The sequence below is a fragment of the Aotus nancymaae genome, unplaced genomic scaffold, assembly GCF_030222135.1.
Source record: "Aotus nancymaae isolate 86718 unplaced genomic scaffold, 86718_ANA_hifiasm-v0.15.2.pri h1tg000020l, whole genome shotgun sequence".
Lineage (NCBI taxonomy): Eukaryota > Metazoa > Chordata > Mammalia > Primates > Aotidae > Aotus > Aotus nancymaae.
The window spans coordinates 11,266,108-11,410,286 of record NW_026988432.1 but is presented as its reverse complement, the minus strand read 5'-3'; the positions used below and the strand labels follow the sequence as shown (position 1 = coordinate 11,410,286).

The 144,179-nt window shown below is 32.2% G+C and overlaps 1 protein-coding gene and 1 non-coding gene across 4 annotated transcripts; both read right to left on the bottom strand.

The window, feature by feature from the left end:
- Positions 1–552: 552 nt before the first annotated feature.
- Positions 553–659, bottom strand: LOC135276205 (U6 spliceosomal RNA). Its single transcript, XR_010343748.1, has one exon. It is a non-coding gene; the product is annotated as a U6 spliceosomal RNA (small nuclear RNA).
- A 49,422-nt stretch (positions 660–50,081) lies between these two features.
- CDH19 (cadherin 19) lies at positions 50,082–138,297 on the bottom strand. Of its 3 annotated transcripts, none has more exons than XM_064379038.1 (12): positions 138,106–138,297; positions 118,706–119,007; positions 115,197–115,491; positions 102,315–102,434; positions 99,073–99,237; positions 93,685–93,869; positions 92,040–92,293; positions 83,627–83,748; positions 78,711–78,832; positions 59,953–60,070; positions 57,340–57,591; positions 50,082–53,666 (listed from the first exon to the last, which is right to left on the bottom strand). In XM_064379038.1, the coding sequence occupies exons 2-12, from the start codon at positions 118,898–118,900 to the stop codon at positions 53,176–53,178; spliced, it is 2,319 nt and encodes a 772-aa protein (XP_064235108.1). In that variant the 5' UTR covers positions 118,901–119,007; positions 138,106–138,297; the 3' UTR covers positions 50,082–53,175. The 3 variants fall into 3 exon arrangements, with proteins under 3 accessions (XP_064235108.1, XP_064235109.1, XP_064235110.1); XM_064379039.1 differs by having other exon boundaries at positions 57,340–57,543; XM_064379040.1 differs by lacking the exon at positions 50,082–53,666 and having other exon boundaries at positions 57,424–57,563.
- Between the last annotated feature and the right edge of the window lie 5,882 nt (positions 138,298–144,179).

The window sequence follows — 144,179 nt, the reverse complement described above, 5'->3', positions numbered from 1 at the left end:
TCTCATTATATGGTCTCTTTCAGACTATTCTCCTTTTTCCTTTAGAATGACAAGTCTTTAGACTACAGCACTCACTACCACTCTCAGCTGCAGCCACCTACTCCTGTCCTCATCCCCACTGGTCATCATTTCATCCCTGGTGATTTTAGCTTTGGCATATTGTCTTTTTCACATTGCTCTTGTTGAAATCTTTAGTGATGTCAATATTCACATGAATTACCCTTTCAATAAATTGTTCTCTTTTCCTCCACTGAATTTGTTTTTGACCTTACCTCAACCTAGACCTTACTAGACTTTTCTAATCTTAAATTCATATATCCAGCTTGCTCACCATTGACTCCTGTTTTCTCTCTTTCTTTTTTTTTTTTTTTTTTTTCATTTGCTAATTCCCTCTTGTGCTACAAATCCAACAGTCTTTCTACTGCCGGTACCTGGTCCAATGACCCTATTATGTTTTTATTACTCCTCCTGTCTCACTTTACTTTCTCCTTAACTAGTTTAAATTCCACAGTCAGTTATTATTATTATTATTATTATTATTATTATTATTTTTTAAATATGGAACGCTTCACGAATTTGCGTGTCATCCTTGCGCAGGGGCCATGCTAATCTTCTCTGTATCGTTCCAATTTTAGTATATGTGCTGCCGAAGCGAGCACCACAGTCAGTTATTATAATAACTTCCTTCATACACCCTAAACTCCTTTACTTTTCTTTTACTTTGTTGTATTCCTCAAACCTGAATCTTACATTTCTATACCCTGACATGCATGCTGGTGGAAAGCACACTGTGATACAGAATGATGCCACTTAAATTCATAAGGAAATGTTTTGTTTATTTTGTTTGTTTTTGTCGATGAGTGTTGGCAGTCTGGAATGCATACATCTCTGATACCCAATCTGGGATTCTAGGATATATAGGAAATAGAAAATTTAGCATGAGAGAAATGCCAGATATAGGTGAAGGGGAGGAAGGCAGCAAATCACACTGCCATGTATGCACCTATGCAACAATCTTGCATGTTCTTCACATGTACCCCAAAACGTAAAATGCAATAAAAATAAAAATTAAAAAAATAAAATAAAAAAAGAAAGACAACACAGTTTCTAAAGAACCAAGGTCCCTATTCACTCCACTTATTGTTTGATTTTTTTAATGGTTATTTGTGATATCATTTTTAATCATTTCTAGAATATTTATTTTCACTCCAAGGAGAGGAACAAAGAAATTTGTTTATGCCATTTGGAAGTGGAATGGAAAATAATGACAATTTTCTTAATTCTCTTAAACCATCATCTTCTTCTGGACTTTAATTAGTAAAATCAAACAAGCAAAAAACCCCTCAGGGGAAAAAAAAAAAGAGAAACAATAAAAACAAACAAAAGACAACATATATTGTTTTGTTTCTTTTTATATAAACAAAGTTATATTAATGAAACCATGTCCATAAATAGAAGAATGGCACATTTACATGAATGACCCTTAAATAATAATTGAAACATGCAAGAGAATAAAGCTTTTTCTATACAATAGCTTTGACAATTTAAATATAAAAAGAAAAAATTTAAAATTATATGTAAATTATACTTGTTATAACTGTAGATTTTGTTTTAATTAAATGGCTATTTTCACAAGCAATCTCGTGAATCAAAACAAGCACAAATTTTAACCTTTTAAAATTAATGTGGCTACAGTTTTTATTTTTATGAAGAGTATATGAAAATTTTTAATTATTGATAAAACAGGACCTTTTAAGTAAGCCCATCCAAAGCAAAGAAACAATTTTACTTTATTGATAGAGGTGATGAAATAGAAGGAGGAAGAAAAAAGTTTATTTTAAAAAAAATGTTTTGCATCGTGAAAATATGTTGAGAATGTTTCAAAGAGATGCTCCATAAAACTCCAGTAGTCTTCTTACAACAGTGTACTCGGAAGTGAAGGAAATATTAGTAAGAGGATGCATACTTTTTCAATGCTATATTTTTCAATGCCATATACAACATTGTGTGCTTGGCAAAATTTGCTTTAAAAATATAACTTCTCGATGAAAATCTAACCATAAATCATTTTTTGTGTGAAAACAATGAGTTTGGCTGAATACTGAACAATGGCTCAGACAGTGTTGTAAAACTAATTTGCTTTATAAATTTGTTATCATGACAAGCTTTTAAAAAAAATGTAAAAATAATATGAAATAATGATGGATACTGGGATACTTTAACCAATAAACATTTTGAATGGATGACTATATGAATGAATGATAAATGAATGAGGAAATATCATATAAGTTATATAAATGTATGCGCTTTCATAATGTTCTTCCTGACAAAATTACTCATTTTCCATTATTCATTTTTTTGTAGAACTCTAATAATTGCTTGGAAATGTATTGACTACCCGCTAAAATTTGTCTGGTTAGTCAATTTTTTTTTCCTTTTTTTGAGATGGAGTTTTGCTCGTTACCTAGGTTGCAGTGCAATGGCGTGATCTCATCTCACCGCAACCTCCGCCTCTCAGGTTCAAGCAATTCTCCTGCTTCAGCCTCTTGAGTAGCTGGGATTACAGGCGTGTGCCACCACACCTGGCTGATTTTGTATTTTTAGTAGAGACAGGGTTTCTTCGTGTTGCTTAGGCTGCTCTTGAACTCCAGACCTCAGATGATTTGCCTGCCTCAGCCTCCGAAAGTGCTGGGATTACAGGTGTGAACCACTGCACCTGGTCCATCAGTTTTTATACTTTCTGTTGTTTTTTAGAATCTAGGAAGTTTGCAATTCTAAAAATAAGATAGCTATTTCAAAATTTTAAAATATGAAATATTTACATGTGTCGTGAATTCATGAAAATGTAAAGTACTGTAAAAGTGAGTGAATAATTCTTACTGTAGAAGTGAGTGAATAATTTTAAGTACTAAGTATATAATTCTTAGTACTTAAAATATTTAAATAATATATTAATATATTTCTGATGAAAATAATCATTTTTTGAAAATGATTATTTTAAAAATTAAACATTAAAAAACTGGACAAAATCTTAGCTAACTTAATATTCAACTAGTAAATTAAAAGCACAACTACCAAAATAAGAAGACGCAAAGAAATTAATAGTCAGAATAAGGACATTTTAAAATAGAGAGACAGCTTAAAATACATCTCTCTCTGTTTGAAAAGCATGGCAAAATGTATGTTTTGTAGAAAAAAATATATTGTAAACTGTAATCTTAAATATAGAAAGTGTGAATAAGCATGTTTTTTAAAAATTAGAAGACAATTTAAAAGACCATTCCAGTAAAAAGCCCAAAACACATTTTTTTCAGAAGGGAATTTTGTGAAAACTGTAAAGATGAAAAAGGGCAATGCCACTTAAATTATTTTGTGGAATAAATAAAGAAGAAAAATTTCCAAATTATTTTTATTCAAACCTACAAAAGTATGATAAATATAGTGATTGATCAAATTTATAGGTCAATGTCAGTAATGAATATCAGTGAAAATAAAACAATCCCATAGTATATTAAAAATAATAAAATATACCCAGTGGCAAGATATCCTTATTGTGTTATTAAAAATTATTTAATACATTTCATTACATTTATAGAACTGGAAAGAAACATCATAATTTCTAAATACAAAAATATTTTAATAATTGTACTTCCATAATTGTGGAATCAATAAAAATATAATAGACTTTATTTTACATATATAAACACACACACATGCACATATATACACACATGCACACATATCTTAACTAAAAAGTCAACATCTTATATAATGGGTAAAAATTTCCACTAAAATAAAAAAACATAATGACCATTTTTGCCACTATTATTTGCATTGCATTGAGTGGTTAGCTGATTGGGTTTCCAAGGATAAGCAATTAGAGGTAAAAATAATTGGAAAGGAAGAGTTAACAGTTTGCATGTTACAAAGATAGAATATTGAAGGAAATAGTACAGTCTAAGGTAACTAGATGTTATGAAAATGTAATTTCATTCTAAATTCTATACATTCAGCAGAATATTTTAAAAATGTACATAGCTTTACTGTTTATTACAAGTTGATTTTATGATTCATATGAAAACCTAAAAAAAAAAAAAGTAACTGGGGAAATTCTACAGGGAACATTAGTGGGAAATGGGACTGAGACCTTTCTCATATTAAAACAAATTATAAATAACATGTAATTAAATGAGCTTGATATTAGAATAATACATGAATAAATAGACTAATTAAAGAAAAAATAAAACCCAGAAATAGATTCAAATAAACATCATAATATGGCAAAAAATTATACTCTAATTAGTGAGAAAAACTGGACTTTTTAATAAATGTTGTCCACAAAAGATAATATTTGATCTCTCATTAACGAGAATAATCTATCCCAGAATCCCAGGAATCTATATGTGTAATGAACTCATACTAATACCAGTATAACATGTGGGAACAGGAATAGCATTTTTAACTATAATCAACATTAATAAATAATAAAGTAGACAACTGAAAATTTTAAAGTGCAAAGCGAAAAATATTTTTATGTAAGACAATGTAAATAAAAAGAAAAAGTAAAATACTAGAAAATATTTTGTAAATTATATCACATAAAAACAGCTAAGATACTTAATACAAACATAGCTACATTAATTAAGGGGAAAAGCCTCATAAACTAAAAGAAAAATGGAAAATAATAAAAACTGAAAATTAAATTCAGGTTGTCTCAAAATGGATTAAAGACTTAACTGTAGAGACGAATTCCAAGAACACAGTGGAGAACCTACCTGGCATTAATCTGGGCAGTAATTTTTTTGGATATGACCCTGGAAGCACAGGCAAGAACGACAAAAATAGAAATATAGAATAGCATCAAAGTAAAAAGTTTCTGCACAACAAAGGAAATAATCAACCAAGTTAACAGACAACCCACAGACTGAGTGAAAATATTTTCAAACGATAAATTTGATAGGAATTAATATCCAAGTATATAGAGAATTCAACTCAGTAACAATAACCTCAATAGATATTACTTAAGACAAAGAAATGGCCAACAGGTTTAGTAAAAAAGTGTTCAACATAGACAAGGATGCCCTCTCTCACCACTCCTATTCAATATAGTATTGGAAGTTCTGGCCAGGGCAATCGGGCAAGAAAAATAAATAAAGGGTTTTCAATTAGGAAAAGAGGAAGTGCAATTGTCTCTATTTGCAGATGATATGATTGTATATTTAGAAGACCCCACCTTTGCAGCCCAAAATAACAAACCTGCACATTCTGCACATGTACCCCAGAACTTAAAAGTATATTGAAAATAAATAAATAAATAAAGTGTTCAACATAAAAAATAAATAAATGCAAACTAAAACCAAAATGAGCTATCACCTCATACCTGTAAGAATAGTTGTTTTGAAAAAAATGGGAGACAAGTGTTGGTGGGGATGTGGGGAGAAAAGAACTCTTGTGTATTGTTAGTGGGGATACAAATTAGTACAGCCATGTAGAAAACAGTATGATGCTTCTTCAAATAATTAATATCTAATTACCATGTGATTCAGCATTCAAAATTCTGGATATATATTCAATGGAGATGAAATCAGTATTTTGAAGGGATATATCTGCATACCCATGTTCACTTCAGTATTGTTTATAAAAGCCAAGCTATGAAATCAGCCTAACTGTTCATCAATAGGTAATAAGATAAATAAAATGCTGCATACATTAACAGTGGAGTACTATGAAGCCTTAAAAAGGAAATATCATTTGCAACAATGCAGATAAAACTATAAGATATTATGTTAAGTGAAATAAGCCAGGCACAGAAAAACAATACTGCATGATCTCACTTATATGTGGAATCTAAAAAAAAGAAAAGAAAAGAAAAGAAAAAAACTGTTAAACTTATAGAAGTAAAGAATGGAATGGTGGCTGCCAGAGAGGGTAGGTGGGGACGGGTAGTGGCATGTGGAAGGGCACAATTGATCAGAGTACAAAGTTTCAATTATAGAGGAAAAATAAATTTTTGAGATTTATTGAGCAGCGCAATTACCATAATTAATAATAATATATTGTATATTTCCAAATTGCTGTAAGAAATTTCTATTCATGACCTTTGTCCATTTTTAATGGGATTTTTATTTGTCGATGTTGTGTTAATTGTTTAGTTGTTTGGGTTCCTTGTGTGTTCTGGATGTTGCTCTCCTGTTGGATAAGTAGTTTGCGAATGTTTTCTCCAATTCAACAGGTTGTTTCTTCACTCTGTTTATTGCTTCTTCTGCTGTGCAGAAGCTTTTTAGTTAATGTCTCAATTTGTCTATTTTTGGGTTTGTTGCCTGTGCTTTTGAAGTTCTGACCATAAAATTCTTGCCTAGAATACTGTCCTGAAGAGTTTTTCCTGTATCTGTCATCTTTCAGTGGTTTTATGTGTCTTATGTTTAGGTCAGTTTATGTAAATGATGAGAGATAAGGGTCCGGTCACTGTTCTGCATATGGTTATTCAGTTTTCTCAGCACCATTTATTGAAGGGAGTTTCCTTTTCCCAATGTATGTTCTTAACAGCTTTGTCAAAAATTATTTGGCTGTAAATATTTGGATTTATTTCTTGATTCTCTATCCTGTTCCATTGATCTGTGCATCTGCTTTTATACCAATACCATGTTATTTTGTTGCTATAGACTTACAATATATTTGGATGTTACATAATGTGATGCCTCCAGTTTTGTTCTTTTTGTTCAGGATACTTCTCCTATTCTGTCTCTTTTTCATTGCCATATGAATTTTAGGATTATTTTCTGCAAAAAAAAAAATACAATGATATTATGATAGAAACTGTGCTGAATTTGTGGATTGCTTTGAGCAGTATGGTCATTTTAAGGATATTATTTTTTGCCAAATCATAAACAGGAATGTCTTTTCATTTGCTGTGTCTTCAATTATTTTTCATCAGTGTTTGTCATTTTCCTTGTAGAGATATTTCACCTCCTTAAACTTAATTCCTAGGTTATTTTTCTTTTCTGGTAAATATTGTAAATGGGACTACTTTCTTGATTTCTTTTTTGGTTATTTAATTATTGATGTATAGAAATGCTATTAGTTTTTTATGTTGAATTTGTTTTTTTTCTCTTGCCAGGATACTTTCGCTATCACTCCTAGTACTATGTTGAATAGGAGTGATGAAAGTGAACCACCTTGTCTTATTCTAGCTCTTAGAGGAGAAGCTTTCAACTTTTCTCCATTCAGTATGATGTTGGCTGTTGATGTGTCATATGGACTTTTAAATTTTGAGGTATGTTCCTTCTATGCTTAGTTTGTTAAGAGTTTTTATCAAAAAGCAATGTTGAATTTTATCATTTCTTTCTGTGTATATTGAGATGATTTTATATTTACCTCCTTCTTTCTGTTAATGTGATGTATCATATTTAGAAAAGAAGACATACAAATGGCCAAAAAAGTATAGAAAATAATGCTCAACATCACTAATTATCAGAAAAATGCAAATTAAAACCACAATGAGATATTATCTTCTATCAGTTAGAATGGCTACTTTTAAAAAGACAAAAAATAACAGATGTTTTCAAGGATGTGGAGAAAACTGAACTTTTATATGCTGTTGGTGGGATTGTAAATCAGTACAGCCACTATAGAAAACAGTATGGAGAGTTTTCAAAAATCTTGAACATAGAATTACCATATGATCAAGCAGTCTCATGACTGGTTATTCATTCAAAGAAAAAATAGATCAACATATCAAAGGAATATATGCACTCTCATGTTTATTGCAGCACTATCCATGATAACAAAGATATTAGATCAACCTAAGTATCCATCAACAGCTGAATGGATAAAGAAAATGTGGTGTTAATACACAGTGGGATACTATTTGGCCATAAAGAATGAAATTGAGTCATTTGCCACAACATGGATGGAACTGGAGGTCATCATGTTGAATGATATAAGTCAGGAACTAAAAGACAAATATTGCATGTTCTCATTCATTTGTGGAAGCTAAAAAAATTTGATCATCTGATGGTAGAGAGTCTAATCGTATATACCAGAGACTGGGAGGGTGTAGGGGTGGATTGGGGGTTGGGAAGTAAAGAATTAGATAGAAGAGATAAGCTCTAATCTTGGATAGAAGAGTATGTTGACTACAGTTAGAAATGATGTATTGTACTTTCAAAATAGGTAGAAAAAAGAACTTGAAATGTACCCAACACATAGGAGTGACAAATACTTGAGAGAGAAATATTCTAAATACCCTGACTAATTGTTGCGCATTCTATGAATGCAACATAATTTCCATGTACCCCATGAATATGAACAAATGTAAAATATCAAAAATTGCTAAAAGAGTCCAATTTAAATGTTCTCACTATATAATAAATATGTGATGTAATGGATATACTGCTAGCTTGATGCAATCATTTCACAATCTGTGTGTCTATATATATATTTGACATATATGCATATATCAAAACATCACATTGTACTTCATAAATATATACAATTATAATTTGTCAATTGAAATAAAATTTTTTTAAATCAAATTTTCTTTAAACATGGAAAAGGATCAAATAAATTTTACATCTCATAATAATAGAAATGCAAATAAATATAAAATGAAATAACATCAGAAATATATCCATTGCCTTGGCAAAAATTCTAAAGTTTGAAAATTAATTGATAGACTAGAAAGAAACCGTTACTCTCATACATTATAGGTGAGAATGCAGGGTGATACAATGTCTACTGTGGTAAATTTGAAAGATCTAGAGAAATTAAGTATTTTCTATTGACATCAATTCATCTTCTATTAAACGAAGAACTAATAACATATAGGCAAAAACACAGAAGAACAGTTGCATAAAATCACTTACCATGATAACAACTAATCACTGAAAAACCTAAATGGCTTCCAATAAAGACTGATAACATACATTCTGGAGAATTACTATTCTTGAATGCTTTACTACTGTAAAAGCAATGAAGAATATGTGTCTCAAAATGACAAGTGGTAATTGGTGTTCTCAAGGACTCAAGTGGTGTTATAGTTAAATTGTAAATAGTAAGATGAGGAGGTGCTCGTGACATGTTATATTTTGTGTAAGGAGATATATACACATACACCACAATGAAAAAAATGAAAATATAAATCAAAAGTAATAAAATATCTGACATAAATCTAATAAAAATATTTGTAGAATAAAAATTTCCAAGGAAAGAAAATGCAAAGGCAACAATGTATATAATACATAGTTTGGTTTTGAACTCCTTTAAACATTTTACTGAAATTAAAGAAAAATCATTAAATTAAATAACAACATTCTATCAAGTATGTATATAACTATACTGGGAAAACAATTATTTCAAAAGACCTTAGTATTAAATATCTTGACATTACATTGAAATAAAATATTCTCAAAAAATAAAAAAAAATTGTATTGACATTTTTAAAAAGATTTAATTTCTTATTTTGTGAAAATAAGAAAAAATGGTCTTAAATATTCTTTAAAATATTTTAAGTACAAGCTCATGGTTTTATTTATGTTTTAAAATTGCTTCTATTCCATGTCAGTTCACTGAAAAAGATCTAGAAATAATTGAAAAGGAAAAATAAAAAACGGACATCTGTCCCCAGTGCAACTGTGATTAAGCACATCACATTCTGTGGTTAGGAAAAGAAAAAAAATAAAAGAGAAAAATAAGAAAAAGAAAAATCTTGTGTAAACTTATAAAAAGCAAGACTAATCTGTTTAACACCAAGCCAAAAAATGAACAAAAATATGTGTGTGTGTTTTCTTTTTTTTGGTTGTCGTTTTTGTTAGTTGCAGACTTCCTAAGAGGACACAACAGCGTCCTGGACTTTGCAATATTGATATCTCCAAATATGTAATACCATTTACAGTTACAATAAACACATAACAAAAGTATTTTCTATCAATAATAAAACTTGGTAATTCCGTGTGTTTATTTTTTCATCCAGTACTTCTTATCTTTTTTTGTTTTCTGAAAACCCAATTATTCTAGACACCCTTACAAAATATTTTAGGTGAACATTCTTTTGATCTTAATGCATTTGCCTAAGAGCCATCATTTCACAGATGGAAGTTCCAGCAAAGTGCCAAGAATAAAATTTCACAGGAAACTACTCCATGGGATAGTGTTTCTCTGCTGCCAGGGTGCTTCTAGCAGTGCTGTTCCTTTCAGTTGCTCTGTTTCTTTATTTGATGTTGTTTCTGTTTTTAATGAAGTTTGGTTCTGTCATTTATACAGCTGTCATTGTTTTTTGTTAGGGGCATAACAGTAGGAGGCTGTGACACTGTGGAGTTACAAGTAAGCAGTAATTCTCATTTACGTATTTTGATGTCTGATTATCTTGAAGAGTCTTATATTTTCTGGGATTTAGACACCAATCAGTTGTCACAAGGCCAGGAAAAATTTGTTTGTTCTAATAAATGGCCATTATTAAAAGCACAGTGGAGTGTAGAATGTTACCTTCCTTTGACTTGTTATTTTGTCTTTCTGTACTCAGAGCATCTTCTGTTTTATTTTTACTGTATGTTTATGACTCTTAGAAGAGATCAATCATGAAAAATAGTGTGTCTAATGGGAAACAGCAAAATAGAAAACAAGTCAGGAATCAATATAACACACTTTTGAGAGCTTTGACCAAAATGAAATTAAATTTGAAATAAATAAGCCATCTATACAAATTTAAAACATTGGGAATTTTAACATATTTGTGAATAATTTCTGGATCAAAAGAGAAATTAGCAAATATTTTGAAATATGGAATAATTAATATTCAACATTTCAAAAATGCCAGAATGATGCTAAAGCTGATTTTGGAGGAAAATGTATAGGTTCAGATGCTTAAAATTACAATGCTAAAAAAGTATCCTTCACTAGGTAGACAAATTTGTTGAGACAATTTATTAGTTGTCCCTAATCTGAGTTTTAGATTTGATGCAATTCTAAACACAATCCCGGTAGTCTAATTTACTGAAATTGTGAAAGTGCTTCTAAAATTATATGGGAATGGAATATCTAAGAAATTCATTACCAAGAGAAGCAAAATAATTCAAACTAGTAATTTTAAAATGACTAGATGAAAGAAACAATAGTCAAATGACAGAGATCTCAGAAATTGTTACACACTGATATGGCTATTTGCATCTTTTTTTAAACAAAATGTTCATAGAACTTTTAATTTTTAAAGTTATTTGTTAATTTATATATTGATAAATTATAGTTATATATTTTTATGAAATACATTTATGGTGTGATATTTTTGTGTGATGAGTACATTAGAAGCTTACTCTCTTACCAAAATTGAAATGTTATTTGTATCTTGACAGTGACCAAACAATCCAGTACTAATAGGACAATCTTTTTAAACAAAGGAAGCTGAAACAACCGGGCATTAATTAATCTCAACTCTTATGTCACACTATAAAAAATAATTAATCCAAATTAGATCATAGATCCATGCATACAAGCTAAAATTGTGAAATTTTTTAAAGAAAATATAGGGGAATATTTTTATGACATGGGTTAAATACAGGTTTCTTATATTATACATGAAGAGCAACACAATGCAAGATCAAAACAAACAGACAACCTAACAACCATAATATAGATCTCTTTAAAATTAAAAACTTTTGTTCATCAGACAATATAATTAAGAAAATAATTAGTGAAGCCATTTACTGGAAGGAAGATCACATTTTTAGAACATATATACATATAGTATGTATGTATGTGTGTGTGTGTTTTTGAGACAGAGTCTTGCTCTTTTGTCCAGGCTGGAGTGCAGTGGCACGATCTCGGCTCACTGCAACCTCCACCTCCCAGGTCCAAGCAATTCTCCTACCTCAGCCTCCCCAGTAGCTGGGACTACAGGCATCCTCCACCATGCCCACATAAGTTCTGTATTTTTAGTGGAGACAAGGTTTCACCATGTTGGTAAGGCTGGTCTAACAACATAGTTTTTTAAACCTACAACTCAGTAATTAAAACAAAAAAAAAATGGTATAGGACAAGACAGACATTTCATAAAGGTACAAATCACTAATATGCACATTCACATATTCAACCTCATTTGTCATCAGGGAAATTCAAATTAATCCCACAAAAATATATCACTACACAGAAACATACCCACTAGAATGACTTACATAATCAGACAGAGAACAACTAGTGATGGAAAAGATAGAAGAAATAAAGTACCCATTTTTTGTTGAAGAGAAATATCAATTGTTAAAACCACCTTAGAAGAAAAATCTAAAATTTTTTAGGGATAAAGTAGATATACATCTGCCTTATAACCTAGGAATTTCATAATTTTATTTCTAAGTATATGTCTCCTTATATGTATATGTGTATATATTTTATATATACTTATGTGTGTGTATATATATATATATATATAAAAACCTGTAACAGGTAAAAGATGGAAACAGTTCATTTGGCTCATCAATAAGAGTATATTTAACTGTGATATTGTCAAGAAATTTAATACAATTAAAAGATAAATAGGAATAAACTACTAATGTACATTTCAACGGATGACTCTCAATATGTTGAGTGAATGAAACATTGTTATGTCAAATGTGATTTTATGATTCCATATTTATGAAGTACTGGATGTGGGAAAACTAATTTATGGTGGGAAATCCAGAGAAAAATATGGTTGCTTCTGGTGTTCGAAGGTTTTTGACAGAGAAGAGATCTGAGAAAGCTTCCTCAAGCGATGATAGTGTTCTGTGTCTTGAAAGGAGTTTCAGTTGCATGGATATATTTATTGGTTTGAACTGATCTATTGGCACACTTAGCTTCATGCTTTTCATTGTCTTCTATTTTGCTCTTTTAATTTAAGCTTCTTAAAGTGGAACCTAAGGTCATTGATCTTAGGCCTTTGTTTTGTTTCCATTAAGTACATAACCTAAACCGTTTCCTCTAAGCACTGCTATTGATTATGTATCTGATTTATTTTGAAATGTTGTACTTTCTTTACCATACACTTGAAAATATTTTCTAAACTATTTATTAATACAGTTTGGATATGTGTTCCTGCTGAAATCTCATATTAAAATATAATCCCCAATGTTGGAGGGTGAACCTGGTAGGAGTCATTGGATCTTGGGGGTGGGATTCTTGTGAATGGTTTCACATCATCCCCCAGGTAGTGTCCTAATGATAGTGAATGAGTTCTCATGAGATCCGATTTAAAAAAGTCTATAGCACATCCCCACTCACTCTCTTGCTTCTCCTTTTACCATGTGATTTGCCTGCTCCCTCTTTGCCTTCTGCCATGATTATAAGCTTCCTGAGGCCTTTCCAGAAGATGATGACAGTATGACCCTGTATAGCCTGCAGAACCCTGAACTAGTTAAACCTCTTTTCTCTACAAATTACCCAGTCTCATGTATTTATTTATAGCAATGTAAGAACAGATTAGTCCAAGTGTTTTTTACTTATGGGCTATTTAAAAGTATCTTGTATAATTTCAATTTATTTTGCTTTTGTTGTTTTTTCCTGTTATGTTATTCTTACTGATTTCTAATTTAATTTCATTGTGGCCCAAGGGCATAATCTGCATAATATCAAGTTTTAAAAAACTTATAAGGAATTAAAGACAGGAATCATTAGCCAAAGATAGAGTAACATAAGAATAATATTGGAAAATGGAATACATGCACCTGTGAGGAACTTGCATGCTGCAGTTTTTTAGTGTTATATTTAAAAATATCAATTATGCCAAGTTGGTTAGTACTGTTGTTTATGGATTTTATGTTTCTATACATAATTGGTCTTGTTCTATCAAGGGAGGGATACTAAAATCATAACTAAGACTATGAAATCATCTCTTTTTTCCATTTTAATCTATTACATTTTGCTTCATGTATTTTAAGTTTATTAAGTATGTGTGCAATTAGATTTGTTTTCTATTTATAGATATTTTGGCACTTTTACCATTATGCAATATGCCTTGTTACTATGGCATTAATCTTTGTGATGAAGTTTCTTTCCCTGGTATTTTAATAGGGACTCTAGTCTTTTTATGCTTATGGTTTCATGATGTCCTAGTAATCCTCCAAGCCCTACTATGAGCTAGGTCCAAATAGCAACTTTTGTTTCCTGGGTCAGCTTTAGAGTAATTGATTTTAGTCTAGTATTTCTCTTATGCCAAATTTTATTTTCTGTAAAGAAAACTGTGGACAAAAATTTTCACATTTGAAATTTGAAAAACCCTTCAAAGAAATCCTTGTGATCCACCTTGCCAAAAAGACCCAAAGATTTCCTTCTATGTAAGATACAATATGTAATAATAAAAAATAATTTACTGATAATAAATATTAGTTTATTGCTTTCAAAAGGCATTTTATTAACTTTCAGGTAAAATAAGCTACATGAAGTTACTCCAAATATGTTTGTTAGTCTTAATTTATAGATTTACTGTGGAGGAGATAATTATCTATTTTAAGGTGATTTGTCTACTACTTGACACGTTTCTGAGGCACAGAGGTGGGACTGATGGAAAAAAATAATTAGCTACAATTTTATGAACAAATCTCACAAATGAGGAATTACTCAGGTAGCAATTTTATTTAAAATATTACCCTATATTATGGGGCTGAAAAACACATCTCAATGTATAATAGTCTACTTTTCAATTGTGATGATACAAAGTGCTGACAACAAACATGAAGTAGGACACCAACTATTTTCTTTTCCATGGACTAAAATGTCTTTTTCATTTCTCTATTACATATCTTTCTATATGCATTAGGCAAATACTTAACAGAAGCCAAATCATAAGCTGTAGTAAAGTTTTATGCCAATGTATTATTCTCCTCAAGCAGTATCTAAATCCTTTTGCCTTAATAGAAACATTTGTGCAAACAAGTATTGCCAAATCTGGTGCTTTGGAAATATAGGAAAAGCTTCCTTATCCAATGTGAAAAGGGGGACATTAAAATTGGGATAATAAATGTTTTAATATGTTTTCTTGTAATCTAAAATATTTTGCTCCTTTTGTTGAAATTGAGCTACGTTGCTATTTTTAAAATAATACTATTAACACAGCAGCCAAAATTTCTCTTTCTCTTTTTCAATAGAGCAATAAGTCAGTTACAAGAAAACTATTCATAAAATAATTCTAGATTTGTATCAATTCATGTAAAATCACATCAACAAAACTTTCAACGTTATCTCTTTTAGAACATTTGGGCTGCTGTAACAAAGTGTCGTAAACTTGGTAGTTTATAAATAATATACATTTATTTCTTATATTTCTGGAGGCTGGAAAGTCCAGGATCAAGGTGCTAGCAGATTGGGTGTCTGGTGAGAACCTGTTTCCTTTGGGACCTTCTAGCTGTGCCCTACTTGATAGAAGAGGATGAGGCAGCTCCCCGTAGCCTCTTTGTTTGTTTTTTTGTTTGTTTGTTTTACTTTTTTGAGACACGGTCTGGCTCTGTCATCCAGGCTAGAATACAATGGCCTGATCTCAGCTCAGGGCAACCTCTGCCTCACAGGCCCAAGCATCCTCCCACGTCAACCTCCTGTGTAGCTGGGACTACAAGCCCATGTCACCACACCCAGCTAATTTCTGTATTTTTTGTAAAGACAGGGTTTTGTCATGTTGCCCTGAATGGTCTGGAACTCCTCAGCTCAAGTGGTGTGCTCCTGGGCCTCCCAAAGTGCTGAGATTACAGGTGTGAGCCACCATACCCGTCTAGGGCCTCTTTTATGAAAATGGGCATAAACTCACAAGTATTCTGCCTCTTAATATCCTCCTAATAGCATCACCTTGAGAGTTAGGATTTTAACATATCAATTTGGGGGATGTACAAACATTCAGACCCTAGCACTCTCCCACATCTAGTTTTACACAAATGTTTTAAAATAACTTACATTTAATGAGTTATTACTAAGCGTGCAGATAGTTCTGCACAGGAAAAAGGAAACTCTTCTCATTTCCATTGATTCAATTCATATTTAATTTATTCGATGCAGTGATTAAAACTGCAGCTAGCGTAAAGTTTTGGACCAAAAATACAATGATTACTGAATATGTACACCAGAAAGCAGGGTACTTAGCACTGAGCCATGAATACCATCTACGAGTATCATTTCTATGAATAAAATAGAGTCATTTATCTATTAAGTCAGAGAAGGAGCTTCTATTAAACACAAGTTTTCTTCCTTTATATACAAAATGCGAAGTTCAGGAAAGGCTTAGGGAATGACAAGAAGGACAATACTTGAAGCTCAATATGTAAACAATTCAGGAAAAAGTAAGAAACATATATACATGAGAATTATATTTGTCACTAACTATGTTTTCTCTCTCACATTTGTTATTTGGATAAGCAGTTTTCTCTTAGATTTATTTCTAATTATCACATAATTGGTGGTTCTAATCATTCGTGAATATCTCCGACTTCATCATGATTGGATAATTCGTTGGATACATTTGGGCAAATAAGCAACTACACATAACCTCACACAATTTGAATTTTACCCATTCTTAACAAGATATCTGTAAAATAAGGCAACATAGTAAAATTGTACACACACACACACACACACACTTTCCATAAGACCTTTCTCTTTAGTCTTTGGGCTCCTGGCAAGAATAACTCTTATAGGAACAGCAAATTCAACAAACTACATGAAATGAAGTTAATGCAGTACAGAAACCAAGAGCTGTGGTGTTTCACTGATTGAGGTTTACGAAAAGTGTGGAAATGAACAGTATAAATGTTGTGAGGTTGTGTCTAAATAATTGTTGATTACTCATATCTCATTTTCTCTCAAATTATAGATGTACACATTTATATAGAAGCAACGCTTTTGTTTGTTTGGGGTTTTGTTGTAAAAGCCTTTAATAAAAATTTTGCCTCCAAAAGAACCTCTCACTCTTCTGCCTGGATTTACAAATCTGGGTCTCAGTATTCATTTTTGTGGAAAGTGGGGAATAAGAATCTAAGGTCCTAATATTTAGTATGTGGTTTTTACAGATATCACCTTATACTGCCAATGTTTGCATTAGAAACACGTCACCACTTTTGTGAAAGCGTAGCCCTATAAGCAAAGGAATGTGTGATCTGCTGACTTCAGTGGTCCCTCTTTTGTTCTGCAGGTTACATTTTTGCAGGGCACAGACAGCACACATGTACGCTGTGTCCTAGTATATTTCTACTTCGTGCCTTGTGTGCAGTGTGGTACCCTTTCTCTCCTCTGTCCCTGGAAGCCTTCACTACAGAGATTTTCCGTTTTTCTCTGGTGCAGAAAAACCAGACCTCAGACAGGGTGAAGAGAAGGGCTTCAGGGTGCAGAATGGGGCAAATGATCTGAAGCTCTGGATTCTTCTTTTGTAGATATTCGTATTCATCCTATCTTCCTTATTGCTGCTACACTTTTGCATTTCAGGTAAATCTGAATGTGCAAATCAGGTAGCACCTTGGCTTTCTCCACTATCAGTTTAAGGTTCCACTTTCTTGTGCTTTCTAGATTAGTTATGCTTTCTAGATATTGACAAGGTTTTACTGTTCTCATGTATAGTTTCGCTTTCTTTCTGCAGTCGATCTTAAAAATTCTCATTATTGTCATTCGAGGGAGATTTTCAGAGGCAAGGTAGTTAAATCAGCGATTCTGCATATCATAGGATTTTGAAAATAAATTTCATAGCAATATCTATTTATCATTTGTATCTTTGTGGTGTAAAAGACTAAAAGAGGAAACTGTGAAAGAGTAATCATTAATGTGGATAGGAAAGCAGAATATGCTTAGTAAGAATATGGTGACATTATAAACACAACAAAGACACATAACACTTTTTAAAGAGGATTTTCAAAACTATTTTCTCTACCAGTCATATTTTATTAGTCATATATATCAAGAAAATAATGTAAATTTTAGCTCAACCTGAACGTGGTATCAAAGCAAAACTAAAGGCAGAACAAAACAAAGCTCAAAATATTTATGCTATAAAAAATCACCTGGAACTCTCAATAGTATCAATTTTCTATTCCTTTTATGTGAGTTGTAAAAAGAAGCACTGGCATAGGTGCTCTGGACTCATACTAACAAACCAAACTGTAATTGCCTGAAAGTTTTCACGTTCACTTAAATTGACTTGCCTTGTTTTAAGCTTACACTAAAATTTGTTTTCTAGACAATCTTTATTTTGGAGGAGGCATAGAAATTAGATCTTTAAGAAACAGTATGCTCTTTCAATAATTAGTGTCACCATTTGAGGGAATGTAAATCAATGTAAATTTTATCATTTGGAAGCATTTGCCGTAATGAATAAGATTAAGCTTTGCTTATAAATAATCAACTCCATGACTAAAAATTTTAGAAAATTTTACTAATACATAGACGTCTTTAGTTTTCCATTTGCTTACTGTGTGGGATGTAATCAAGTAGGTGTATTGGGGAGCTAGTATTAATCATTGCCTAGTCATTTTCTTGCAATTAGCACTGGAATTTTGTTGCTCTGGAGGAGGGAAGCTAATATAGTAGAAAACAGAAGAATGTAAATATTGAACTAAATATCAGGGAAATCAGGATTAAAATTCTGGGTAAAAGGAATTAACCAAGCGTACCACAAAACTCTATTTCACTTTCTTTTATCATGAGCCAATAAACTGAAATATCTGCTCTATGATCTGCAGAAATTGACCTTCAGTGTGATCCACATATACACAGTTTAATTTATTCTATTTAAAGAAGCAAAAGGGACTAACATATTGAACTAAAATACAAACTATTTGATACAAAAATTATTTTATTAATTTAGAATGGGATTTTAAAAATGTAACACTTTGCACCATCTCCTGGAAGAAAACTATCATGAATTCTAAATTATAGACCAGAAGGAACATTGCTTAATGAAGAAATAAATATAACAAAAAGTAAGATCATCAAGGAATATTTTCACGTCTTTCTACACTCAGCTTCAATTCTGTGCTTTAAAAAATCATGAAGAAACTTATCTCTCTTATCACTTCTCAATGATTTCTGTACTCTAAAAAAAAATCAAACAATTTTAAACCACCACTATTTCCAATAGATTGTATCTGAAGGAAATATTGTGTTAGCTTAAATCCTGAGGTTTGTTATTTTTTCATCCCTAAGCATAAATTTGTATATTTCTGTCTCTCCAAGTGATATCTTCTATAGATGGAAAAATCCCAGTTTTTCACATGATGATTTCTATTAGTAACATTTTAGAGAAATAAAAGAGTTCTAACTGAAAGATGTAGCATGTTGTCACTATTGGTATTCCTCGGTACTGGATAAGAAGATTTTTTATAAAAAGGCTTAAACCACAAGCAAATGCAAAATATGCTCATCTTTTTGGGGAATAAATGATTTTTTTTTTTTTTTTTGCCTTTTTTCACTGAGAGCGAAGAAGTTATAGCATTTGATAAAGAAAGGATAGAAGAAAGAATGGAAAGAAGAAATAAAGGCAATTTCATATATCGACTCAAAAGTATATTCTCTTCTTAGATTATAAAATGAAACAAGATTAAGCTTTTAAGGATTTTAAAAAATCTGTGAATACCTACAAATTCTTAATTCTTCTGTAGAAAAATGAAACACGTGGAATAATACAGTCAAGCATGAATGGACCATGAAGGCATGAAATAATGTTTGAAGAGATGAAAACATTATCAAAGCCCAGAATTTCAAATTATGCTCTTTAAAGTTTTGAAAGTCGTATACTTTTAACATGACTAACTTGTGTTAGAATTCAAAACTTTTTATTAATAAATAATGAAAAGAAAGCTTCATCCCTGAGTGCAAAATTAAATGAATAACATATTATGTCATCAAATATATATAATATTAATTATTTCATATTTGACACCTTGATGGGATCGATCTCTAACCCAAGAAATAGGCATGTCTCTCCAAATATTTATGTTATTTTAATTTTTTTCCTGCACTAGTTGTATTTTTCAGTCTATGGCTGTTTCACATCTTTTGTGAGAATTTTCTCTTACTGTTTTATATTTTTTGTACTAATGTAAATGCTATTGTTTTTAATTTCCATGCATTCATTACTGTATATAGAATATATTAATTGTTTTGTATATTAAACTCAAATTTTATAGCTTTACCAAACTTACTTATTGTTTCCCTTTTAAAAAATACATTTCACAGGACTTACTATATAAACTTTGATATCATTTGCAAGTAAAAACAGTTATTATGACAGATATTCCAAATTATCTTTAATTTATAATGTTCTTGCAATAAGGAAACTTTGAAGATTTTCAGAGGACAAGTAGACAAGTTCAGAGGACAAGTAGGTCAATATATATTGAGCAAATAGTATCAAATAGGATGTATGTTAAAACAAATTAACCAAATTAATATGAATGACTAACTTCCTCTAATTATGGCTCTAAAATGAACTGAAGCATGTGCCTTAGGCCAATAATAATGCATAATGCTTTCACTGGCTATAATGCTCAAGGCAAGTGACAATAAGATCTTACTCTAAAAAAATGCCTAAAATAATTTTTGTCTTCTTCTTTCAATTGGAATAAGCCTTTAGCATTTTTTTTGCCTTACACATGTGAAATTATACCTGTATTACATGTTTAATTTTTTTGCAGCACATCATGGAAAGATTTAACTGCAGTTCTATCATAGAGAGCCAGAGTGGGGATCTAACATAGGTGTCTGAGGAATTATTGGAAAAAGAGTGCTGCTTCATTTGCAAAAGTGAAAATTAGCCATAGATGAGAGAGGAATGTGGGAATATAGATAACAAGGGCTTCTAAATGTGCAAGGAGCCTTCACATGCGAAAGAATGCACCCTAATCCCACATGGTTGAATGTGTCCTTTAGAAAATTATGTGAGTATTTTAATTTTTTTTTATTATATTTTAGGTTTTGGGGTACATGTGAAGAACATGCAAGATTGTTGCATAGGTGCATACGTGGCAGTGTGATTTGCTGCCTTCCTCCCCTTCACCTATATCTGGCATTTCTCCTCATGATATCTCCCCCCAACTCCCCATCCCCTGCTGTCCCCTCCCCTATTTCCCCCAAACAGACCCTAGTGTGTAGTGCTCCCCTCCCTGTATTTTAATTTTTATTCCCTCACTTTCAAAGTTTTAAAGTGATGGCATTCTGACAATTACTACTCTGCTACTGAAAATTCGTAAATCCAGACTTCACATGTTGGTCCTTGCGACAAGTATTTGGCTCTATTCTTCACTATTAAAAAGAGAGAGAATCATTAATAGTATTGTCTCTTGCATTTATAAGTATTTGGCACAGTTAAAACTTTTCAAGCCTTTCAGCATCTTGGCAAATAAATTTGAGACAAAGAACAGTAATTGGAAGTTGGCATTATTTACAACCTTGAATTATTTACTATTTTTTATTAGAAATACTTGAATAACATTGCCAAAACTTACCACATTCAGTAGAAGGGGATTTGTGCTTGCTTAGACAATATTTTCAAAGCAAAACTTAGTTTTATATAAAATAGTAAACATATTTCTCTAAAAAGTTATTCTTTAGTTTTTTTATTAAAAACAAGGTTTTTTTTTTTAAGTTCAAGAATACATGTGCAGGTTTGTTACATAGGTTAACTTGTGTCATTTTTGTTGTTAAGATTATTTCAGCACTCAGATATTAAGCCTAATCCATCCTCCCACTCACCACTCTTGAATAGACCCCAGTATGTGTTGTTTCCCTTTATGTATCTATGTGTTCTCATCATGTAGCTCCCACTTTTAATGAGAACATGTGATATCTGGTTTTCTGTTCACTTTTAAATCACCAAAATGCCCAAAGCAATTTATAAGTCCAATAGTATTTTTATTAAACTACCTTGACATTCTTCACAGAACTAGAAAAAAATCTATTTTAAAAATCATGTGTGGAGTCAGAATAGCCAAGGCAATTCTAAGCAAAAAGAAAAGAGCTGGGAGAATCATGCTACCTGACTTTAAACTACGCTACAAGTCTACAGTAAACAAAACAGCAGTACTGGGACAAAGAAGTTCTTAAGGAAGTTTTATATTAAATAACTTTGTAGCTAAAAGAAATACTTTTAGGATATGAAAATAAAATAGTATATATGTTCCTCACATGTTTCTAATTTCTCTTTCCACTATTTATTTTCATGTCTCCCATTCTTAATATTATTATTTTCACTAGAAAAGTAATGATTGGTGGTTTAATGTGGGCTTACTTACTTTGTTAAGTGTTATAAGTGATTAAAAATGAATGCATCCCTTCAAGCTCTTGGTCCCCACTAATATTTAGTTTAAATTAACTAAATCTAATCATATTTATGAAACAAAATTTCTTGTTAAATAAATTTGAAATTTATAGTCTCTTATATGCAACAATCATATGATGAACACAAATACAGTAATGGTATAGGTGAATTTAAACATAATTTATTTTCCAAACTACTTAAAACAACTAATACTCCGAAAAACACTACTGTGTTCCAGGATCTATCTGAATTGCCTCATAAACATTAAGTCACTGAAAGATAGTAAGTTTTATTATTAGCATCATTCCGCCTCTGAGAAAACAGAAGCACAGAGAAGCTCAGAGTTACTCAAAATCACACAGATGGAAATCACTGAGCTGTTTTCACACTCAGATTCCACCATGTGCTTTCGATTTCCATTATAAAAAGATACATCTTACTGAAGGTTAAGAAACATATTTGTTAATTTTGTTTATGACTTACATTTTGTATAATCAAAGTTGATATTCTCAAGCATACAGAATTTGAATTTCGGAAATTTGTATTGATTGATTTTATGTTTTAACAGGGGCATTTTTACATGTTACTGCTCATATAAACAACTATTAATTGGAGTAAATCATTTCAATATCTATACTTTCTTAAGGTATGAAGAATCCTCTAAACTGGCTAAATAATTTATAAAATGTTTATTGATTCTCATTACATGCTTGTGATTTGATACACTTGAACATCAAAGTGAAAATCCAATTTAAATATGAATGGCTAACAGATATTTAAAGGGTACCTCTTTCAGAGGGTTTCCAAAATCAATCCACTTTCAAATCTTTTCAGTCATTTGTACAATAATATTACTAAATTATAAAAGGAATATTTAAAAATCAGTGGGATAACTTCATGAAATTAATAGATTAAAATGGATAAACTTGTGGCAGTATGATTGCATTGATTTATTCATTTATCCAATATTTATCCAACAGTCATTTCAAAATTCACCCATGTGATCCATAATGATGACACATGGTGTGGGATATTTAAGTCATCCATAAAGAGTCTGCTGTTTCTTTTTAACAACTGTCTCATATAAAAATCAACTCTAGAATCAAGCTGTTGAGGAAGGCTTCTTTCTTCCTTATGGAATATTACTGAAACCTAACTCATGGGTAAGGATAGCGTTTCTGTTTCTCTGGCAGTACCCTACTACATATGCTGCTTATTATCTTTCACATTGCCGTTATACTAGATTCATTTGTGAATTGGGAATTTGATTTATTAATATTTGACTCCTCCTATTACTGCTGCCTAACAATTTTTTATTAATTGTTTTTGGTCACATCTTTCTCTCTGAATTTTTCCAGTCTTCATTATGGATATGTAAATATTTCTACAGATAATTCATCTTCTCCACTGTAACCACTCACTATTTTGATCATACCTTAAAATGTGACACTATGGGCTGGGTGTGATGGCTCGCACCTGTAATTCCAGCATTTTGGGAGGCCAAGGTAGGCAGATCACCTGAGGTGAAGAGTTCAAGACCAGCCTGGCCAACATGGTGAAATCCCGTCATTACTAAAAATACAAAAATTAGCTGAGTGTGGCAGTGGGTGCCTGTAATCCCAACTACTGGAGAGGTTGTGGTAGGAAAATCACTTGAACCTGGGAGGCTGAGGTTGCAGTGATCTGAGATTGTGCCATTGCACTCCAGACTGGGTGACAAAGTGAAATGCAGTCTAAAACAACAACAAAAAAAGGTCACTATAAATATTTATTTTCCGTGTAAGAAAAGGAAAGTTAGATATCATAGTTTCTGAACACCACCTATAGTCTTCTTGTAATCAACAGCATCATCATGCTTCCCTTAGAGTTCTCAAAGTAACTGATCTTTAGATCTCCTCCCATAAAATATAGCGTGTTTTATATATTATAGTTGAAATAATAGTTGCAAAACCTAAATATAATTATGAAAATTTTTTGTCATACCTCATGGCAACTCTGGAAGAAACTATCCAAAATTCATGCCCCACCTCAAGAAACTAAGAAATATATTTAAAATTTTGGAGATTATAATGAATAGCGTATTAGTCGGGATTCTCCCCCTGCAAAATAAAACCAGTATTAAGTATGCATGTGTGTGTGTGCACACGTGTGTGTGTGTGTGCGTGTTTTTCTGTATGTGAAGAGAACAAGAGAGAAAAAGAGAGTCTTTTTTATTATTATTTTAGGAACTGGCTCACAAGATTGGGCATTAGCAAGTTCAAAATTTGTAGTACAAGTCAGCCAGCTGGAAATTCAGGTAAGATTTAATGTAGTCTTAAGGCCAAATTCCTTCTTCTTTCGGGAAACTTCAATCTTTGCTCTTAAGGACTTCAATAGATGAAATGAGTCTTACTCATATTATGATGGGTAATCTGTTTTATTAAAAGTCTACTGATTTAAATATTAATTACATGTAAAAATATTTTCATAAAAACATTATCTAAACAAGTGTTTGAATAAATAACTGGATGCCATAGCCTAGCCAAATTGGTGCATACTATTAACATGAGAAAAATTGAAAATATGAGATAAGAGTTGAAAAAACAATTGTACATTTATACTGTGCAGATTTCAGTAAGTGTGCATTGCTTGTGATGAATATATGCAGTATTTTGATAAGAAAAAAAAATAATGGAGTTACCAAACTGTGTGATATCATCTCATATAAATAACATTGATAATATTGCAATATATAAAACTTGAGAATAATGTCAACATACACTCTTTATATATGTACATACCTTTTCATACAGGTATGTTTATTTTTATTTCAGATAAAATCCCTGAAATATGCTTCTGGGGCAAGATAATGAATATGTTATTTGTAATTTATTTTTAAAAAATAGCTGCCTATAAAAATTACCAAGAAGTAGCAGGATAGTAATGGTAATACCTAACTTAAAGCAAAGCAATACAAAACAAAATGTTGTGGGTAGAGGAATGACTATAGGAAAACTAATTATATATTTCTATGTCAAAATGAAATACTCTTGAGATGAGATAAACCAGTCAAGTTACTTTTCCATTATCCTGTTGAACATACTGTTATATCCTCCATATGTGTGGAATGCATATGATATACGTCAACATCAAATGACTTCTGACTATCAGAACTCAGTTGATGGGAAGTAAAGTGTTAAACTTTTGTGTGGAAGAAAAATGTCCTAAAGAAATAAACAAAACAAAACAAAATGCAGCTAGATTGTGGCATGCATGAGGTGGCTCTTGAAACCACATACAAATTCTTCACAGTTACAGATTTGGTTGAGTTGTGATCTGCCGGGGGTCACTTGCTTAGGGTAATTAACTTCACCAAATGTTTCAATTTAGGAAAAATAAATGCAGGGAAATAGCTTAATAGAACTGACAACTTTTGGAACAAGTTGTTCCAGCACTGGCTAATAGAATTATATGACAATACACAGATTTCAGATATATATGCAAATTTTAACTTACTAGTAGCTATATTCTTTTTTTTTTTTTCTTTCGAGATGGTGTCTCACTCTGTCACCAGGCTGAAGTGCAGTGACATAATCTTGGCTCACTACAACCACTATCTTCTGGGTTCAAGCAATTCTCCTGCCTCAGCCTCCCGAGTAGCTGGGACTACAGGTGTGCGCCACCACACCCAGCTATTTTTTATATTTTTAGTAGAGATGGGTTTTCACCATGTTGGCCATGATGGTCTTGATCTCTTGACCTCATGATCCACCTATCTCAGCCTCCCAAAGTGCTGGGATTACAGGTGTGAGCCATTGTGCCCAGCCACTATATTCTTTAAAATAGAAGTAAAATTAAATATCAGTACTGTATTTTACTTAACTCAGTATGTGCCATATGTTACTTCAACATGCATCAATATAAAATTCTTGATATGATACTATATGTTGTTTTATTTTCACATAAAGTCTTTGAAATCCTGTGTGTATTTTACAGTTATATAATTTTTCAGTCCAGACTTGCCTAATTTCAAGTGTTCAATAGTCCCATCTTTCTAGCAGCTATCATATTAGTCAGTCCAGAGATAGTCCTTCCCACAATGTTTGAGATATTAAATTCAACTGGTTAGGACCAGGAAGAGTTCCATAATCTACCATTAATGAATAGGTGAATAGAATATTTTGTGGTTTAAATTTGAGTAACTGTTAGAAAATAAACAAACCTGTTTCATTTCTTTCTTTTTTTTTTTTTTTTTTTTGAGACGGAGTTTCGCTCTTGTTACCCAGGCTGGAGTGCAAAGGCGCAATCTTGGCTCACCTCAATCTCCGCCTCCTGGGTTCAAGCGATTCTCCTGCCTCAGCCTCCTGAGTAGCAGGGACTACAGGCGGGCACCGCCATGCACAGCTAATTCTTGTATTTTTAGTAGAGACAGGGTTTCACCATGTTGACCAGGATGGTCTCAATCTCCTGACCTCGTGATCCACCGACCTCGGCCTCCCAAAGTGCCGGGATTATAGGCGTGAGCTACCGCGCCTGGCCTTCATTTCTTGAGTAGAGCAGTTGTTGGAGAAATTGAGGCATCCAACATAGAACATTAGTGTAATGCTAAGAATAACTTGATGGTTGCTTTTGTAAATTGTGCATAATTTTCAATCTTAGGCAGCCGAGCTATCCGTTGTTCATTCACATTTACAGAGTGACCACATTGAACACAACATTGGTCAAAGTACAAAATTGCTAGTGTTATAGAAACAGACTCCACAACTTAGAGTGCATCCAAAGAAAGAGAAAATAAGTTAATGATAGAATATAAAATTAAAATTATGACATGTATGGAAATTTTTTAAAAAATATACAGAATATAATGGTAAAAAAAATATGCTGTGAATACAATAGTCTTAAAAGTCTTCTCTTTGGAGATATTTAAATGAAGACTTAAAGAATATGTTCTACAACTAATAACAGGAAACTATTTCACAGATTAGAAATACCTGCAACAAAATATATCAAGATAGATGTCAGTATGTACGAAGAAATAAAAGTAACAATAAAAGTAACGATTGGGTCTGAAACATTGTGAGTGAGAGAAAAGAGAATGAATGAATTTGGAAGCATGACCAGTAGCTAGCTCAGGAATGCAGTACAGATCATCACAAGTTTTCATATTAACTTGTTCAGTGGCCATATGTTGTGTATCACTTTTTGCTTTGATTTATTATTAATAAAATAGACATAATAAATATATCCACCTTCCATAGTATTTCTAATGTTTCAATGAAATACCAAATAAACAGTGTTTGGTATATTTCTTATACATAGTAACTACTTAATGAATGTTAATTTTTTTTTATTGCTGGCACTGTTCTCAGGAGTTTGATTTTATTTGAATGTAGAATAAGACATAAAGTAGTTTAAGTAGTGGCATGACATATTGCAATGAGCACTTTAGAACAATGACCCTGGCAGCTGAACAAATATGAGGGAGACAAATCTAGTATTAGAAGTATTTAGAGACCAGTTAAGAATCATTCCAATAGCCAATGTAAGAAAGAATGTTGGCTTATAATTGGATAATAATGGTAGACATGGAGACAACTGAACAAATCTGAGGTCTGTTTAAGAAGTAGACTCAACAGAACTTGATAATGGATTGAATGTGGGTGACAACAAACAGAGAAAATGATATATTTCAACCAACAATCTTGCCCATCATCTCTTAGCACTTCCTGATATCTTGGGGACAGGAAGCATTGCCAACAGGTTTCTGGTTAAGTTTTGCCAGTGAAAAGTTTGAAAGACAGAGAAATAAAGCCAATTCGGAAGGCAGGAGAGAAGAAAAACACATTAATTTTCCTGAATAGCCTCAGGTTTTGGCAGATATTAAGTTGTGCAGTTCTTTGGTATTTCCCTGAAATTTTTCCTGTTTGGTGACATGGGCAATTGAGATTAGTGTCAGAAGCTTTCTTGTATTTTTGCAAATCAATAATTTTTTTAAAAACAAAGAATGAATTTGAGAGCTAGCAATATGTATTTTTTGACCACGACATCTCCAGCATGCTAAAGGATTCTTTTGGTGTATTATTTCCCATATTAAATACTTACCTTCAGGAAAGAGTGGTTTCTATTTTTCTTGCTGACTGCTTGATGTCAGAAATGAGCTGAACTTCCCCTCATTCTCATTGTTTTAATTTTAACTCTACCAAAAGAGGAAGTTCTGTGAGTTCTGGAAGGTGAAAGATTGAAAACAAAGCTGATTATTCTAGTAATGTTAAGCCGACCATGGGCATTGAAGGAAGCAATATTCTGCACCTTTGAGGCTTTATTATTTCTTTCTGCAAATTTTCTGTCAAGTGCTGTAGACAGCTGTGATCATAGACATTTTCCTGCAAATCTGATAAATTTCTGATCCCTGATAACCAAATGGAAACTATGTAGTAAACTCTCTTCTAGAATTTAAAAAGTTGAATCTTCTAATAATTTTTATATTTTTAATTTCCTAAATTAAATTTCATCTCTTTTGACTTACCAAGAGTGATAAAAATCAAAGTTCAATGTATACATCACTGTACCCTGTCATTTATATTTAGCAAGTATTAGATTAGAAAATAGAGTAAGGAAATAATGCACCTGGATTTTAAGAACAATAAAAACCTTTATAATATATCTTATAATATTTTTGTAGATACAGCTAAGAAATATGGGTTCTATGATAGTGTTCTTAGAAAGTGTATTACATGTTAATGGAAGTACCTAAATGGAATTTGCCAGTTGATAAGGTGTGATACTAATGATCTTTGATATAAGACTAATGCAAAATTTTATATTTTCAAATTGTCCATGATTTCAATTAAACTGTAGAAAATATGTCATCATATTATCAAATGTAATAAATCTGAGAAATTGAAAGAATACATTGTATGCAGTGAAAAATTCTCTTCATCTTGTGACTTTTCGGGCCAGTTTATTAGTTAATATTTTTTGACACTTGTAAAATCAAAATCTTTAGTTTATAAGAAGTCATAGAGAAACTTTCACCTGCTTGGCACATTTTCCTAAATTTGACATAGGCTCTGTAAAAATAATGTTGGTGTAAATTCATGCACCATGAATGCATGATAACATTCAGGCTGCTACAGTTCATTTAATTCTTATTATCTTGAAATAAAAGGCATCTATGACCCAAAAAGAGCAATGGTCTCTCTCAGTACAGTTTTAACCATTCCTCTTTTTGGACAAGTGAATTTAGTAAGGATAATTTATACCTATCTTAAGAGCCTAATTTATGATTTCATTGATCACTTATTAAGCACACAGCTCTGCATTATGCTCTGTGATTATTAAAGAGATAACTTTTTGGCATGATCAATTAGGATCAACCCAGAAAGAAGTAACAGATATGAATAAAAAATCTAAGCCAACTAGTGATAAAAAAGATAAATAACCACTGTATCTTCATATGTACTGCAAAGTGTCACTGTGGGACTCGGCAAATGAAGTGACTTGCATTTAATCCTGTTTCTAAATGTACCTCTTGATGCATTTAGTATTTTCAGAAAAAGTGCATGTGGATAAAGACAGTGCTTTAAAATTATTTCAGAGTATTATTTCTTAGTTTAATTTTAAAGTCAAGTAGACTGATTCACACTGGACTATGTTTCAAAATAAAATTGCCCATAAAGACACTATAGTTATATCCTGACAAATTCATGTTTTAGAAAATTTTCCATAATTCTTTAGTAAAGCATTAAACCCAATACACTGTTAAATTATATGAGAAAAATGATCTATAGGCTTTTGCTTTAAAGAAATGACAGGGATGGCCACTACTTAAAGAGGATCTGTATCTTATGAGTAGTACTGTATATGATAATCACTCTACTGAAAGTGTCCATTCATAGAAATGGCTGCACTGGGAGAAATTATGGATGAAATGTGGAGTTATGTGCTAAAAATCTAGGTTATTTCAAAGTCATGTAGTGTTCTTTTAACCAAGCCAAGTTAAAGCAGAGCAGACTGAAAAACCAGTTGTAAAGAAGCATCTTCTTTAAGAAGTGAAAATACCAGAGAACCAAGGATAAAATTGTCATTGTTGATCAATTGATCAGTTTATTGATTGTTCATTGAGCTATGAGAATATACCTAATCAGAGGGTCAAATAGCACTTAAGTAGATAAAAAGAACATAATATATTTACTAGTTATAATAAAATTTTACATATTAAGTATCTTATCATTTGTAACATACTTTCAGGTATATTTTCTAATTTAATCTTCAAAAACATCCCAGGTAGGCTGGGTGCGGTGGCTCAAGCCTATAATCCCAGCACTTCGGGAGGCCGAGGCGGGTGGATCACGAGGTCAAGAGATTGAGACCATCCTGGTCAACATGGTGAAACCCGTCTCTACTAAAAATACAAAAAAAAAAATTAGCTGGGCATGGTGGTGCATGCCCGTAATCCCAGCTACTCAGGAGGCTGAGGCAGGAGAATTGCCTGAACCCAGGAGGCGGAGGTTGCAGTGAGCCGAGATCGTGCCATTGCACTGCAGTCTGGGTAACAAGAGCGAAACTCCGTCTCAAAAAAAAAAAAAAAAAAAAAAAAAATCCCAGGTATATTAAGCAGATGCTTTTAATGAATTCCTAGAAAGATATTAAAATATGAATAAGCAGATTATGAAAACCTAATTGGTTTTTCTCCATTCTAACCTCCTCTTTTAGATAGATCTTCCTGTAATTGATTTTGCACATGAAAAATCTGAAGTAGGGGATTTAAATTACCTGCCTGTAACTGATAGAGTCAGTACCAGAACCCATCCTCCAAAGCATAATCAAGGCAAATTCTATATCATATTAACTCTAAGGACATTTAAAATAAATCATTATTTAAAGGATTAGAACACCAAACTACATATGTAGGTATATTGTATTTCCAAACAATATCACAGGGGTTAGAGAACTATGGCTATGGGCCAGCTGTCTGATTTTATGAATAAGGATTTATTGGACTGTAGCCATGCCTATTAATTTACATATCACCTATGGTTCTGTTATACTATAAAACAGAGTTTTATAGTTTCCATAGAGACTGCATACACAGCAAGTCTTAAATATGTACCACCTGACTCTTTTAAAAAGAAGCTTGCTGACCACTGCCCTAGAATTCACAAGAGCCATAAGCAACTTCAAATTACTACATGACAGTGATGGGAAGCCTATAAAAGTCAGGCCAAAAATGTGAACATTATTCTAAGAATTATAAGTTTTGTGGTGTTGTCTCTTCATTATTAATAGTGTAATTATTTTAAATAAATTTATATATAACCATACTTATAATGATCATGTGTCTTAGAGAAAAAAAATTACTTAGGATGATGGCCATAGTGATTTAAATTTTAGAGTGTATACTATGAAAAATTTGGGAGTCTTATCTGAGCCATTCATTAATTCTAAAAAAAATAAGAAAAGAAAAAAATTGTAATGAAAAAATAATAAAGTTAAGAATTCTGTTGTTTTCTTAGTTAATTCCATAGAATCTAGGTTGTACTAGTACATGTATATACATTGATGTATAAATATAAATGTATATGTGTATATATATGTGTGTGTATATATATACATATATATATTAGTCTGTTTCACACTGTTGATAAAGACATAACCAAGACTAGGCAATTTACAAAAGAAAGAGGTTTAATGGACTCACAGTTCTACATGGCTGGGGAGGCCTCACAATCATGGTGGAAGGTGAAAGACACGTCTCACATGGTAGAAGGTGGCAGACAAAAGAATAGAGCATGCACAGAAAAACTCCCCTTCATAAAACCATCAGATCTCATGAGACTTACTCACTATCACAAGACAGCACAGGAAAGACTCACTCCCATGAATCAATTATGATGTCGCACTGGGTCCTTCTCACAACAATTGGGAATTACAATTCAAGTTGAGATTTGGGTGGGGACACAGTGAAACCATACTAATATAGTATTAAATGTTTTTGGCACAAGTTAAAATATATCACATAGTTTAGCATTTTAAAAACTAATTGATCTTACAAAATTCTTTATTGCATTATTATTCTGTGATATTACTCTCTTGTTAGTCAACAAATTAGTCTGTCACAATTTTATAAACACTAGTAGAAGACACAAGGATCCAAGGTCAGAAACAATAGACTTTGTTACTCATCATAAGAGTAGTAACGACAGTGTCAGAATTTGTGCCTGTTTCCCACCATAATTTCTCAGTGACATAATGATCTGGATGACACCTACACATTAACTGGATTGCATTTCAGAAAAGAAAATCTGAGTTTAAGAACTCAGTTTTAGTTTAGGAAATTTGAATCTTTTGTATTAGACAGTAAGCATGACTGTTTTTTCCTCCAATGTGAGATACTATCTTGCCTTCTAAGACTACAAACTCAACTTTTGCTCTTGACTGAAACACAATCTCTATCTTGCAAGAGTGTGCTATAGCACATCTTTGAAAAGATAATTCAGAACAGAAAATAAGCAATGCTTCTACTACAAAATATGCAGAAACATAAGTGAACCAAGGAAAATCATTTTCCTACATATTCCTTATTTAGCACACAAGGAAGTTTTAAGTTTTTTGTTTGTTTATATTCTTATGCCAATGATTGATTTATCAAATTTTATAACCAGATATTAATGCTTTCAAAAATACTCAGTTCTGCTTATTCTCATCAACGAATTTTTAAGAATATGCAAATACTGCACCATTTTATATAAGGAACTTACATATCCCTCATGGAAAGTGAGGGATATGTAACTGTATTAGCAAAACAAGGTACAGTTGATACCCGAGCAACAGGGATTTGAACTGTGTAAGTCCACTTGTATGCACATTTTTTGCAATAAATATAGTTGGCCTTTCATATCAGAGGATTCCACATCTGCAGCCAACTGCAAATCACAAATATAGTATTCAATGGATGAGAAACACACATACAAAGGGCCACATGTGGGACTTGAATGTGCACAGATTTGTGTATAGGGGAGTCCTGAAATCAATCCCCCATAGATGTCCAGGGATGATATTATATTCCATTACTAATCAGCAGTTTTTCCAAGTATGGTAGGCTAGTTCAACCTTAGAAAATCCATAAATGCCATCCACCACATGAACAAGTTAAAAAAGGAAAATCATTATATCAACTGTTGCTGAAAAAGTACTTTACAAAATCCAAGCCCTATTCATGATAAAAACTCTTAGCAAAACATAGAGAAAAAATGTGCTAGCTTGATGGATTACATCACAAAAACTTTATAGTTAACAACATACATAATGCTGAGAAACTGAACTTTTTTACATTAATTGGGAAAAGGCAAAGGTATTTCCTCTCACCATTCCTATTCAATATAATATTGGGATTCGTATCTACTGTGATGGTACAAGAAAACAAAAGTTGTACAGATTGGGAAAGAAGAAATAATGTAATTGTTCTTTGTTTGCTGATGCCATAATTTCATGTTTAGAAAATCATAGGCAGTTGAAAACAAACAAAAACCTGGAACAAATAAGAAAATTTAGCAAGATTTCAGGATAAAATGTTAACATACCAAAGTCAGTTGCTTTCTTATATATCAATACTAAACAATCAGAAATTAACACTGACTGAAATGCCTTTACATTTATACTAGCTACCAAAAAATTGAAACCCATAAGAACCTTTAGAAAATAAAAAATCTGTGGAAATCTATGAAATTCTCATAAATCCAAGAAGATCTAAATAAGTAAATAAGTAGAGAGATATTGTTTGTTCACGAAATGGAAGATAACCTTGTTAAGAAGTCAGTTCTCTCCAACTTGATCTTTAGATTCAATGCAATTTCAATATAAACCCAAGAAAGCCACTTGGTAATATAGACAAATTATTCTAATTTTTAAAAATTATACTTCAAGTTCTGGGGTACATTTGCAGAATGTGCAGATTTGTTACATGGGTATACATGTGCCATGGTGATTTGCTGCATCCATCACCCCATCATCTACATTAGGTATTTCTCCTAATGTTATCCCTCCCCTACTCCCAAACCCCCTGCTAGCCCTCCCCTAGACCCTCACTCCCTGATAAGTCCCAGTATGTGATGTTCCCCCACATGTCCATGTGTTCTCATTGTTCAACACCCACTTATGAGTGAGAACATGTGGTGTTTGGTTTTCTGTTATTGTGTCAATTTGCTGAGAATGATGGTTTCCCGCTTTATCCATGTCCTTGCAAAAGACATGAATTCATCCTTCTTTATGGCTGCATGGTTTTCCATGGTGTATATATGCCACATTTTCTAAACTATTCTAAATTTTCTATGGAAAGCAAAAATCTAGAATACCCCACACATACTGAAGAAAAATAAACTGTGAAGGATTCTATCAAGTGTCAAGTCTTGTTTTAAAGCTATGGTTATCAAGAAATCATGATACTGTCATGAAAAAATGGAACAGAATTGCCAGCCCAGAAGCAGATCCATACGTTTATAGTCACTAATATTTGAGTAAGTGTCAAAGTGAATTCAATGAAGAAATAATATTCTTTTCATAAATGGTGTTGAAACAATTTGATGTATGCAGGCAAAAAAATAATAATATAAACCTAGACAGATGCTACACCAGTCACAACAGTTATCACAAAATGGACAATACACCTAAATGTAAAACCTAAAATGATAAAACTTTGAAAAAAAATAAAAAGAAAAATCTATATATTTTGGTTTTCAATGATTTCTAGATGTGACATTGAAACCATTAGCTATGAAGTAAAAATAAATAAATAAAAATTATCTTTTACTAAAATAAAATATTTCTCTCTGTAAAAGACACTGCTAAGAGAATTAAAACCACAAGCCAGGAAAAAATATTTACAATTAAATTTAATACAATTCTTTTATACAAAATATACAAAAACTCTTAAAACTCCATAATATGAAAAACAACCCAATTAAAATATGAACAAACATCTCACCTAACAAGATAAACATGGAAAATAAGCCTATGACAAAAATGTCATCATTCATTATTGGGAAACACAAGTGAAATCATAATGAGATATAACTACACACCTATTAGAATGGCTAAAATCCAAAAATACTTGATACCAAGTGCTTATGAAAATGTACGGTAAGAGGAACTCTCATTCACGGTGGACGTGAATTTAAAATGCGACTTTCTCTTTGTTTCTTATCTACCCACACTGTTTCACTTGACTGGTTTTAAAAAAAAGTAAGGAAAGAAACAAAATGGTATATCCACTCTGGAAGACTATTTGGCATCTTCTTAGTAAGCTAAATATAGTTTTACCGTATGATGAAGCAGTTATGTTCTTAGGTATTTATTTGACTGATTTGAAAATGTATATTTACACCAAAGTTCACACAGAAATATTGATAGCAGTTTTATTAATAATTGCCAAAAAGGAAAGCAACCAAAATGTCTTTCAGTAGGTGAATGGATCCACAAAGTGTGGCAATTAAAGAAATGAGCATTAAAGCCATGGAAGGATGGAGGCATCTTAAATGTGCATTGTTAAATAAAGAAGCTAGACTACTCTATTATTCTGTTCTCATGCTGCCCAAGACTGGGTAATCTATAAGAAAAAGAGGTTTAGTGGACTCAGTTCCACATAGCTGGGGAGGCCTCACAATCATGGCAGAAGGCAAAGGAGGAGAAAAGTCATGTCTTACATGGTAGCAGGCAAGAGAACTTGTGCAGGGGAACTCCCATTTATAAAACTATCAGATCTCGTGACGCGTATTCACTACTATGAAAACATTATGGGGAAAACCACCCCCACTATTCAGTTAGCTCCACCTGGACCTGCCCTTGATTCATGATTTGGGTGGGGATGCAGTCAAACGTTATCAACTACAAAAGCTACGTATTGTCTGATTCAAATTATATGACATTCTAGAAAACACAAAAGTATAGAGAAAGTAAAATGATCAATGCCTTTCAAGTTTTTGATGGAGGGGAAAGAAGGCTGAATAGGTAAAGTACAGGGAATGTTTCAGGAAAATAAAACTACTAAATATGATACCGTAATAGAGAATACCAGACACTAGGCATTTGTCAAATATAATTGACTTTTATATGACAATATGAAATTTAATATAGGTAACTAAAAATATTTATTTTTATAATAAAAATATGACAAAACAATGCAACTTCTTAGAAATGAATGAAAAATATCACTGAGGGAGAAATTTGCTGACCTAAGTCATTTTGCAAATGCATGGTTTCTATAAAAATAAAGATGAAAGAAAACCATAAGCCCTGTTATCTAGGTGATAAGGTTTGGTCTATCAAGGGTACTGGTTAATAATCCTGATATGATAAATGGTAGAATATTAGAAATCAGGTTTCTCATTGTTGGAGTGAAACTTAAAGATAAGCAAGTGTAGAAGGCTAGAATCATCCATGAACTAGTGAACTGGAGTTAGAAACATCAATATTAATTCTGTACACTTAATGTTGACATACACCTCATACACAATCATGAGGGTATGCCATTGGGACACAGGAGTTTCAATGACCATAGCTGGAACAATTTGAGCAAGGAATAAACTACGTTGGATTATAACCCCAAAATATAAAGTAAATATTAATGAGTTCATACTAAGGTAAATAAATGACTGAATAAATAAGCAAATGAGGAAAACAGATGAACATACCTTGCAAAAGAAATCCAAAAAATATGTGAGTACTTTGCTCTCAATGAAAGGAAGCACAATTCCCCACAACTTTATAGGGGGCTGCACATAGTTACTTCCTTCCAAAGACTATCATAGGAAAAAACAGGAAAAAAAAAAAAGAGTAATTTGACAGTGGAGAAATATAGCAACCACTATCTTAGCCAGGTAATCAAGGTCAACATTAGCAGTGATAAACCATAATGAGAGTATGCTCTTTTCATGTCATATCATGAAAATGGCACTTTACCTCTGTGTTATTCCTCTCAAACATCTATTACCCTGTTCTAATCTTTAGAAAATCATTAGTCAGGTCTCAATATTTCTACAAAATACCTAATCAGTACTATTCAAAACTGTCAAAGTCATCAAAAATGATAAAACCCTGAGAAACTGTCACAGCCAAGTGGATCTCAATGAGACTTAAACACTGAAAGTAACAGGCTATCCTGGAACAATAAAGACATTAGATACAGATGAATTGAACCAGAAAAAAAAAAAAAGAACAAAAAACCAGGTAAAATCTAAAGAAGTCTGAATAAAGTATGGACTTTATTTAATACTGGTTTATCAATAGTGGTTCATTCATTGTAATAAATGTACTATACTAATGTAAAATATTAAAATTAGGGAAACTAAGTGTACCGCATGTGGGTATTGGAATTATGTACTATTCAATTTTTTTCTGAAATCTAAAATTGCTTTTTAAAACAAAGCATAATAAAATTTTCTTGGGAGGTAAACATTTGTGGTTGGAGTAGTTTCATGTGAAATACTATACAACCTTCACTGCAAAGCGAATGGTACCCCTAGAGTGGTATAGCACAGTGTCCTCTCTCTATCGTGTAACCAATCTTCCGGCCATTCATTTTTCCATTTGCTTGGCTGTCATCTTTTAGTTCCATAAATGAGATTCACTACCTGTAGGTTTGGCCTACCTTTGAGGTAATTCTCACGTACCTGCAAGCTGAACAAAGTTCTAACATCCATAGAAATTCCACCATAGATTAGGTAAATATGCATGAGGCACAGTACCATATCTGCAAAGATTATGTCAGTGATCAACTCCTAAGCTCCTCATAATGCTTGGTTCCCCCACTGGGAATGAGTAACCATTGAAAGGATCATCCCTCCATTTTCCTAACCCACTTTACATTTACCTCTAAAAGCATTCCAATTGTGAAAAATATTTTGGTGCACACCCATCTTTTGAATATAATTTTTTGGCAATGAAAAATTGGATGAATAAATGCAACTTGAATATGAGAACTGGCCTTATGTGAATTAGAAAGAGGCTGGGATGTGAATCTGTCAGAGTGAGGTCTCCATTTTATGGTGTGATTTATTCCCGTATGATATACACATACACACATATAGAAATTTTCTCTAATTTTTCATAGAGTTATGCTGAGAAAATGGGAAACACTGTTAAAATGTCTGTCTGTGCATTTGTGCATTTATGTGTTTGTGTGTTTATCTCACAACTTTCTATATTAGAGCCAAATCATCCTAAAATATGAAACCATATAGGAATTAGGTTGATATTGCATTTTAAAGCTACTTCATGATATTAAAAAGGAATTTTGAAGCTTGAGTAACAAAATATTTTCTAAAATTTGCATTTTAATCATATTACTTTTGGTAGTTGAGGGACATTGTGGGGACATACTGTCTTACAAAGTGTTTTAATAGTCATTTAACTACATAAGACTTAACTTTTGAAAGTATTAACCCAACCAACTATACACAGTTGTACTCCAGAGATAACTACCTATTATTTGAGTAACCACTATCTCTTGACTCTTTTATTATTAATGCAAAACAGCATAGGTATTTTATCTAAAATTTCATTATTATTCTGATCTTCTCCAATCTGGAGCAATGTCTTTAGGCAAAGGCTAATTGTAAAAGCCACATAGCAGAACATTTCTGCTAGAATTAAGGAACTGCCTGGAAGAAGAGAAGCATTTGGAATTGCTTTATAAAGGTGATGATGATGTTGTGATTCCTATGTCTCTCAGTGGGACTGTTGCCATGTTTAACATACTTAATACGTTTAAGCATTTCACCTTTCAGAAAAGCAATTGGCAGTCATAATGGAATATTCTGATTTACTTAATGCCATGCAGAGTATAAAAATAAGTAGAAGTGATTAAGGAAGGGAAAATTGGGACTGCAGTCTGCCTCAGAGATGAGTGTACATGCCATAGAAAGCAGCATTTGGCTTTTCAAATATTGCAGCATGTGGCAAAACAAGAGCCAGCATGGAGTGAATAGCTCTGCCCCAAAAATGCTCTTTGAGTTCAAACCCCAAGTTTCCACAGACTTTGTGCAACCAATTTTGTCAGGAAAGAGAGCACATAATAAGTAGCACATGATTTACAAGGGCAGCCACTCTTCTGCAATCTGAAATATTCACTAAATAGGCTAACATGATTCACTCATAAAAGCCTATGACTCTCATTGCTATTTATCACTATACATTTTAATGAAACTATCAATTCTTTTTTTACTAATATTGCAAACAACATGAAAAATGAAAGCCATAGGAAAACTAGCATTTAATATAATATAAAATTCTGTGTGGAATGATGCTACTTCTCTATACCTATTGAATCACATTCTCTTAATCTGAGCTGGTAATAGTAATGCTTGCCTCAGCACAAACTGCAAGAGGGCCCATATGCATCACCTAAGCAAAAATAGGTAGAATGCGCCCCCTGCTGGGGGAGATCTTGAGGGCGAGTTTTCCTTTTTCTTTTCTTTTTTTTTTTTTTAAGACGGGGTTTCACCATGTTGGTCTTGAACTCCCACCCGCCTTGGCCTCCAAAGTGCTTGGATTACAGGCGTGAGCCACCACGATTTTTCTACTCTGCCTTTGCCAGACCAGGGTCAAGCTGCATTTCAGCAGTACGAACAAGACATTTTAATTACTTAGTATCACAGTAATGATACAATGCTAGTAACTGTCACCATGCTGTAATGTTTTCTCCAAAAATATTACCGAGAAAGCATTTTACATTACTTGCTTTCCACCATAGACTAGAAAGCAGCCACTTAGCCATATTTGTCCTTTGAAGATGTCTCTAGCTATGCAACTTCTGATGTGTTTTTTCTTGTTTTTGCCTTTTGCATGTTTATTATTTCAGAGATTTGCATGGGCCCTAAATTGAATCAGAAGACATTTTAAAATATAGAATTCCAAGTGAAAACACCAATTAAGTTGACTGGCATTGTTAAAAGTTAGTCACCTTAAAGTCAATGCCATATTTGAAAACGTATGTTCAAAGGTCCAAAATAAATTGGTTATAATTTAGATGTTCGAAAATAAACAAAGAATTAGAGCCTCATTTTTTCGTTTAGTTTAGCTATTTTTCTTAAATATCACCTCGGCAGTTTTCCAGTAACTCAATCTCTGTTGTGGCAATAGGAGATCACATTTTATTTATACTTCCCCTTTGCTGTACTGTCTCCTGATTTCCTGGTCACGGGGTATGTGCTGGCCGGTATCTGAAGGTGAATCAGTTTCACTTCAGCTCCCACTGACACTGAGCGTGTTCTAATATTGCAGCATGAGTCTACTTGGGCACTAGCCAGCACACTGCATACTCACTGAGGCCATTTGTGTTAGTGTTCTACAGAGAAATAGAACCAATTGTGTGTGTGTGTGTGTGTGTGTGTGTGTGTGTGTGATAGGAATTGGCTTATGTAATTATGGAAGCCAAGAAGTTCCAAGATCTACCATCTACAAACTGAAACACCAGGAAAGCCAGTGGTGTGATTCAGTCTGAGTTTGAAGGCTTGATCCTGAGGCCAGGGGAGAAAGCACTGGAGTAAGTCCTGGTGTCAAAAGGCCCAGAGCCAGAACCTCCCATATCTGAGGGTGATCCTCCCATCTACACTTCTGAAAGTGCTGGGATTACAGGCATGAGCCACCACACCTGGCCGCTTATCCAGTTTTATACAAAAATCGTAAGTCCACCATCTTCCAAAGGGCTCAAGAATTCTATTTTGGTAAGCCAGTTCTTTATTTGCATTTTTATTACTATAGCCAAAATTTCTTTCAACTTTTATTTTGTATCAGTTGACTATTACTCTGATCAACTAAGGTGATTGTCATATACAGAGAATTATCCAAAAAATACAATTTTATATTCCAAAGAATAGAAATACACACACACACAGTCTTGTTTTATCCATTATTTTGAAAACGTTAGTGTGTATGTGTACATATATGTGTGCTATGTGCTTTTATGTGTACATATATGTTTATATATACATAAAGAACATTTCTGTTATATGTATGTATACATAAAAGCATTTATGTGTGTACATATACATATATGTATTTATCTTTTATGTGTGTATATAGATACGCACACACATATACACATAAAACACAGAACATGAATATATATGTATGTATATATGTGTGTGTGTATTATATATACATAAATACACACAAAAGAGTCTTTACAAAATTCATGGAAAATGCATATTATAGAACAACTATGGATGAATTTAAAGATTTTTGCACCAAAATGAACTCACAATAGCTTGTGGAAACAGGTCTAAGGATCTAGTTTGAGGCACTAGGAAGGATAGAAATCAGTTTGAGAAGAGCACCTATCAGAGCAACATTAATGCTGCTAAAATTAAAGCAAGAACAAACATCAACATTATAGTGAAGCCTGGGTGGAAGAATGATGAAATCACTGATGCTTTATGATATGGTGTGGCTGTGTTACCACTCATATCTCCTATTGAATTCCCATGTGTTGTGGGAGGGACTAGGTGGGAGGTAATTGGATCATGGGGGCAGGCCCTTTTCATGCTGTTCTTGTGATAGTAAGTCTCACAAGATGTGATGGTTATTTTAAGGGGAAGTTTTCATGCACAAGCTCTCTTCTTTTGTCTGTTGCCATGTGAGACAAGCCTTTCAGTTTCTGTCATGATTGTGAGGCCTCCCCAGCCACGTGGAACTGTAAGTCTAATAAACCTCTTTCTTTTGTAAATTGCCCAATCTCAGCTGTGCCTTTATAAGCAGCATGAAAATGGACTAATACATTTTATAAAAAGTTTATGGGGATAATGTCCCAGAGAAATCAGCCATTTGTAAATGGATAAACCACTTCAAGAAGGGATCAGGCAATGTTGGAAATGAAGCCCGCACTGGAAGACCATACACATTGATTTGGGAGGAAATTATTAATCTTGTTTATGCTCTAGTTGAAGAGGACAGACGACTAACATTAACAATTACCAACGCCATAGACATTTCAATTAGTTCAACTTACACAACTTTGACTGAAAAATTAAAAGTTAACATTAAAAATCGAGAGACTCTGTGGGTACCAAATGTTGTACCCAAATCAGCTGCAGACTGAAAGAGCAGAGCTTCAAACGAAATTTTAACCAAGTTGCATCCAGATTCTGAAGCATTTCTTCAAATAGTTGTAACAAGAGAATGAAACATGGCTTTACCAGTATGATCCTTAACACAAAGCACAATTAAAGCAGAAGCTACAAAGAAGTGGAAGTGGTCCAGTCAAAGCAAAAGCAGACTGGTCAAAAGTAAAGGTCATGGCAACAGGATTTTGGGGATGCTCAAGGCATTTAGCTGTTGACATTCTGCAGGTTCAAACAACAATAACATCTCCTTGTTATGAGAGTGTTTTGAGAAATTTAGCCACAGATTTTGCATAAAACACTTGGGGAAGTTTCACCCAAATTCCTCCACTGTGACAATGCTCTTACCCATTCCACTTATCGAACAAGGGCAATTCTGCAAGTATTTTGATGGGAAATCCTTAAGCATCCACCATACAACCCCAGTTTAGCTCCTTCTAGTTTATTTTCTTTCCCTATCTTTAAAAAAGGTCCTTAAAGGGCACTGATTTTTCTCCAGTTATTAATATGAAAAATATTATATTGACATAAATTACCAGGGCTCTCACTTCTTTAGGAAGGGACTAAATGATATTATTGCTTAAAAATGTCTTGAACTTGATGTAGATTATACTGAGAAATAAGGTTTATATTTTTATTTGTGTATCTTAATTCCATTTTCTATAAACATTTTGAAGTCGCCTTGTTTATGTGTGTATATATTTATATATAAAATACATATATGTATTATATATAATGTATATTGTATATAATGTATATTATAGATATTAATCAGTATATATGTTATATATAATCAACACTGTATATTTTATGTAATATACACTGTCTAATATATAATTGATATATATTATATATAGTATATATTATATAAACATATACATAAATACATGGATTTGCATATACATAAATATATTTATATAAATAATATATTTTTATGTAATATATATTATACATACACTCAGAGAGAGAGAGAGAGAGAGATAATCTACTAGATTACAGGTGTTTTCACAGAAATGTAAGTAAAAAATGAATTTTAAAATGTCCATGTAGTCAAATCTCTCATAGTCTAAAGGTGAGAGACATAAGAAAACAGTAAATTTAGAATAAGAGAGTACATAATAAATCTGATAACTTGGATATGCACAAACCCTACTGAACATGGGTGGAAGTTCCATTCACTTTAAAAGTGTGAATTATAAATAACTGCCCAAAGTATTAAATATTTGTTCCCATTATCAAGAACAAGTAAATGACGGTCAGGTTGATTAAGGAATGAATAGAGTTCTTTCATAAGAGAACATCTTGAAACTATGTAATCATAATATATTTCTGCAATTGCAATGTATTTGGTATTATCAGTATGCAAGGTGATTTGTGGAAAACTTGTTAGCAACAAGACTAAATAGCTAACCTAAAGCCATATCATGGAAGGCAAATGAGTAATGCACATTACCATGAGTATGCCACATTCATTTTCATGCAATATAATAACATTTAAAATTTTTACATTTAAGAAGATAAGAAAACTTTTTCAGAGACACCAAGATTTTTTGATCCTATTATCCTATACTTGGAATCATTAAGGGTAATACTATTTCTGAATCTATGCATTACTTTTGCAATTTTCACCATTAGTAAAAATATTTTCTTGGCCACCAGTTGAATAGTATTGAACTGACGAATATTATTTTCATGTGGTCTTAACCAGACTACAGTGTGGTTTGCATTTTACTTTATATTTACTTTTCTAGATATTTATTTTTCAGACAAGTAACTGGGCAAACTGTTTCTTTGTAGTTTAGTTTTTTTAATATCATAAGAACCATTCTTATATTTTCCAAGCATTATCAGCATGGTAATGTAAATGAACAAAAGCCTTTGAAAAATGAAAGAATGAAGGTGATGTATAAAATAAATATAATTTTTAACACCACAAAGTAGCTTGAAACAACAGGAAGAACAAATCATGCTTCCTCTGCCCAAAATAAATGCATACATTTTTTATTTACCTTAAAAAGGGGACATAAGTTCATTTATTATAGTGTGTAAGTATTGAAATTACATTAAAAATTCAAGTGTTGGTCTTATAGAGAACATTATATTACTCATAATAAAATAATGTAAATCTTATATTCATCCATCAAGTCTTTAAAACCCATTGGTTCTGTCTAGGACTTTCAGCCAGTGTTCTTGTAAATTTATAAATATTAGAAACAGAAATTTAATAGGTTTTAAATACTACACCAAACAAATTATTTTAATAATTATGTGTTTCAAACACTGAAAATGAAAATAACATGTAGGATGCTAACAAAACATCTTAATCTATTAGGACAAGAAAATTGTCCAAGTGTGCATTATATTGGGAGCATATGTAAAATTGAAGCCTGTATTAGGAATATTTTGAAATACGTATTTCCATCTTTGCTACTGATATATTTGCTTTCTCCTGTGGTTTGAATATTCATGTCCTCACAAAATTCATCTGTTGAAACCCAACCACCAATGTGATGGTATTAAGAGGTGAGGGTCTTTTCAGAAGTGATTAGATCACAAAGGTGAAGTTCTCATCAATGGGATTAGTCCCTTATAAAACAGGCCCAAGAGAACTGCTTTGCTCCATATACCATATGAGAACACAGCTAGAAAGTACCATCCATGAGCCAGGAAGTGAAACCTCACCAGACATTGAATCTGCCAATGCCTTGATCTTGAAATTCCCAGCCTCCAGACTGTGAGAAATAAATGTCTGTTGTTTAAAAGCTACCCAGTTTATGGAATTTTCTTATAGCAGCCTAACAGACTAACACCTTCCCCTACCCAGTTTAGAAATCTGTACTGCTTATACTTACAGAATATACATATTTATTTGTACTTATTTATTTATATAAATATATAAATATATATATATAACAATATTTATATATAAATATATACACAATGTTTTTCTGTACCTTTGGATGTTCTGAGTGTGTTATTTATATAGTTGATTGGCACTAATAATGAATAATATATAATAATAATAAAATACAATATTTGGCATATAACTTAATAATAGAAACTCAGACTTAGTAACATAAAAATGGACAGATGGATTTATTTTTTTAAAAAAGAATGCTATTTACCTCCTTAACCCATCTATGTGAATATATAATATTTATACAATATTAACCTCTAAAGTAATGGGAAAAAAATTATCAGCAACCATATATATACCAAATCAAAGCAACCTTTGTTACTAACTGAATGAGGTGGTGTAAATGGACAGCTGTTATGCTGTAATGGACAAAAGCCTGGAATCTAGAACTTGTTTGCCTGGATTTAAGCTTTATAAATAAAAAATATATATAAATAAGGTTTATTCAAATATATACATATATTTCTTATACAATTGCATATATAGTGTATTATGGTATTTCAAAAGTAATAAGACCAGCTTACTTCTTTTGTCCATTACAACATTCTGGCTGTCCATTTACAGCATACTGGCTGTGCTGCCTTTGACACATCGAGTTTCTGGGCATTACAATTCAAGATGAGATTTTGGGTGGGGGAGCTCTGGTTTATTTGGGCTTCAACAGGACTGCTTTAGCAAGACATACTGAAAAACATATTTTTTTCATTGATTCTGAGAATGAGTCATGATTTCTTGCTTGTCTATGTGCAAATATTTTCTAAAAACTATGAATTTAAGAAATCCAGCATTTAAGTCTGATAGGTTACAACCATGCTCACTCTTTTAAAAGTGGGTGATTGATGTGCTTTTCAGCATGTTAATTTTGAGCCATGACAGTTGTTACAGTTTGGCTGTGTCCCCACCCAAAATCTCATCTTGAATTGTAATGCCCAGAATCTCCATGTGCCAGGGGCAGGACAGCCAGTATGCTGTAATGGACAAAAGCCTGGAATCTAGCCCTTGTTTGCCTGGATTTAAGCTTCAACTCTGCCACTATTAGGTGTATGACCTCAGGCACAATACAAAGACTCTCTGTGTGTTGATTTCCTTATTAGTATCTTGGAGGTAATAACCATACCTACCTCATTAAATGAAATAATACCTTAAAAAACACTTAGAATAAGACAAGGGATTATAACTGCTTAAAGACACGAAGAGAAGGAGAGATTTAGAACAGATATCTTTGGTATATTCATTAAAAACTGAAAGAAATGAGTCCTCCTGTTATAAACGTTTCATTCTTTTGATTTGTAGTGCAACTCCATGAAGACTAGTTAGTAGCAGCTGTACCTTTGCAAGGTGTGATTGGGAACTGAACTCAGCACCTGTCTCACCTCAGGACCAACCTCTTGCCTTGGCCCCATTTTCTGACTCCACCTCCAGGTGTTTCTCATCATTACTTTTTCAGTCAGGACACAGGTAATTAATTTAAGATTCTATTCAAGGTTTATTACACAGCATTCAAATTAGAGAGACTCAGTAGATGCTTCTAGTATAATAGATGCTGTTAGCATAAAACGTTTGCTGCTCGTTATTTACTTAATATCTGGGGTGACAACACAAGCATGAGGAAAACTTAGAATTTTCCCAGTTCACACATTTTCCTAGTACATCCTTTTGTACAAATTTCTTTTTCTGGTCTTTGTGCAAAAAAGTAAATAAGTAACAAGCATGGGTATAGTTAATATGTTATAAAAAGAGGGAGATTTTTGCTGTTAAAAACTGTATTAATGGGACAAATTAACAGTGTTTGATAATGAATAAATAGGAATAAATATACTGCATGATATATCAAATTTTAATTTTATTTTTACAATTAGTAAAACTTAAAATATTTTTAAATTATTGGTGAAATTCTGTCTATATAAATTGAATATGTCAAGTGTTAATATATATGTTTTACATAGTGTTGAAAATAGATAATCAGTTCTACAAAGAAAGCTTCCAGAGTAACATAGAGGTCAACTAGGATAAGAAAAACATTTCTGAAAATTGAGGTGTCAGTTTTAGCTGGACAATTGCCTAGAATTTTCCTGAGACCTAAGATCGGCTCAGATATGCGAAGGCTAGATGATAAAATCGTACTCATCAGAGAACATATGGCAATGTGACCTTAATTTTTATTTTCCAAACGCATGAGGATGGGGAAAGCAGATAGGCATGTCAAGGGTGAAGCTTTTCATCTTGTATTGTCAGAGGTGACAATCTGCTTGTAATTTAATTTTTATTTCTTAGTATAAAATCACAACTATGGACATCAGGTCTTAGATATTAACAATATGTTTGAAAAAATATCTGTTAGTGCTATTAGTATGTTTCTTTTTTTCTTCTATGTAATTCTAAAATAATATAGGATTTTTTTCTCTGTTACTTACAAAATGAACAAAACCAACTCCTTTTTTTCCAACAGGTTTTCTCTTGAAATATCTATACCTAGGGAACATTGCCACAAAAAAAGTTGGTTACTACTTAACTTTCCAGCAATTTTCCCCCAAATAAATACCGTAGAATGAATTTTCATCAGAGCACTTCATACATAATATATAAGTTGAACAATTAATTTCTTCCTTTGGTAATAGAAAATTACCCTGGGAGGGTCAGGGTGAGGAGGCAGTAAGTAACACAAAGATAATTATTGCCCTGAATTAATTCACTTTCTTCTCTCTTCTTCTCCATATTAATTCTGGTATTTGAGTAAAAGAGGCCTCATGTGTGTTCTGCACATGTACCCCAGAACTTAAAGTACAGTCATATAAATAAAAAAGAGGCTCTGAAAAAAAGAGATAGGTCTATAAACCTTACTAAAGGAAAAATTAATAATATAATGATTCTCGTTTTTACAATAATGACAACTGGTAAAAATGTTAAGTGTTTGCTATACATTTGGTAAAATTCTACATTCCTTAATATTATTTAAGTTACTTTCTACAAGAATCCTATGACTTATGTAGTGTTAATATCCCCATTGTACAGATGAAGGTATCAAGGGAAAAGATTCTAAATAACTTATTCAGGGTTACACAGCAAATAATGTCAGCAACGAAAAATTAATTAAAATGAACTGCATAGGCTACTTGCTTACTTTCCCTAGCATACCAACTAGGTAATATTACAGAAATGTTTAACTTTACCACATGTGAATACTATACATCAACTTTTCTCCCTTTTATAGACAAAACATTGTACTGATTTCTACTCCATATAATCATAAAAATATTGTAGTTTTAATGCCCAGCCTTATTCGTAGCTGAGATAAATCACTTAGCACTGTGGAAATCAATAGGAAATAGATTTTAAATATTAAAATGAATAAATACAAAGGAACTGCATGAAATAAAGCTGTGTAAATTATTTTAATATGCTTTCAGCTGTTGTAAGGACACTATAAATTATATTTACTTTTTCTATTTTGCTTATGGTTTATATTTTAAAAAGTGAATTTCAAATTATTTAAACTACATGAAATGCCAAACTGATTTACTGTGTTTCCAGCCTATTAGTGTGTAATTTGGTGGGAATCATCATGAAAATGGTTTCTTTTATTCAGTTGGAGACATATTTGCATTGGTTTTACTGATGCCCACCTTGGCCAAATATCAGACAGTTTCCACAGCTTCTTGTCACTTTAAAATATCTTTTAAAATCTATTCTATTTACGAAAGACCTTTCTCACATCTAGTATATGATCTATCTGATCTATCTCCTAACCTTTCCCAGAGGAGCAGACCGCTGCTGCTTCTGATCCTCTGAGGTCTGGGCAGGAAGGTAGATGAAAGAAAGGCACAGTAAATATTCTGGTGCCATCATAACCTCACAGCCAGTGACCACTGTGACGCAGGCATCTGAAGGCTGGTCCTCTATCATGGGGTACATGCATGAACGATTCAGAGACACAGCTCAAAGACATGAGATCTCTGTTGTTCCTTCACCTGTGTGATGTATTATTTGGATGACTATCTTAAGCTCCCTCTCACCTCCATCTGTGCATAATTTCTACAGCTGTAGTCGCTTAAACTACGGAAAACTCATTCAGCTTCACCCTGTCAAAGGCTGGGAACAGCACTTCCCGGTTATTACCCTCTCCTGTTTCTGGTATTTCAGATGGATTGGCCAGCCAGCTTCAGAACTCTCTAGGAATAAAAGGGCAGCAAAAGTTCCTAATAGGTCTCAAGGAACTACTTGCGATTGAGATGCTAGTCTCTCTTCTTTCAAGAAATCACAATTTCCATAGGTAGACAGATTTGAATATGTAAAAAGTCACATATTCCTTTCCTCCATTTATCTGTTTACTTAGTCTCCCTGTCTTTTTTTTGCTATCAAATACCAAAGAATATACAAATCTTAAAGCCACCTTGCAGGTTTTGAGTAGACCTGAGAGCTCTGTTATGCATCTGTTACCAAGTTCTACTTTAAAATATGAAGTAGGATTCTTACACATAATGCATAATTTCATATTTCTTACACTTTGTGAAAATTTTTTCATATGAGACTTTCTATGGCCATCATTAAATAATGTGTTTTGGTTGAACAGTATAACTTCATCAACTGTTTTTTCCTCCAGGTATATCAATGAGTTCAAGCAAGATAAATGTCAAAGTTATGTAATTTTTAGAAAGATTTTGAAAAATCTTTACTGTATCCAGTAACTACTCAGCACTAACCCATTTTGAAAAACACATTAATCTCATATTAATAACCTATAAAAATAATCAATGTAAACCAAAAGAACTTCTACAAATGACTAAGTAAAATAGATTGGATTCATTACTACATTCATTCCAGAAATATTTATTCATCACTTTCTATGTGGTATAAACATTTTGGAAAATGAGAAAGGAACAAAACTGACAATTTCTTGCCCACTGAAGGTTATATTTGAATAATGAATAACGACAACAATAATACCAGGTAGCTGAGTAATTTAATACAAAGCAAGACAAAGCCAGGGTCACTGGAAGCAGCAGTGGTCTTTCTGAGAAAGTTGCAGCTGATCACAGACCTACATGAAATTAGGTAATGGAAAATAGAAGTGTCTGAAGGAAGACTGCTTTAGTAACTGAGGTGGACAGAGGAAAGGGGAGAAACTGCAGAAGTAAGGAGGGATGGGAAAGTTCATGACTTATGGGGAAGGTGAGGAAGTTAATTTTTATTGTCATTGTGCTGTGAAGCTGTGGAGATCACCCAGAGTTGGGAAAGAAACAGACCATGTGTTCCAACAGAATAACATCAGGTGTTGTTATAATAATCCACTGTTGTTTATTGAGCAGTTACATTTTGTCAGGCACTGTTGGTGCTGCTGGTTTTACATTATCTTATCATTAATTCTTCATAACAACCATGTGAAATAGGTTGATTGAACCTCATTTTACAGATTACAAAGTGAGGTCGGGAAAGATTAAGCAGTTTAGCAAATATTATACGTTTGTTTAATTGAAAGCAACTAATTTAAACACAGGTCTGTTAGGCTCATGCACAAGCACTGGTCTTAATTTTCTTATTTTTACCATTAACAATTTAAAGCTTACATGCAAAGCTGTGAGTCAACTGAGGGGGATAATTAAGTACTGTGGGTATTACTGGAAAGCTGTGCTATTTTCATAAATATTTTTCATTAATTTAGACTTTATGAAAATTTACAAAAGTAAATTCTTAATGTAATGCCGTTAGCTTAAGAGCTGTGTTCTTGCAACACTCGTGTGACTGGAAAAAACATAAAATAGTTCTTGAAAATATTACAAGGTATAATTTCTAGAAAGTTGCAACTTCTCTACTAAAATCAGATAGTATCTTTTGATGTGGTTAAAAGGAACATATTTTAGACTACCAAACAGATGTGCAATCGTGTCTGTGCTTTTCCTGCGTATCTTATGATTGACAATCTTATCAACTCAACCAGGATCTAAATTAATATATCTTTTTCCTGCCACTTGACACAAATGTTAAAACTATTTGTATAGGTATTCAATTAATATGCATTTTAATGGGTTATTCATCCAAATTTATTCGTCGTTTATAAGGCTTTTATTCATACAAAACTTCTGTGATCCCCAGAAAGTCTTATTTCCTTTTACTAGTCTATTTTTCATGGATTCCTCCATCTGTTGTGTATCATATTTTCTAGTTTTCTACCAAGATTACTTAGCATTCTTTTTTACATTTTCAATTTTCATGTCAATATGATAGAAATATAAATGTTCTTTCAATTTGTACATTTCTATTTGACTTGCAAATTTTTGTGCTTTTAAATTTTCTCTTGTTTGATATTTTTACTCTTTCCAAAGTAAATAATGATATCAATGCGTAAGGGTTAACTACATCTTATGTCTTCTCATCTACTTTTAAAATCTTCCTAAATTATTTTACTTGAAATCTGATTTTCTCATGCTTTTGTGAAGTGATCATATTTGTGTCACCAACCTAATGATGCCTGTTTCGGATTGATTAAAAACTTTCTTTATCATGTGATATAGATGTTTAAATTTCAAAGTACCAAGAAAAAAATATTATAACCATGTAACTACTCCATCCATAGTTCAAAATTACTCAAATTATTTGATTTAAACACATATGGCTAATTTGGTTCAGCTCAGTTTCACATGCCATTAATAAAAAATGATCATATGAATCAATTTTAAGAACTTTGTTTTCACTACTTTCTTCTTGTTCAAACTATAAATTTTGAAGTCCACCTTGATTTGGATATAATAATAAAAATCATTCTTAAAAGGTCGATTAAAATTAAACTGTTTTATTATCTTGTTATCTAATGTTACCATAAAGCTTTATGCCCAACAGCTTAGCATTGATTTCCTTCTTAAGGCTACAATAAACGCAACTATTGCACCTAATTTTATATTCAGAAATATAAAAATGACACTGAAGCACAGTCATTTTCTAAGCTCTTAACAGAAAAGGAAATACTGAGAATTGAGTGATGTTTTATTCTATGACCAGTAACAGTCAATTCAGTTGATCATAATAGAGTCAATAGTAATTGAAGTATGAATCCAGTATTCCTTTAACTTCTCTAAATCATTTTTTGTAGGTATAAAAAGTCACCTTAATTTTCCCACACTTTCCACCAATTTCATAAATTTTCCATTTAATTATGAGTAAATATTGACTTGTATTGTGCTATTTTATTTTGACATGATAAGAATGTGTTTTGAGTTGCATATAAAGATAATCTATGACAAACTCCTAAATAAATTTTCCCTTTTTATACAAAGTTGTAACATAAAAAAATACAAATTTATACTATATAACTCTGATTAATTAATATATACCAAGTATCTGTTCAAATCTGAAATCAGTTTTTAAGAGTGCTCTTTGTAAAGGTTTTAAAATATCAAACTAGAATGAACCATGGAATTTTAGCCAGAAACCTGCTTTTCATATAAGTTAAATGTTTTTAAACATGTAATCACCCACATTATCCTAGGTGTTAAAGTTTATCTCCATATAGTATCAGGAACTTAGCCACATAAACATTTTATTCTTACACTGTGAAAGAAGAAAATTGGGTAAATAAAACAACACTAAGATAATTCAGTGCCTTTCTCACATTTACCATTTAAAAATTTTGAACATTTGCATTAGATGACATTGAAAAATAATAGAGGAATATTTTAGTCAATGCTAGAGCTGGGTTGTACTGATGCCTGTGAGTTGATTGTTTACATCTCTTCCCACATCTCTGTTCAATGACAGCATGTAGGTAGCTTAAAATAACCATTGGGTATTTACTCCAGGGAAATCACAAAACTCTGTAGACTAGGGCTTTCCCGGCCAAAAAGCCAGGACACAAAACTCTTTACCAAGACTACCATTTGGTTCGAATACACATTAGCACTTTAAAAAAATTTTGATGTTAAAAAGCCCTAATTATTTGACTGCACTGCAGAACCAAACATGCATGCTAATCTTTTAAAGCGAGGTCCCAACTCGTTAAGGTAATCATAGCTTTCATCCTGATCAGAGACTGCTGATTCTAAGGAGCTCAGGGATCCAGCTAATGACCCTGTTCCCTCAAAAGCGTAGGTCTGGAGGGAATCAAAAGGAGGAGCACACGGATCAGTATTAGCTTCTTCGAGCTTTTCCAGAATGAACTTCCTGAATATGGCACTGTCGGGGCCAACTTGCAAAGACTGCCGGTACAGGCTCCTGATCTCGGCGCTGGCGGTTTTCCCAGTCTTGCGTTCCCGCATTACGGTACCACTCCTCAGCTCTGCTATATCGAAGGCCTCTGTATCTTCTTCTCCACCCCCTTCATCATCATATCGGAATATATTCTCTCTGAAATCTTCACTTTTCTCAGGAAATAGAATCTGTTTCCTTCGTTGTTTTAAGCCCAAAGTCAAAAAAATAAACCCTGACGAAGAAAGCATATCAGAATATCAATAAACAGTAAAGAATATTATAAACTTTACAGTCTTTGCTCTCATTTCAAGCTCAAGATGAGTGCTTAAACTTTATGATTATAAGGCAAAAGGATACATTGTTATTGAAAATTTGCCAAGGGGACTTGCAAAATGACGAAAGAAAGTAGCACAATTTTTCTGCCTGACGACTTAGAGACAAAGAAAACCATAAAAATATAGTGAACTATTTTAAATGAACAATCTAAAATTCAAAATCTATTTTTCTCACATATTAAAATAGAATAAAGTAGAATGATAAAAGTTTGCAACCTGAATGCATTTGTCAACTTTAGTAGCCAATGCTTCATATTAATAGTAGCTCAGAACAACATAACAGTTTGATATTCCTTACTGAAGCAAAATTCCATGGCATAATTATGTTCTAAGTTAATATGTATTAACTATAAAGTATACATCAGGCATTGTTCTAAAAGCTTTATATTTATTGGTTGATTTTATTCTTGTGAAAGCCATTATGTTGTTATTTCCGATTATAAATGAGAAAACTGAAGCACACAGATGTTAAATGACATCCCTAGAAAGACACAGCTAGTTAAGAGATACCATGAGATACTGCTCAGCCACCAACAGTGAAGTCCTGTCATTGACAGCAACATGGATGAACCTGCCAGACATCATATTAAGTAAAATAATCCAGGCACAGAAAGACAAGCACTGCATGATCTCACTTATATGTGGAATCTAAAAAGTTGATTTCATACAAGTAGAGGATACACTGGTAGGTACCAAGGCTTGGAAAGGGGTCAGGGGAGTGGAGATGAAAAGAGGTTATTCAGTTGGTACAAAGTACAGTGGGAGAGGAGGAATAAGGTCTAGTGTTCTATTACACCATAGGGTGACTATAGCTAATAATAATTTATTTCAAAACAGGTAGAAGAGATAAATTTGAATGTTATCACCACAAAGTAAAGCTAAATGTTTTAAGTGATTAATATGCTAATTATGCTGACGAGCACTATACAATATGTACAGGTATTGAAACAACACACTGTACCCCATAAATATGTCCAATTTGTATCAATTATAAAGACAATACAGAAATAGGCAAAATTAGAAAGTTGGTTTAGAGCCTGTGCTCTATGATATCACATAAATTTCAGAAATTCCAAACTATCATGTATTTAATTCATAACACATTTGTCTAGAATTAATATTTATTACATACGATAATTTTAACATGATGTAGAAACAGAAAAAATTCAGAACATTTTGTTTTAATTTTAAATAAAAATCTGTGTGTGCGTCGGGGGTGGAGTGGAGGTATGTGTGTATATGCGTGTGTGTCTTTGTGTGTGGGTTTCAAGGATGACCAAGACCCAATCTAGGATCTTATGTAGCTGTTCAGAGTTTTACATGTAGGATTTGAAACAAACATAAAGTCATGTTATGAATAGTATCACAAACAGAAATATGTTAGTCATAAAATATTTATATAAAACTTGCATTTAAAATATCTAAAACAGTGTTCCTTAAGTAAATAAGGTCACCATGTTTGCATTCAGGTATTGTGCTTTAGAATTTGCATGATATATATGGTTGAAATACAAAGGAGTCTAATAAATACTTTTCTATCTGAATTAGAGATAAATATTTACAAAATTGCCAAGGAAATCATTATTATAATAGTTGACCTATAACTCCCACCTGCTAAATTTTACCCACATTTTTAACTGTGAAGCTGCCCCTTGTTTGTAGATTTTCCGGGCTTGGTTTAAGTCTGTAACTATAGGTAGCTCAGTATTTGTATTCCCCCCCAAATTATGTTTTTACTACTGATCTTTGCTTCCGGTGTCTAGCTATGAAGCTATGAATTCAGCTTTATAATCAAAGGTCATTAAAAGTAATTTTAAGAACTTAAGCTAGGTCCAAAACAAGCATAATGGTAGGTGGTAGGTGAGGAATGGATGGAGTTTGAAGCCTTGAGAAAGACAAGTTGAGTGAAGACAAGGCAGGTCCTGAAACATATCCCATGCTAGTTTGAGTGGTCAGTTTGGCATTTCAGAAACTGTGGCTGATACATTTGCTCTCACTATTCAATGTCGTTTCATTGGCTTTTGGTTTGAAGTTTTGAGGGAGGCAAGAGCAGAGTTTAGATTATATATTTTGGTGTTAAAAAAAGGAAAAGTTTATGCTAGATAAATATTTACAGTCCTGAAAGCCTGATTAAGACCTTTTGGAGTTCAGCTGCCTCATCTTTGAAATGAATATAAATTATTGGCTTGTAAAAACAATTATAGCAGTGGAATAAAACAAGCAAACAAAAATTAATAGAGCCCTTTTACTGGGATTTCTTTCTGTTTAGTACTTTGACTTAAAAAGGCATTCTCTTTTACCTTCCTCATGTCTAATATTTACTGTTCTTTCTATTCACAAAAAGATTTCAGAATTATTTTTAGTTTTAATTGACAAATAAAAACATATACATTGATAGTATACAATGTGGTATTTGATATATGTAAACATTGTGGAATGATTAAATCAATTTAATATATTCATCACCTTACATACTGATAAATAAAATTGTTGAAGAGATATCCACACTTCCATGTCCTTTACAGCATTATTCATAATAGCCAAGATATGGAATGGATGGAACCTAAGTTTCCATCAGTGAATGAGTGGATAAGGAAAATGTAGCATATAGACACAATGAATGCTATTTAGCCTTAAGCAAGAAAGAAGTTCTGTCATTTGCAACAACATAGATAAAACTAGATAACATTATACTAAGTGAAAGAAGCCAGGCACAGAAAGACAAACACTGCAAGACCTCAAGTTGTGAAATCTAAAACAACAACAACAACAACAACAAAACTGCATCTAAGTAGAGAGTAGAATGGTACCAGCAGGATAGCAGGATAGAGGGTAAGAGAATGAAGAGACGTTGGTCAAAGGACACAAAATTTCAGTTAGACATTAGAAATAAATTCAAGAGATCTATTTTACAGCATGGTAACTATAGTTAATAATAACGTATTTTATATTCAAAAATTGCTAAAATAGTAGATTTTACTGTGCTTTATTTATTTTTTTTAATGCACCTTGGGCTCTAGCCAGTTGCAGTACAATGTTGCATAACAGTGTGTTGTGGTCATGGAATCTTAGCACATAATTTGCTAGCTTCATGACCCTTCATAAAGCGCATAGCTTCTTGAGTTTCTATTTCTTAATCATAAAATGTAGGTGATAATAGATACTACTTTAAGGTTATTGTGAGGATCAAATTGCATAGTGCAATTTGTTTTATATAAACACTGAAGAGTGTCTCCTGGAGTATAATAAGACTCAAGAGAAGCTCTCCATTATTTTTATTAATTTTTATTATTTTATATTGTTACATTGTATATGTGTCAAGAACATGCATAAACAGATGTGTACACACACACACTCACATCCTCATACAATTCAAAGATCACTGATTTGCAACTTACGTATATTTATCCACTTATTTACTCCAGTTGGTTTAGGAATTGTACTACATTCAGATAAGCAATAAACATACACACAAACCCACATTCTAATGCTGTAATAGAATTTACTATTTTATATATTTATCAGGTTACTTTAAATAAATGAGTATATGTTCAGTTCAGCACTACCTACCAAATATTATCATAATGCAAATGAGAACAGCAATTATGACTTCTGTCTTGAATCCCATGGAAAGCATAAGTTCCTGGTACTGGCAGGTCTGTGTGCTCCCAGTGTCATCACAGTCACAGACATGGACAGTAAGGGTGTTTGTACTTGTAAGTGACGGAGTTCCATTGTCGGCAATTAAGATGGAGATGTAGAAGACAGGCTCTCCTTGTAGGTTAAAACCAGTTCTATTAGTCAAAATGACAGCTGTGTTATCTAAAACAAAAATTCATGTGCGTAATTTTTTCAACTACATAAGTGAAATTTGTATGTAATCGTCACATATACTCGAGACAATAGTATAGAGATACGATCGAGTAAGTTCAAAGAAAAGGACGGGAAAATTCTGACAACTAAAATATCCACACTAAATTACTAGTGTTTTGACATTACCTAAACCCTAACTATGTAATCAGATGAATCATCTAAATTATGTAGTAAAATTATTATTTAATGTTATTAAATATTTAATTAATATTACTTAATTATTTAATTATTTAAAGCATTTGTATTATTATTGAATTACTTAAATCAGTTCTAAAATGTCTTTGACAAATATATAAAACCTATGTGTAACACAGAAAACAGCTTTTTAATCAGATATCCATAATTTTAGGACTACAAATATTAAACGTATGCTGATAGGGCTGACTTCATTTGTGTTAATTACACATGACACAGTTTATTTTCTAATACTTGGGACCCATTATTTGTACAAATCCAGTAAATATACAAGATTTTCAAAGTTATCTATCAAAGCACATGATCTGAAATAATACATTTTCTAGTAAAAACAATAATTTCACTTGGTAGACAATATTCTGTTAGAATATTTCATATCATTTGGATGTTATTAATCTATTTTGTATTTAAAATTCTGAAATCATTACACTTAGTCAGACTGATTCATTTACCTAGAGAGTCCATTCAAAAAATTCATGAAAACAAACAATAAACACTTCAACACATGTACAATTACTCTTCTGTGAATCCCAAAATATCATAAATGACTTTTTTCATTGTAATTTCTTGTGCCTCAGAACTGTACTTTCCCTTTACTTTATTTTTTTGCCATGCCTCAAAATATTTTCTGTCATCATCAGACAAACTTTAGAAGACAATAGCAATAAAAGAAAAATAAATAAAAGCCTTTTGAAATGCATGCTTAAGTAGGACATTTCCCAAATCATTTTTTTAAAGACCTTTCACTATCAAGCTCTGAAAGTCTATAAAGCCCATTTGATTTTATTTGCTAGGCAGATCTAAGAGGTGAGAGACAGTTGATGCTTTTAAAATATGTATTTTATTAAATTACTTGTGACCACAAACATTAAACCAAATTAATTTTGTATGCTTCAATATATTTATTTTGCCTCAGTAATTTATTGTATATTAATATAAATGAATCTTAGCTGTTTTAAAATATACCATATATGTATACATACATACATATATGTATACATACCATATATGTATACATACATACATATGTAAAACATATATGGTATATATGTACATATATGTTTTTTAAAACTCCAGTTTAGATTTATTTATATTAATATATGTATTTAAAAATATAATTTTAAAAAATATATTTTTTTCAAAAAATATATATATATATTTTTAAAAATACATGTACCCCCTGAATCTAAGCATTTTTACATGGCTAAATTTTGTGGAAAGCAGTTTGGAAATTTCTCAAAGAGCTTGAAACAGATATTTGTGACTTTTGTCTGAAATATTTTTGAGTTTCCTCCCCAGGGGAATTTGACAAGGGGAAAACAGACAGAAATGTGTTGCATTTACTCTCACATGAAAGATCTCCTCTGGAACAAAGCTTAACCTCAGTTGTAAGGAGAACTGCAGGTATTTGGTTACTGATACTTGAGTAATAAATCCAACTGTGTTTCATAACTTTGAGGTATACATAAATTAAAATAGAAGTCCTTATTATGACAAAAATGTTTCTTACTGAAGCTAATGGAAAAAAAGCAGAGTGGCTTCGTATAAAGTTAATCCATCTCTACAAAAAGAGAAAATAAATTCTGCTCTTACATAATATTCTTTGGAACATTTTATCCTTAGATTGATAAAAATTATTTAGTTTTGAAGGAATAAGAACTGTCTTAACCCAATTTCATATATTCTAAGCTCCTAATTAATGACCCTAAATATTTTTGAATCAATCACGCTAACATGACTGCAACTAAGATAAATATCATTATATCATTTTCTTCCTCAGTCATAGATTGAGGTCTCAGTTAGACGAGAACATGAAAGGAGCCGCGGTGTCAGAACTGCAATTATATTTGCAGGGTCATTCTGACTTTACAAGAGCTTACAGACATTGAAAATTTTAAAAGCTCCTTCTACTTTGAAGAAATGCTGTGAGAAATGGAGCCAATATTTTAGAACTTAATATTGGATTGTTTTCCATTTTCATTGTTATTCTTTTGCTTGATTTCCAAACATTATTATGTTGCAAGAACAGTATAAAAATCAATGCAATAAATTCCTCTGAAGTCAAACATGAGTCAAAAAACTGTATCAAAACTCATTCTGAGCAATTGACATTACCTTGATTATCTATGATTGTAAAACTTGAATTGTTAGTGTCTTCAACAGATAGATTATAGTAAAAATGGTGCTCTTCTATGGATTCATCTCTATCCACTGCACTGAGAGTCTGAATTACCTAAAAAAAAAAAAAAAAAGAAAGGATGATTTTTGTGTTGTTTGGATTCAGGAAGAAGATAACCGCCTTTATTATTATTAGCTTTTATTTACATTGCTTTATCTCAATCAATAGGGACACTGCCGAAAATAACTGTCAAATATTGGAGAACATTAAAATATTTTCTCAGGCTAAAAGTATGTTCACTTGCATCTTAGGGTGTTAGAATATTACACAATAAACAAATTCTCGTTGATGGATCAGCTGATTTCCAAAAATGTACATTTGTTAGAAGTTGCCAAAGCATTGCTTCTGTATTTTTTTTTTTATTGCATTTTAGGTTTTGGGGTACATGTGAAAAACATGCAAGGTTGTTGCATAGGTTCATATGTGGCAGTGTGATTTGCTGCCTTCCTCCCCTTCACCTATATGTGGCATCTCTCCCCATGCTATCTCTCCCCAATTCCTCACCCTCTGCTGTCCCTGCTACTCCCCCACAATAGACCCCAGTGTATAGTGCTCTCCTCCCTGTGTCCATGTGTTCCCATTGTTCAACACCCGTCTATGAGTGAGAACATGCGATATTTGATTTTGTGTTCTTGTGTTAGTTTGCTGAGAATGATGGTTTCCAGGTTCATCCATGTCCCTACAAAGGACGCGAACTCATCGTTTTTGATGGCTGCATAATATTCCATGGTGTATATGTGCCACATTTTTCCTGTCCAGTCTATCATCGATGTGCATTTGGGTTGGTTCCAGGTCTTTGCTATTGTAAACTGTGCTGCAATGAACATTCATGTGCATGTGTCCTTATAGTAGAATGATTTATAATCCTTTGGATATATACCCAGTAATGGGATTGCTGGGTCAAATGGAATTTCTATTTCTAGGTCCTTGAGGAATCGCCACACTGTCTTCCACAATGGTTGAACTAATTTACACTCCCACCAACAGTGTAAGAGTATTCCTATTTCTCCACATCCTCTCCAGCATCTGTTGTCTCCAGATTTTTTAATGATCACCATTCTAACTGGCGTGAGATGGTATCTCAATGTAGTTTTGATTTGCATTTCCCTGATGACCAGTGATGATGAGCATTTTTTCATATGTCTGTTGGCGTCATGCATGTCTTCTTTTGTAAAGTATCTGTTCATATCCTTCGCCCACTTTTGAATGGGCTTGTTTGTTTTTTTCTTGTAAATCTGTTTTAGTTCATTGTAAATTCTGGATATTAGCCCTTTGTCAGATGGGTAAGCTGCAAAAATTTTTTCCCATTCTGTTGGTTGCCGATTATTCTAATGACTGTTTCTTTTGCCGTACAGAAGCTGTGGAGTTTGATTAGGTCTCATTTGTCTATTTTGGCTTTTCTTGCCAATGCTTTTGGTGTTCTGGTCATGAAGTCCTTGCCTACGCCTATGTCCTGAATGGTTTTGCCTAGGTTTTGTTCTAGGGTTTTTATGGTGTTAGGTCTTATGTTTAAGTCTTTAATCCATCTAGAGTTAATTTTAGTGTAAGGTGTCAGGAAGGGGTCCAGTTTCTGCTTTCTGCATATGGCTAGCCAGTTTTCCCAACACCACATGTTAAACAAGGAATCCTTTCCCCATTGCTTGTTTTTATCAGGTTTGTCAAAGATCGGATGGTTGTAGATATGTTGTGTTGCCTCCAACGCCTCTGTTCTGTTCCATTGGTCTATATCTTTGTTTTGGTACCAGTACCATGCTGGAAGTTCTAGCCAGAGCAATCAAGTAAGAAAAAGAAATAAAGGGTATTCAAGTAGGAAAGTAGGAAGTCAAATTGTCTCTATTTGCAGACAACATGATTGTATATCTAGAAGACCCCATCATCTCAGCCCCAAATCTCCTGAAACTGATAAGCAACTTCAGCAAAGTCTCAGGATACAAAATCAATGTGCAAAAATCACAAGCATTCCTATACACCAATAACAGACTTAAAGAGAGCCAAATCAAGAACGAACTGCCATTCACAATTGCTACAAAGAGAATAAAATACCTAGGAATACAACTAACAAGGAACGTAAAGGACCTCTTCAAGGACAACTACAAACCACTGCTCAACGAAATAAGAGAGAACACAAACAGATGGAGAAACATTCCATGTTCATGGTTAGGAAGAATCAATATTGTGAAAATGGCCATACTGCCCAAAGTAATTTACAGATTCAACGCTATCCCCATCAAGCTACCAAAGACCTTCTTCACAGAACTGGAAAAAAACACATTGCTTCTGTATTATTCACACCCTCCCTGCCTACATTTCTCTCTTTCTTCCTCCTTTACTTTCTCTTTAACTGAATGTCAGACATTATGATTTGCTAAAGTTGTGTATTTCCTGTTTTTACTGAGAGCAAAACTGTGGTAGAGTTATCAGCTTACTAAACTCTTTGCTAAAGTAATGAGATTTTTAATTGATTTGAGGAAATAACACATTTAAAATGTAGGGGCAGAATACATAATTTCCTTTGACCCATAATGATTATAGGAAAGTGTTTCACATCAAATAAGTTCATCTCTGTATCTCAGATAATAAAACAGTGAAGTAATGCAGATATGAACAAATCCATTCTCAATTAATTTTCTTCTTTCAAGACATGAATGTGTCAGTCAAATAGTTTATTATTGTTGAAAAAGATATGCTGTCAAGTTCACATAGTGAGATTGTGATTAATTCTGGAAATTAAAGTAAATTGATTATAGAAGTTATTGTTTTGAATTTTCTAGAATTAAAGTGCTTTTAACAATATGTCAAACAAAAATAGACTCAGATACAAGATGACAAACCCAGATTTATGTTATACTTCAAAAAAATAGATTATGTCTTCAGGAGCATAAAGAGCATTAGGAAACTAATATGATCTGTATATTACTTTTTTAGCTTGATTTTTTTTAACTCATAACACATTACTAATAAAATAATATTCATTTAGTGTTAATTAAGTAATCTAACAAAACATTTTATTCAATTCATGCTTATAACTATACATGTGGATATTGATTTGTATTAAGGTAAAGCCTTTATTTTAGAATATCATAGAATTTTGTAAAGGCTGGATAAAGGGCAGGGGCTTGGAAACCTAATATTCTGAATCCTGGCTTTGCCACTTACACGTTTTTAACCTTGAAAAAAAAAATGCTAATACTTAACCTGCAGGGTTCATTTTCAGGATTATAGGCCTCAGATTCTCAAAGAGTTTGTCACATGACAAACTATTATGTATTTCTATGTCTATTATGTATTCCTCATGAAAATATTCTCTTGTTGAGTTTTTGCATACCATGGTGTCCTGAATATTGTTAGTAGTATGCCTATGAATATCTTTATATGCATATTTGCTGCAGTAAGATTGATAGCAAAGTATAGAACTTCTGTTTATCTTGCTGGCATATGTGGTTACAGTGTTCAGATAAGAAATATTTTATTTTACTGCCTGATGTTCTGTATCAAACATGAGCATCTGACTAAATGTTGCAAATGTCTCCTTTTGGGGAATGAAGGCTTAAGAAGACTAGAGATATACTGTATGTATTTCAAATGACTTTTAATGAATCAAAATACCTTATACATAAGTACAGGAAACTGAATGAGCAGGTCTTCAACAGTCTGCCCCCTTTTTAATGAACATGTCTCCACTTATATTTGCTCTGTAAGTTGGGCTTCCAATAAGATATGTTTTACCGGCTTTCATAATTGTTTTATAAAACTAGGAAGCCACTGACATAGTATCAGTCATATATCAAATATTATGAATTTTATTGAATTTATCTTAAACAGATACACTTAAAAATAAATGCATATCTCTAATAAAGGGACTACCTTAATGTACTCATAAATCTTGATGGAGGATATTCATTTTTTCTTTAAATATAACAATGAAATGTTTTAATTTTAATTTTAAATTAAAATTCTAAGAAAAATATTTATTTGTTGCATTGGTTGCTGTTTACTTACATGTCTTTATCTGGGACCTATCGCTGGCCTTACAAATTTATGAAAGGGATAAAGATAAATTAAAAGGTAAAAGTATATACCAAGAACAGCCATGGCTTTAGAGATTAGGAAAAGAGGGAATGAAAATAACTCCAAATTATGACAAATTCTGAAAGCTCAGATTTTTAATTATCTTTTTGCTCTCTAGGTAGAATTTTGGCCAATTTATTTCTGACATGATGCATTCAGTTCTCTATATACAGTGCATTGAAAGGTATAATAGAAATATATTGTGTAAGTGCCAAGAATCGAAAACTAACTTCAATTTAATAAGAACTTACCTATGGACCAGGTTCTGTTCTATGCATTACCTTAGATAATCTTCACAATGGTCCTTTAAAATAAATCCTATTATTGTTCCTATGTTATAAATGTTTATATTGAGTTTCATATATTCTAAGTGTCTTAGGTAAGTAAATGGGCTGGGCCAGGATTAGAATGTAAGCTGATGTCATAGGCAAGTAAGTGTAATCTTCTAGGACATATTGTTCATGCCCTAGACCTGTTCTTGTCCTACCAGAGTTGCATACAAAATGGTATTGTAAAAAGTATGGAATTTCAAAAGCAAGTAAAAACGTATCTCATGAAAGATAATGACAGGGAAGTAAGTAATATAATTTTATAAAGACCAAGATGATGGTTAAAAATAGAAGAAAATAATATGTTTTGGGGCCGGGCGCGGTGGCTCACGCCTGTAATCCCAGCACTTTGGGAGGCCGAGGAGGGTGGATCACGAGGTCAAGAGATCGAGACCATCCTGGTTAACATGGCGAAACCCCGTCTCTACTAAAAATACAAAAAATTAGCTGGACATCGTGGTGCGCGCCTGTAATTCCAGCTACTCAGGAGGCTGAGGCAGGAGAATTGCCTGAACCCAGGAAGCGGAGGTTGCAGTGAGCCGAGATCGCACCATTGCACTCCAGCCCGGGTAACAAGAGCGAAACTCTGTCTCAAAATAATAATAATAATAATAATAATATGTTTTGATATGGGAAAAAGGGAAGATTTTCTAGGGGAAGAGTACAGCCAATGCGCTAATACTTGAATAAAAATATGAATTGGTGAAAAAAGTGTGATCCTCAGCAAAGAATACCATGAAAAATTCATGACGGCAAAGAGAGCATACATTAGGTAGAAATATATGAATTAATATTTTGTAAGTCAAAGATGGCCAACTATTGGAAGTTTCATAAGTTTCAATTTAGTTATTTTATGAGACTATAATCATGACTTGACTTGAAAGATAATCAGGAAAATAAAGATAATCATTTGCCTGCTATTAATCATTATGCACTGTATCTTTTTAAGAAAAAGAAATTGTACATGGGCCAGCTTACTAAAATATCATTCCAGATTAATTATCCTGACTCAAAAATAAGCCCAACACTCACACTGATGTTCGTCAAACCAAAAATACGGTCCTTATTAAACATGCAATTGATGGACAGGTAGTTTAAGATGCAACTCTTATACACAATGATTTGCAGCAAGCAATACATTTGTGTCTGTTTCCTTACCTTCATGGCAGGTCACAATGAAACCCACTTCCAGAATTAGTCAATGAATAAATTGTTGAATAAGAATATAAACTATAAATTGCATCATGAACTTTAAATCAATATACAAATACCAAGTATTAATGTATATACATTATCAATTCCTTGAAATGCACTTAATAAACAATTCTTCTCAATATAAAAATGTTAAACAAAAAGTTACAGTTGCAATAAATGAATACCTGGAAAGATTTTCTTAAATATCTTATCTGAGTTGCTTATTTAGTTATTCTAGGTAGGGTATATGTGGTATCATGCTAAAGATGCAAAGTCTCCCATTGCCAAGAAATTATTATCCAAAAATATGTATAAGACCATCACTTTTTATACTACTCTAGTGAATAAATGATTTTAAAATACATACTTTGACAAAATAAATCCATAAAACTAAAAAATATTGTTGAACATGTTCAGAGACAAAGTGCAAAATAATACACTAATAGAATTAGAACCAACAAGAAAATCTAGATTGTAGTATGCTTGTTTTCTTTCTGTGTTTAGCAAAATATTAGAAGAAAAATTTTGAAAAGCTCATTATAGCATAATATTTTAGACCTGAATAGAACTGGGATACTCTAAGTTTTTTAAAAGGACTTTTCACAAAGCTGCATTATATATATTAAAATGCCATAGATATCATAATTGTTTTGCCATTAAATTGTAGAAATCTATAGTCAGTAGAAAAATGCACATTTCTAGATTTTTCTCTCAATATGTATTTTCTAATTTTCCTTTTTTAAGGTAATATTTCAAATATACTTTATGAAATTTACATAAAATCAGCATGTATATGAAAAAATATTAAATTTTAAAATATCTCATTTATATCTTAAATGTATCCATTTAAGATGCATTTCATTAGTTCTTACAGCACGCCAAGCAATCCTATGCCCTGGGGGTACAATGATGGACAAAGTCAGTCTCTGTCACCAGTGTTCACATTCTAGTGGTGTAGAAGACCAAGCAGAATTGCAAACTTAAAAAGTACTGAGAAATTACAGAATACCTAAATTATATAATAAAAGTTATAAACACCTAAAATACTTAATATTTAGACACTGTGGGGGGAGGTTAGAGAACCTGGTATTTATGCTGAAATTAGAAGATCATACTGCAAAAGTGAGCAGGGGATACACTGTGGGTGTATTAAAGAGTTTCAACTTCATACTGAGGGACACTCCCAGGTTCTAAGTTGGGAATGACATGATCATTACTTTTATTGGGAGCTCATGGTTCCAGGGAAAGAACTGCATTTTAGAATGCACCTTCTGAGGACATCCCTGGTGTAGGCCTGAAAATAGAGAATCTAGTCCACAAGCTATTGTCATGATCCTAATGAGCTACTGCTTGGTAATCAAAATCTCTTTATGTGATATACAAAAAAAAAAAAAAAAAAAAAAAAAACCAAAAAACAACAAAAAAAATCCCTCACAATCTCAATTATGGAATGTGTTATTTTTAATGAGAAACAACACATAAATTACTGAACAATGTTTATAAATTGAGGATGGTACAGTATGCTTCAAATAGAGATACAGCTCCTGAGTCCCAAAATTTGCCTAAGGGTATGCTGAGCTTCACATGAGTGACAAAAGTAATGTTTTTTCACCATTTTCAAGAGAGCTATATATGCTGCTCACTATTTTCCATTCAGTAAAATCTGACTCTCCTGAAAACTGCATATCTACAGACTTACCTAATAAATATAATTGATTTATAAAACTAATATATTGCTGCATATGCGCTATGAGATTGGATGAAGCAAAGTTTGATTTTACAGGAACATCCCTCTGCAGACCTGCTTAGGTGAGGTTCACTGTAGAAGAGAAGATAGGTCCCTATTAAGGTAGAAAGAATGATGGTAGAGAGAAATTGATACATTAAAGATAAATGGAGGATATGGGAACAACAGAACCCAATAATTGATTGGATATGGAGAATAAAAACTAGAATTAATTTAAAATGATGTCCACATGTTTGTTTTCTTGCAAAACTTGATATTATAATAATTTTCCTAGGGATACTGAAAAAAGGGAAGGCTTAGGAGCAACTTTGGTGTAACCATAGGACACCAGAGTTGTTTTCTCAGGTTAGTCGGACACATAGCTTAAAATAGAAAAATCAGGCAGAAAGACAGTTATTTGGATATGAACTGTAGCTGAGAGGAGGAAGTGGATGAAAGAAGAAATAACTGGTTCAGGAAAACTTTTGAACACAAAAGTTAAAGAAAGAGAACAGAACCATAGATCATAAAATGCAATCACTGAAATTTATGCAAAAGAAAATTTTTACATGAAGACAAGGTAAATGTCTTTAATTAGACAAAATATTGGTATGAGCAAATATGAAAATTATCGATATTATACTTTACCTCCAAAAAAGACATTTAATATCAGTCAAGATAATGGCACTCATTGATTTGAAAAATGATAACTATTTGCACCAAATAGCAAAGGCAAATTACCCTGATGTCAGCTCATTTATTATATTAATATTTTGCAAATTGCTGAACATTCTCTCCTTCTTCTCTTCCCCACCTCAGCCACTTACACATTAAGAACAAAACCCAAAATGCTGTTTACCCACATAGGTCTTTGAGTTAACATTTGATTTCCTCCAGAGTAGGGTGTAACTAATCTGGAATTTTTATTTTCTATGATTAATTTATTATCTATCCAAAGAAGATAGATATAAAACATGTTTTTATCTGTCATTTTCTCTAGCTGTTTGAGCCTGTGGAGAATCATCTTCATAAAATAAAAATATGTATAAAATATTAAATATTCTGTTAATGATTTTAATTATATGTGAAAATGATATTTTGGATATATTTTATCAAATAAACATTATTAAAATTAACTTTATCTGGGTGCTTTTTATGTTTTTAAATGAAGCTACAGGAAAATTTAAAATTGTATCATTTATTTGGAAGCATTGCATTACATAATCTTATATTTTCAAATAATTGTTCTTCTTTTAAGTAACTTTATTTTATGTGTACTTTATATGTTGTATGAAATTCAGCTTCAGAACTCCAAGAAATAATAGTGTAAGAGAAGGCACTGATTTCTAATTACTGTTTTAAATATATTAACCCATCAGTTTCAATATTACATGAAGTTTTGATTATTGATTGAGGACTGTAATATTTTATCATTATTATATGTATTATGTGTGCCTTTTGATCTGTTATATTTATTACCCAGAATTTAGGTTTAATTTTATCTAAAGGCTTCTTAGTGTCAAATGAAAAGTTTGTGAATATAATTTTTATGTGTATGATTTAGTTCCTTTGACTTGATATGTAAAATATTTATAGATTTCAAAGCATTTTATTTTGTTAACTTTCTAAAATATTGTTTTTAGAAAAGTTTAAATAACTTGAAAATTAATTGTAACTTTGAAACTCAATGTTACAAGTCTCTTGACCTAAAATATTTCTTAGAAGCTTCTCTGACATATTCTCAGTAATATTAATTATAATTGTTTAATCTTCTTTTCTATTTTTCTTACATTATTTTATTTTCTTTAATTCCAGTCTGATGACTTTAAAACAACCTTATATTTTGAAATGATTATAGATCCACAAGAAAATGTAAAACTTGTACAGTCTCTCAAATACTTCTTTCAGCTAAACCAATGGTTACATTTTATGTATGTGTAGTACATTATTAATATCACATGCGTATGATGATGAAACAAAAAAAATCAACCTCTATAATATGTTTAAATTGGACTTCTTAATGTTTGTTTTTTACTTTGTTTATAATTTGACTCCCTTAAACATCTGATGACTGACATTATTAACCTGCTCCATCCTCATTGCCAACAGACGTTGACAATGTTGTTTCTTTGCAGTATCAAGTGTACATAGACAACTTATAGCTCATTCAAATCTCTTTAGAAGAGAATGAACCACATGTTAAGAACTTGTTTGACATGACCCTTAATTGTCATTGTTAATATTAACAAAACTACTTGTAACATAATCCTCTTTACCTACTTTCTTTTGTTTTTTATCTTTGCCTTAGCAGATAGAGATTGTAGAGCAGAAGTTGTATTATTATTTTTGAAATGAGGAGATTAGTATTCAGCATGGTTAGGATATTATCATCTAATTGCAGAAGTGTGGATGAGTGACAGAGATCTTTTGCTATCGCACTACATAATCTTTTTGTTATTTTTTACTTATCGTGTTGGATGTTTCTTTCTCAATAAGGGGAAATATATTCGTATTAATCCTCATGATTCCTATACATGTGATTTTTAGACAATAATCAAGAATATCAATCAGCCCATACAATGCCAGGAACTTAACACTAGAAAACAAATGTTTATTGTAATCCTCTCTAAAGAACCACTTTGCCTTTCAAAAACATGGGACAAAACAAAACCTAACAAAGAAATGAAAAACAAAGGACATGTACAGAATAGATAAAAAGAACAAAGATTATTTTGCTATCCTACTCATTTTTCTCAAAGGGTAAAAGAGGCAAATTCACAACGATGCACTCAACTATCATTGGAAAGCTGTGTGCTATGTACTGCTTAAGAGTAAATGAGAAATGTGGTGCATAATTCCAATCAAAAGAGAAATAGAGAAGCCTGAGTTATTAAACACCTGTCTTTTTTAAACTCCGGCCACACTGGGACCAAAAATGATAATTAGCTGGAAGAAAATAGCTTATTTTTTTAGTTTTCTGACATTGGAGCACAGCTACGCAATCTTCAAAATATCCAAATAAATCCACCATGAACAAGTTCCCAATTATTCCTGGAGATAAGCAATTTGTTTTCAAAAGAGTAGAGAAAATATTGTATATAGTACAACATAGTTTTAAGATCTACATATCTTCATTGAACACATTTGGAAAATTTTATATTGTTTTAAAATTCTATATTTTGCCAACTCTACCTATTTATAGATTTGCATTACAAAAAAAATGAACCAGCAAATTTCATGGACAACCTCATAATCACATCACAAACTTTAAAATAAGAAGTTTTATAATTAAAGTAATTTTTTGATTTAATTATTTGTCAATAGAAGTCTTAAAGCCTGATAATCTGATAACCTTGAAATTAAAATAAAGGTAATATGAGAAAACATTGCTCTTGCAGATTATTTATTGATTGTTATGTAATCTTATGCCTTAAATTGTGTTATTTCAAGATATTAATCTGGTTGTTTTATTAATCTAGGAGGTACTTTGAAAGACCGATTTTCTTTTTATTCAGTGTAGCGTGCTTTATTAGATAAATGGTGTCCCAAAACACCCATTACTTTGGTTATTATTTTTAATAAAAATGATCTTTTACTCAAAATATATGCTTTCATTGTGTATACATTTTTACATACTAGCTGGAATTGCTATACACACAAGTAATTCATCAAACCAATCTATGAATCCATTTGCTAAAAATGTTCACTCCCTATGAATGTTAGTAATAAATATAATGTGTTTTCTGAATTTGATAAATTTTTAAATGTTGATTTCTATGAATGCATATTATAGATAATAATTTGGGAAAGCTTCCATAGTACTCTTACCTTGGTGAAAACATTCAGATTGATAAATACGTCACCTGTAATGGATACAGAGTGCTTGAAAATTTCTTCATTGGCAAAGTTACCCATGGAGTTTGCATTAAATCATTTACTACATCAACACTGAGGAACTAACTTTTATAAAGATTATTTCTTATCAACCAGCAAATACTCTTGCATATTGAGGACAGAATGACTTGTTCAGGATTTTGCAAGTAATTATCTTTTCACTTATCTCTTGTCTTCATTTATGTTTGTTTGTTTTTGAGACATGTTCTTACTCTGCCACTCGGGCCAGAGTGCAATGATGCAATCGTAGCTCATTGAAGCTTTGAACTCCTGGGCTCAAGTGATCTTCCTGCCTCAGCCTCCTTGGTAGCTGTGACTACAGGCATGCATCACTGCACTCAACTAATTAAAAAAAAAAAATTGTGGAGATGGGATTTCACTGTGTGGCCCAGGCTGGTCTTGAACTCCTGGGCTTGAGCCATCCTCTTGCCTCAGCCTCCCAAATTGCTGGTATAACAGGTGTGAGCCATCATGCCCTGCCTGCCTTTATTTTTAATTAAAATGTATTAGTCTGCCAAAAAGTTACAGGGTTCATGTAGTTATTTGTAATAGAAAAGATTGTTAATGTTCTCCACAGCTTTCAAACATTTTTTAATACAATTTGCTTCTTCATCCTTTGTCTTTTAAGTACATATTTTATTATATATATATTTTCTTCTTTTTGGTATCGTTACTTTTTAATGTTTCATACTAATTCTAACACATATAAGCTTAAAAAGTTCTGTACAGTTCCTAGGATTTATGTACTTATTAGACATATAAAATATTTTGGCCTTAAAAAAATAAATTACTTAATAACTTTACATAGGGATATCTGGAAACTAGTGCTGACCTATATGTAAGATTGTTGTAATTTGAGAGAAAAAAAAGTATTTACCTATAAATATTTGCAATAGTTACAATTAAAATAAACCCTCTGAAAAATCCTGTATGATACCTTTTCCTAACAAATTTACTTATAAATATCTATACTTATTAAAAATAATTGAAAAAAATGAAAAATCACGAAAAAGACAAAATGAAATTTTCTTTAGTGCAGGCTTTATCTTGATTAAAAACCGAAGAGAAAGTGTAGGATTTTCTTGGACACGTTTTCCAACTTTATCTACTGACAATTCCATCTGTATTTTCTGCAATTCCTCACTGACAAATCACAGAAAATGACTGATTCCATATCTAGAACAGGAAATGTGAAAGGTCTGCCTCCATATCAGCCTGGGTCCAACAGAGGCAAAATCACATGATCATTTGAAAGGAGAGATTCTAATAGAATTGTAAGCTACTAAATCAGAGCAACCGTAAAGATGTAAGGAGAACTCTAAAGGGTATCCTGAGGCTCTGAGAAAATATCGGAGGACAGACAAACGTGAGCGTAAAGCCTTCTCCCTGGGACCGGCTTCAGCCCTCCCTGGAGTAGGTGCAGCTGCAGCATTTCCTATGGCAAAGACGTTCACAGATTGCCTGGGTTCACATTCTAGCCCACACTCCACAGGAAAACAGAAACAACCCTCCAGGATACCAATGGGCTAGAGGATTCAATTGCAGGATGTGGCGCACACAGCATTGCCAGGCCTGGAACACACTGTGTTTACACTGGGGGGTCTCAAGGCAATTGTCATGAGCCCCGGCTGGAGTGGTTGGATTGCCAAGTGGCTGTACATTTGGTACTTTAGGGTCTGTATGTGTGTCTGGCAAAAGCACCACGCAAATCCCCAAACATCCAGACAGCTGACAGTGCAGCATGACAAAGGGGAAAGCAAAGATTCCACACACTGGAACCAGGAAGAGAAGTCTTCCTCCTGCAATGTTTATCCACCGCCCTCTACTGACAAGGCTCAACCTTGCACTCACCGGAAAGGACAAAAGATGGAGGGGGGGGGCGGGGCTGGGAGGGAGCGGGAGGGGGGCGAGAAGGTGGGCAATCTCTGTGCACAGCTCAAGAACTTGCTAAGCAGGTACTGAGGCATGAATGTGCACCAAGAAGCAATAAATTGATCAGTGGCAGAGCCCAGAACATATTGCTGTACCAGAAACCATGTAAGCAATCAAAGACTAATATGTTGTCTAAAGTACACAGAAACTGACATGAATGTGTCAGGATCTATTTTTCTAAACATTCTTTGTCCTTTTTGTAATTTATTTCGTGATGTAGATAGCTTGCTTTTTTCTTTTTCTTTTTTTTTAACTTGTTCGTGTGTGTGTGTGTGTGTGCACTCATGCATGGGCACATATAAATATTTTTCAGGACAATTATTGTGCTGCTGCTTTGGAACAGCTTGATCCTTTTTAAAGAATAGTGTGGATAAAGAATACAAAGTTTCACTTAGACAAGAAAAGCAAGTTTAAAAGATCGATTGTATATAGTTAATAACAGTTAACTGTGATTAATAACAACATATTGTATTCTTCAAAATTGCTCAGAATGGATTTTAAGTGTTCCCTTTCCAAAAAAAAAAACAAGTATGTGATTAATGCATATGTTAATTAACTTGATTTAGCCATTTCACAATGTATGTGTGTGTGTTTGTGCATATTTATAAACATCATCCTGCACCATAAATATGTACTATTTGTATTTGTTAATTTAAAAATGTTGAAAAAATAAATAAAGAATACCCTAGGGAAGTGGAAAGAGTGAACTTCATTTTGGGTTTCTTAATAGAAACAAATCTACACCAAGTCTGTCATCCTTATCATCCTAAGCACATACTCTCCTTACAGATTTTGGTATTAAGAAGCTTTTTATTTCTTACCACCATTCTTTTAATTGCGTGTCCTTCATGTTTTATTCTGCCCCAATTTTATTTTAAGCAATTCGTTTTCAGGGATTTCAGGCTGAGGTTGTATCAAAAGAAGGTGCCACGTTTCTCTTTACTATCATTTCCTCATTCCAAGGTGAAGAGGTGTCAAAGTGGTTTTGTAGTTTGTTTGTGCCACCAAGTTGCCTGCTTGATTTTCTCTTGGCTTAATCCAGAATTTACATTATTTAATTTATCTGACACATATTTCACAATTTGTGTTCTAATGGTGTAGACATTTCTTCATTTTGGTGATTAACTGTTCCTTATGTTTAAACATTTCCTCTATTTACTTCTAAATAGAATGCTCTTAGGAGTTTCCTTATCACCACCATTTAATATTCTTGTTAAGATTATGGTGAACCTAATCAAATAAATTTTGCTACCCTTTGTAATAATTTCTAAAAACTACTTATATAGATATATCGAATTAAAATAATTATGGTTCACATGTAAACCATTTCAGTTACGTGAGTTATGCTTTATTACCTTTGAAAGCAAACATTTTCTTAGAGATTGCTTCATTGGTTTTAGTGTTCATATATTAATATTTTACTTTTAGGAATGAGTAATAGATTGACAGCACTTTAAAAACTTTTTAGTGGTACTTTGGGAGGCATATATTAATGTTTGGTGTTTGGTTTTAATTGTATTAACAAAAACCCTACCCAGTGAATTTCAAATCAGAAATCTGAACCCAAGTCAGTTTAACTCTGTGATCAACATTGGAGGAAACATGACAGTCTTGTGCTTGTGATAGCCATTTATCCTGAATTACTGAAACAAGGCATTTCAATATATATGAAAGTATCTACCATAATGTTATATACATTGACAGCACTCAAACCATGTGTCCACTGATTTCATTTGTAAACTGTAATGTATGTAGCAGGGTGAGAGGAAATTGTTGGCTTCTCATTGGAACTTAAGTGGAGGAACTTTATCATTCTTAAGTGGAGGAACTTTATCAAACTTAAGTGGAGGAATTTTATCATTCTTTCAGATGCTTGTAGGACTGAGACAGACTTCCAGATAGTGACATCTGCAAGTCTCCGAAAGAATTATTTCACAATGTGTGACATTCATCCTTAAGGGAAATTATAAAATAGGGCTCACCAATGTGCCTTATTATGAGTTTGAGCAGTGCATATCCCAGGAAGGGGTTTGGGACCAGTCAAATTGACCTTCCTTTTATTTTTGCCCTTAAAATCATAAATAGCATTCTTTCTGAATAAACAGAAAAACCTGTTTTTCATATTTTTAATTGTGTGTATAATCTAAAGAGAGCTAGTCTTTATGATTAGCAAGGAATATGTGGTTAAAATCACTAACATTCTTGGAGACAAACATAAATTTTAATTCTAGCTTAGATATTTATACACTACATAATGCTGAGAAAGTTACCTAAGTTACCTAAATTTTGAAGCATAGTATACATATATGTATTTTATTTCACACCTTTTTCCATAAAGCTTTACATTTATACTTTAAGCAGGGCACAAGAAAACACTATGCCATTACATCCAATAGACATTTCTCTTCCTCAGTGGAGTTTAAGACTAAGAATACTTTTATAGCACATTGCGGTAAACATTAGCATTTGAGTTTCCTTTTGATCATTTCTACCAATCTGTAGACACTGATATTTCATTTTTGTGGTTGTTAAAGAGGTCCTTCAAAGAACAAACAACTATTAGCTTATCATTTATTTATTTATGAGACGGAATCATGCACTGTCACCCAGGCTGCCATGCAGTGGCGCGATCTCGACTCACTGCAATGTCCGCCTCCTGGGTTAAAGAAATTCCCCTGCCTCAGCGTCTCTAGTAGCTGGGACTACAGGCGTATGCCACCATGCCCAGCTAATTTTTTTGTATTTTTAGTAGAGATGAGGTTTAACCATGTTGACGAGGATGGTCTCCATCTCCTGACCTCGTGATCCACCCACCTTGGCCTCCCAAAGTGCTGGATTACCGGCGTGAGCCACCGCGCCTAGCCAATTATTAACTTAGTTTACATTTAAAAAATTCTATCTTCAATGACTATATGGGTCTGTAGACACTTCTATAAATCTAAGATACATTATGGTAACTTAGTGACATGGTGGTTTTGAATGCCTGGAATATTGTCAAGATAGTTGTCTTAAACATTTTCATGATATTTCATCATCCGAGGAATTGTTTTATTACTGCTCATAAGTTTTTTTGAAATACATATTTAAAAGACATGTAACTTAAAAATTTGTGTGACGAAAGTTTGTGTGAAGAATGACAATAATGAAATAAATCTTCACTATTCATCTATTTTGGTATGAATAAAAAATACTACTTACTCTTTTGAACTATATCCATATGATTAGTGTTGTCGTATTTTTTACTTTTTTATATTTACAAAAAATGTAAAATTTATTTTCCAGGTTGCATGTGAAATATATTTTTTCTGAAAGCATATGAATTGAGTACTTTTTATATTATAATCACTATATGTGCATACATATGTAACTATGGAATCAAATCACTAAGAATCCCTGCTGTCATAAATCTAGTAACTTATTGAGGAAAATGCAAAAATATTAAACAGAACTTTGTTCGGGTAAAATAGTTACCATATGGGACATTTACAGAAATAGATGCATAGAGGATGAAATAAATTATGCTTACTTTTTAAACAAGTTTAAAAATAGTCTATCTAATCAATGGATAATCTAACTACATTTATATTGTATTTATATGTATACTTCATATGTACACGAAATGAATGAAATAATTTACTATACTAGTTGTACTCAAAATATAAAATATAATCATATGCTAATCATACTCAAAATACAAAATATAATAATAATAAATATAAACCATAATTTTACTTATAATTCTAGAAATGTTTCATCCAATATGTAAATTTAATATATATTCATTAGAAAATTATAAGATACATCATTTCAAAAATTATTTGTATTTTAAGAAAGCTGATGTGCCACATTTAAAGTATCATTTATTAGATTTACATGTTATTATTTAAATTTGCTTGTTATATTTGTCAATATGTCTAAGTAACCAGATATGTTTGAAATGCTTGGGAACATCAGATATGTCGAATTTCTAATTACATAATAGACTTATGGTATCAAGTTTGAAGAAAAATATCTAAGCCTAATTTCTGCTGGAGCCATGGGTCCCAGTTTATGTGCATTCTGCTTTTGTGATCTCTTCTACCCTATACTGTATGTCCATACAATTCTAAAATAGTTCAATTTTGGTTCTAGGGAAACTGCAGCACAGTAGAGAACTTTTTATATCCACCTTTTCTTTCCCCAAATCCTTGGGTTCTAACCAATTAGGAATGAGTGCTTTAATTTTTCAAAGTCATTTGTATGTTTATAACAATTCTATTACTATTTTCAAAATATTTTAGGATATATTTATAGGCAAGATTTGATCATTATTTCCAGTGAAAACATTAAAAAAAAACCACATAGCTTAATGAAATTCACAATCATTTCAAGAACTATTGACTATTTTCACTATGTTGCAGTTTAATAATCAGTAACAGTTAAGATATACCTATTTCTTAAGATATGCCTATTTGCTAGCATAGCAGGAAATTGAAGATCAAATATAACTTTGGCTACTACCATTTATTTATAGAAAAATGTAATTTCTGCTTTTGTAAAATCCAAATGGTCCCTGAGTAGCTTTGTTGATAAATTGAAGGCTACTTAGAATAATTGAGTTGATAGCGTCTGTATACTTATTTAGTACTATGAACACTAGACTGTAAAATTTTTGACATTAGTCGCCATTTTTTTAAAGAAAACCAATGGTGTTTAATAATCTTTTATGTACTCTAAGAAACCTGATAATTATGTTAGTTTATTATATACTGGAACTGAGAAGTACATAAATAACATTCTAATTTAAATATCAAATTTTACAAATAAAAAAGTGAGCAGCAGATAAGAAAGTGTGGGAAATAAATTGTGAAGTAATGATAATGTATTTCGAAATGAGTATGTTCTTGTGTGTACATATCTAGTAATTCATATAAAACTGAGTTTTATATGTGTTGCTATATCTGATGTAGTGATTAAAGACTACGAAAAAACATTGTAGCATATTTTCCCTCCATATATTTATATTTATATCTCATTTTACCATATCTGAAGGAGGAGTAAGAAAAAAAAAAGAAACTTAAATGTGATTATTTAAACTACACAATCAAAAGTTTTTTCTTTATTATATTGGCAAAGTAAAAATGAACTACTGAATAATAAATATACTATAAAGGCAAACTACTGAATCACTATTGTTAGCAGATTTTCTAAAACATTTGAAGAATTGTAAAGTAGAAAACTTGAAATTTGCATGTTTTTAAAAATTGAAACAAAATATTATCATATGGAGCTCACAACATAAAAGCATGTAATTAATATAAATAGACTAAAGTTACTTTTCTTGATGTTTCAAAATAAGATGAATGCATGACAAAATTATTATATATTATGAAGTTTAATATATATAATTTGCACTTACTGAATATAATATAGAATTACAATAAGTATATAAATTGTAAATATTAAATATGTTAATAATTAATATATAAAATATTATAAAATACATGAAGTAATTACATATTTTGAGACAATGATATTTGTTTCGATTTTGTAATTTATAATGAGTCCTTACCTGACCAGAGCCTGCATTTTCACAAACATAAGTCTCATAGTATTGAGAGAACTCAGGAGCATGATCATTGATATTGAGAACTTGCACATACACAGGGATTGAAGAGATCTGTTCTATATTGTCTGCAATTTGAATATATACAATTTAACAACTTATTATATTATATTTTTATAATAACATATTTTTATGTATTATATATATTTAACATTATATACAATTTTAAAATTTAAAATATTTTAATACTGTTTTTAGAAGACAAGTCATTAAAATTACATTAGAGGCTATGTGGTCTATTTTTATTTTACTTGAAAAAAGCTATCTGAGGACAGGATATCTATATAATTCACATATTTATCAACAATACAGCCTAGAAAAAAAATTCTGTGCTCAGTATATCCAAACCAAGCAATATTTATTGGGGGCATTTTACCTGCCATGGGCTGTAATAGGTGATGAGAAAAAGTAGTAAAAAGATATGTGTACGGATAGCTTGCAAGAGTCCAGGAACTATTTAAAGTTTTGTATTAATTCATTTCATCTTGATCAACACATGGATTATTATCCTCCCCAATTTTACTGATGAAAACATTGATAAACCATTTAGCTTAAAAAAGTACAGTTAAATTACTTGTGTAAGATTATAGCTGCAGTGCTGTAACAAAAATAGCAATCAATTCTGTGAACCACTGAAATTTAGAGTGTAGCTTTTAAAAACAAAGAATTAAAAATCTATATTTTAAAGTAAAATAGTTATAATAAAATATATGTAAAGTTTCTATATAAACATTGAGTTGTGAAGATTTTCTAAGTAAGCTAGGAAATCCAAAAAACATAATGAAAGAATATTGTGGTTAAAACATTTAAATCTTTCAAATTGATATAAAAAAGACATTTCAGAAAAAAAATGTGTAAACTAGAAATTCACAGGAGAGAAAATTCAATTTATCTTATAGCAGACTTTCTCACTGCCATTACTATTAATATTTTAGACTGGATGATCCTTAGTTGTGGAGGATTCTCCTGTGGATTGTAGGATGCTTAGTGGCGTCCCTGACCTCTATTCCCCAATTGTCTGCAGCATCCCTCCCACTCAGTGTGCCAATCCAAACTGTGTTTAGACATTGTCAGTGTGCCCTGGTCGACGTTGGGGCAGAAGTGTTGGGCCAAATGGCCTGCAGTTGACACATTGTACTATCATGATGTTCACACAGCCTCTCACCACAGGTAAGAAGAATGGTGATTTAGTCCATGCCATTTGTATCATATGTGATAAAACAGTACCCAGTAATGGCAGAATCCTGAAAAATAACAGCATAAACCAACTCTAGTAATGGATAATGAAATGTAAACTACTTATATCTGTGACCCAATCTGTTAAAATTAAGCTAAAGTCTAAGGTATAAGTATACGAGAAAATGATCCAATTAAATACATTCCAGAGTTATTTGCATGGCATCCAAATTATTATAAACAACTCAAATGTACAACAGAAAAGAGTTGGGGAAAATAAATTACAACTGAACTATGACATTATGTGGATTTATTAAAAATGTGTGAATCTAGCCAAGCATCGTGACTCGCTCCTCTAAATTCCACACTTTGGAAGGCCAAGGCAGGAGGATCACTTGAGCTGAGGAGTTCAAGAGCAGCCTGAGCAACATAGTGAGACCTCGCCTTTACTAAAAATCCAAAAAATTAGCTGTGTGTGGTAGTGTACATTGTAGTCTCAGTTACTTGGGAGGCTGAGGTGGGAGAATTGCTTGAGCAGGGGGTTGTGGCCACAGTAGTGGTCAACTCCTTAACCTCAGGTGATCCACCCACATCGGCCTCCCAAAAGGGTATGGGGCATTGATTCTTTACTTTGTCTATGTGTTTTTATTTAAAATATATGTGCTATTTGTAATGGTAATTTGAAAGAACAATACAAATTAAAAATTAGAGACCTGATTCTCCTTGTTGAAAACAAGGGAAATTTTTTCAGAGCCTTCATAAACACACACACACACACACACACACACAGAAAAAGCATTGTAGTTGTAAGTTCTTTGTCTCTTTGAAGTGTATGGAAATCTTTTAAAAGTTCAATAAGTTTGTTGCAAGTTTTGGCATCCAGGATTGCATTTCTCAAGTAATGGTGACCATCTCTTTGAAATGTAATCTTCAAGGTATACAGTATCCCTATAGCCTAGATTTGTGGAAGGATAGGAAACGAATTTTAGCAACCATCTTGTTCTAAGTTGTGGAACTACCTCTTGTCATCAAGAAAGGAAAAGTTAAGTTGTCCTTTGGATAAAACCAATTAGCAAACGAAGGTGGTCACTTGAACTATCCAGTGAATGTAGAATGAATTCTATGCGACAAATGGTGTTAGTCTTCATAGTTGAACGTCTAGATAACATTTAACTTGAGACATGTATATAATGGATTGTACCTGCTTGACTACATAAAAAGGTGAGATTTCTTTCCATCTTGGCAATCTCTTCTATTTCCTATAATGCACTTCACATTGTGTTTTAATGCTTTCCAGTAATAAAATTTTTCTCTCTGTTCTACCTTTGTGGAGAGGTTTTCTGGGCTGGGATGAGATTTTGCTTGTAATTTTATTTTCCCAACAATAATAGTTCCAATTAAGATAGAAATTGTAACTTTCAATAAATGAAAATTGAATTTGTAAAATTTATTACACACACACACACATCCATGCCTTTTAGGAAATACAGAAATCATTAGTATTTATCATTTTGAGACTCTTCTCTATTGTGTGACATTTAGGTTGAAAATAGATTAACGGAACATTTGAAAATAAAAAGATATTTCTAACGATTTCAAGAAGAAATTAATCAGAAAATTAAAGTTTATATTGTTATAGTTTTTACACATATATCATCATAGAATATTTTTGCTTAAATAAGTTGTATAATGTAATTCACTTGTAAATAAACTGAAGGAAAATTAATGAGAAATTCATTTAAAGTTTTTATCTTTGTGTTACTAAACTTTGCTTGAAATTAAGTTCAAATTAAATCTTTGGTATTACTGTACAATATATATATAAAACTCACAGCTGCACTTTAAAGAGTTGGTAGTTTTATTCATTTAGCTGGCATACTGATAAATAGCATTGTACTTAACTTAGGAAGCTTTCCAGAAAAGAGACTATGCACAATGGACTTCATTTACTGGAAAAAAAATGTTAAAATGGAACATCTCTTTCCTATAATCAGTATAATTGCTATGGTGAAAGCTTTTCAAGGTAGTTAACAAATGGAGCTAGGTGCTTTTTAAAACAGTTTTATGTAATGCCGTTTTCCGCTGGTCAGGTTGTTTGTTTATATTGCTATTGAAGCTTAAAAGGTCAAACCTAATTATTTTTGGTTCAGTATTGATTTCATGGTAGTAAAAAAATGGCACTTACACGTATTTTTCCCATATAGATATAAAATAGGATTAATGATGTAGAATTTTTTTAAATATTAGAGAAAGAAAAAAAATGAAAATTTGTTCCAGTGTTAAAAAAGCTCGTTCCAACCAGTTTTTCCTTAAAATTAAAAAAAAAAAATGTTCTCAGAAATATACAATGAATAAAAGCTGCATTTAAAAAATAAAATAAAATAAAATAAAATAAAACTTTGTGTTTTCTGACCTGAGAAGCCTTGACATTTCCTCTGTGGCAACAGACATTTATTCCATTGTAACATTTGCTTTCTTTTACTGTTTAGTTAAATGGAACATTAAAAACCCAGATTCAAGTTCTCCTACAGTGTTTCTGTAGAACTTTTTATTTTACCGCAAAAAATATGCGCAGATGCTTTTCACTCCACCATATCACCTGCCATCTGTCTAATAAACTAAGGAAAAGTGAGATAGATGCTTCCCACTTTAACAAAGAGTGAAGAAAGGGAACACGATTATTAAAATTCTACGTGAAATCAGCTATAAGAAAAGACACATTTGAGAATATTTTATACTCACAATTTTAATACTTTAACAATTCTAAATCTATTGACTAATGGAAATGATTTAGATATTTTCTATTATATCTATGTCTTTAAGCTTTAATCAATATAATTGAATAAATAACTGATTCATACATTCAAGGACAATATCTAAGTGTTAATTCAGAATAATTCTTATCTATTTTTACAACCTGAAAATGAAATCATCTGCCTAAATAAACAAACAGAATTTCAGGTGATTTTCATTTATGCTTTGTGGTTTTCTCAATTTATTTTTGTATTTAAGTTATTTACTGTTATAATTAGAAAACAGTTTAGAAGATATATGGTGGTAAGTATATAGATAAGCTGGAATAGTAGTAATAAGCAGACATTAATAAGACTAGTTTATTAAGAATACTATTGTTAATGTGTGTATTAAAACACACAAATACACACATTCACATTGAATGTCATTTAAATAATTCGAACAACATCTTAAGGTAGCCTTGTTCCCATCTGTAGAGATTATGTGATTGTGTCAGTTTGCTATGAATGATGGTTTCCAGCTTCATCCATGTCCTACAAAGGACATGAATTCATCCTTTTATATGGCTGCATAGTATTCCATGGTGTATATGTGCCACATTTTCGCAAACACCCCATGTTCTCACGCATAAGTGGATGTTGAACAATGAGAACACATGGACACAGGGAAGGGAACATCACACACTGGGGCCTGTCAGGGAGTGGGGAACTAGAGGAGGGATAGCAGGGGGTGGGAAGATTGGGGAGGGATAACATTAGGAGAAACACCTAATGCAGATGATGGGGGGATGAATGTAGCAAAACCACCATGGCTCCTGTATGCCTATATAACAAACCTGTGTGATCTGCATGTGTACCCCAGAACTTAAAGTGTAATAATGATGAAAAAAGAAATATGGCAAACAACTGTATTGGATCCAAATGAGTACTTACATTTTTCTGTGGCTGTAATACTTAGGTTGTACCAGGCACTGATCTCCCGATCCAGTGGGTTAGTTGTAGTGATTGTGCCATTGTCATCAATACTGAACATTTTGCTTCTAGCAATAGAATACCTGAACCCAAAGGAAAGTATTCCTTAATGTTTTTATTATATCTATATAACAGTGTTACATAATACTCCTTAAGCAGTAAGATGTCTTAATAAGACATATATGCTCTACACAGTCAATATATAATACTGACACTTTTTAAAATAGTATATTCCTGTATTTAAGATTCAACTCAGTAGGGACAGAAAAAAAACATAAAATGACTTTAGATTTAAATTGATGAATGCTAAATCTAAACACACATCACTCATTCTCATGTCAAAAAAGAATGTTAATAGATTAATGACTTGCTTTAAAAATGGCAAAAGCCATTTGCGAAATGAAGAGAAATACAAATAAGTGGGGGTAAAAATTAATGATTTTGAATCTTTTTTTTCTATGGAGCAAACTAAAATATATCTTCAGCCTTGACTAGTACTGATCTCTTTCCTACACCACAGGTGTTGCTGCTAATCTGTTCATTTTACTGGAATTACTTGACTTGATATATAACAACTGCTTTGGTTATGTTCTATATAATATATGTTTTATTATATATTATACATGTTTATATTTAATATATAATACATGTTTTATTATATATTATACACATATGTTTATATGTATGTAATATATCACATCATATGTATTTATGATATATTACCTTTATTTTTACATATAAAAATACATATCTGTTATATATATACATATAAAACAAAAGTAAAATATAGGAGTTCTAATGTGCTTATAGATTGATTATGCATGGAAGAAAGCCAGGTTACAATGTTCCTCCATAAAAAAAAAGTACTGAAAAATGATCTCCAACTCCAAAATGAAAGAAACCTTTGAAATACTCTGCATGTCTCATCTACATGGAAATAATTAATAATAAAAATTAAAGAGGAGTAATAACTAGGGTTCAATAATGGTTTCTCATTGAATGTGTATTCCTGAAGACTTTGATAAGATATCAATGAAGTTTACCATAATGATGTGGCAAAGATGAGAATACTTTAATTTTGAATTCAAAAGTTTCCAAAAATATTATACTACTTTGTAACTTGCTGTTCAGATAAGGATTCAATAGAAATTACAAAGAACTAAGCTTTAGAGGAGTTCAGTTTTAACTGTACTCCATTTAAAATATTTATAAGTATTTTCCCCAAATATCCACAGCGGTTGCATTTCACACATAATACAGTTGTTAGCAAAATTATACAGTGTTTTAACAGTTGCTATTTTGAATTAAACATCTAATCCTATTTCTGTAAAATGTTATTGTACATAAAGCCTATTTAAAGTTTGATAGGAAGTTGCAGTCTTTAATAGTTTAGTAAGCATCTGTTAGAATTTAGTAAGAAGAACCACAATAACAATAAATTGGTTCAGGTCCCATTAATAAATTAAAACATAAATAAACATATATGTAGTTCTCTAGAAAGAGTGACTAGAGTAGAAAGCTATATAAGCAGTGATATGTAATATATAGTATATTTCTTAACCCTTTTAAAACCACAAATTCTCATTATGTAAATTTTTTCCCTACTCCACCTTCACTGGACAAAATTTCTTTGACTTTGAGGTAGGTTTTACTTAAATTTTACATATATGTAAAATACATATACATATTTTGTCCTTGCACTCCATTTTTAAAACTTGGGAGACAAACATCAGAAAATTCATAAATAGGTAAACACTGACTTACTTAGATATGTACCATCATCACTTCAGCAAAATTTAAAATTTGGAATTTTCCCACTAATCCAATTAAAAACATACTTTGAAATAATTTGGGACTTACATAAATGTTGCAAAAATAGCACACGGCATTTCTACATGCTCTTCACTCAGCTTTTCCTAATGTTAAAATCTTATACAAAATCTTAATCTTATTAATAAATTAATTGCTATAATGTAATTAACCAAACTGCAAGCTATAGTTGGATTTTACTGCTTTTTTCATTCATATTCTTTTACTTTTAAAATCCAATCTAGAGTCCAATATTGCCTTTCATTTTCCTGTGTCCTTAGTCTCCTCCACAATTCCTCAATGTTCTTGTCTCTCAAGACCTTAATGCTATTGAATAATACTGGTCAATTATTTTACAGTATGTCTCTCAGTTTGGATTTGTCTGATGCTTTCTCATGATTAGATGAAGGTTACATATTTTTGGCAGGAATATCACAGACGTGATATACTTTCTTAGGCTATCATATCAGGGGCTCATCATGTTAATCATATCTCATTAATGGTGATATTAACCTTGAGCACTTGATTAGGTGATGATGGCCCCATTTCTCTAGGTTAAAGTTGGGGTAGTAATGTTAACAATAACTACGGCTTTGGTGGCTAAAGACAATTTATTATTCATTTACTTCTTCTATACTTAATCACAATAGTTATGTAAGAAAAAAATATCCCTTTATTTATTTATATCAGTATTAACTCATATTTTTTTTCTAATGTGTAAGAAACCCCAAACTCATTCTATAAACCAAATATTGTTACATATGAGTTCCTTACATATTTACTACAACTTTGGACTTTTGGAGTAATTTCAGTATGTTTCCTGGGCCCTTATAACACACCTTCATCCTTCCATTTATTTTTGAATACTTTATTTCTGGAACCACAAGAGACTCCAGGATAATCTTGTGTTTTCCTTACAACAGCTCTGGATTCCAGTTATCAGATGAATTGCAGTATTTTTGATTCAAGAATAATATCAGAAAGCAAGATGTAGGTGTTAAGAGTTCCCATTGCTTCTTCTTGTGTTTCATTGTTTTTTAGGTCCTTTGAGCAGATATCAACAGGAGATATATGTATGTATGCCCATGCATACAAACACATCTATATTTATTTCCGTATCATTCCTTCTGTCGATACATATATTAAGAAGGCATTAGTGCATAAGATTTTAATCCAGTGCAACACCTCCATGTAACTCTTTTCTCATTTTCTTATTTGTAACCATTTCCTTTGACAATAATGAATTTTACTCTCATTATCTACAGTATATATACTTATGTGTTCAATCCCAGTATGCATGTAGAGTAGCACTGCAATCACTAAACGGGACCCATATAAAAAATGCATTCAGTACGTAGAGTATATTTCTCCTGAATAGCCATTTTATTGTCTCTAGAAAAATTTAGAATTAAAAAACTCTTTGCCAAAATGACTTATTTTGTATTTTCCTAATTCCCCTCCTTTTGATTATGTTATTTGTTCATAATATAACAAAGTTCATTTGCAATAGTTTGCCTTCCATTTTATAAATATTTCCAAAGTTTTGTTTAATTATTTTCCAGAGTTTACAGTAATTAATATTTTACTCTATGTCGTGGAGAATCCTGTGAACTTGGACCAATGAATAGTCATGTGTTTACCATCACGTAAAGCCACAGAACAATTTTATCACCCTGCTTTTCTTTTTCATATCTTTTTAGTTTAGGTACCACAGGCTTTACTTATTTTTGTTTGTTTATTTGCTTTTTAAATCCATTCACCTATTGAAGATATTTGAGTCAATTCCAATTTTTGGAGATCATGTGTAAAGCTGCCATAAATGCCTACATACAGGTTTTCATGTCAAAATAAGTGAATATGTTTTCTATGCCTGCTACAACAAAACACCACAAGCTGGGCGGCTGAAAACAACACATTAATATTTTTAGATTTCTCAAAATGGAAGTGTCAACAGTGCCATGCTTCCCTTGAAATCTGTAGGGGTGAATCCTTCCTGGTTCCAGCTTCCAGTGATTTCTGACAGTCCTTGCTAGTCCTCTGCTTAGAGACGCATCGCTCTGATCTCTGCTTTGGTTGTCACCTGGTGGTCTTCTCCCAGAGTCTGCCTTCTTATTAGAACATCAGTCATTTTGGATTAAGGACATACGTGCTCAGGTATGATCCTATCTTAACTATTTACCTCCACAATAACTCTGCTTCTCAGCAAGGCCACATGCAGGGGTACCGGATGTTAGGACTCAACATGTCTCTTTGAGACACAATTCAACCCAAAACACAAAGTTTTCTTCTTTCCTGGGTAAATGCTTGGCAGTAGGATTGCTGGGTGTTATGGTTAGTTTATGTTTAATTTATAATAATCTTGTATCTTTCTACCTTGATAAACTCACTTATTACTGGGCATTTTTGTGAATTTCATGAAATTATCTTGGTAAACAAATCATCTGCAAATAAAGGAAACTACATTATTTCTCTCCAGCTTGTATATTTTTATTTCTTTTTCTTGCTTATTGCATGGCCAGAACTTCTAATATTATAGATTTGGACTGGTGAAAGAATACATTCCTACCTTGTTTCCAGTCTTAGGGAAAATGCACATAATATTCCATAATTAAGTATATATTAGCTGCACTTTTTTGCAGATACTCTGTATCTGTTTAAGAATCTTCCCTTCTATTCATATGGTGCTGATAGTTTTTATCATGAATTAATTTTGAAGATTGTCAATTTTTTTGTCTATTGAGAAGATATATGGCTTTTAAAATAAATCTGTCAATATGGTCATTTATAGAAAATATTTTAATATATAGATGTATCCTTGCATTCCTGGGTGCACTCCAGTTGATAGGGATATACCGTCCTTTTCACAAATAGCTGGAGTTACTGTTATTTGTAAATAATTTTCATATTTGTTTATAAGGAACATTGACCTGTAGTTTTGTTTGTAATATATGGTAGAATTTATCAGTGGCATCAATTTTTACTGGAACTGCTCTTTGTTTTTGTAAAGGTTTTCAACAGACTTTTTGGTGATATATATGTGCTTGTGTGTATGCATGTGCTTGTGTACATATTTATGTGGTTGTACATATATGGTTGTTTGTAAATACATATATATGTGTGTGCATGCTAAGGTTATTTATCTTTCAATATAAATTTTGGTGGATTCTCTCAAGAACTTCATCTGAATGTATAGACATAGAATTGTTCAAAGTAGTTCCTATAATCTTTTTTAGTGTCTGTGGGATCAATATGTATCCTCCCTCTTTCACCTCTGCTAATAGTAATTTTTGTCTTATCTCTCTCCTTCTGTTTGCCCCTTGGTCTTTCTCAATAGAGATTAATGAATTTTAGCAAAATTGTAAAAGAATCTGCTATTGATTTCATTATATTTATCCATTGCTTTCAATTTCACTGCTTGTGATCTAATTGTTTTTATTTCTATTTTTTTTTCTGCTTGCTTTGGGTTTTATTTGTTCTTTTTTTTCTAATAAAAAGAATACACCATCTTTCTCATATTTACAAATTATTTCAAAATTTGACTTTAGGCTTAATTTAAAAGGAAACTTCAATAATGTCCAAAAAGTAAATCATGCCCATTGATAGCAAAAGAGTAATCCCTATATCTGAAGTCCAGAAAAATAAGGCAATTTTCTTAGTCATCCAAAATACTCTTAAAAATTACCATAGACTGGTAGCTTATAAACAACTGATATTTATTTGTTACATTTCTGGAGGCTGAAAGCATGAGATTACGATGCCAGCATGATTGGCTTCTGACGAGGGCCCTCTTTCAGCTGCAGACACCTGACTTCTATGTCCTCACAGGCAGAAAGAGGCTGAGAGAGCTATTTGGGTTCCCCTGTGTAAGGGTACTGATCCTATTCATTAGGGCTCCACCCTTATAACTTCATTCCTATAGAATCCACTTTCTTCTGCCCACCTTCTAATACCATTTCATTGGGATTTAGGATATCAAATATGGGGCTCTCCTTCTAATACCATTTCATTGGCATTTAGATTTCAAATATGAATTTTGAGGGATATAAACATTTAGTCCCTGAGATAATACCTGAAATAATACACGGTCTTAGAGATAAAATAGAAATTTTAAGAATAATTTCTTATGAAGGTCTTAATTATTTTATGGTAGTAATTTTATTACAGTTGGTTTTGCACTCTTTTAATTTTTACCATGGTAGGCTCCTTAAAACAATTCTATCACCTCACTTTCAAGTCTAAATATTACATTATTCCATCATTTATGTGCCCCATTTTTTTAAATTGACATATGGTTTGTTATTAGAATTCATATCAAGGTAGATCTTACCCCTCAAGCTTTTCTGACTTCAGTTACAGCAAGAATATTTTGTTAAACCAGTTTATTTTATCCTCTCCAAGATTTGATGAAACTGAGTTTGGGAATTTCCATGCTTTACAGAAACAGCAGGTGATTCTTACTCAGTAGGAAAAACTAATATGAGTTTAATGAATTGGGATTAATTTACAATGTTTAATATGTGTTAGTGTTTCTCCCAAAACAATGAAACATCCCTAAGGCTAAAATGCAATGTCCTAATATTTCTTTTCGTTTTTATAGCTCTTACTATGCAGTGAGTATTAAGGAAGAGATACTATCAAATTAAAACTCAAATTGAAATCATTTGCATTTTATGTTCAAACATTTTGAGGATTTTTTGCTTACAAAGGAAAACAGAGATAAACAAAGGAAACCAAAAAGAAATCTCCAGAAATGTGCTGAACTGGATAGTTTCATCTGCATCTGATATTGTTTTTATGATCAATTTTGAATGTTTGTTAAATCAAACTATATCATATGGAAAAATCATCAACAATATCAACAACAAAAACTGCTGTATCCTTTGTGATCACGACATGTGTGAAAAGCAATATTATTTAAAAGCCACTTTGAAATGAAATAACATCTGTCAGATCATTAAAACGTATTTCTTTGATGGATACAAGTTATTTTAAAAAGTAATAATTTCCAGTATACAAGTGGAAATTATTAACGAAAATATTTCTATGCTGAAGTAAGTAGACACCAATGGTTATACTAAAAACATGAAACCTCTTAATATTTGGTTGCACCTTACAGTTTTCTTCATATATGTGGTATTTTCACATGTAGTAAGCATGCAATTCTTCATTGTATATTATTGTGCTTTAAAATGTATGCGGTGGTATTATCTATACTTCACAAGTATCATAAACCATAATTTATTTACTTACATTTCTAAAATTAATATTGTCCAGTACTTTATTATAAATAATAACATATTGAACATCTTAGTCATCAAAGCATTTTTCAAAATTCCATATTAATGTTCCGAGAAGAACAATTAATAGATATATAGATATATTTTTAAAGTAAATAATTGATACACACTTATGCAATCACTAAAATCTCTATGACTAATTAAGAACTATATATGTATCTCAGAAGTCAACATTTTATAAACAGGAACTATAATGGAAAAGCGGGAACATTTCTTCGTATCAAAAATTAAATTGAGTTTTTAATTTGCTATGTCAAGGCTTTCACAAAGCTAAGCAGTAGCCAGCATTTTAATTAGTACATGAAGGTTTATGGAAAATAGGTGAGTAAGAAAAGATGTTGGAAAAAAAAAAGTTACATAACAGTTTTTTTTTTTTAATATCCAAGGAGACTATAGCTCAAACACTAAAGCAAAAACAAAACAAAAAAAAGAAAATAAATTATAACATAGTGACTGAAAATAACAGACTATTTTACTAGATGGCAAGTACTTGTTTAATTGTAACACAAGATTAGATTTCTAACCCTTTGAACTCTTTAAGTGGTAAAACAGGTCTCCAACCCCTAAGCCATGAACTGCTACCTATCCATGGCCTGTTGGGAACCTGACGGCACAGCAGGAGATGAGGACAGGCCAGCCAGCTTTACTGTCTGAGCTCCACCTCCTCTCAGATCAGCGGCAGCATTGGATTCTCATAGGAGCGCAAATCCTGTTGTGAACTGTGGATGTGAGGGATCTAGGTTGAGAGCTCCTTATGGGAATCCAATGCCAGATGATCTGAGGCAGAACCGCTTCATTCTTAAACCATTCCCCTTCACCCCACCAACCGTGGAAAAAATTGTCTTCCACTGAACTGGTTCCTGGTGGCAGAAAGGTTGTGAAGGACAACTATAAAAGCTTTCTCAATTTTTGAATATCATTTCAAGTAAATAGTATTTAAATAAACCACATTTTGATCAGCTGTGTTTCAGCTCTTATTGGGGATTTAAAAACAATTTTTTTTTCTCTTACCTCCTTTCAGTGCAATACATGGCACTGAATTTTAATTGGTAATTGCCTCTTTCTTGCACATGTTTGAAATCACTAATTTTACTGCATCTTAACCAACATTGATGTTCCTTATTTTAATTTTAAATTGTTACAAATTAATTATGATGTACAGAAATATAGATACAGCTATAACCTTGTTTAAATTTACATGCAATTTTATTTTTAATCTAATTCATGTTTATTTATTTGTTAATGCAAAAGTGACCTTACAGACATACCTGATAGGAGACTTCCTATTATCTGGGTCTGTGGCAGACACTATGCCTACAAATGATCCATGTGGGTTTTCTTCAAAAACTTCCAATATGTAATACGGAAGGTGGAAAAGGGGAGGCTCATCAACATCTTCCACCTGGATCCTAATAAAAGTGGTGGAAGCTTCAGTGTGGTATTCCATGAGCTGCTCATCAACATGATGGTTTTTAACTTTTGCTCTAATACCATAGTGGTTCTTGTGCTCAAAATCCACTTTCTGTGAAGAAATACAGTGTACACAGAAGAAATGCCTTTAGTAACCGAAGGTATTACTTAGAAAAAAGGAAGGGCTAATATCCAGAATCTACAAAGAACTTAAACAAATTTACAAGAAAAAACAATCCCATCAAAAAGTGGGCAAAGGATATGAACAGACACTTCTAAAAAGGAGACATTTATGCAGTCAACAAACATATGAAAAGAAGCTCATCATCACTGCTCATTAGAGAAATGAAAATCCAAACCACAATGAGATACCATCTCATGCCAGTTAGAATAGTGATCATTAAAAATTCTATAGACAACAGATGCTGGAGAGGACGTGGAGAAATAGGAATGCTTTTACACTGTTGGTGGGAGTGTAAATTAGTTCAACCATTGTGGAAGACAGTGTGGTGATTCCCAAGGATCTAGAACTAGAAATACCATTTGACCCAACAATCCCATTACTAGGTATATACCCAAAGGATTATAAATCATTCTATTATAAAGACATCTGCACAAGTATGTTTATTGTGGCATTGTTCACAGTAGCAAAGACTTGGAACCAACCCAAATGCCCATCAATAATATACTGGATAAAGAAAATGTGGTACATCTACACCATGGAATACTATGCAGCCATAAAAAAAGGATGAGTTAATGTCCTTTGCTGGGACATGGATGAAGCTGGAAACCGTCATTCTCAACAAACTAACACAAGAACAGGAGACGAAAGACCCCATCTTCTCACTCATAAGTGGGAGTTGAACAATGAGAACACATGGACACTGGGAGGGGAACATCACACACTGGGGCCTGTCAGGGAGTTGGGGACTAGGAGAGGAATAGCATTAGGAGAAATACCTAATGTAGATGACAGGATGATGGATGCAGCAAGCCACCATGACATGTGTATAACTATGTAACAAACCTGTATGTTCTGTGCATGTACCCCAGAACTTCAAGTATAATAGAAAAAAGAAAAAAGATTTTACCTGTTAAATTCAGTGTCAGGGGACTTTCAGTTAGGTTTTACTTTTTATATCCATGGATTTCTCTGATATAATTGTTAATAATACATAAAAAGTCTGTATGTATATTGTCACCTATTTTCATTTAGGAATACAATTATACTTTTGAGGGCAGAAACATCTAATGAAACTGAGAATGAATTTCCAAGTAGTTAAGATATTTTCCAAAGAGTTTTCTTTTATTTGAATTAAAAATGTCCTGCATGTAATTCCAGAAGCCCTGTAATAACTACCTCATCTCTAAAGTCCTTTCCTCCAAAAAGCATAAATTACAGGATCTCATTTCAATTATTTAATGAGATTAACCAGCTATACAAAATATGACTTGTTTTAATTTTACACTATTCTGCAAGATGAATAATTTTAACGTGTCTACCTTTTTTAATATAACTATTCCTTCTTGAGTTTCATTATTAGTAACGATGTCAAATGTCTGTGAATCATCCTCTTCAATGCTGTACTCCATTTCTGCATTCTCTCCTATGTCATTATCATATGCCATGATTGTTCCTATGGAAGTCCCAGTAGGTGCAGATTCAGAGACACTCAGGCGGTATAAACCTTTAAAAACAAAATGTAAAATATTTTGGATAAATATTTAGCATAGGAAACTTTCAATTACAGCATTCTTTATTTATGATCTGTAAGGAATCCCATATCTACCTTTTCCAGTTACTTGTTCTTAATCTTTCTTTTTTCCCTTCCTTCTTTCCTTCCTTCCTTCCTTCCTTCCTTCCTTCCTTCCTTCCTTCCTTCCTCTCTCTCTCTCTCTGCTCCCATATATAATCTCTCCTATTTTTTGAAACATAAACATTTTTTAATATCCTATTTGATCATCTATCATCATCTCTCAAATATATCTTAGGAAAGCCTGTCACCAATATTATTTCCATTTACATGAATATCTCCTCAATATTCATGTTTTATTTTTTGTTGTAAGCTTGAAGCATCATAAATTAAATTTGACAGAAATAATTTGCATTTTTTTTTCTTTAACATCCCTGATACTTGAAGTTACTGATAAATACACATGCAGAGTAAAGGTGGGAGAGTCTGAATGCAAATAGTTTCGTTCCAAGAACAATAGTTTGATTTTGAGGGTCTGAGCCCGCATTATATTAGCATTAGAGGAAATGCAAAGAAAGATAGATTGAAAAGAGCTGGTAAATGAATGTAGTACAAAAAACATTTTGTAGTCAAAGGTGACCTAATTGATTTGGTCATGAGAAAATAATTGCAGCTGTATTTAAAATACATCAATATAACTACAAATTACTGGGCATTTTTCTTTATTTTTCAGGACTAACTTGCATAAAACTGATATAGAACTATAGTATTTTTAAATTATTATTTACAATTGCATTTTCATCCATGTCAATATATGACATTATTTATGTCAAATGGCATCAGCAAACATACAATATTTTAAGGAATGAAACTTCTTAAAATTCTAAAAAAGAAGCATATATAATGCAATTCTTCTTTAAAGGGATTGGTTCCTTTAGACGCATAGAGGAGGCAGTCACTTCACAGATTCAGTTGAGACTTTACTTTTTAAGTGGAATAAATGTTACTTTTTCAATGCTAATATTTTACTTCTTTTTTAGAGCAGAAGTAGAAGTTTGACTATTAGTAGTGCTTTTTACATTGTAGAAAAATTAAAAGAATTATTTATGTTATTGCAAAAATTAAAAATCACTAGGACCTTAATCTGGAGAAAACAATGACATTGCCATGAATGTGACAGTGGATGGTTCATACTTAAATGTTATTGAGTTTATATCAAACTACTGTCCTTCAAAATGAAAAGGGATGGAAATATTTTCCTCAGTCAATACTTTGTCTATACAATTTTCCATTCTTTCAAAAATTATTTTTTGAACACAATTTTTACAAGACCCTGTTCTAGAGGCTGGGGTTATAACAGGTGATAATACATATAAAAGCTGCTACCATCAGCTCATATTTTTGATGATAAAACACATGATAAATAAGACACTGATATATACGAAGGTAGTATTCTGGGGGAATAATTTAAAATTTATGATAAGATGTAAAATATTCACTGTAGATGTAACTTTTGGATAAGAATTGAAGCAAGGAAATGAATATCTGGGGAAATATCATTTCAAGAAGAGGAAAAGCCAGCGGGTCTGGAATGTTCTGGGAACAGAGTGGAGGCTAATTGCCTGGTGTTGGCTTCTTAGTAAGCAAACGGGCAGATAGAAACACTAAGGTTTCAAGAGGTAATGGGACAGGGCTGGACCATGGCAGACTACTCAGACCTTTACACCCTTTGGGTGATACTAAACCTAAGGACTGACTTCTCTGAGTAATATGATCAAACTTGCATTTTAACAAGATTACAAGGCTGTGCTGAAAATAAACTAAAGGAGAACAATGGCGTAAGCAGAGAGTCTAGATGAGAGCCTATTGCACAGAGATAAAATAAGATGGTGGTGAGAGCCAAGGTGGTAGGGATGGATTTGGTGAGAAGTGTTCATATCTTGGATATTTTCTTAGGCTGAGACAACATCTGCAGGGAATTAAATTATCACTCTGAGAAAAAGAAAAGTCGAAGTAGCTTCAAACCTTTAAGCAAAGAAGGAAGAGGGTGTGTGTGTATGTGTGTGTTGTGTGTATGTGTATTTGCTCACAGAATATTGAAAGTCAGAAACTATCAGGATTGTGGAGGTTATCAATTCAGGCTGGGTGAAAATTATAGGTGAACTTGGTATGGCCACCATAATCTGAGCGGGATCATTAATTCTTCACAACAGTGCTGTTTGAATAGAATAAGAAAAGTTTTGGCTTGAACAATATGAAATCTGGATGTGTAAGTACCTGAGGTTGGAAAATCTGTAGGAAGAGGGAGTTCAGAGGAGGGGGCAGCTGAAATCAGGAGCTTGGTTAAATGTATATTAGATTTTAAATGTGAAGATGCTGAGTAGACAGATTTACTTTACCCCGGTGAAACTCACCGGAGAAATTCAGTCAGGAGATATATATTTAGAGGTTGTCAGCACAGAGGTGGTATGTAAAGCCATGTGTCTGGATAAGATCATAAAGGATGACTATAGAAAGGAAGAAAGACAACATCAAAGGCTTGGCTCACAAATATTCCAAAGTATAAAGTATATAGAGAAGAAGAAGAAAAGGCAAGGACTGAAAACACAGGGACTAGTAAGATAGAAGAAAATGCTAATGAGAATGGAATGTTAAGGTTTTCAAGGAGAGGTTGATCAATTACGTCAAATTCTTCCAAGAAATCAAGTGTCATCCTAACTTTCTATCAAGGTTATTGATAGAAATGATCAGATTAGTTTGGTCAAGTATTGTGGATGCAACTCATATGAAGTAAGTTCTGAGAGTTTTGAGGTCGTTAATTTAAAACAATATGTGTTAATAACATTTTTAAGAAATTTTCTCTAAAGAGAAAGGAAAAATACAAAGCATCTTTAGCTGAGTATGGAAGTGAAGTCAAGAAAGTGTTTTTGTATTGTTTTGTTTAGGATGTGAGAAAAAACAATAATAAACATGTTTGGATGCTGATAGGTATGAACCAGCAGAGGAAGCTGTTAACACAAGGGAGAGGGATGTTTGAGAGATGCCTTTAACTGGGAGGGTAGGGAGTGTTGCCCATAACAGAGGGCATAGGTATTGAGTATTTAAATTGAGAGGAGGGTAATGGGATTCCCACAAGGGAAAACCGGGTGTACAAGAGTAAGGAGGCCAGTATCAGGTCCACCCACACTTGTATTTGAATGAAATTATTAATAGTAATATCATCAACTCATATGCAGATTTGGTTAACAAAGATAATTTTTAAACAATTTTAAATTTTCTAACTTATTCAAAATATTTTAATATTAACGTCTTGAAAAATCAGAGGGAAATTGAGAAATGTAGTAGAAGCTTCAGGACATTTTATTGCAACAAGTTTCTTTGGGAATCTTCCTGCCTTCCAGAGCCTTCTACTTGTCTTTCATCATCATCTGCATAAAATTTGGACCCAATTTTTTAATAAACCCAGCCACTATTTCTCAGACATTAGATGCCAATTATTTTATAAAGTTCTGAGTATTTCACATTTAACTTGACATTCTCCCCTTGCCTTTAGAGGCCATATTAATGTTGTGGACACAGTCCTATACATCATATATTATACTACATGAAGAGAAATGAAAGTACAAACTCTGCTCCCTTTGCCTACAGTCCATCCACAGAGGAACTGTTTTCTCAACCCATATAACAGTGATAATTTTTTAATATGACAAAAATTAAAATTGTGAGATAGAGCAGAAATAAAAAAATGAGATTTGTAGTATTTATGGAAAAATCAAAACATCTGATAACCTTGCATATGTTGGCTAAACTGAGTAGCATCTGTATTATTTAGGTGTGTGCATTTGTGTGTGCACACACAGACACATTAACAGATATTATCAGGTCTGTAAATTCAATGAATGGTAAATTCAGGGTTTAAAAGCAAATTTGTAGGGTGCCAACTTCCTGTGCTTGTTCATGGACTCATCTACCAGAAGGTAGTCAGTGAAAGTAACATTTCACTTGGACCATTAAAAATGACATGATTTCACCTGACTTTGAGGGATGGGGCAAGGTACAGAAAACGATGAGGAAAAAAGTAATCAAAAGATAGTTTTGTTTCTGTCTATAAACAGTCAATATCTAAGAAATCATGCTATAGTATAATTTTTTATTGGCTTTCTTTGTTCCATGCTAATTAAATTTTCTTCCTAGCATGATAATTACTCATGCTTTCTGGAAGTACTTATAAATGTATTTCTGTAGCTAAAACAGAATACCTTGAAAAATAAATTTCCTAGAAAAGAAATTCCTCCAATAATTCCGTAAGAAATTTTTTATGAAGCATACCATGTGCTTATATTTAGCTTGTAGTAATTACTTAAATTTTTAGAGCAGGTGTGGCCTATTCAGGCTACAAAGTAAAAATAAATACAGATAGTCGTTTTAAATGATTACCTACAGTTTGCAGAAGTACCCCGCAAAGGTATCTGTGTCTGAATTCTGCTGAACCCATAAATATGTTACCTAAAGTGGCAAAAGGGAATTAAGGTCACAGATAGAATTCAGGTTGCTAGTTAGCTGACCTTGACATGGGAACATTTTTCTGCTTATCCAACTGGGTTCAGTCTAATTACACGAATGCTGAAAAGTGGAAGAGGCAAATGTGTGGGTTAGAGAGTTGTCAGTCTGCAAAGTATGTGGCACTTCTAGCTGCTTCTGGAATGTGTAGGCTAAATCAAGAACCATAAATAAAAACAAACTCTCACACACACACACACACAAAAGAACCATAAAGAGACCTTTAGAAATTAAGGATGTTTCCCACCTTACAGTCATCAAGAAAACAGAGACCTCAATTATACAAAACATAAACTGAATTCCCTTAAATAAACTAGGAGATGAATACTCCCCTAGAACCTACAGCAAGAAACACCTCCCTGAATCCTTTGATCATAACCCAATGAGACTCCATAATGTATTTGTTTTAAGTCATGAAGTTTGTGGCAATTTATTACAGCAGCAATGGAAAACTAACACATTGTTATTTCATTTGTATTTTGACTTTTTAACATGAATTAAAATAATCATCCTGGAACAATCGACACATTTAGTTTACACAATTCTAGTGCTTTTAGAATGTAAACTCTAAGATCCACTTATATTTAACACACGCGAATTTATATTGTAATGAAGATTTAGAATGTTTTTTACTTACTTTCTTTAAAAATAGGCTTATTGTCATTAACATCTGAAAGTTTAATCAATACACTCGTTGTGCCAGACAATGCTCCTGGCTGACCAATCATATCCTTGGCTTGAATGATTACCCAATACTCGTCTTGCAGTTCTCTATCCATTTTAGAAGATATTCTTATGACTCCTTTAAAAATGTAATAAAATTCCAATTATTTCATTATTAATCATGATAAATTTCTAGTTAATCTCCTAACCATTGCACTATACATTATTTTGCTGTATGTTGAACCACTAAAATGTGCCAGAGACTGCCCTGGAGAAAAATAATAACAATACATTAAACATCAACACTGCCTAGAGTCTACAGTGACCATCACAATACTAAGAACACTGGTAGGCCTTAATAAAATGCATGTTAAGGTAATCCACAGGTAGAAAAGAAGAATGTCTTGTTTTTCACTTTAACTTATTTTCTGCTATCTTCTCTAACATAATATCAGCTTGCTACAATTAGCTTTCTCCCTGAAACTCTGAAGTTAGTGTATTATTGATAAATGTGTAAATTACAATACCAAATTTATGAAATAAATATTATGCCCTCATTACTTTAAAGTCTACTTAGAATTATGAGATCTGAAGAAGACCCAGTTGTTGACCCACAGTTATTATATATATATATAAAATATATAAAAATATAATATATTCAAACTCAAAATAATTAATGATAAATATTCCAATAAATGCTTAACAACTATAAAATTATTTGATATAAACTAATTAACAATCACTGAAAAGAACCTAAGACAATCTTAAGACAGGTTTATAGGACAGGGCTTAACATTTCTGAAGATTTGGGGAATACACACAAAAAATAGATAACTACCAATACCCAAATATATCAAGGACAAAATATTCATTAAAAAATATGATTTCATGAACATAAAGATGGAAACAGTAGATACTCAGGACTACTACAGAGGGGAAGTGGGGAGAGATAGTTGAAAAACAGATCATTAGTACCCCAAACCTCAGCATCACACAATTTACCCATGCAACAAACTTGCAGGTGTACTCCCTAAGCCTAAAATAAAAGTAAATAAAAAATACAATGAACTTGTGAAAAAAAATAGCCATATGTTATGAGTATAAAATGCACACCTGATTTCAAGACTGAGAACAAAAAATGTGAAGTATCTCCATAGTTTTGTATTGACTATTTGTTGCAATGGTAGTATTTTTGATATATTGGATTAAATTTAATGCAATATAACTTTTTTAAAACTTGTTATATGTAATTTTCTAAAAGATAGTCCATAACATGAGGGAATTTGAGTTGTGAACTAAAGTCTTTCACAAATTCAATCAATTATTTGAATCCCAATGGAAATCATTGAGTATGTTGTGCAAGTGCCACTAGCATCTCCCTGTATGTGATTCAAGGGAGAGGTAAATAGGAGTCTTTCTTCCCCATTTACTGCACCTGCTTCACTTTCATCTTTTCCTCTCAGCCTTTAGACTATGTAAAGGATAGGTATTTCTGGATCTTATGCACTTCAAAACTTATTCCTTCAGTGATTTGATCCATGCTTGTCCATACCAACTCTTCTCTGGCAATGTAAGTAATAGTTTCAGCCAACCTACTCAGTATATTTTAAAAAATCAGTGTGCAGGGTAAGGGCTAGGGGTGGAGAGAAAGCATGGTCAGAAAGGTCCGGTATGACTCAGAATGTGTTTATACTCTATACACCTCCCTTTCTTCTTTCTTCTGTGTTTCTCAACAGTGGAGTCTAGTTAGTGTAATCAACTCTTTCCCACCCCAGGAATTTCCCTAATTCCTCCCATGCCCTGGAGTCATCTTCCACTCTCTCCTCCTTGCCTACAGGCTCAGCTAATCATTCTGGTTTCAGGGTGCTTTGCCTTGAACACACAATATAAAGTCAGCATCACTTTTTTTCTCCAACTGAAACTTTTTGGTTTTACTTCATAATTACCAACAGTGGAATGTATGTGTTCATTACCATTCACATTTAATATCTATCTGTAAGTTCCAAAAAGGAAGAGTCCATGATTATGTTTTGTTTTTGTTACTATTACGTATTATTTTAAATTTTGCAACGTTGTACTTTTATAAATCTAGTAAGTTGTATAGCACTTGGTACATATTCAGCTTTTCTAGACCAAAATGTATGAGGGAATTAAAGCCTAATGTTTTGAGGCATCCATTGTGCATCTGGAAGAATAAAGGCTATATGCCATTCTTGAAATAATTAAGAACATAGTCACTCAAATAATATTTTTTAGAATCTGATTCTCTCAAGAAATCTTAATTGAAAAAGGCTGAGACATTCAGTAATTGCTGAATGAATGAATAAGAAATGTTTAAAGATCCAGCACAATGCTTTAGTTCTTTGAAGGTTTTAATGTAAGCTGGAAATAATATTTTTTATTGTATTAAAAACCATAGAATTTTAGTTCTTTGGTACTTATCATGTTACTGGGTCATTAGTTATATGCTTTTTTTCTTTTTATCAGCAGAGACTATAAGCTCCAAAAGGAAAAAAAAATTATGTGGGCATAATTTTGTTTTAAACACAACAATTAATATTTAATAAATTAGGGTCATACGACTATTTAAAATAAAAGAGAAAAAATCTGTTTTCTGTTTATTTTATATTCAATTGATTAATACAAATTTGTAAAGCAATGTTATAAAAAGAATTAAATATTGTATTCATGTAAATCAGAAAGATGTAAAATACAGAATTATTTTTAGGTGAATGTCTCATATCAATTTGTACACTTAGCCTTATACTCAGAGTTAATCTCAGTTTCTCTGTAGGGTTATGCAGCTGTATCTCATTGTGGTTTTAATATGCATTCTCTGATGACTAATGAGGCTGAGCTTTTTTAATATGCTTACTAGCTTTTTGTATATTGTTCTTTGTCAGTTGCTTGTAAATGCCTTTTTCCTATATTTTTAAATTGGGTTGCTTGTCTCTTTTTCTAATTCATGTAAAAGAATCTTTACATATGATTTATACCCCTTATGCAAGTAATTTGTGGTACAGACATGGAAAATCCAATCTCCTAACCTTAGAAATATCAGCTAAAAGACTAAAAGTAATTAAATGCTTAGGAATTGTAATCATTTTACCTATTGACATATCAGGTCTATTGTAAACATGTTTCTAAGAAGATAGTGTTGCAGACAATTGCCTTCTTTAGAATCATGTTAAATTTGCTTGTTTCCTTCACAAATACCTGTTGTTGGTTCAACAGAAAAATACGGTTGGCCTTGTAGTAAGCTGTAGAGGAGGCGAGCATTATTACCACTTGAAGGATCATCAGCATCACTTGCTGTCACCTGGATGACTAATGTACCTAAAAAGAACATAATATAGGAAATTAAGACTGTGGTCTTATTCAGGAATAATTCAGTTCTGTGAAGCAATCTTTCTTTACTAAGTAAGATGATGTTATAAAACGAAAGCTCAATTCACCTCTTTGTTTTTAATTGTAAAAGTAATACTTTTTTTACAGGCTAAAGAATATAACTTTTAATAGAAAATATTCCTAATTTCCATATGCAATATGGAATTATTAACATGTAGATTGTTGGCATAATAAATGTAGCTATTAATTCATTGTAATGTGTAATTTATAAATTCATAAACTTTTCCAAGGTGTATTATTAGTGGAGGAATTAAAAGGAACTTGGAAATTATTTTCATCAAAATATATAGTATAGCCTGTACCTTAAACAAATTGGAGAAGGTTGATAAATATTTACAAAGATTATTGAAATAAGCTTCAAAGAGTATCCAGTTGAGGATAAGGATGGGCATAATTATATAGCTTCTTTAATTCTCTTCTCTAATATACCCACTTGCTTTGATAATTTTTTTAAAAAGCAAAGTAATGTTCCCCTCCCTGTGTCCATGTGCTCTCACACTGGGGACTGTTGAATATGGAGGGATAGGGGAGTGGCAGCAGGGGGTGGGGGGATTGGGAAATGATAGCATTAGGAGAAATACCTAATGTGGATGATGGGGTGATGAATGCAGCAAATCACCATAGCACATGTATACATATGTAACAAACCTGCACGTTCTGCACATGTACCCCAGAACTTAAAGTATAATGAATTAATTTTTTTAAAAAGGTTAACTGGCAAAAAAAACCCACATCATGTTTTGTATCCTAAATACATACATTTTTTTTTTTTTTTTGCCAATTATATTTAATAAAGCTTGATGGGAGAAAACAAAACAAAGTAAAATCTTGCAGATCTGGATAACATAAGCATTCTCTTTAAAATTCAGTAACAAGAAATAAAATCATATGGAATATTTATTTATACATTTAAAATTAGTGCTCAGATTTTTAAAATATTTATTTAAAAATATTAAGCTTTCAAAGTGTCTTCTGTAAACATGGAATTGAATGTTATGGGTCTTGGAAATATGTATTTGTTGAAACACTATCTACTGTGTCAACAAGAATGGCAACACGAATGACACAAAATCAAATAGCTTCTGTGGTTTTGTTTACAACTAGCATCATTAATTTTCTGATCACAGCTCAATTTCATAAACTGATACACAGTAATAGGGATCCATTCTATACTTCACTAACATGAAACTCTTACTGTGGCCCTAAATAGTTTGCATTCTTTGTTATTTTGTCTTAGCATTTTTATAATACTATTTAACATTTGTTTTAGTATCATACAGCATATTTTACTGAAGTAGAATTTCTTTTTATTCATATAATTTTAGTGAGTAATACTTTTATCTGATTCAAAATCAAGAACAATAAAATGGATGAGAAGAAAATTATCTGCCTCCTTTTTACAAAACTTACTTAATTCCTTCAACTACTCAACATGTAAGACACTTACTAGTTTCAGATTTTTTTTTTTTTTTTGAGATGGAGTCTAGTTCTGTTGCCCAGGCTGAAGTGCAGTGACACCATCTCAGCTCACTGCAACCTCCACCTCCCTGGTTCAAGCAACTACCCAACCTCAGTCTCCAGAGTAGCTGGGATTACAGGCACATGCCCCCATGCCCAGCTAATTTTTTTGTATTTTTATTTTAGACGGGGTTTCATCATGTTGGCCAGACTGGTCTGGAACTCCTGACCTCAGGCAATCTGCCCACCTCAGCCTCCCAAAGCGCTGGGATTACAGGCATGAACCACTGTGCCTGGCCAGTTTCAGATGTTTTAAAGTAAACGTATTGAGTAATTTTGAAAAGTTATTTCAACAAAATAGTTCATAGGGACCAACACTTTCATTGATCTATGTTGGGCAAGATTTGTTCTTTTAACTACCCTTCTATGCACTGATCCACTTACTTATCCCACATTTCCTCATTATAATTCTCTATCATTTCTTTCCATAAGGATTTCCCATCCCTGGTTTCTAGAACTATATTTTCTATCTTTGGCTTCAGACACCATAATGAAAATCGTAGCATTTTTAGAGTTGACTAAAATAAATTTTAGTAATATAAGTCTTTAGAGCTCCTAAGCTAGTACTATACAAATGAGAACCAAGAAATCCAGAAAATGCAATGACTCACGGAAGATGACCTTGCACTTTGATAACAGAAATATGTTATACAGTAAGATTCTTTTCTCTAGTCCTGTTTTGTTAGCACACTTTTTCTATTAAAATAAATTTTACTGTATATTTTTAAGGTATGCAACATGTTATGTATGTAGGTAGTAACATGGTTACTATAGTGAAGCAAATTATATCTATCATTTCACAAAGTACCAAGGCTATAGAATTGGTGTAATTCAACAATGTTTTGGAAATGTTTACTTTTCAGTAAGGACTGTCAATGGCTATTAAGTGATTCACTCCTTATATTTGTGTGTGAGAAGATGTTTATATGTATATATAGGCATATATGTATAGATCTACAGGTATACATATATGTGTATATATGTGTGTATATATATATATGTATCTAATTAAGATGGCAAAAATACCCAGCATTATTTCCAAATATTCAGTGCTTGTAGTTTTTCCTTAATTCTTACTCATACCTTGAAATATTGGCTGTCAAATTTAGATGAATCTTAGCAATGTTTAACTTTTAGAGGATCCTAATTATCTTTATTTTAATTTATTTAGTTTTTTCCTACTTTCTTTTTCCTGTTTCAGTTATTATTAACATCATGATTTATAAAATACAGTTTAAGCAATTTTAAGTCCTCTTGGATAGTTTCTATTTTTTTAAAAGAGAGAAGTAAGCCTGTATGTTTTCCTAGTCAGTAACTCATACTCTCCAGAAATCCTTAAGAAATAGTCAAGTAACATGAAGCCATCATAATAATAATTAACCTAAAATCAGATAGAAATATAAAAATATTTGACAAATTTTATGAAGACTTGTTATTTGTAAGTGAATTAATTTGCACATTCACCTGTGGTTGTATAGTCCACACAAAATTGAAAACACTACTGTGAAACCATGAAAGTTCCTTTCAATGGAAATGATCAATTGTCTCATAGTGCCCCTTTCCTACTTAAATATAGGTTAACCAACACTTGATGGTTTAGACAACGAATGTTCAATTCCTACATAATTTTTATAAGAACTTATTTAATTATTTCAATATTTATAATATTAGAACTGTATCATGTTTGGGTCATAATCAATACCACTACAATGCTCTTTTCAAGTACTGGAAGCTTTCTAGGCTTATGTAATTACTTCTGTTCATGTCCTGATTATTGTTTCCTCTCAGAATCACTCTGAAGAGGTTTATGAGAAATGTGGCTCCCATCCCCAGTCATCCCATTTCCCAGAAACAACACAATCAACATTATGAATTGCTGTTGTGTTCTAAAACATTATGGCTACTATTATACACAAGAACCACTGTTTATACAGGCCATGTCTGTATACTCATGAAACGGTTTAAAAATTTTATTTCCACGGAAAATATATTTTAATTTTTATATAAAGAAGAAAAATAAAAAATACATTAGACCTATAAAGTACGTCTATAAATCAACTTCCATTTGCAACAAAAACTTTTTTAGAATTACGAATAAAAGGAAACTTTCTGAATCTGATGATGAATGCTTTTAAGCCTTGACAGTAATTATATTTAATTGTGACGTGTTAAAACTTTTCCTCTGAAATAATAAAAAAAAAGTTTTTGTTACTATTTTTTTTCAGCACCGTACTAAACTACCTAGACAATGAAATAAGGCAATACCATGTATTTATAATGCATTTATAGACAAGTAGACAGATAAATATTGGAAAAGAATAAATAAATAATTTTTTAAGTCAATATTTTTGCTGGAAAATCAAATGATATATGCATATAGTTACAGAAACATATTAAATTCATACGTTTAACAACTCAACGGGAAAACAAATGCTATATAAAAGTGCATTTTTTATACCAGAATATATATACATACATATATATATTCATGAAACCTATTTTAGTTAAATATATAATATATATGAAAAGAAATAAAAATATTCAGGAATACCTAAACAAAAATTTTAACTTCTGCAAAGCAATTAAACTAATGAGGCAAGTAAATAGATGAAAATACTGAATTTAGGAATTAGATGACCACTTAAAAATGAAAAGATACACAGTTTAAAAGCTATCTCAATCAAAATCCTAGTAGATTGTATAAATGGTTAACTTGGAAAGACAGTTATGAAATCAATAAAATGTGCATCGGAAAACAAGGCATGGCCAAGGCATTTTTTGTTTGTTTGTTTGGTTGGTTTTTGTTTTTGTTTTTTTGAGACGGAGTCTCGCTCTGTCAGCCCGACTGGAATGCAGTGGCATGATCTCTGCTGACTGAAACCTCTACAAGGCAATTTTATTGAAGAAGAATACCTACAAAAGTTGCACCAATAAGGAGCAAAGGCCTAAGATAAAACTACAGCAGTTAAGAAAATAATATTTGACCTGGAGCAATAAATAGCTAGTAGAGCCAACTAGAGAATCAGAGATAAGGTTATACACATACAGGAAAGCTCTTCATGAGAAGGTGGCAGAGCTGATAATTAGGGACACTTTTAAGTAAATCTACAGGGTCACTTGGGTGTCTTCATTTATCTGTCCATCTATCTAACACATATTTAGTGATCTACAATTTAGCACCTGCTCTACATCATTCACAAATATCAATTTAAAGCAGATTGTAGATCCAAATGTGAAAGGTGAATAATAAGAAAAATAAGAATATAAATATTAGAATAATAAAACTTTCAGAAAAAAGGAAAATAAAGGGAAAAAGCAAAAATTTCTTAATCAGGAAATATATATGGATATAATATTTATGGAAAACATATAATACTCCTTGTGAGTTTTATATTTATCTCAATGCCCAAATCTCTTTTTTGGTTTGTTAAACATATTTTTTGTTACTCTTCCCTGGATTGGTTACTCTTACTCTACTGAAGTGGCATTGAATAGGGTAGCATATTTAGGGGTGTATTGCCTGATAAAAACGTGAAGCATGGTACAGGTCATATATATCTAACCTCTTTAGCCTCTCTTCATTCATTTGATGAACATTTTATTCTGATAGCATTAATACTTGCAAAGTGGATCTTACTACATTAGTGAATCAAAAGTAAATTCTCCGTGTTATACTATAAATACTTATTTCTGAAAGAAGACAAATAACGTATGTGTACATTAATAAAATCTTTTACAGAGAAGATTTTAACATTATATACAGCACCAGAAGAATATGTATTTACATCATTTAATGAATTTCTTAGTTTAACTATTTTATCATACAGTGCCTTGGGTCATCACTTGTCCTCCTTCAGATTTAGCTATGTCTTAAGAGAAGTTTATTTTTTGCTCATTTGTCTGACACGCTGTTTCTCACACTCCATGGAAGAAGCTATGAGTACAAAGCAAATGTTTGACGAATTTACTCTGACTTATTTTAATGCACGTAATAATAGTCATTTTGAAAACAGAAAATCCAGGGCAAATGATTCTAGGACATGATGACAGAAAAATAGAAGTAAAGCAAGACTATCTTGGGTAAAACTGGAGATCTGATCACTCACTCTACCTTAAGACAACAGTGACAATGTAAAGTGACCACCAGAATAACATACAAAATGAAAATAATCCAGCATGAATGTGTGTACATTGAATTCTTGCACCCTTAAATCCTATTATTCCCCCCAATACACCTTCCCGTAATCAGAATTGGGTAACAACCAATTGATGGCAACTTTGAAAAGTTTAAATCAAAAGATCCTTGAAATCAAATTAGCAAGGAATGCAAACAGAGAATGAGAAAATGCTTTTTGTGGGGAAAGAAGGGTCCAAAGTTCAGCATGCATCCCTGAGTAGGGTCATTGTGGCTGAATCAGAGATGGCAGTGGTATTTGGAAATGCAAAGAATCAAAATGACTGTACTCTTGCATCCTAAAGAACCTTTTAAGTCAGTTTGTATCCACCCTAAGTGAACAAAAGTGTACTTAGAAAAACATATTCTCTTAGAATCATATTGTAATTAGAGTAACTTATCAGTTCACTTATTCTAATAATAGACATACAAATATAATAATTAATATAATAATCCTGGGCTCCATTATTGTGTAGATAGTTGACATTGTTTGCCTGTATTACTCTGGAGAGACTTTTCATAATTGCAAATTTAAAATATTAGTTCTGCCTTTCTAGCTAGTTTCTGAATCTTGGCAACTTTTCATTGCAAAAGGTCTTTATAAAAATAAGTTTAACAAAATATTTGACTTTGCTTATTTTATCAGTCACATTCTTTGCAGAAATTTATTGTAACATAGGTCAGCGGTCCTTAACCTTTTTCGCACCAGGGACAAGTTTCGTAGAAGACAATTTTTCCATGGTCAGAGTGGGGAGTGGGCATGGGGATGGTTTGGGGATGATTAATGTGCATTACATTTATTGTGCCCTTTATCTCTACTATTACTACATTGTAATATATAATAAAATAAATACACAACTCACCATAATGAGGAATCAGTGGGAGCCCTGAGCTTGGTTTCCTGCAACTAGATAATCCTACCTGGGGGTTATGGGAAACTGACAGATCATCAACCATTAGATTTTCATAAGGAAAAGGCAGCCTAGATTCCTCACAAATGCAGTTCACAATAGGGTTCACACTCCTATCAGAATCTAATGCCATTGCTATCTGACAGGAGGTGGAGCTCAGGTGGTAATGCAAGCCATGAAGAGTGGCTATAAATACAAATGAGGCTCAGCCCTTTTGCCTGCTGCTCACCTCCTGCTGTGCAGCCCATTTCTAAGAGGCCATGGACAAGTACCAGTCCATGGCCTGCTTGATGAGGACCCATGACCTAAGTGACCCAGGATGTAAACTTGCACCAAGTGTTTGAAAGGAAAATCTTAGTTTAGTAGTCTCTGGAAATTGCATTTACTGATATATTTTTCACTTTTATGACAGAAAATTTTAGTGTGAAAATAGTATTTTAATAGAAGATAAAATATTTGTGTGTGTGAAATGAAGCATTCTTGTAATGTTTAAAGGTGCAAACTTGCATAAAACTGCATAAAAATTTTGAAAATTGAGAGCATTAATGACAGCATCAGTAATAATTTCTCCAAACATCAGCTCTATTCTGACATCACTGAGTAAAACCTGATGTAAAGGTAGTATAATTCTGTCTCTGTTATGTGAATTTTGTTATTAACCAGGAGTTTTGCAGAAGTCTAAACGATTCTCATGCAGATGTTTAACATGGCTAACAAAACTTTATCAAATGATGTCCTCTGCTATGTCACATAGAATGCTTTATCCACTGGTGATTACGGGAGGCATCTAAACATAAAAACATAAAAAGTGATAAATTTTAATGTGCGGACTAATTTAGATATTATGTAGGCAATAGAGAAGTTAGGAACCTGTGGCAAGGGCAATTCATAATTAAAGTCTACCTTTATCGTGGAATACTAAAGTACAAGTGCCACAGTATAGCATAGTGTTTGAATGCCAAGATTTCAGCTGTAGATTTCAGAATGACATTTACTTTAATATATTATATTTTATTGGTTTTGAATTCAATAGTAAGAAGATTAACTTTTTTTTCATAGAATGGAGATATAAATTTAATGGAAAAGCTATGTCAGTTTTAGTACAAGTATACGTTGATTAATCTGAAACAAATTTATTAAGATGTTGAATTATATAATTGTCAACTTTAAAGCAATACAGATTAAATAATATTGTATTGACCCACACTCTACATCTGTAATTTCTGCAACAATAAAACAGATATAAGACAAATGAGGTATCAAATGATCAAATGCATGATGTAATGGTTTTATAGGTGTATCTGCTCACTCTTTCTCATTGGGAACTTATTTTATTAGCAAGAGGATAATTATTTTTCTATAAGTACTGACTGATCCATTCTTACTGCATTTATACTTGAGCTGCAATTACTCTACAACCTAAAATCTCAAAGTGAAATTGAAGAAACAGATAATATTTTCCCACCTGTCATCTTAACTGGGCAAAGCATTCTTCAATTTTCTTGCTTTTCTGTCCATAGTCACCTAAAAAGTAGGTCATTTTTATTATTTTGTCCTGTATTTTTGACACCTCTACTTTTCATAATCTGAGGTAACAGAATTTAAGTGAAACAATTTAGACTGTGTTTAAGAAATCAAACAATAATATATTTAGAGGAATAAGAAGAGAAATTCATCCCAGTCTCAATCATTTTCAACTCATGTGCCCAAAGTCATGATATTTATAGAATTTAATTTTCAAATGTAATAAATTTTAAAAATTAATAATTTTTATTTTCCTGAGAATTAAATTAAATTTGTATAGATTTTACATACAATGATTAAAGTTAATTTAATATTTCTATGAAAGTTCTGCTTTATGACATATTGTGCCATATTGATGATGATTAAATTTTATATATATTTTTCCAAAAAATGCATATTAAAGTATTGTTTAATAATTGCGGAGATTATTGTAACCTACTATATTTGAATTTAAAATCTGAAATGCTGTAATAAACTTCCTTAACTAGTAAGGTAAACAGAGTTTTACTCATCAGTTTTCCCCATTCATTTTCAAAAGCATCCGGTTTTGAAAATTTAATAAAATGATCAGTAAATGTAAGTAATGTTGGACACTGGCTAATATTAAAAATAATGCACTCAGTGACTGCATCTATGAAAAATTTGGTGAAGGATATTTATTTGGAAAAACTCCAAAGAGAGTAGCTAGAGTCTTTTTACTAGACAATATATTCACCTTGTTTTTAGTAGGCAAGAAGTATGTGAAACTAAATTTTAAAGAAATCAGGTTTAAATTATTTTCCTTTTACATTTGCACATACACAAACATATAAATAAAGTGTATTAACACTAATATTCTTAATGTGTACAGCATCAATATTTATTTCTTATGGTTGTTTTCCACATAACGTGACTTGTTAAAACACCTTTCACTGTTAGCAGGATTTTGTTCTGACTTGCAGAAGATGAGTTACCCGACTCTGCTTTGGCTTAATTGCTTTTAAGGAGCATACTACATGTATTTTACATGCCCCTTCTTTTTTTGACATTATAAGGTTTTAGGTAAAACTATCAACTGTTATTGAAATGGAAGATCACATACATGATAGCCTGGGTTTTCAGATATAATTTCAGAATGATTTCCCTGAATTTCACATCTCCTGATATCTTCTGTCTATATCCTAAACTAGTCTAATCACTTACTTAGCATTTTTGTCCACCATGCACCCATTCATTTATTTATTCAATCATTCCAAACCTCACTCTGTGACTCCTGGTCTAATAAATCTTATATTTTTGTATGGAAGAAAAATAATAACTTTGCAAATCCAATGTGACAAGTGGGAAAACATAATGTTTTATCTCAATTCTACTTGAATGTTCTAGTTTGAAACTAATTGCATTTCAAATATAAATGCAGTCAGTAAAAGCCCATCATTACTTGTAAATAAATTTGTGTTTAATAAGCAACAAGTTGTTAATAATTTTCTTGATTTTATCTCATGACATAATGAAATGTGGATTCCTTTCAGTAATTTAAACCAAATTCTGAGTTCAAGTGCAGATTCAGGCAGTTCACTTCAATACAAAAGAAATATATGTAAGAAAAAGAAACAGTAAAATGTTCGTAATAGTTGTTCTTTAAAGAATGAAGTAGCTGGCTAGGAAATTTGGAAGTAAGGTCAATATTCAAAAACTCAAATGTCTGTGGATATGAAAGATGATGAAGAATTAAAGTTATATTTAGATAATATAATCCACAGTATGCATTAATTTAATATTGAGATTGAGAAAAAAAGAGAAATAACATAAAATTTTATTACTTGATTTATTTACATCACTGTCAACAAAAATGCCGGAGTGCTTCAGAAAGAAACCATTGCTAGAAAGTTGACAAAGCAATAGAAATATTCACCGATTTCCATATTATACAACATTTCTGATAGCAACTCACCATCACTCAGTTGGCTTCTCCCTCTCATGGAAAGGCATATCAAGTGCTCATTGGTTTTTGAATGATTTCACACAAAGTTTAACTGGCACTGACACAGTAGGTATTGATTATACACATTGAAAAGATAATTTGTACATATATCTCACATTCCAATGCACAAAGGATTTGTGATAACCCGATATGGCATACACCAAACCATGTTTTGCAATTTCTCTGAACACCTATAGTGGAGCTGCACTGATATCATGATACCAATAATTCTCTCGTGGGCTCACTACTCAGCTCTGTAAAATGGCTGTTTTGTATCTCCTCTTCTCTAAAATTTTACCCATGTGCTGTCAATTACTGCCTTTGTATTATGCTTCTGATAAAATAGAAATATTTTACTTATGACCCTGGTCTATTTTATCAGTCACTGATAAAATAGAAACATTTATTAACTGATTTGTTATGAACAAATATGTTAATCTATAATCTGTCCCTTCTATAAGTACAATGGATTCCATGACCCTTTCTTTCTTTTTTTTTTTAAGCATAGTTTTATAAAAGTTATATCCCTTTTATTTTGCTTGAAAAATATTCTCTGGGATCATTTCCTATAGTATATAGGTGTACTGTTCAATTTCCTTTCTTAAAAAACAATTGAATAGTTGTAAATAAGCAAAACATCCTCTCGACCTTCATCTTTTTCTGCCTAGTGTCTCACATCTCATTTTCTCCCTATAGCATAACACCTTTTAGACTTGGCTTAATTCACTGTTACTTCCTCTTATTCTTCCTTTTATGCCATACAATAGTCTTCAGCAAACCGCACAAATTTAAATAACACAAATTAAACCACTGTACTTATCAAAAAACCAGGGATCTTCAACTTACCAAATCAAAAGTCACCACTCTGTCTTAATCTTAGCCTCACAGCAGCATTCCACACGGTTGAGGGAATCTCTTCTTTTGGAACGTATTTCCTCATATCTTTCTCTTCTTCTTACAACCCTTGCCAATCCCACTCATTCTAATTTGCCAGCCGACTGCTTTTTGCTTAGCAGTCAAGTCAGCCTGGATGCTTTTCTCTTCTCCAGCTACATTCTCTGCCAAAAGGATCTCATTCACTGTTGTGCCTGACATATGTGCTATATGTCGATGACTCCCGTATTGATTCATGCAGTCATAAGCACTCTGCTATGGAATTTTTTCCTAGAATGTGGTACAGATGGGCTCTGTGTATCGTTCACCTCAAATATCACTTCCTAAAATGTCCTGTTTCCTCCAGACAGTTAATAATCACCATACCTCACCCATGCATAACACTTTTATAAGATACATTATCATATGTTACCTCCTTTAATTAAAAATAACTTTTTCTTTTTGTATATGCTTCATATTAGCAGGTAACTCCTTTATCTCCTTTACAATTCTATCTATAGCTTCAAAGGAAGATTCCTTGCAAATGTTAAGACCGTAATATATGCTTGTTAAAGAAAAAGAAGGAGGCAGAGGAATAAGAGGAAAGAGGAAGAGAGGGAATAAGGAGAGAGAGGAGAGGGCAGCAGGGGAAAGGAGGAGAAGGAGGAGGAGGAGAGCGAGGGAGGAGGAAGACAAACTGTTTCTTCACCCAGCTAACAAAATAGAGTAATTTAAAGTGCTGTTTACATCCAACAATAATGTGTCTTGATATACATTACACAGGCAAATTTGTTTCTGCTGTATTTAAAGACCTAAGATGTTCTAAACAATGTAGAACTACATCTTTAAATTCCTACCTAGAATGTTAAAAAATAAACAACAGGAAATAATATGATAGAATATGTATTTGTAGAATCATTTTCTAGTGAATAAATTAATGAGATAAAGTAGTTATAAGCATATTACCATAATTTAAAATGACCGTTATCAAATCACATTTATTTGTCACTGTTAAATAAATTTTTGATTTAAGCTTTATGGTATATTGTGCTATGAAAATGTTTTGAGTGAATGACTGAGAGAAATTTTGCATAATCACAATTTCCCCTTTACTGGAAAGACATTTCTTATTTCCGGGACACTCAATTCTTATATCTTATGGAAACCATTCTCTCCTAAATGTATTATATTTAAAATATTAGCAACAAAAACATTGGGTTTTGAAAAGGATCTTCAAATAATTACAGCCACACACAGGTGTTCAATCAGTTGGTTTTGTCTTAGTGGTTTTGTTATATGGTTTTGGTGTATACAGTAGTGTCTAATAAATTCACTTTTCATATTTCAATATGCATATCTTGTGGGATTATCTTATTTGCTTTTATGAGATACAAAAATATATTTTGTTTCAAAAAAATTCTTGTCATTAAGAATCTAGTAAATGAACAGGACAAATAATATTAAGAATTGCTCAAATAAACATGTCTAAACTTATTTTATTGCTGTGAAGACTGCGATGGCATTTTAATAACAAATAATTTTTATGTAGTATCATTTTTTTCAAAATTTGATGCATAGTCTAATTTTTCAAATATTTCACTTAAACATATTTGAGGAAGGAAGTTCTAGTATAGAACTTTAAATCATCTACTTCCAAAACATATCCTTGAAATTTTAAACCTGCTTTCATTGTTAATATATCTTTGATGTAAATTAATATGCAATACCTTCTGGAGACATCTCTGGTACACTGGCCTCATAAGGTTCATCTAGGAATTTTGGTTCATTGTCATTGATATCCGAAACTTTGATGACAAACTCAGACTCAGATTCCACAGCACTTCCAGTAGTGATGTCTATTACCTGGGCTCTTAAGGTGTAGAGGGATCGCTCCTCTCTATCAAGCTTCTGTATGGCATATATGTCACCTGTTCTTTCATCAATGACAAAAGTACTTCCAGCTCCAGCTCCCAAAAGCTTGTACTGGAAAGAATTGTTTCCATTGTCTAAATCAGATCTGAGCTGCAAATGGAAAGAGAGATCATTTAATTTCCAAACATCTGAATTAGACAAATCAAATTTAAGAATTTTCTTCTTATATATGCTAATTATTCCCCATTAATGATTTTATATTATTTCCATATTACATTAAATGAGGTAAAATATTATCATTAAGATTAAAATCTATCACCAAGAAGAGGGAAGAGTAAATATTTAGTGTAAAGAACTATACAATTTTTATTATTCTAAACAAAAACAATAATAATTAAATAAAACTTCGTTTTTAAGTTATGCACAACATAGTTGGTTCAATTTTGACTTACAATTAAATTCTTAGTCACTAAAACTACACTCACAAATACTTATACTAGATTGGGGCCTAGAGACGGATAGAAAGATAATTTAATGACATTTAAACGGCAATGTTTTGTCTCTTGAATGGAAATACATAAAAACAAGAAAATATTAGGATGAAAATTAGGGTTTATAAAGATAAAAATTAGGGTTTATTAGTGTTTATTACATGTCATAAAATCTATAAATTGCTTTAATTAGTGTTGTCAAATAATTCTCATATTAATATAATGAAATGCATATTATTGATATGATCAGTCTTCCTACAGAGAAGAAAAGTGAGATTTTGTTTTACAAACTTTTTTGTAGTCACATGGTCTTTGTGTAGATTTAGGATTTACGCCATGAGGTTATCAAATTTTCTATGAGGCTGTCAAATTTTAGATTCTCCCCTGACAACAACTCAGTAACATGGTCTTTAGCCCTTGGGTTTTAGCCAGAAAGTATAAAACTTCTTCTCAATATATTCTACCTAATTCTCAAATATACACTTTCAGCCTGTGCTCACATTTTCATATTTTCAAAAGCAACATAAATTTGTTCATCATTCATACTGTTGAGGTATTATTTAGAATTTTGAATTTAACTGTAACAGAAAACAAGTCTAATTTTGATACAATTGATCACATGGCTTTTCATATCTAAATTATTTGTACCTAAGAGAAGTATGTCATGATTCTCTAATCATTGTGAATCCACATTTTCTCGATTCACCATTTATGAAAATGCTCTTATTCAAAGTACGAGTTCTTCTGAAAATTTACAAAGATAACCATGAAATACAGTTGTAAACAAATTCATATTTTTTTCTGATGGCTCAAGTTATAATTTATGATTCTGGATAAATTAATACACTTTCTATGTGGTTGTGGAGAAAATCTAAAGGTAATAGTAGCTAATTTGGCATTTTAATAATGTGCTGAATATAAATGCTATGTAATGGAACAAATTGAGAAAAATAACATCCAAATTATCTTTCTGCTAATACTTCTTTTAATTTGATAATTCTTAATTATTCATAAAAAATTATTTATTCAATGATGTAAATATACAGTCAAATCAATATATCAAGTGAGCAATGTACGGTTCATATTTTTTAAATAAATTTCATTGTTTGATAATTTAATATTATAATTAAGATAAATTAAATTTAATAATAAATAAATATATTGCAAGTATATGTACAGTGTAATTTTCAAAGACAAATGAGCTTGACATTTTTAAGACCCAGATTTAAGGGAAGACAGAAATAAAAACGAAAAAAATTACTGGAACACTTGCCTCTTAATGTGACAAAATGCATACGTTAAACCTATTTCAATCAAATGTCCTCTGATATTATACAATTCTCTATATTTCTTTTCAAAAAATATTTTCCTAATTAGGCTGTTACTATCAATTTGTTAAGCCAATATCACTTCAAATGTTCACTTAATTGTACTCCCCAATCTTAATCGTTTTTCAAACAAATGGATCAAAGAGAGTTATCTTGAAAACATCAGCTAAATTGTATCTTTACTAAATCTTTTTACAAGCACCTAAACATTCATTATTATTCCTTTTTAAATCAGTGATCTGCTTGTTTCTTAAGCCCAATGAGTTCGCGTAGCAGGAAAACATTTGTCAGAGTAGTTTCGAAAGTATTTTTGTAGAATGAAAAAATAGGCAAAACCAATCACTGTGTGAAAAGAGGTAAGCGAAAGTTCACGTGGGGATAGAAACAATCTAGAAAATGTGACTGCCCCACAGGTTGCCTTTGTTCCAATTACACTGATATTATTTACTAAAAGCCAACAGCTGATGGTAGCCTGTCACTCTTGCAGTGATGGGAGAGCATATGGTGCTCTGTGCAGTCCACTGTAAAGGTAGTAGAGACTCAGTTACTGAGTCCGCACTTAGCTGTGGACCTTGTTAGTGCCATCCGTGCATACTATTTACCAGCAGTCAGAGTAGAAAATAAAAAAGGATGAGAAATATTACTTGTAACAGGTGTGTGTGTGTGTGTTCACAATACACCTTCCTACACATTTTGAAACACTTGCCTAAAATCCTAATCTAAGCCTTTAGTTGAATATACTCATATATATTTGGCTGATAACATAGGTGAACTTCTATGGAATCTAGACACCATGCTTAACACTGCAGCTCTCCTGAAAGGGCTAGAAAATGAGAGTTAATAAATTTTGAGTGCTTCACCCTTTGGGCCCAATTAAATTTTAGTGCCAGTTAATTAGCGGTTTAACTTATTTCAGTTCATTCATCTAGAGAAAAAGCCTTACGGAAAAGGACATGATATTGTAATTACCTTTGTTTAAAGAAAACCAAATAATAAAATACAAACCAAAAACATAAATAAGATGTATTTTGTCTCATTAAGGAATTATTCTTAAAATATATTCATTTAAGAAAGAGAACATGATTATTCCTTTTACTTTAACTTTACTAATCAATTGAAGTGTGTAGGCTCCTGAAGCTACTTAACTGTAAAAGAATATGGTATTAATCTGCTTCATTAAAAATGAATGAGGGGTAAATCAACAGCTACTTAGCATAACAGAAAATTGGGCTAAATACTGTTGGTAAATGATACTTGTCTCAGTGTAGCTGCTTTGAACCATTACCAAAAATAACACCATCAAGTTTACAGATGTTGAAAATGAGGGACACTAAAGTGAAATTTAAAAACCAGAGCTATCCCTCTTCTAGATTTTAGTGGATGTTTCAGGTGCTTGCAAATCTGAAACAACTATTGATGCTAATGTTTCAAGTTTTTTAATGGTTTCACCGCCAAAATGTGGAACTCATCAAATCCCCAAACTTCTCCAACATATTTATTTACATTGTTGTGCTATTTACTGTAACATTTTAAACAAGTAAGTACCCGGCCAATGTGATGACTAGTCGTATTCATTTCCTCTGGTACAAAAAATTGGTTCCACACCCAGCCACGCTTCACTCTCAAATGAGATCCCACTGGCTGCTCAACTTTCTTTGCTTGAGAGTTTTCTGTTGCTCTAAGACAAGGCCATAGGAGAGGAATTCCCAACACAAAAGGCAGCAGTAAACAACAATTCATTGTAAAGATTCTTTTGATTCCTTACTCTTCAGAGGACACAGGATGTCACAAACAAAAATCTTTCATTCTTTTATAATCGTTTTTGCTTCTGTGTATCTTCTGTATGCCTAAAACGTCAGAAACAAAACAAGATTTGACATTTTCAAATCACATTTTTTCACGTGATTACTAGACAGGTTACAACTTTTGCATCTGACAAAAATGGAATAAAAATATACATTCAATTTATCTCCCAATTAAGCTGGCTAATTATATTTTGTAGCTCAGCAATAATTTGATTAGAATAATTACAAATTTCCACTCAGGCACTGCTAGTTTTAAACTGCAGTCATAAATCTGCCTGAAGGTTGAAAGATTGCTCTGGGAGTCTCCTTGATTGACAGCTGACATTGAGATAGACTTCCTTTTAACTTGACTTGCTTACTTTCTCCATTCTTTCTCGGTAAAACTCAAACTATCTTATTAAAGCAATAGTCAATCAGGGAGGGAAACGTCACATTTTTCCTTTTTTTATTTGATAGAGATAATATCCCTTATCTAATTTCCCAAATTATGGTATTTTATGTAGCAATTAAATAGACAAATGGCAATTCAGCTTAAAACTGGGAATTCAATAATCAGTTATACTGATGCTATAAAACACTCTGAATAGAAAGCTTGTGCAAGGTATTTACTTTTTTTTAATTTCAAAGATATGGGGAAGAAGTGTTTATCAGCTTAACACAACAATAATCTTAAAGCAATAAATATAAAATTATAGAATTATAGTGCTTGGGTAAGAATGGCTGAATGTTTGCAATATGTAAGAACGATTTGAATTGTATCTTTTAGTATTTAAATATTAAAACAAAAATCTCTGCTTACTGAGTTTTACATTTAAAACTTTCTATTGACTTAAGGCTGTCTCTTCATGATTGGTAATTCTAATCTTTATATGTAACTGAGTAGTTTTGCATTTTCAACAGTGACATTCAGCCAAATTCGATTTATTTTTTTTTGGCTTTCAAGAAGAAAAATAATTTTGTAAGATTCACAACGGAGTTTAATATCATGTAATCAACTGAAAAGCCAGAGTCCATGTTAGGAGTTTTTCTGCATGATTGTGTTTTGAATCTTCTGCATGTATTTTTGAATAACTCCTTAGAGATTGTTTAGGTCTTTGGCTTGTGTTAAGAAGAGTTGTTAAAAAAAAAAAAAAACCTAATTAAGAAACAGCACAGGGATTCTGTGGTCCCTGTGTACTCGCTTTAAGCAGATGTATTCTTTATTAAGTTACTTAATGAAGGTCATCGAGAAATTCAGCTGAGGTGTAAAAAGTGAAATTTATTTCTATGTTAAGTATTTGAAATTCAGATAAATCTGCTCTTTAGATATTGCTAAAATATATTTTTTGATAGCTGATGAATGACAATATTTGGAACTGGTACAATTGTATCCATGAGAAAGATTTTTTTTGTAAGTTTGACAAATTATCACCAACATTGATATAAAGTTCACTGGCCATGTTTCAGTGAATATAATTTTTGTTAACTTTATATTATGATATTTTGATACATACAAAGATACATCAAATAGTCTAATGAATACCTAGATATCATTACCCTGCTTCATTATTTACCAACACATGGTCAATATAGTATCATCTCTACACATGCTTACTTTTTAATACTAAAACAAATTTCAAATGTCATATTATTTTAACCATTCAAGACACACACACATACACACACACAAGCGTAAATGCTTTGGATGTGTGTATACACTTTTAAAATAAGATTTAAATATGTCCACACAATGCAGTTTTTTGATACATTTCTCGATTCTCATTTGGGCTACAGGTTTCCTCTCTCTCTTTTTAATTTTCCTTTCCATTCATATACTGAAGTATCAAGGTTATTTGTCCTATAGAGTTTCACATAGTCTGAATCTTGCTAATTGCTACACTGTAGTGTAATTTAGTATGTTTATCCTCCATATTTTTATAAATTTGTAGGGGCTTGATTAGATGTAATATAAAATATTCCTCAAATTATTCATAGTGGATTCCTATTGCCTGACATCTTTAGTAGACTAGGACATTAAAATATACATTCAAAAAACCAGAGGAAAGGTTGAACATGTTAAGTAGAATTGAAAATATAATGAAGATTTAACTTTTAGAGAATAATACTACAAAGTCTGTGATAAAATATACCATATATGATTAATGGCATATTATTCATCACTGAGAAAAAAACAGTTAAATTGAAGACAGAAATATAAATCATCTGAAAAAAACATAATGAGAAAAAAGTTAAAAAATTTAAAATGAACAAACTATCATTGAGTTGTGAGACAATTTCAAACATCCACATTTATGTATAATTGCAGTTCCTAGAACCAATGAAATTTAGAAACTCATACATCCAAAATGTTTAACAAAACTTAAGCACAGATATTTAAAAAATTATACCAAGGCACATCATGATTAAATTACTCAAAGCCATTAATAAAGAAAAAAATCTGAAAGGTAGTCAGAGAAAAGACATGTTATATATAGAATAACAAAGATAAAGTTGATAGCAGATGTCTCATCTCAAACAATGCATGCCAAATGACAGTGCAGCAGCATTTTTAAAGTATTGAAAATGAAAAGAAATCAATGCCAACTGAGAATTTCTCAACAAAAGACAATGATTTTTGTAAAGAGATCAGCTGAACTGAAAGAGAGGAAACTGAGCTGTCAGGTATCAGAGTAGCTAATTCAAAGAGCAAGTAAAAAATTAAAGAGGTAAGCCTTTAGTCACTTACGGCAATGGTATAAGCAAGAGGCTAAAACCAAAGAAACTGTTGCATCTCCTTTTTTTCATTTCCATTTCCTCCATGGAACAGCACTCTCACTGAATCAGAGGATCAGCTCAGACATGTGGATTATCTCATTATAGAGGTAATGGTACAAAAAACTATGTCATTTTTATGGACTCTGGGGTCAGGGGGAGTGCCAGGGGAGTGCTAAGAGTGAAAAAGTACTAAGTACATTGTCAGAGTAGGAGAGTGTCTTCAAGATTCACCCAGTTTGCTCAATAAGGAGACTTCATCAGAGATGCTTGAGAAAGACCTGTGCCCAAGGCCACAGATGAAGAGGGAATAAAAACGCTAGGGCTGGGAATGTAAATACAAGAAGAGGATGACCTAACAGAAAGGACTCTGTCCTTGACTGCAGCTCCCTTCGGAGAACGCAATCCGTTGGTTGTGCATCAAATCTGGTGTGACAGGGGAATGTTTTCGAAGTGAGTCTGTACTGCCAGGTCAAGTCTTTATAGTTGCCTATAGCCAGACCCGAAAAATCACAGTTTTTACCCCAAAGTCTCATTCCTAATCTTCAATAAAGGAAAGTGGGATGAAGACCCTTTCTGCTGTACAGCATCGGCACACAAGGAGAACTACAATACAATAAATGAATAAAGAACTCCTTCTAGAAGAAATAAAATAACAGTAGAAGGAAATCTGGATCTATGCAAATATAGAATCACCAGAAATGGAAGCTATATCAGTAAATAGAAAGACCCTTTGTAATTATAATATCATTAAAGGATAAATGGCTGTTAAAACAAAAATAATAACAAAGTATTGTGGGGCATATATCATATACAGAAGTAAAATGTATGAAATTAATAGCACAAAGGTCAGAAATATGCTTTTTTAAACTCCACAAACCATGTATAAAGTGGTATAACTTAAATTAGATTATAATAAGGATAGATATGCATACAATAAACCTAAAGCAACTACTAAAATAACAGAGTTAACTACTAAAGTAACAGAGTTAACTACAGGCTACAAAATAGATAAAACTGAAGCCCAAAGAATACTCAATCGAAAGAAGAAATAAAAAGAAAAAGTGATCAAAAGACAGGTGCAAAAAACATACAAATAGCAAAGTGGAACACTTAATATTAATCATAATAATCACAGTAAATATTAATGGGAGAAAAAAAGTAAGAGATAAAGATTATTAGGTTAGATTTTTTAAAAGACTCAACTGTATGACTTTAAAAATGACTTCAAATATAAAGGCACAGTAGGTAAGAATTTAAAGAATGAAAAACATATATCTTAGTAACTCTAGTCAGAAGTAAGCTAAAATGGCTATAATAATATTCAATAATATAGATTTTGGAGCTAAGAATGTTAGCAGTGATAATATCATTTTATAATTACAAATTTCATCATTATAAGTGAGAAACAACATCATTTCATAATATAAAATAGTATTATTTTATAATGAATTATGTCAATTAATTAACAGGACACAACTATTCTAAATTTTTATACACTTAATAACAATGCCTCAAAATAGATGAAATAAAACCTTATTGTATTACAAGAAGAAACAAATCGATTCTTTTCCATTCCACATTATACTGAAAATTCTAACCAATGAAATAAGAAATGAGAAGCATCTAGATTAAAAAGATAAAATAAAAGCATGCTTATTTATACAGGGCATAATTACACATATAGAAAATCTTATTAAATTTATAAAAATACTAGTAAAATCAGTAGGTAATTTTAGCAGGGTTGGATGATACAGGGTCAATATTAAAATCAATTATATTTCTATTTACTAGCAATGCATAATCAAAGTTCAAAATTTATGCAACTATATATTTATAATAATATAAAGAATTCAAATATTGGGAGATAAATTTAACAAAAATGAGCAATACCTCTATATTGAACACTATAAAATACTACTAAAAGGATTCAAGAAAAATCAGTATCATTTATTATGATATTGGATCAGAAAACTCAAGTGGTTAAAATGTCAGTTATCTCCAAAGTGTTATATAAACATGATTGAAATAAAATACAATTAAATAAAATTAAAACACAAAATTAAATTCCCAATAGGTATTTTTTATAAAGCTTACCTGCTAATTCTATAATTCTATATGCAAAAGCATGGGACTTAGAATAACTCAAAGAACATTTTAAAAGAGGAGGGAATTTGGCAGACCATGGCATCTGACTTTAAGATATAATGACTACAGTAATCATTACTGTAAAGTATTGAATCAACAGATAATTTAGTAGAACAAACCAGAAGGTGCACAAATATACCTACCTATATGAGATTAATTGATTTTTGAAAAAGTTCAAAAAGCAAATCAATGAAGAAATAACAGTCTTTGTACTAAAACACCTGAGTATCCACTTGAGAAAAAGATACTTTTATCCATACTTTATCGTGCACAAAGTCACAAAAAATGAACACAAATTTAGATGAAATACTTGTAATTTCTTTGGTAAAAATTTCTTACAACAATTTCAAAACTACATTTGCTAAAAATTCATAAACTAGACCATATAAAATTAAGATAATCACTGTATCAGATCCCATTGCTACTGGAAAGAATCCCACAAACAGTGTCTTAAAAATGATATACATTTATTGTCTTACAGTTCTATAGGTCAGATGTTTCAAATGAATTTCACTGGACTGAAACCAGGGTGTCAGAAAGGTCATGCATCCACCCAGGTCTCTAGAGGAGAATCTTTCTTTACATTTTCCAACTTCTCAAACTGTATTCCATTCCTGGGCTCATGTCCCTCTTCTAGACCAGCAGCATAGCATCTTCAAATTTCTCTCTATCTTCACATCGGCTTCTCTTTGTTGTGTCAAGCTTACCTCTTCTCCCTTTTATAATGACACTTACAATTGCCTTTAACGCCCACTTGGATAATCCAGGATAATCTCCCTATCTAAAGATCCTTAACTGAATCTCATGTTTATTTATGGAGATAATAGTCTTTGGTTTTAGGAATTAAGACTTTGATATCTCTGAGAGCCATTATGTGGTCTGCCTCAGACGGGAAGTAAATGAGCAGACAAGCCACAGACTGAGCCAATATTTGTTAATTATATATATCTTGTATTCAGAATTTACAAGGACTTCCAAAACTTGGAAACAAAAATTCATCACAAAATTTTTTAAATAAACAAAACATTTGAACAGACATATCACAAAGAGTCAACATATTGAGAAAGTGTGATATGTCCGTGCAATGTTTTGATACTCAATAGTGAGAAGAAATGAACTACTGACACAATAACATCTCAAAGTAATACTCGGTAAAATAAGCCTGCCAACAAATTCATACTGTATGTTTCCTTTTGCATCTAATTTTAGAAAATTTAAATCAATCACAGTGACTGAAATCAGACTAAGAGCTGAGGAAAAATGGGGATGGGAGGAAAAGTAGGAAGGAACAATAATGAAGGGACATGAGGAGACTCTTGAGGGTAGTGATGGTTGTGCTCATTATCTGTATTGTGATGACAGTCTCCGAAGTAGAACTATGTCAAAAAATTTAATTCAGTTTCAGTGTGTGCAGATTATTGTGCCAATTATACTTGATTAATTTTGTTAAAAATCTTGACTTGTCAAAATCCAGAAAAACAAATTAGGCAACTAACTGTGGAAGAACAGATAATATATACTAAAAGAACAAAGTAAGTGTGACCAAAGGAAACAAACACTCCCAAATTGTGTCTTTCTACAGATTTGCTACTGACAGTGTAATCTGTGGAATAGGAGCACGTTACTACAAATGCCAAATCTTGAGCTTCTTCACAGGTACAGACTTTCAGTCTGCCTTTTATCACACTACCCAGAAGGTCTGAATACACAACAAATTTTAAAAAGCATTGATCTACCAGAAAATTGATCTAGTTTATTTGACATGTCACTAGTTTGACAGAAAAAAAAAAAAGCAGTAGTATAGGAAAGATATTGGTCTAGATTAAGAAAGATTTAAGATATACAAGAACTAATGTAAAATGAGGGCATTGTTTGGGTCATGACTTTACAAAACGTGTTTATATTTGCATTTTTATGGATTATTAAATTTGAATCTGTATAAATTATAATACATACTAATTTAGAGATGAGCAATAGATGATCATGAGAATGTATTGCCAATTTTGTTTTTCATTGAATGTTTCTTTGTCGTTACATAGAAACATGCCCTATTTTTGGTCATGTATACTTGAAGCATATTGGTATTAGAAATAACAGGATGTCTTGAGAAAAAGCATATTTTCTTTAAAATATCTCACAAAAAATGGGAGGATAGGCAAAACCATTGTGGCAAAATGATGATAATATTTGTGGAATTCAGGTCATGGTTATTTGGTATTTATTCTTATATTATTTGCTTACATTTAAAATATACCTATTAAAACAACAAAATTATAAAGCAATGTTGTACTTTTAAATAAATATGTTAAATAAATACAAGCAATTACTTTAATACCAGCTACTGATGACAATGTACAGAAAGCAGAACTATACAACATTCATGAAACTTAAAATTTGGACACGATTTTGGAGAATAATTTGGCCAAAAGCAATAAATTTTACAACATGTACATAAAGCAGCAGTTATAGTTTACTGTTTTATACCTAGAGAAATATTCAAATTTGTCCACTGGGAGGCAAGTATCAATTGAATTAATTGAAAAAAGAATGTTTAAATTGCGATAGCATATGATATTAATTATATAAATGTTTCACAATTGCAAGGCAATGTCCCATAATACTCTTTGCATAAAGCAATTCTATAAAACAGTAAGTCTAGGAAGAGAAAACTGACAAAATTTATTATAGTAATTACCATGATTGAAATAAGTGAAATTTGTCTAAAAGTTGAAGCTTAGAAATTTCTGCAACAGTTTTCTCTCTCAAAAACAGTTTAAAGTAAATATGACAAACAATACCACTCATGACATCTGAGTGATTTTTCCACAAAGTGCTATTTCCCCATTAAATATATGATTAAAATATTTTACAATTAAATTTAAAGTTAAAAACCACTGTTTATAATTCTAAAGTGAAAAGCTTTTTAATTTGAATCCCCTTAGATAAAACATACAAGAAAAATGAATGAAATGGTAGCAGTAGTTACACCTCAATAATGAAATATTGTGGCTTTGTTTATACTCTTCTGTATTCCAAACTTTCTATAATGGTCGTACATTTCAGGGGAAGTGAAAAACATTTCAAATAATGTTCCACTTCTGACTGAAGACTGGTGGCAGCTGTCAGCAATGCTAGACTGAGAAACACTCTGGGCTGAGTGCAGGCAAATAAGAAAAAACGCTCTCCTCTGAAATGGGCCCTGGATAAACCAGCAGTGGCATTCCGTCCTGCATTTGTGATCTTGTTTATATTTTCCAATTAGAAGAATATGCTAAAAAAAAACTACATAACATTTCAATATGAAAAAAATGCTAATACTATGTCTTATGTTTGTGTGTTTATATTTGTTCTCTTATTGCTTATACCTGGGAATATTAATCCATATTTATTTTTAAAGTTGTAAAATATATTTCAAAATATGTAATCCATAAAAATAAAATTGCATTTATATTAGCACAATATTAGATACTAAACTAATTACACTAATCTTTAAATAATATTATTATAAGTAGCATCAACATATTATGTCCAAGTAAAAAGTATATTCGTGATGATTAATATTAGGTGTCTACTTGATTGAAGAATGCCTAGGTAGCTGGTAAAGTACTACCTCTGCGTGTGTCTGTGAGGGTGTTGCCAGAGGAGATTAACATTCGAGTCAGTGAACTGGGAGAAGAAGTGTCACCCTTGATGTGGTTGGGCATCATCCAATCAGCTGCCAGCAGAGCTAGAACAAAACAGGTGGGAGAAGCTGGCTTGCTGAGTCTTCTGGCTTTCATATTCCTCCCTGCTGGATGCTTCCTGCCCTTGGACATCAGATTTTAGGTTCTTCAGCCTTTGGACTCAAAGTGGTTTGCCGGGGGGCTCTCAGGCCTATGGCCACTGAAGGCTGCACTATTGGCCTCCCTACTTTCGAGACATTTGGACTTGGACTGAGCCACTACTGGCTTCCTACCTCCTCAGCTTGCAGAGGGCATATCATGGGACTTCACCTTGTATCCAAGTGAGTTAATTCTTAATAAACTCCTTTTTGTATATGCATAATATCCTATTAGTCCTGAACCTTTGAAGAACTATTCAATATTTTATCTAATGTGTTAATTACATAACACATATTGGGACCTATATTCAGAAATTTGAAGTGGCCTGCCCAGTAAACAAATGTATTCATAATTAGTGCTATATACCTGATATTAAAGACATCTAGTGTATAATATACACTGTGCTTTACAGAATGGAAGAAAAAAATGCATAAATATCTAACATTGTAACATCTATAGCTGATGGTTCAATTTGTTTACGTTAAATGAAGATCTGGGCCATTCTTCAAATGACAAAATAAAATGTTTTCTATTATCTCTTCTTAGAATACATTTTTCCCCTTATTCTAAAGACTCTGAAGTCAAGTAAAAAAAAAAAAATCAGAATGATGGATTTGGTGGCTGTGTAGGAGAAGATATAAGGTGAAGCTGGGAAATGTGGATGGGATAAATATAGAAACTTAATCCTGTTTGCGATATCTTAAAAAATCAAGGGAAACTTGGCAGCCTCATAGAATGACACTATACATAAAAAGACTTTGAATTGGCTTTCTTAGAACCACAAGCAGGAAATATAAAGAAATGTGAGTGTATATAGTTTGTATACATAAGTAAAAAGAAAGCAATATTTTGGGTCCTAAAATTGTGATAACCTATGTGCCAACTCCTTCTCTAAATATTCATTACACAGCACTAAAATGTGAAAATTCATTCTATGTTTTATTTATGAACTTTCATTAAGCATATAACTTGCATATTAACTGTCACCAAAAAAAAAAAAAAAAAAAAAAAAAAAAGAGCCTCTGGGACAGCTACAGCAATGTAGAGTCAGAATACCCTATATTGGAGCCTCTGATGCCCTCTTTGACATTACATCGCCTTCCCCATTCACTGTTGATGTGATGCCCTAAGATATACAGCAACAAGTACCATTCCATTTCTGGACTGAATATTGTGAACTCTATTCATGGGCAGTGGTAGAAGACTGTGGATTAATGAGCAGCATATGTGAAATGCCAGGCACTGACAATATTAAGCCTGGGTGTACAAAAGTTTTAAAATGAAAAGAGATAGATTCCAATTGGTTAAATAAATGCTGGTGAAATTTCATTTTCTTAGATGCAGTATTTCACTTTTTCTTCCCCTCCACAAACTATCAAAACATGATTTGCCCTTATATGTCAAGGGTAAATCTTTGTATGTTTCTATACTGAAGATTTGCCTAAAACACCTTTATCAGTATAGCTCTTAATTATATCTTTACCATCTTTGCAGTCTGATTTTTAAAAATTTATTCCACTTTCTTATGGGTCTTTGGTGCTCTCAGTGTTACAATAAAATAAACATTAGACATGTAAGCATTGAAACATATATTATTTGTTTAAAATATATAGTGACAGGAATAGAATGAAATGAAAAGAATCTAAAATTTATAGGGTTCAAGTGAGCAAAGTAGGAATAAAAACATGATTTTCTTTTTTTTTAACTTTTATTTTGTGTTTGGAGGTACATTTGCATGTTTGTTATATAGATAAACTCATGTCACAGGAGTTTGTTGTACAGATTATTTTATTACTCAGGCACTAAGACTAGTACACAATAGTTGTTTTGTTCTGCTCCTATCCCTCCTTCCACCCTCTGCCTTAGGTAGGCCCCAGTGTCTATGGTTCCCTTACTTACGTTAATGAGTTTTCACCTTTTAGTTCCCACTTACCAGTAAAGATATGTGATATTTGGTTGTCTGTTCCTGTGTGAGTTTGCTAGCCATAATGGCCTCCAGCTACATTCATGTTCTCACAAATCATGTAAACCAATGAAACAGAATAGAGATCCCAGGAATAAGGCCGCACACCTACAACCATCTAATCTTTGACAATGTTGACAAAAACAAGCAATGGAGAAAAGATTCTCTATTCGATAAATGGTGTTGGGTAACTGGCTAGCCACATTCAAAAGATTGAAACTGGACCCTTTCCTTACACCACATAAAAAATTAATTCAAAGTGGATTAAAGACTTAAACATAAAACCCAAAAGCATAAAAACCCTGGAAGACAACCTAGGTAATACCATTCTGGATATAGCAACAGGCAAAGATTTCATGACAAAGACACCAAAAGCAATCACAACAAAAGCAAAAATTGACAAGTGGAATCTAATTAACGTAAGAACTCCTGCACAACAAACTAAACTATTAACAGACTAAACAGAAAAATTACAGAATAAGAGTATTTGCCAACTATGCATCTGCCAAAGTCTGATATCCGGCATCTATCAAGAACTTACAAAAATTTACAAAAGAAAATCAACCCCATTAAAAAGCAGGTAAAATACATGAATAGACATTTTTCTAAAGAAGGCATACACGTGGCCAATAAGCATATAACAAAAAGCTCAATCTCACTGATCATTAGAGAAAATGCAAATCAAAACTACAATGAGATACCATTTTATACCATTCAGAATGGCTATTACTAAAAAGTCAAAAATAACAGATGCTGGTGAGGTTGTGGAGAAAAGGGAACAAATACATACACTGTTGGTGGGAGTATAAATTAGTTTATTTGCATTTAGTTGATTACCTTAGTTCAGTACATTAGTTCATTTACATCATCATTGTGAAAAGCAGTATGGCAATTCCTCAAAAAGCTAAAAACAGAACTACCATTCAACCCAGCAATCCCACTGCTGGGTGTATACTCAGATGAATATAAATAATTATATCATAAAGACACATGAAGTTTCATCCATGCACACATGAATGTACATACCATAAAGGTACACAAATGCTCACTGCAGCACTATTCACAATAGCAAAGACATGGAAGCAACCTAAATGCCCATCAGTAACAGACTGGATAAAGAAAATGTAGTCCACATATACCATGAAATACTATGCTGTCTGATTTTAACTTAATCATCACATGAACACAGGATATTTCTTATTATTTTCCTGTGTGTTTGCAGTCAAACCTGTACAATATTTTCATCTTCTTCTAAAATCCATTTTTAATGTTCTTATCACAAGATATAACACAGAAAAATAAAACACGATTTTACTTTCAATATCTAAACAGATATTCTACCGTCCCTTGGATTATTTCAGGAGCTAACTCCACATATATCTGTCTTTATTTTTAGTTTTCATGTACAATTAAAAAGCACTCTAAACACTCTCAATAGCCTAAATCTATTCATTGGGAGAAGATACATAAAATTGGTCTCACAGTTGAAAAAAGAACCAACGGTTGAATGCAAACATTAAAAAATTCATATCAACATATGGTCACTCAGCAGCCATTTGGTGCCATAAAATCATTCTGTCAAGTGAAATAAGGAAACGAAATACATAAAATTTCTTTAATTGAAGAAAAATGTTGTAGACAAGTGTCTGGAAGACTGTGCCCCAAAATGCAGGTAGAAATCATCTTTGAATTAAGAAGTTGTAAATGGATTAAAATTTTCCATATGTGTATTTGTATGCTTTATTTTTAAAATTAACATATACATGATTATATAATACAATATAAATTGATTTTATGTGCCTAAATGCTATTTTGCACCATAGTAAAGATCAAGAGAGTCATTCTCTACTGACTCTCGGGTTAGTTTCCCAAATAGGTTGAGATGAAATATTCTCATCTCATGTGGAACAAAGGCAGCTGAAGAACTATCTCAACACTAATACCTGCTAGTTCCGTCACCTTGGATGCAAGTCCCATCACCTTGGATGAATAGCTGAACCTCTTGTTGCCTCAGTTGTCTCATGTGAAAACTGAGGATAAATACTGTGTCTATATCAAGGTTTTGTGTTCTTGATAAAATGAGTTGCTGCATCCAATATACTGTCTGGCACATATTCGGTGTTAAGTGTTTTTAGTGAGCTACATAAAAAGTAGCTATTGACAGGTGAATGATAAGTATCTAATGATTTCTGTATTTCTCAAGGTCAAAATATTTAGCTATTTTTATTTCTGCCAAAAACACACACACATAAAAAAGCTTTACAAATGACTATTGCAAAAATATTTTAATATATATTTTCCCGATGTATATGTTCCACATATATTTTCAAATGATTGGAATGTCATTATTTTTTTCTGAGTATGGTTAAGTGACTATGACAGATACACATTGTCATGCTTGAAGCAATACATGATATTGTATGGACATATATAAGCTGAAAATGATCCCAGTGTGACTCAGAACAATTATGTTTTCAAATAAGACTAATTATGACTTAAGGGATGAAAAATATTATAATCTATGCACTTATGCAGTTTGAAACTGAATCTAATTAGAAATTGTCTTTTCTATGACCTCTTCGTGGTTACATAAAGCTAATTATTCCATCTGTGAAAACTTGTAAGAATATAATGTAGTCTGGAAAGCTCATGGAAAGCTGAAATATTGAGCTCAACTAAGCCCAGCTTCTTATAGAGAAAAACAGATGGCAATTAATATAATGTCTCCATTTTTAGAAAACTATTGAGTAGGCTTGGCCAAAATAATAAATCATAGACTTAGAATTTGTGGTTATCAGAAAGTTCCAGAGCTTTTCAATAACAAACAAAAGCAGAAAAAGTTAAAGGTTTTGAAAATGCTACTAAAAAAGATTAAGAGATTCTCTTCATCAATTAAAAAAAAACACATCTCATCTCTCCTATTGGGAAGTAAACATATAAAGCAAGAAAATACTATAAAGCCTCCATGTGAAGCAAATAGGAACACGTGGCTCTTGGGGCCTGGAGTGGTAATATTACTACAGTGGAAATAGAGATTATAAAAATGAAAAAAAAAAAAAAAAGGAAGCTACGAAGTGTCTCTAAACAGTCCCCTTTCGTTCCAAAAGCACCTCTGTTATAACATATAGAGCAGTAATATGGGGAGTTAGTGGCAGATTTTAAACTACACCATGAAGACTATTTTTAAAAACAATAATAACATTGTCTCAATACTCATTTAAGAAAAGTACTCTGTATTTTCATAAATTTATTAAAATCTTGTCTGTACCTGTAATCCCAGCACTTAGGGAGGCCGAGGCGGGTGGATCACAAGGTCAGCAGATGGAGACCATCCTGCTCAACATGGCGAAACCCTGTCTCTACTAAAAATACAAAAAATTAGCTGGGCATGGTGGCGTGTGCCTGTAATCCCAGCTACTCAGGAGGCTGAGGCAGGAGAATTGCCTGAAGCCAGGAGGCGGAGGTTGCGGTGAGCCGAGATCGCGCCATTGCACTCCAGCCTGGATAACAAGAGCAAAACTCCGTCTCAAAAAAAAAAAAAAAAACTTGTCTGTGTAGTTAAACACAGAAGCAAGAAAATTAATATTAGAAAAAAATGTTAAGTAAAGAAAACATAAATCCTCTCACTGAGCTGTTCTGGTTGGAATATCTTTTGGAATTTGTATTACCTATTGTCTTAATTCCCACTTCTATGCCTATCCTTTTATTTAATCTATTTTTATCTTATATTAACATTTTAATTGTATTAGTTACAATATGATTTTAGTATTTAAAGAAATTATTTGGATTTTGTAACTAGTGCTTAGAAGCACCTGTACTACCAGGACATTGAAATAGTTGTTCTGTTTTGCCATCAAGCACCCTGGATCCATGACCTTCTATTGCCCTCTTGAAGGTGATATTTCATCTCAGCACTCTGACTAATCCTTCTCCTCTGCAAAGGACAATATAAGTAAGAGAATCAATAATAACATGAAGACAGAATTGACAAAACTTAATGACCAATTGGATGTCAAAAGAAATGCCTGTGTTACGAATGTCAAATGAGAGTTGAGAAATGCAGAGGTTAAGATACCTGCAAAAATCACAAGTGACAGTGCAAAGTGGAACTGGTTACTCCAGACTCAGAAGGAACTGTGATTCCCATCATGATATTCTTCCTTCCACTCCATCACTCTAAGAAAAGCATGGGTTCAGTTTTTTAAGATTTCATAAACTGTCCCTAACTTCTGAATGACTAATTGGATGAAACAGCTATGACTGGTATTTAAAATAAAGGAGTTAAAATAAGAACTAAAGTTTTTTGGTCACTGTGGAAGGCATATAATTGTTTACCAATATCTCTCTTGAAATCAGACAATGTTACATGCCTGGTTTTACTAACAAGATATGAATAAAAGTGTTGTACACCATTTTCAAACTGAAACACTGAAAGGCCTATGAATAATTGTCTCATCTTTGCTTCCTACTTTGGCAATCAGTATTTGCAGGACTGTGGAACCTTTTCAAAGCCTTGGACACTGAGTGACTGCGAAACTTTGGTACCCTTACTCCACTAACTCCCACTCGAAGTTTCTGGTAGGAGGTTGCTGAAAAATGGAAAGTTAACTGGTTACTGTAATAGCCTAGCTCCCAGACTAACAAAATCAACAATTTCCCTAATGCCATAATAGTACTTATCTATTCTCTTAGTTATTTGTCTTGTAATTTAATGATATAGTAAATATTATATTCATTTCAAAAGAGAAGAAAGATCAAGATGAGCTTATACAACAGTTCCTCAAAAAATATGATTTTGTTTAATGTCATTTCATTGTAATGTTGATGAGAAAAAGTTGATTCTCTGCCAAGTCACTATCTGTGTTGAGTCTGCACATTTGAATCCCCCATATCTGCATGGGATTACTCTGGATACTCCAGTTATTTCCCACTTCCCAAAGCTGTACACGTCTAGTTGGTTGTTAGTCTACGAGGTCCTAGTCTGAATAAGTGTGGCTATGTGAGGGTGACCCTGCAATGGGATGATGCCCTGTCCAGGGCTGGTTCCCACCAATCTCCGTGAGTTGCTGGGATAGGCTCCAGCCACGCATGGCCCTGAACTGGAAAACCAGGTTGGAAAATGAATGAACACAAATTATTGTAAAATGAAGTTTTGTAAAATACACAATCATCATACAAAGGCAGGACAACAAACTATGCTGGGTAGAAAAGAGCTCAGCGAGCAGCTATATTTGTTAATGCTTGTGTTTGAACTGCATGCTGGCCAGATGTGATCCTGACAATCTTTGTTCTGCAAACATTAATTCCTTGATTTTACCCATCACCACTACAACTGCCAGTCACTCACTGATTCACTGATTTACAATTGGGTAAATAATTATTTTCTTGTTTTTACTAATGTTTCTTAAATATATATACAACTCACATTCATTTCAGTGTTTAATATTAGAAATATTTTGGTCTTTATTTAGAAGTTTAGTGAAGTTTTGTTACCAGAATTATATCTTAGGGACTAAACTCCTGTTTATCTCATTTAGCCCCTGATAAAATTGGTTTTTATTACATAGCCTTTCACTTAAAGTTGCAGTTTTCAAGAACCTGTTGACAGTGTTGAGGATTTACTGTATAAACTAATTGAAGAGTCATCAAGGCCACATAGAGATAATAGCTGCAGGAAAGACTTGTTGGGGTAATGGAAGAGTTAAAGATGCCAAATTTTAAAGAATAAATGACGTTGAATATATCTGGGAAAAATGTCACATGCCCAGAGACAAGCACATTTACATATTAATTTCAAAGAAATTATTTCAGACAGAAGTCCAAGTTAAACTATTTCCAAGTTAAGATACTAAGGCTAGTTAAATAGACTATGGATCCTTACTGCCTGTAGAAACCGGCTGACTTCAACTTGTGTGTAGGTCAAGGCTTAGCTTCTCTAGTTCAGCTCAGCTCTGATTTTCTACGGATTTTTCTCCTCAATATTAGGTATGTTATTAATTATTCTCCCATTTCTTCACCATTTTTAAACCAAATACTATGAAATTTTCATCTTGAGTTTTATTTTTCCTTGTCATTTCCTCACTTGTGTGGTGCATTCAGATTTGAGTGTATTTGGGGGCATTTAAAATCAAAATATTTTATATGCATGACCACAGCCTATGAAATTTTAAGATCAGTTTTGGGTATGACATTAAAAAAATCCAAACTTGAAACAAGTTTATTTTATATTCAAATTTATGATGAAAATACTTTAAAATTAAGATTAGCTAGATGTAAAAATAATACATGTTCTGGAAAATAGTTAATTTAATATTTTTTCCTGAAGTTTATATTGTTTTCTTCCTGGAGTAATTAGTTCAGTTAATTCTTCTAGAGTTCATATATATGTATATGAAAAACAGCCATTAGTCTTGTGTTCCCATGAGGTGTCAAGTAAAAAATTATTTTTTGTTAGCTGTTCTTAGCTCAGGAAAACGATTTTAGGTTTATACATCCTAAGTTATATTATGTGACATTTTTAGATTTGGCAGGAGACAAGAGTACAAATCTGTCATAAACACTTGTAAAAACTAAGCGAGTTTAGATAGAGTTTTAATTTGTCAGAAGGTTAAAATTCTTACCATATATGGTCACTGTCACATCCAAATATACCACATTTTGTGTATTCTTTTACTTTTTGATGGAAACTTAGTTTTCTTCCATATATTGGAATATATGAAATATATGGCTATTGTGAATGATGTTGCAATACACATTGGAGTGCAGATATATTTTCAATATATTAATTTTCTTTCCTTTTAATAAATACCCAGTAGTGAGATTGCTGAATCATATACTAGTTCTATGTTTAGATTTTGGAGAAAACTTCATACTATTTTCCATAATGGCTGTACTAATTTGCCTTCCCACCAACAATAAATGAATTCTGTTTTCTCCAAATTCACAACAGTATTTGTGTGTGTGTGTGTGTGTGTGTGTGTGTGTTTGTCTTTTTGATAATAAACATTCTAACTGGGGTGAAATAATATCTCATTGTGATTTTGATTTGCATTTCTCTAATGATTAGAGATGTTGAATATTTTTCCATATGATTATTGGCCTTAATCACTAAATTCTGGTTATAAATTATTTACAATACCAGCCAAATAAATAAAAGTTGTATTTTTGAAGGTAACAGATAATGTTTCTGGAGTGCTAAATACTGAAAGTCATTTTATTTACATTCTCACATCTGTGAATCTATCTTAAAGAAATAAATTGATATCTAAAATGTTCTGATGCAAAAAAAAAAAATGTTTATCAATGTGTTATTTATTGTGTCTAAACTTAAAACCTAATTGCTGAGGTTAGCTGAGTACTTTTTGACATATAAATTCTCTTAAGTGTTTAAAGATGTTAGAGAGGGTTACTGCAAAGTTATTTGAAGACTTGCATACCAGAAAACCTTAGTAGTCAAAAAACCTCTGGGCATCAGAAAAGTAGAATTCTGCATCATGTTGTATTAAAAAAAAAAAAATTAGTGTTAACAAATGAACACAAAAATATATATATTTTCTAATTTGTCACTGAAAGACACCAAAACATAAAGAATAATTCTGCTAACTTCTACCACAAATTTTTTTGTTGCTAAATATATCATGTGTTTTTATAGTTAATATATTTGTTAAATTCCTTTGGTAAACTTATTTTGAAATATTTTATTATAATTAGTAATTCAATTAAAATTGCATGTACCAAATTGGAATAGAAACAATATTGAATGTGTTTTACAGTATGCATTTTCTTCATTTTTACTTTTCTTATTTCTAAATTTCTGAAATACTATCTTACATATTTCAGAAATTAGCTTTTGTGTTATATGCAATTGTTAATACACAGGCAAATTAATATGTGTGTACAATTTTAGACATATATGTGTTTATATTCATACTACTGCTAATATTTTAATTTTATTGGAATTATCATAAAATTCTTTAACTTTTTACTATTTATTCTTTATATAAATTTTTTTCTCATATACTTAAGGATGACAACTCTATTGTTCATATTACCTGATATATGTGATAAATACATGATAATTAAAAAAAAAAAAACCCTGAATGAAGAAAAACATGCAAAGAAAGAAAGAAAGACATGCAAAGAAAGGTTGATTCATTTCTTCCCAGAAACTTGAGAAGTTTTAAATGTTCTAACATAGGAGTAACTTCCTCCCCGGCCCCCACAGTCTGTGTTACAGAGATGGATAATTGTTCTCACAAATATTTGTTTTGAGGAAGTTCTGTACACATCATGGTTTTAACATTTTTTAGAGTAGTTTCCTTATTTCCTATATAAATATTTTCCTTAATATTTTTAGCATATTTGCCTAGCAACAGTTTGTCAAGTACTTTTTGACCTATGGACTCATTAAAAGATGATGCATTTAATTTATAATATGCCTGATTAACATACTCTTACCTGTGTAACTTCAACTTCTAGGAGTTCTGTGACAACTGAACGGCAAACTTCGTGTTGGACACATGAGGAATAGTAGGAAACACTTTCGTTTTTGCTTCACAGTCTTCTCAGCAAACTCTCGATGTGTCCCATTGCCCAGAGTTACAGACGCTGGTGCTTTTAGTACCATAACACTGTCAGTATGTCACTGCTTACTGAATGCTATTTTGGGTTCTCTGAGTAGAGTCATGAACACTGAGCCTTTTGTGCAAAATATCATAAGGGCACTCTGATGGTCATTCATAGTCTGGAATTAAAATGCAGACAGCTAAGCAAGTAGTATGAGCTGATTATCTTTTTTTTTCTTTTCCCTAACAACAAGCAAAAACAATATAAAGTACTTATTGGCCTGAGTTGATAAAAAGAGAATTCAACTTATGTACAAGAATTTTGCAAGTAGAGAGGACATGCCCTCTGTTTGGGGATTAGCTGATGAAACAAATGATCAATTTAAAGCAGACACAAAACTTACTAAAAAGAGAAATGATTTTCTACTGTGTGTGTATGCCTTCTGGCTGTTTCTTAATTTGGTCATTTCTCCTCAGAAATCAAGTAAAATACATAATGAGAGAGCAATGTCTAAATTTTAATAAGTAACCTTCTTTTCCTTGGTTTATTTAATGCCTAAAATATATTATTTTGTTCATGTTTATAATTAGATTTGATATAAAAGTTATTATAAGAAACATATTTATTCTCTATGCTGTTTACTCAAGCTGTTATTTAGTTAAAAATCATTTTTGAACCAAATTAAATACACATTGAAAAATATTAAAAGTTTCTTATATTATGCCAATATTATAAGAAAGTCTATGTAGGGCAGGATTATTCTACCATTCTGTTAATTCTGATAGAGATTTTGGTCATTTCTTAGTTTCTTTACTTTCTCTTATTTTTGAGGAATGAAATGACGAAAGCTATGTAAGCAGTAGTCGGGATACACAGGCACACACAGATATACACACATGTGCATATGCACATGTGCATACACATACATGCACACACACATACACACATGCACAAATGCACATCCTATGTGACTGTGAATGTTAGGAGGAATCAATAATTTATTAACAAATCTTGAAGAGATAAACCTGGGAGAATAGATCTGTGGATAGCAGGAGCCAGATAATGTGGAAAAAGTTTTTTTTCAGGTAGAGAAAACATTTCTAGGTGTTTCAAGATGTTAGTCAATAAGGAAAAAAAAAGAAATTTTTCAAAGAACCTCTGAGGCATGCTTATATATTTTTCCCCTTCATTTTTTTTTACAGTATCAATAAAGGTGGCGATACCTGTTTAAAATATTTCTTTAAATCATTCACTATTCTCTCTATGACCTAGTCTAGGGTTTATGTAAGAATCTAACATTTTATGAGATGCCAATTTTTATCTTGGTGTTTATAAAATATCCAGCTGCACTAAGGATTGCAACCACAGTTTATGGCCTGAGCATACCAGTAAACATGATGTCCCAAGGGCTTATCTTAGAGTCTAAGGGAGCAAGGGTGGGTCAGTATTTGCTACCCTGATTATTACAGTACCACTGAAGAGCAATGAGAACTATCCACTGAGACAGGATTAAATTTTCTAAAGAAGATACAGTATGAAACTACATGTTGTATGTAGAATATCATTAACAGGAAACTTATTTCATTAAATAGATAATCAATTATCAAACATATACAGGCACTAGTGGCTGTAAATTACTTAAGAACTACATCCCCTTCCTAGAAGAGGATATAGGATGAACAGCTGATAGCCTAAATCCATCAATCTCTACTGCTATGCCACAACCAAGAATGCAGACTTGATGGTACTGATGGGACTGGTTATCAGATAAGCTTTGGGATTACTTCTAAAGTATTTTCTTTATAACAGGAGAAATACATCTGAGTATTTTTTCATGTATGGGAGAGAAATTACACAGTAAATGGAACATGACTGTATAAGAACAGAGAGGCTCAAAATTAAATACCCCACTATCCATATGTGAGTCAAAGTTATACTCAGAGTTATCTGAGGTCCCCACAGCAGTAAAGCTGTGGCAGGATGGACAATTCCTGAAGTACAAGTGGTGTTTCATAGCTGTACAGTGACATTCGGGTCTGTTTTCACATGCAGTCTGGGGGAATTCCACAGTTATCACTTGCCAGCAGGCTAAGGAACAGAGCTTGAAATTGCAGAAGCCAGGATTTCATTGAGTTACTCTAAATAAAAATTTGAATTCAAATATTGTAATTCAGAGCCACCAATTTTTTAAATCACATAATTAAGAAATGTATATCTAATGATTAACTGCAGACAAGACTGGCTAATGAAGTTTGGATCTCACTAACTGAACAGGCAGAAATAGAAAGCCAAACATGCAAGCTCTCATCTGTCCTTTGAAAAATAGACTTTTAATCAGAAAGTTTAAGTCTATCTACTTTATATAATAGACTCTACATATGCCTTCAATAGATATTTAGACTTAGTCCAACCAGGTGTGGTCAGGATAGCATAATCTAAGGACTTCTCATATGGTCTTGAAGCATACTAATTCTTAAAAATATATTTAAGTTGTTTTGGGAAAAGCTTATAAAATGTTAGTATAGAAACATTTAAAACAGGTATTTACTGTATGCTATCACTATATCATAGCATATATTTAATAGAGAAGAAAATTCAGGTGGAACACGTTACATGCAAATAAATAAATAAGTCTGAAGAAAATATGGGTCCGTATTTTAAAAATACTGGATATGAGATATGATATCTAGGACTGACACAGATGACAGGTACTATAAAGATAAACAATGTTTTTTGTTTGTCCTAATGCTATCCTTGCATGTGGTGCTTAAAACCTAGATGATGGGTTGATGGATGCAGCAAACCACCACAGCACATATACCTTTGTAACAAACCTGCACGTTTTGCACATGTATCCCAGAACCTAAAGTATAATAATAATAAAAACATTAGCAATGTTATATTTCCACTATATAGAAATTTAAAATGGCAAAACAAGAAGAAACCATTAATTTAAAAGCCAAGTGTCTGAAAATAAACACCACACACATATCAGTAAAAACTATGTCTGTCATCTATAAATTCACCCAAATAAGAAAATGAGAAGAAAATACTCTTCAATAAACATACAAATATATCTTCAACACAAATTATAGTAATTTTAATTAAAAATAATAACTAGTAATTTTATTTCAAGTGTCTTTTAAAAGTTACAAAGATTGACAGTATTTTTTATTGCCAAGGGAGTAAATAGACTCTTCTGTCATAGAGGTAATGAAAAAGTATTATGGAAGGCAATTTGACAGCAACAATTTCACTAAACTACCCTACAGAAATAAAATCTATTATAAACCCATATGTGAAAACACATTTATTACAGCATTTCATTAATATAGATGACCTTGTCACAATTAAAATACCTTAGGAAATATAATATATGCATTTATGTTTTGTCCATACTGTAGCATCCTAGGACACAAATAAAAAGACTCAGGTCATTCTGCAGGCACTAACATGGAGAGTTACCTTAATAACAACTACATAGTGGTATTTTTCAAAAATATGTATTTTATTGCGTTTTTAGTTTTGGGGTACATGTGAAGAACATGCAAGATTCTTGCATAGGTACATACATGGCAATGTGGTTTGCTGCCTTCCTTCCATCACCTATATCTGGCATTTCTCCCCATATTATTCCTCCCCAACTCCCCACTCCCCTGCTGTCCCTCCCCTAGTTCCCCGCTACAGATCCCAGTGTGTGATGTTCCCCTCACTGTGTCCATGTGTTCTCATTGTTGAATACCTGTCTATGAGTGAGAACATGTGGTGTTTGATTTTCTGTTCTTGTGTCAGTTTGCTGAGAATGATGGTTGCCAGGTTCATCCATGTCCCTACAAAGGACATGAACTCATCGTTTTTGATGACTGCATAGTATTCCATGGTGTATATGTGCCCCATTTTCCCTGTCCAGTCGATCACTGATGGGCATTTGGGTTTGTTCCAAGTCTTTGCTATTGTAAACAGTGCTGTAATGAAAATTTGTGTGCATGTGTCCTTATAATAGAATGATTTATAATCCTTTAGATATGTACCCAGTAATGGGATTGCAGGATCAAATGGAATTTCTATTTCTAGATCCTTGAAGGATCGCCACACTGTCTTCCACAATGGTTGAACTAATTTACACTCCCACCAACAGTGTAAAAGTGTTCCTATTTCTCCACATCCTCTCCAGCATCTGTTGTCTCCAGCTTCTTTGATGATCACCATTCTAACTGGCGTGAGATGCTATCTCAGTGTAGTTTTGATTTGCATTTCTCTAATGACCAGTGATGAGCATTTTTTCATATGTTTGTTGGCCTCATATATATCTTCTTTTGTAAAGTGTCTGTTCATATCCTTTGCCCACTTTTGAATGGGCTTGTTTGTTTTTTACTTGTAAATCTGTTTTAGTTCTTTGTAGATTCTGGATATTAACCCTTTGTCGGATGGGTAGATAGCAAAACTTTTTTCCTATTCTGTTGGTTGCCGATTCTCTCTAATGATTGTTTCTTTTGCTGTGCAGAAGTTCTGGAGTTTAATTAGGTCCCATTTGTCTATTTTGGCTTTTGGTGCCAATGCTTTAGGTGTTTTGGTCATGAAGTCCTTGCCTATGCCTATTTCCTGAATGGTTTTGTCTAGGTTTTCTTCTAGGATTATTATGGTGGTAGGTCTTATGTTTAAGTATTTAATCCATCTGGAGTTAATTTTAGTGTAAGGTGTCAGGAAGAGGTCCAGTTTCTGCTTTCTGCACATGTCTAGCCCGTTTTCCCAACACCATTTATTAAACAGGAAATCCTTTCCCCATTGCTTGTTTTTGTCAGGTTTGTCAAAGATCGTATGGTTATAGATGTGTGGTGTTGCCCCTGAGGCCTCTGTTCTGTTCCATTGGTCTATATCTCTGTTTTGGTACCCGTATCATGCTGCCATGCTGCTTTGATTACTGTAGCCTTGTAGTATAGTTTGAAGTCAGGTAGTGTGATGCCTCCAGCTTTGTTCTCTTTGCTTAGAATTGACTTGGCTATGTGGGCTCTCTTTTGGTTCCATATGAAGTTTAAGGTTTTTTACAGTTCTGTGAAGAAGGTCAATGGTAGCTTGATGGGGATAGCATTGAATCTATAAATTACTTTGGGCAGTATGGCCATTTTCACAATATTGATTCTTCCTAACCATGAGCATGGAATGTTTCTCCATCTGTTTGTGTCCTCTCTTATTTCATTGAGCAGTGGTTTGTAGTTCTCCTTGAAGAGGACCTGTACATTCTTTGTTAGTTGTATTCCTAGATATTTTATTCTCATTGTAGCAATTGCGAATGGCAGTTTGTTCTTGATTTGGCTCTCTTTAAGTCTGTTATTGGTTTATAGGAATGTTTGTGATTTTTGCACATTGATTTTGTATCCTGAGACTTTGCTGAAGTTGCTTATCAGTTTCAAGAGATTTTGGACTGAGACGATGGGGTCTTCTAAATATACAACCATGTCGTCTGCAAAGAGAGACAATTTGACTTCCTCCTTTCATAATTGAAAATACTTTTTTCTTTTTCTTGCCTGATTGCTCTGCCCTTTCTCACCACTCCTATTCACTAAAGTATTAGAAGTTCTACATAGTGGTATTTGAGAAAATACTTGTAATGCTCAGTGACTTACATGGTGGTTATTTTTAATGATAAAATATTCTGGTATTTAATGTTTTAGAAGGACTTCTGTAAGTGAGCTGGCCCTAAAAGTATAAACTTCTGACCTGTTCCAGGATCTGGGTAACCCAGAGCAAACAACAATAATAAAAAAGGGAGAAAAACAAATCAATTTTAAAATACATTTTTAAAATTATAATGTCACTTATTTCTAATTATTTTATCCCCTGTGATAATAAACCAATACTTTTAAAAAATAGTTTAGCATATTAAAATTCACTGATGTTTCACTAATAACAAGAAGGCAAGTAAATAAGCCTTTCAATCACTGTATTTTTCCTTTCATTGTCTTGTC

What these genes read in the sequence shown, in the direction of transcription:
- CDH19 (XM_064379038.1), bottom strand. Translation starts at nt 118,900, where the DNA reads ATGAATTGTTGTTTACTGCTGCCTTTTGTGTTGGGAATTCCTCTCCTA. An exon ending in AATAGGAAGTCTCCTATCAG is followed by an intron (nt 83,749 to 92,039) that starts GTATGTCTGTAA and finishes CTTTGGGTTCAG; the next exon opens with GTATTCTATTGCTAGAAGCA. An exon ending in TATTACAGCCACAGAAAAAT is followed by an intron (nt 78,833 to 83,626) that starts GTAAGTACTCAT and finishes TTCAAATTGCAG; the next exon opens with ACAATATAGAACAGATCTCT.